Source organism: Poecilia reticulata, chromosome 12, assembly GCF_904066995.2.
Source record: "Poecilia reticulata chromosome 12, P_reticulata-male-v2, whole genome shotgun sequence".
Classification (NCBI taxonomy): Eukaryota; Metazoa; Chordata; class Actinopteri; order Cyprinodontiformes; family Poeciliidae; genus Poecilia; species Poecilia reticulata.
Window position 1 is genome coordinate 9717429 of NC_088841.1, and position 144179 is coordinate 9861607.

The 144179-nt window shown below is 40.5% G+C and overlaps 1 protein-coding gene across 8 annotated transcripts; it reads right to left on the minus strand.

Annotated features, from left to right (window-relative positions):
- Positions 1–5379: 5379 nt before the first annotated feature.
- Positions 5380–93754, minus strand: ntng2b (netrin g2b). 8 transcript variants are annotated; one of them, XM_081613295.1, is made up of 18 exons: positions 23348–24700; positions 23113–23151; positions 22746–22835; positions 21830–22095; positions 21611–21709; positions 20501–20608; positions 20260–20361; positions 19985–20095; positions 19142–19828; positions 18883–18984; positions 18196–18273; positions 17976–18062; positions 17771–17887; positions 16514–16621; positions 15539–15613; positions 13219–13386; positions 7810–7944; positions 5380–6858 (listed from the first exon to the last, which is right to left on the minus strand). In XM_081613295.1, exons 4-18 carry the CDS (start codon positions 21987–21989, stop codon positions 6638–6640), a joined length of 2358 nt encoding a protein of 785 aa, XP_081469421.1. In that variant the 5' UTR covers positions 21990–22095; positions 22746–22835; positions 23113–23151; positions 23348–24700; the 3' UTR covers positions 5380–6637. The 8 variants fall into 8 exon arrangements, 7 of the variants coding, with proteins under 7 accessions (XP_081469421.1, XP_081469422.1, XP_081469427.1 ...); XM_081613296.1 differs by having other exon boundaries at positions 17771–17869; positions 21830–22835; XR_014090087.1 differs by lacking the exons at positions 5380–6858; positions 7810–7944; positions 13219–13386; ... (13 more) ...; positions 23113–23151; positions 23348–24700 and adding exons at positions 24756–24840; positions 25039–25123; positions 25575–25676; ... (10 more) ...; positions 91414–92193; positions 93319–93752.
- Between the last annotated feature and the right edge of the window lie 50425 nt (positions 93755–144179).

The window sequence follows — 144179 nt, forward strand, 5'->3', positions numbered from 1 at the left end:
TTGCGTCTGGCCTTCTCTAACTGCAACTGTTGCTACTGCAGCCCTGACCTTCATGTTATCTTTTTATAGGTGATGCACTTTAATCTCCTTCTGTGTTTAACCTTGTCTAGTGAAAGCAACCGAAGGAATTGTTTGCTTTTAACTTTTCACTGTTATTTGTGGCATACTGCTGTTGTCTCAGAGCGTAGGGTATGTATTTAGCTGTGTTTCTCTCACGGACAAAGCCTCTAATGGAGCTGCTCTACTATAGTATGGTATACCATTAATAATCCACTTTTTCTCTACCATAGAAAGTACCCCAGGATCAGTGCTTCTTTGTTTTATTTTCTCTCTACTCTGTCATTTCCAGTGAAATCAGCTCTCCACAGTTGCTTACATCCTTATCCGTGACGGATAGGTGTAAAGTCACTCAATGCGATTGGTTGGATTCCCTTAGATAGAACACATTTTACCTATTGGAATGAAAAACTAAACTTGATGGGATTGTTTTATAACTAGAATCGCATAAGAATGCATGCAACATCTGAATCTTTCTGTGTAATTGGATTAAATTGATCATAACTTTTTCCACATGAAGTCTACTTGTTTGCCCTGTTCTAAGCTAAATTCAATTATATCAAAATGCCAATAGAATACATTGAAGTTGTGGTTGCAATGTGACAAAATGCAGAAAGAATATGGCGGATTTTGCAGGGCTGTATGCTGACAAAAAAGAAAGTGCCTCCTGACTGATATTGAACAGATGTGTGTGTTTTTGCTAACCACTCAAATCGACAATAGTCCCTTTGTCGCATATATTAAAAAGTGTCGCATGGCAACTTGCAATTGGTGGAAAACACAAGAGATTACTTTTTGTTTTCATTCAACCCTCCACCACCGTTCAAGCTGATTCTAAAGAATTTACCAGTTAATTACACATGTGTGCATTGTTTAAAAAAAAAATAAATCTTTTTTTCTTGCTAAAAATGTCAAAGATTACATATGTTATTGAAAATGTCACTTAGATATTCTCTGAAATGACAGCTGAAGGTATCTGCATATCAATAAGTATTTCAAATGAAAATGAATGTCAGATGGCATGGCCAAGGGCAAAGACACTGATAGCATACAGACCAAGAAAAATATAAAAAACTGGCAAGAACACATTTTTTTTAGTTTTTCAAATTACCATTTTATACTGAAGTACTAACAATATTGTATAAATCTGAAAATAGTATATATTTATAAATTGCATGTTTTGTTTCCAATCCTGCTCTCAGTAAAGTATTTTGTAATAGATAGGTGGCGACTGGAGTTCGTTATGGGACCACAGGACCTTATGTTAAATCTTCTGCTTCTCACACAGGACTCATTAGCTGTTGTTCCATTGTACACTGCTATTGAATAAGTAATTACCGTTTGCCTGCTGTGATTCCCCGACGCAAGCTGGATGAAATGATTGATCTGGGGAGCCGTAGCCGATCAGACGAGGCAGGACTTCATACTGAGAAAACTCAACCCTTCCCAAAAAAACATAAGGTGCTCTGTCTGGTGTTTTCTTTTTTTTTTTCCAGAGGTGTTATGTCAAGATAAGTTTTCTTTCTTTCTATTTTTTTGTATGAAGATGAAACAGAAGACCAGCTATGGCAAAAAAAACCCCCAGAGAAAAATCACACCCCTGGAAGAGAAATCAGGTCATGTGCAGAGATGGTATACGGCACAAAGCATGACTGACAGAGGCCCCTGGGCGCAATATGAGGGAAGTAACCGGTGTGTGCATCTTGAAAACAAAAGAAGGTAGAAGGGTTGTGGCAGAAAAGGAGGACATTTTAGGGCAATCAGATGTAGAGGCTTAGTGGACCCATGTGAAATCTACAAATAATCCAAACAGAAGGCCTGGGCACAGCTGGGGAAATAGTACAAAGATGACATGGACAAATGGAGACATTATTTTCCCAAACTTGGAGTCACAGTCAGGCGGCTGCAGGAAGACAAAGACAAACTCAGGTCGCTGTGCTCTAATATCTCTTCCTAGGACTTCAACGTCAGCAGCATTTTGTGTCGACTGCTTTTAATAGACTCAGATTAATGTTAATGTGTTGGCACCTCGGTCACGTTTCTCATCGTTTCGCTTAAATAGACATCAGTGGACGTATGAGAGAGTCTGAGAGTGTTTACGTTTATTTTGACCCAAAAGTCGCTCTCCATAAAGAAGTGAAATATGTTTTTCTTCTTTTGATATTCTCAGATAGTCTGATCTGGAATAAGGAGGGGGGCGAATGGGTAGCTGTGGATTACAGTTTACTCTCATTCATATTTAATGTTATGGTTCATCTTTAAAGTGGAAACTAAATGTAGCCTCATTTTTAATTAGGTGGGTCTGAATATTAATTAAGTACTGCAAACTGTGACACAGCTGTCAGTTTTATAGTCAATAAAGTCTGAATTTTTTTTTTTTTTTTACAGTTTGGATCTTATTTTCTTTTAGCAACATTTGAGAGAAAATGATCCAAACAGCTTTGCTGTATCATATTTAATAATTTGCAGTGAAATATATCTTACTTTCTAAATGTCACTGAAGATTCCCAATACTTATAAACCATAAATGTGTTGATGTTTACCTTTGTTATCATAAGATAGAACAATAAGCTGTAAAAAAAGAAGTGATAACTGTAAAGATGACATCTAAGTGGAGAAATAGTCCAAGTGGTTGAACACAAAAGGAATCAAGTGATTAATTTTACCGCCACCGGCATTTGCCATTATCATGTGTGCAATGTGTTCCTTAATGCTGCAGAAAGGGGAACCAACTAACATTACTTCATGATTTATGTTACCCAATTGTAACTTAAGAGTTCACATTTTTCAAAATACAAATAACAAAACACATTATTTAGTTTTATTTCAGTTCATGTGCATCTTTTCCATGTGGTGTTTTGTGCAAAAGTTGTTGCTCCAAGCAGCAGGACTTTCTTGTAATATTTTAAAGTGGTTTTGCTCAACTTTTTTTCCCCCAGACAGGAAATTGAAAAGCAGTTGCTCCAAGTTATTTAGCTTAACGTGTAGAAATACCAATTCTGACGTGGTGTCGAGGTCACACCCTGAGTTGTATTGGTTGAAAATCTGGATCTAAGTTTGCTGCAGGATGATGAATCTTGGTAGGATTTTCTCTCTTTTTTTAATGTCGTGCTTGTTCTACGGTTTCAAATTACAGAACCTTCTTAATGGTAGATTAAAATACGACCAGATCCTTGGACTTCCTTTATATAGTAATGGATTATAGTAGATTATTTCCAGGTTTGTAAATTTACTCCCTTCCATGATTCCGTTCAGGCTCAGAAGAAATTAGCCCGAAATACAGAACCACAAATACATCAACCAGCCGCTCAGACGGAGAGGTGTAAAACCAACATCTCTGTTTCTTGCAAATTTAGCCTGGGTTTTATCTCCAACATGTGTGCTTTACGTTAATTCTTTTTTAATATCAATTCTCATGCTCTCTTTAAGACATGTGTGTTTTGTGGACTTGGAGAAGGCGTTCGACCGTGTCCCCAGGGAGGCCTTGTGGGAGGTTCTCCAGGAGTATGGGGTACCGGGCCCTTTGATACGGGCCGTCAGGTCCCTGTATGACCGGTGTCAGAGTCTGGTCCGCATTGCCGGCAGTAAGTCGGGCTCGTTTCCGGTGAGAGTTGGACTCCGCCAAGGCTGCCCTTTGTCACCGATTCTGTTCATTACTTTTATGGACAGAATTTCTAGGCGCAGCCGAGGTGTTGAGGGGATCCGTTTTGGTGGACTTAGGATCACATCTCTGCTTTTTGCGGATGATGTGGTCCTGTTGGCTTCATCGGAACGTGATCTGCAGCTCTCACTGGAGCGGTTCGCAGCCGAGTGTGAAGCGACCGGGATGAGGCTCAGTGCTTCCAAATCCGAGGCCATGGTCTTGAGCCGGAAAAGGGTAGAGTGCCTTCTCCAGGTCAGGGGGGTCGTCCTGCCTCAAGTGGAGGAGTTTAAGTATCTGGGGATCTTGTTCACGAATGAGGGAAGAAGGGAGCGGGAGATCGACAGGCAGATTGGGGCAGCGTCTGCCGTGAAGCGGGCGCTGTACCGGTCCGTCGTGGTGAAGAGAGAGCTGAGCCAAAAAGCGAAGCTCTCGATTTACCGGTCGATCTACGTTCCCACCCTCATCTATGGTCATGAGCTTTGGGTCATGACTGAAAGAACGAGGTATCAGGTACAAGTGGCTGAAGTGGGTTTCCTCCGCAGGGTGGAGGGAAGTCTGGGCCTCCCTTCTGAAGCTGCTGCCCCCGCGACCCGACCCCGGATAAGCAGCAGAAAATGGATGGATGGATGGATGGATGGATGGATGGATGGATGGATGGATGGATGGATGGATGGATGGATGGATGGATGGATGGATGGATGGATGGATGGATGGATGGATGGATGGATGGATGCTCCTTTTAACCCGACTGACCGTTTTTCCTGTTTGCAAAATGTATCAAAAACCTTATGAGAATTTAATGTAGCAGATTTATCTTTAGGCAACAACAGATGACCATCTCCATGACTTATGTTGCGGAAATGTCCTCATTATGCAGCATCTTGCGGAAGTCTAAATTCGCCTATTTATTTATTTTTTTTTAATTTTGTCTTTAATGCATCTCATTAGGATTTTATGAAATAGACCAACAGACAGCAGAGCATATCTGTGAAACAGAAGTAGTGAAAAACATAGACTTTTCCCTTTTTAAAGATAAACATAAAAAAAGTGGCCAGCATTTCTAGTCAGCCCCATTTACTCTAATGCACAAAATAAAATTCAGTGCAACAAATTGCATTTGGAATAGCCTATTTAGTACATGAAGTAAATGTAGTATAAATAAATCTGCTAGGTGACTATTAAAGAAGCTGCTAAAGGCCCCTGTAAATCTGGAGGAGGTGCAAAGATCTTCGGCTCATGTGGAAGGCTCTGATTGCCATTTGTCCTGCAAACCTCAAATCTGAATGCTTTTTTCTTTTTTAAAGAGTGCCAACAAAACACGTTTTCTTGTAAGAAGTAGCATTTACAGTTTGTCACGTGCCATGTAGGAGGTACAACATGTAAAAGAAGGTGATGTGATCAGACAGGTAACACTTCATGACACCCTGGTCACTCTGGGTAGTAGCAGCAGCATGCTGAGTGGATGTGCATGTAGCTGGACTCCATTATATGTCTCTTTGGGGTATCTTAGTTTTTTTTGTGTTACTTTTGGATAATTAAGAGACAGATTTCTCAGGGTTTTTTTTCTTTTTTTAGACGAGAAACTTCATGTGTGGATCCTGTAAATATCTGCCCTGGGGAAGAGGACAGGCATGTCGTTAACACAAACTCTTGAGTGAACGAAATGAAATACAACCAAGAAGGCAAATAACAGTCATATTTACTGTAAGCTTTACAATCAGTGTAATAAAATGCACATTAGGAATAGTTGTAAATGTAATCTTTTTCTTTTTTTATAATTTATTGTAACTTCAAACAAAAATAATTTCTACAAAAAATATTCAAATAATGTCATATAATTGATACGTGGTTTTACATTTTTCCTCTTTCCATTAGACCTCTGATTAGTTGAAAGTTGGTAAACTCTGCTTCCTGAATACTGTGTGAAGATTAAAATCTCGTTAAGCGTGGCAACAATCACTCATTCCTACGACAACCATAATAGTGACTAATTTCTTCTTCTTTTCTTTTTTAACTCACAACCCCTTCCCCCTGGATATTATATAATATGTATAATCTCAGCGACTTCTAGTGGGCGCGTTTAGATAAAATGACTGACGGTACAATTCAAAGTAAAGATGCAGCAGAAATAGAATAAATGTAAAATCAAGTCTCATCGTCTGAGGAGAAATGAAACTTGGTTAATATACTATGTAGGCCGCAGCAGCAGAATTAAACAAGCTCATTCTGACCCGTCTGTCAAGTCGACGCGTCTGATCACACACACACACACACACACACACACACACACACTCACCCCCATTTGCACACACACGCATTCACACGCTCAGATTTACTCACACACACACACAAAATACTCACACACACATTAGCTGTCAGTCAGTCTAACAGATGAGAGATCTTTAGCTCAACCAAGAAGAAGGAAATGGAAAATAAATAAATAAATAAAAAATAAAAAATAGATCCCGGTGGTTACAACAGTCATTCCCTTTGAAGTGAAACATTGGTGATTTAAGTGTTACTTTTTTATGCTTTTTGGTTTGATGCACATTGCTCCAGCTGAGGAATAAAGGGAACAGTGGTTGGTATCATTTTCTTCCCCTTTGACTGCATCGCTTTTCTCTGAGGCGTTTGTTTCTCTGCTCGTCCATTCCCCACACCTGAGCACACACACTCTCGGTGCCGTAACAGTCCTGCGAGGTGTGTGTGTGTGCACGCGTGTGTGTATATACGTGTGCTTTGCGAGGGCATAGGTAGTGTTTTCGGTGAGAGTGTGTGCATGTTTGAGTGCTGTCGCAAGGGGGGGAGTTCGGGAGACCAGACATGCCCTCCTCCACCTCATGTTCCGGTTCCCCTTCCATGTGCACACACTCCTAGTGTCTGAAGGGTGGGTAGTTAGGAGGAGGCAAGGGAAGCTGGGGGGCGTATTTTCGTGGCTCAGTGGTGTGATAACGTGGCCAGCAGGTAGCTTAGAGTGCAGAGCAGCAGGGCGGCCGTGGAGAGGCGCGGCGAAGAGGCGCCGTTGCAGTCCTTGCCCGCTTCGCAGCGTGACTGTTGGCACAAGACCCCTTTGAACTCTGGAGGACAGACGCACTTCTGGTTCATGTGGCACGTTCCTCCGTTCTGGCACAGCAGCATCTCCTCGTCGCAAACGTTAGCTGTGAGCAGAGGCGAGGAGGGGAGAGTGGGGTGGATGGGGGGGAAAAATGATGAAGGCAAGGAGGGTCAGTTTGAACGGGAACAAGGGATAGAGCAGGAAGAGCAGAGTTCAGAGTGGAGAGAACAAAGAGGGAAGGACAGTGAGGGAAGGAAGGAAGGAAAGAAGGAAGAAGGGCAAGATAAATGCTCCAGTTTTTTCCTCGGGGACACGAAAAAGTAACACCTGCTTTTTTCTTTTATTCCCCCCCCTGTTTTTGCAGCCCTTCCAGTTTTCCTTGAGGTTGCACTTTCCCGGGGTCGAGTCAGAACTGTTTTGTCACACCCAGCAGAATAAATAAATAAATAAAACGCATAAAATATGCACATGTGGAATTTGTTAAGTAATGATCTGAGAGAGTTGGCGCGTCATTAAAGTGCTATAAAAGGCATTAGTGAGAGCACAGACAACAGCAGTTGGATAGTTAAAAATACCTGACCTAAAAATGTTCGCAAAGAAAAGGAGGATTTTGGCTTCTGTGGCCAGAATGTTTTTTGTCCCCTCCCCCCTTTCCTTTACAGAAGAAACAATTAGCTTGCTTTGATGTATTTAACATTTAGCTTTAAACAAACAGTACCACCGGTAAATAGTATGTATTTTCTCATTTATCATTATTAATAAACCAAAGGCAGGTTGCATCCAATCCACGTCTGTCTTTTTAGAATATACATATTCGAGAGGCAACCGACTAGATGCTAGATGGGAGAGGAAGGCGATTCTCTGTAATGGGGTTAAGGTGTGACAGGGTCATCAATTTAAAAAGCAGCTGATGCCTCTAATGAGCTACATGATCTATTCCCCTGTGTGTAAAGAAAACATTGGGAGCGGCCACGAGTTAAGTGGCCGGTGCACTCGAAAAGGTCCCGGAAAGACTGCAACATTTCCCCCTCCATCCCGTTCTGCTCGCACTCACGGTAACAGCCTTGTTTCCAGTAGTATCCCGGCAGGCAGTCGTCACATTTGGCCCCCGCCGCGCCGTCTTTACACTGGCAGAAGCCCGTGCCGTTACACCGGTCGTGGATGGAGCCCAGCTGGTTGCAGTTACACTCTGGGGAAAGGCACAGAAAATTTAAGAGATAAAGGTTTGACTTGATAACTGAAGCATTTGTTTGCTGAACGTGTCAAACTCAAGGCCCTGGGACGGCTAACTACGATCACCAAAGTTTTTCATGTGGCCCTCTATAGATTCTTGAAGGACACATGAAAACAACCTTCAAACAGTTGTGTGCTGAAAATATGATTTTAAAGTGGTTTTTGATCTGTATGCTGCCAAATAACATCAATTTCAAAATGTTTCATTTTATTAATCCAAGAATTACTGATTGCAAAGACAGTTATTTATTAATATTTTAACAGTTTGCTAATGGGTTTTGTCAGTATATTCTGCCACAACCGGCCCTTTGGGGACATTTATGATTCCGAAATGAAAACAAATTGGACACCCCCGCTCTAAAGGATGTGCATTCTTCTTCCTAGTTCATTGACATCATGATATAGTTTTGGTAATAGTGTTTGGATTTGTATTCCTGCTGTAACAAGAAACGTCTTGTGCAACATTTTAGACCTTATATCTGCAAACTGTATTGTGTTTTCATACGATTTTGAGAGAAAAACACAAAGCAGTGCACAATTTTGAAGTAGAAGGAAAAGTATTTATGATGTTCTTTAGGCAACATTATCTAACAGCTGTGGGTCTTTGCAGCTCATGTAGTACCACCATTGTCCTCTAGGATGCTTCTCTTCTCTTGAAATTAAAAATCGTGCCACATTTTTTTCATTTTGAGATAAAGATCAGGACTTTGTTTAATAACATAACTCTGCTTTAAACATCAGCGTCTTACTTGATCTCTGACCTGTTTGCCGTGTTCCTTGGACTGTTTGTTTAGTAACGAGGCGACGCCTGCCAGCTAATTCAGGCAATGTCCTCTGGCTGAGATGCTGGTTCCACGTGTGATATTTCTCATACTCTGCAGAATATATCAAGCAACCCCTAATGCTTTCTATGGTCTATTTAAGCTGCAAAACCTCTTCAGCTGCACTTTGTTTCCTCCGGTGAAGCTTCTGCTTGGTTCTCTTCAGCTCGTAAATTTGAAACCCCTTTTTTTCTACTTCGTGTTCCTCCATCACATAATATCCAGTTAAAACACATTGGGTGTTTGTGGACAAAATGTAAAAAAAACACACAAAAAAACAACCTTCTCTGTATAATATCTTCCATTGATTTTGTATTTACTATATTTCATGACAGGATTTATGCAGTTAAGTAATTTTAACCTGGTTTTGTTTTACCGTTTTTCTTACCACGACAAATTTCTAATTTGTTCAGGGACAGCAGATGGAAAACAGGATTTTAGCTTAGTCTGGTGCACTTACAAAAATGTTAAATAAAGTCTGTGCATTTTCCCTGCCAAATAAATCAATAAATTTCACATTTCAAATCAGATCCACAACAGGGCAGGGAGAGCGAAGTGCCTTCAAAGTACAGACATGGCAGGCAGTATTGCAGCGATTCAGATCTTAAGTGTAATCCTTTTCTCTCGGCTAATTATCACAGTTTCACCCCATTTTTTATTTTTTTTTACCACCTGTGAGAAATTTAAAGCAAAAAGTCTCATCCACCAGCTCTTTTGTAATATTTGCAGATATTTTTGGCTCTCTGGACCAAACCACGTGCTTCGTAACAACTTTTTCCTGTGAGCGTCTGCAGCACCAGCGCACAAACTGACTGAAGGTCTACTCGAGGTTAAATTAACGAGCTTTCCACAAACTTGTCACCCGCTTGCTTCCAGACAACAGCACGTATCTCGCCGCCTTGAAGAATTTTTTGCTTTGACTTTTCTTCACATTCAGAGCAAAAAAAAAAAAAAACCCGTCAAAATGACAGGTGTCCTTTTAAGTCGGAAAGTATTTATTTCAGACGCTGATGACAACCACTCAGCCACGCGGAGGCGCAAGCTTTTTGATCACGTTTGATTTCAAAAGTAAGTGTCAGAAATGTAGTGCTATTTTCAAAAGCTGGCGGAGATGCAAAAAAAGTTCCTCTTTTTATGCTGCATTATTTACCAGTTTGCTCAGAATCTGATTCAGACTTTATTAGAATTTGAAGATCTTAGATTCAGATGGACCAGATCTTACGAACCGGTATACAACGCTAGAAACACGAAAACAGTTTTGCACCCATTGACAGAATTCAAATGAATACAATGAACCTTAAATATATCTACCCCTACAAATCATCTCCTGACCAAAAGGTGAAGGCAATTTTTTTCATCCTAAAGTCAGAATTTGTGATTTACAAGGTGGGAGAATCAAAAAACGATCACCTGCTGAAGTCGTAATTTTGACTTGTAAAGTTTGAAAGTCCCAAATCGACACTGGGCTCAGATTCAATGTGGCTGCTCAGGATGGGGAGTAACAATTAAGGGCCTTCAATGCTCTTGTAACTTAATGCAACCACCCATCAAAACAACAACTACTTCCTTCCTTTCTTCAAAATAAGAGTCCCCAAACACCGCTCTAATGAGACTGAATTCAACTCTGTGGCCATTTCCAGACTTTGACTTGATAAATTGGACGAAGCTAAACTTGCAAATGAAGTTACTATAAAATATTTAAAACATACAGGTCAAGCTGAGAAAACAATATTGGGAAAAAACAAAACAAAAACAAACAAAAAAATAAGCAGGAAAGTGATTAATATTTCAGATCTGGGTCATAAGCAGTGATTATCAAGCTGTTTAGAAGATGTTCCTCGCTCTAGAGACCGTGGATGTCTTTTGCCACGCTCGGTGTGCCACTGTGCGGGCAGATGAGCTGATGGGGGCTTATTTGTGCTGACTCTAAGGCGGGGAGCCGTGTGTGCTCCGACTGTGGTGAGTTCACCCTCCAGCCTCCTGCCGTTCACCTACAGATGGCTTAAAAATCAACACCAGATTTCACCTCCACAGCTATGCAAACAGATTGTTCTCCAACACGAACGCTTCACAAAAAGCAGCTGCTGACGTATGCAAATAAACGGCGAGCGTACACACTAATGTGCGATAGTAAACATTTACTCGCTTTAAACCGGTCATGCCCTGCATTGTTCTTGCTCCGCACTTCAGCATAGTGGATATGATGGAAGTTTACATTGTTGACTTTCAGCTTTAAGGGTGCCTGAGGCTGTTTGCACCATTCATATTGTAGTCCGCCTTGCTTCGGGGTACAAAGGCAACAGGCCTAAAACACAAAGTTTTATCTCCAGACTATGGGAATCTCTTGTCAACTCCTGTATATGTTGTGCTGGCTCTGATCTGATTGAAAGAGAATAAAAATAAGAAAAGCGCGCTTGCTTTATTTTCCTGTTGAAGTCTACACGATTCATGCACATTTCAGCATTCAGGATATTTTTAATTCTTTATGTCACATCTACTACACATCCACCGTAACTCACCCTGAACTCTAAACTCTCTTAAATCGTATATTTACCCTAACTACTCTTCTGCAATAAGTCCAGGCATGAAATTTCCTTGCTACTAAATGTTTAACATTTTATTGGTTTAAACAAAGTGGAAGCAAGTGGAAATAAGAGCAAAATCAGCTCCGAAGTGGAAGGCCACTTAAAATCACAGAGCTGATGCTGAGGGGCAGAGGCCATAAGATAATAATTACAGTAATAATGAATTTTATTTATAATGTCCTTTATATCTCAAATTGAAATGGAAAAGATGAGTTAAATTTATTCATAAGTTGATGAGTTTATTTACTCATGAGGGCTAATTTGGGAACAATGAAAGCCTTTCAAAAAAATATATATTTTCACATTATTTCCCATCACAGTCACAAATTTTAGTGTATTTCATTGAAACCGACTCAAAGTAGAGTAACTGTGGTGCAGAAAGTACAAGGCTACAGAATTTTTGAAATGTTTAAAAAAAATAAATAAATCAGCAAAATGTATTTAGTGTATGTATCAATGTATTCGTACTCAGCCCCCCCCTTTCCTCCGCCCCACCCCCATTTCAACACGTGAATATGTTTTAATGTAAACCACAGGTGTCGGTCTCCGGTGCCCTGCAGCTTTTAGAAGTGTCTCTGCTTTGACACACCTGAATCAAAGAATTAGGTCATTAGCTGGACTCTGAAGCACTCGACTGCATGTTGAAGAGCCAATTCAGTTTGATCCAGATGTCGGATCAGAGGTGGATGTAAAAGTAGCAGGAAACCTCGAGGACTGGAGTTTGACACCAGTCCTCCGAAAGACCCACGACGCTGATCTAAACTACTTCATAACTGATCTGTATGTTTAGATGTTTAGCTAAAGAAAAGCTTCCCCAAAGCATAATGTCACCACCATCATGTTTTTTTTTGTTTTTTTCCAGACCAAGGGTGTGGTAAGGGTGTTAGCTTCCTCCCATACATAGCATTTTGCACGTGGGCCAAAGTGTTTGCATTTTTAGAACAATCTTCTTTCACATTTTAGTTGTGTTCCCTACATGGCTTGTGGAAAACTGCTTACAAATTTTCTACAGCAATTCACCAGCGTTGTGGGTCTCTTGGTTTCTCCCCTAATTAATGCTCCCCCTTCTTTGAATATTTGTTCATCTGGACGAAATGAACCGTTCTGTATCTTCGATCCTCGGCCTTCTTGAAGAAACATTTCCCCAACTTTACCCCTGCACTGCCTGATGTGCTCCTTTGTTTTAAGATGCTGCTTGTTCACAAGTGTTTACCATTAAAGATCGGAGGCCTTCGCAAAACAGCTGGATTTGTGCTGACATTAATTTACAGACTCTGTAAAGTTTACTGGCAGCAGATGACCAACTTCTGCAGGAGCCTTTGCTATGGGAGTTACTGCTACCCAAAATTGAACTTACTGCATGTTCTGCACAACTCCAGTATTTAGAAACCACAGAGTCATGCTAAATAATAAAAAAATAAATAAAATTAAAAATTCAACATTTATAACAGTCCAGTGAAATTTTAGATTATTTTCAGACAAGCAGTCATATGTTTTTTTGTATGAATGATTCTTTTTTGTTTGTTTGTTTTTGCGCATTCAAATTTAATCCTCCATCCACAATACTGATCAGTTATTCCTCGGCTTAAAACCACATCGTATGAGTAATTGTGTTAATTTTCAAAGCAGCGTCCTTTTATGTGCTCCTCTATTAGACACAGAAAAAAAAAATCCCACTGTGCTGCTATATTGACACACACACACACACGCACGCGCACACACACACACACACACACACACACACACACACACACACACACACACACACATTGATCTGACCCCCGCCCCTCTGCGCACACTCCCATTGACTCCCAGCAGACTGACCGATGCAGACGTTCTCATCATCCAGTTCGGCAGAGGCGTTGCGGAAGTATCCCAGTCTGCAGTGTTGGCAGTTCTGGCCTCTGGTGTTGTGCTTGCAGCTGACACAAGTGACGATGTTCAGGTAGTCGATGTAGCTGCAGCGGTTGGAGTGGCCGTAGCACTCACAGTCTGAATGAAAAGAAACACATTTCGGGTTGGTTCCCAAGCAGAACAGGTTCATATTTTGACTTCAAAGTGTAAATAACCAAAATGGGAGAAAGAGGTGGGATTTCATCGAGGGCGGCAGGAAGAAGTGCAAACCCATCCGCTCTAACCAATTCATCAGACGGGGGTTAGGCGTCAGTTTGAAGAATAAACTGCTCTGCTTGTGTTTTATGGGGTGCATCTCTCACTCTATATTGGCTCCATAAAGACAAACCACTCCCTCTCCATTAGCACACACTCGCAGGTTTGCTGAGTCTGCTTCGGTGTGCTGCACTGATTACTGAGGGGAATTCCTCCATTCCATCCTGTGTGTGTTTCTGTGGGCGAGTGTTTGTGCTCATGCATTTAATCTCGCGTAGGTTCAGGCATGTTAATTCTGCCCGGGAATTTAATTACGTTACCAGATGACTCGATTACAAGCCGCAAAATCATAAACCGGGGAGTCGGAAGCGAAGGATACAGTCGGTGTTTCTGGACCCGAAGCGGAAACTTGCGAAATCAGCCCGACCCTCGTTAGCGTGACATGTCCAGTCGAGAGCGCAAGCAACGAAACGAGCTAGATAAAACTAGCTGAAATTTAAATGAGATGCATTTGGAGCAGTCCTCCTCAGCGAGCCTGTTCTCCTTAAAATCAAACCCATGGGTCGTTCATGCGTGGAATAACAACTTTATAATCACTTTTAGCGACATGAGAGATCCAGCGGTCATGAAAGCTTGAGAATGATCAAAATTAAGGCTTTATTAATTATCATCTTAATGAAAACATGGTGTGGTTAATATAATATATATTTAACTAGAACTTCTTTTTTTTAGTATTATAATTGCCACATGTGCAGCAGATGGTAAATCTTCATGTAAATGATTGGCTTGAGTTTATTATGGATGGAGACCCTGAAACATTTGCATTAATCTGTGCAAAGTACCTCTTCACATTGATTATTTCAACCTAATAGTTTTTTGTTTTTTTTATCATCGTATTCTGATTTTGCTGTGCCCGGTGACTATGATGCTTCATTTTCAAGTCAATATGACTCCAACAACTTTCACTAAAACCTATAGTTGTTTGAACAATGCAGCTGAGATGAAATATTAGAAAAATGAAGAGCTAATATGAATACAACATTTATAACTTTGACAATAAAGACATGTTGCATAAAACGAGCCGAAATAACAACAAAAAAGTGAAATTGTGTAATAATTGGGATAATTTCTCTTCAGAGAGAGATTAATGACATTAGGAACAGAGGTTCCTGCATTGTGCAGAGGCGGTGCAGCCGTCGGTGGAGCGGCGTTGCTCCACGCTGGCTGATTATCTTGGCTGAGGCCGCTTCCTAATTAAGCTTTTATTAAGCTTCAGAAGTTGGCTGCAGTGGTGTGCTGCAAGGCATCACTGTCCTCTAAAGAGGCGTTTACCGGGCATGTTTATGCAAATACACAGTTAAATGCACATTAAAAAGTCGGAGTTTAGCTGTTTAATCAGCCGTCACATTATTATTTTATTATTGTTCGGCTGATGATGCCAACTAAAATATTAATGAGCCGGTTTAAAGGAAGCCAACGCAAGGAGAACCATAAAGTGCCTCTCTCAGCACTGAGGGAACCGTGCAAGCAGTAGGGGAGACCTGCCTAATTAAATATAAATGGCCAATTACTTTCCAGACTGGAAAGGCAATGGGACATTCTTCCTCAAATTAGCGTTAGGAGTCAAGATGCTGGTTTGTTGGTATTTATCAGTTGTGAATGGTCAACAGTGAAAGGTCACAGTGAGAGAAAGAGGAAAACTGTTGCGAGTTGAAAGCGATGATTGCATGTTTTCCAAACAAGCATCCCTTTCAGAAAAGAAAAAGAAATGTGAACAACTATTAGGTGTTTGAACAGCAGCATGAACACAAAGTGCAACTCCTTACCTTAATCGTGAACACAAAGTGAACACAGCCATGAGAGGGGGAGCGACGCAAAGGGAAGGAGTGAACAAAGAGGGACAGATGAAAAAGATGGAGCAAGGCGAAGGAACTTTTCCACAAACTTTTAACACCAAATAATCCAGAAGGTGCATTGAGATATAATCCTTCTGTCCGGTCCTTCGGACGCGATGCCAAAAATGTCGGCGTCTTACCTTTAAAACTGTCGTATATGATCCCGAGTAACTGTTTGACCTGAGGCTCTCCTGAGATCAGGAGTTTCAGAAGCCCTTTGGGGAAATGAAGGAACCTTTGTTTAAGATTCATGTCATTCACCACGCCACAGTCGTCTACTGCACTTTACATTCTCACAGCTGGAGTCTGCATAGCCTAGAGGACAGCGTCAGAACCACACAGGAGTCTAAAGAGGAACCTAATAGATTAGGTGTTTGGGATTAAAATGTAAGTCTACCTGGGAAAATGGGTTGTAATTGTTCTGCAAAGCTGACAGACTCTATAACTACTGCAGAGTTCTTTACTGGTTGGACATAATTGGAAAAAAAATTGATAAAGAAATGTCTTGTGTTGCTTTCTAGTTACAAATATGTTTTGATTTGGTTGAAAAGGCGATGGAGTAATTTGTGCAAATTGTTATTCTGAAACAAACTAAAAAGTAGGAAACCAGAGTGGAACTTGTTTAAAGTTTCTTGGGTGACGGGAAGTCGTCAAAATTCCCAGTTTCACTTGAGAAGATGGAGAACATTAAAAAGGCTCCCTCCAGTGTCGACATCATAGCGTCCATAGTTTGATCTTCAGATTTTACCGTCAGAAGTGACTTCACAGCAAGCGTAACTTATACTTTGTCCCTTAGCAATGTCACACTTTAAAATTAACAACCGTGATAAGAGGTTGTTAATTCACGCAGCAGATTGAGATGTGTCAAAAACACACCTCATTTCTTCATGCTAACTACTCATTACATGTGTTTTTATACACCAGCATTCATGGGACGATAAGAAACTGAACTCCGAGTCTCACTTCAACACAAATACAGCTAACAAATAGTTACAGAAAAAACAATAAGCTCTGCTTTGGCAATCCCATAAGCCCGCCTCAGCTGTGTAACTGTGTAATCAATATGTGCAACCAGGTACGAACCGCTGCGCGACTACATCGATACAGGATTCTACCTTTCTTTTTCCCTCTTTCTTTGTCCTCGTCGTCTTCTTTCCGAACACCGTGCCTTATGGTTCCGTGACCACCTCCTCCTCTCCCGTGGTTTGCAACGATACTGTGCTCTACAAACGATTCGCAACTCATAAAAATCAATTTATATTCGTTCAGCAGAGTTTAAATCAGGAGTGGTTTACCGAACAAAATAATTTGCCCCTTTGCTAATTACTTCGGTTTTTGTTTTTTTTTGTCAGTTTTTACATTTTAACTTTACTGGACATACAGACACTTTATTACTGCCAGAATGAAAAAAATGAGGTTGACACCATTTTGCAGATTTTTTGCTGAAAGATCTCCAAAAACAAGTCATTATGCTTTGACCTAAAGAAATCCAACAAATGGAAAAAAAATAAAATAACGATTGTAACAATGAAGTTGTTACAATCGTCTTCTTCGTCACACCTAATGACCCCCCAGGACTTTTGGCAAAATATTACACCAACATTCAAACGTGTTAAATGCTGGCATAATGTTGCTGTAACTACAGATAACAATGACTTGTGCTCTCTACCACAATGGAAAACCCGAATGTCTGTCCAGTTTGGGGCTTTAAGCTGGGTCATGAAGTTGGTCATTGATCTGAATCACACCATGAAGTCCACATTTGAAACACTTGGAAATAATTATAACATTTTCTTTCTTTCTTTTTTACATTTTCATAGTGTTTTTTTTTTGTTTGACGATCTGAAACATTTAAGTGTGAGGAAAACATATAAACTGAAATAAATCTGTATGTGGGCAAATACTTTTCATGGCACCATAGGACAAACACTACTACAAAGACAGCATCATTCACATATTTGTGAGTAAAAAATGGACATCGATAATAATAATAATAAAACAAAGCCAATACCAAATGCTTAAAACACTCTGATTAGAGTAAAGCTGCATATTCGATCTATACTTCATATAGCATGCAGTTGTTTTTTTTTACTTCCTGCCTTCAACATCACTAAAGGCCTTTCATAAAATAATATGGCACTACTATTACTACCAGATCAAGATTTAGCCGTGTTGCTCATGTTGACTGACAGGTAATTATGCAGTAGAAGAGATAAGTTTAGATGCATTTTCCCCATCTCACCGTGAGCTGCCAAGCCTAATTTGTTGTAAATGTTTATCTACTCCGCTTCTGCTGCCTCACGTGTAATGTAGTATTCATAGCTACTGTAAATCTACGAGCGCATCGCATAGACTGCATAAAATCGAAGTACCTTCATTTTCAGCCCTCCTGTGGCCGTGAGCGTCCTCCCTGTCCTCCCCACGCCGCGGTGGGATTGCTGCTTTGTGGCCGTGAGTGCTGTGTGCGTGCTCTTCAAAACCATGTGCGACTGAAATGCCATTATCAGCAGAGATGTAAGTAAAGCTCTTACGTTGATTTATAGGAGGATCTCTACAACAGCATGTAAAAACAGACACCTGTCTTGTGAGTTTCCCCGTGCCCTCCACTTTGTGGATGTACAAATGATGTGGATTTGTGGCCGTGCTCTTCAGACTTATGAGGGTCTTCACAACCAGAAACAAAATTTTTTTGTTATTAAATAATAATAATAATAATAATTACGAGATTCCAAATGTAACTAATGAGGATCTATTCTATCCTATGCTATGCTATACTCTATGTAGAACCAAGTGGTACCTGGGCTATGCTGCGCCTCTCCGTGCTCTGATTTGTGGCCATGAGTCTCATGTTCATGTCCATGGGACTTGGAAGCATCTGGAATCAACATTCTTATTGAGATTACAAATAAACGTCTGTTGTACATCACTAGTTGTTTTTGTGCATTAGTTTTTGTAGCTTTTTTCTTTTTAACCTTTGTGCTTGATCTATTAAACTACCACAATATGTCGCAAAAGTATTCATATGTTTCAATCTTTTTTTTACATTTTGTCAACTTGCAGCTACAGATGGAAATGCATCTCATTTTTGATTTCATGTGATAAACCAACAAAAAAGTAGCACATGCTCGTGAAGTAGATTATTTATTATTTTAGAAATAAAAATGTGCATGCATTTACATTCATCCCCTTTTACTCCGGTACTCTAAAATAAAGCTTGAGGCTAACCGACCAACAAGTGGACTCTGCTCAACAATTTGGTAACGTCCGATGCCAAATGGTTGCAGATCATTTTTTGTAAAACTAAATCTGCTCTACCCTTTTCAGATTATTTTCCAAACACTTCACAAATAACACAAAATGTTGGCTTATCACATCAAACTCCAGTGAAATATGTTGAAGTTTCTGGTTATAATGTTACAAAATATATATTAAAAGGTCAACGGTTTTGAATACTTTTGCATTATGCTGTATCTAACAGCTTTACCTGTCATTTCAACATGTCTGGGTGTGTGCTCCTCCTCTCTGTGTCCATGTGAGGTTGTTGAACTGTGGCCATGAGCTTCATGTCCGTGAGACTTGCCATGGCCTGGAATTAACATTTTTAATTATTAAGATCTCAAAAAAAACTCTCTAAAGATATATTTCCTCAGTTTCTAATTGATTTTAGTTTTTATTTTTATTTTTCGTATGTACCAACATGATGTTTACATGACCTAATCTTTGAATAAATCTAGTAAATGTACCTGTCACTTCAACTTTTCTGTGTGTATCCGTCTCATGTCCGTGTCCATGTGAGTCTGCTGATTTGTGACCGGGCGTCTCATGTCCATGTGAGTCTGCTGATTTGTGACCGGGTGTCTCATGTCCGTGTCCATGTGAGTCTGCTGATTTGTGACCGGGCGTCTCATGTCCATGTGAGTCTGCTGATTTGTGACCGGGCGTCTCATGTCCATGTGAGTCTGCTGATTTGTGACCGGGCGTCTCATGTCCATGTCCATGTGAGTCTGCTGATTTGTGACCGGGCGTCTCATGTCCATGTCCATGTGAGTCTGCTGATTTGTGACCGGGCGTCTCATGTCCATGTCCATGTGAGTCTGCTGATTTGTGACCGGGCGTCTCATGTCCATGTCCATGTGAGTCTGCTGATTTGTGACCGGGCGTCTCATGTCCGTGTCCATGTGAGTCTGCTGATTTGTGACCGGGTGTCTCATGTCTATGTCCATGTGAGTCTGCTGATTTGTGACCGGGCGTCTCATGTCCATGTGAGTCTGCTGATTTGTGACTGGGCGTCTCATGTCCATGTGAGTCTGCTGATTTGTGACCGGGCGTCTCATGTCCATGTGAGTCTGCTGATTTGTGACCGGGCGTCTCATGTCCGTGTCCATGTGAGTCTGCTGATTTGTGACCGGGCGTCTCATGTCCATGAGACCCTGGAGGATAAGCATTGAAATAAGCATTGTCAACAAGATGACAAGTCTGCACAACCGTTGTCCTTTTTTTTCTCGCCATTTTGCAAACGTATCTGCTGAATATCGTACATTATTTGATTTCAAGAGAATAACGTCTACTCCATCTAACAGCTATACCTGTCGTTTCAATCGCTTCAACTTGTCCGTGGGAGTGCTCTGTCTTTCCGTGCCTGTGTGAGGCCAGGGGGTTCTGACCGTGATGCACATGGGTGTGAGACACATGAGCATCTGAAATAATAGTCAATAAGACACCAAATAAAAAAAACTCCACACAAACTATATCTGCTTTTTGCAGCTCTTAACTCTTTAAAGGGCATGTTTTGTAAATATGTATGACCTCAAAGTTTTGGAAAAGCTAACAAAATCTTCTAACTATCCATCTAAAAGTTTACCTGTACTTCCAACTTTTGCGTGCGCATGCTCCATCGCTCCATGTCCATGTGAGGTAGTCGATTTGTGGCCATGATGTACAACAGTCTGAGACTCATGAGGATCTGAAATACATGCTTTCATTTAGCTTACGAGTAAATGCCTGAGTAAATATCTACCTTTTGCACATTTAATTTTCAGTTATTTTCTGTAAGCTTATACTAACATTAGTTTTCAACTCAATTATCCCTGCTTTCTATATACCTGTCCTTTCAGTGTTTATGTGTGTGCGCCCCTCTTCTCCACGCCCATGTGGGGTTGCCGATATGTGACCATGAACATCATGTACATGTCCACTGGGCTTGTGGGGATCTGAAATAAATCATTTAATTTTAAGAGGAGAAGCAAAGTGTTTCCTTCTTACACTTTTAAGGTTCCAGCGGCATCATTTTGTATATTTATTTGCCTAACATTGTGATATATAATTTAAAAATCACACAGCACCTACTTTTAAAAAGTATGCTACTATTTCCTAACTAAGATTTCAGATCATTTTTATAAACTTGCAGTGCCTTGAGAAATTATTCACACATCTTCAGCTTTTTCTTACTTTGTTACAACCTCAAACTTCACTGTATATTAGTGGAATTTATTTAATAACAGACCCACATAAAAAGTAGCACATACAAATACAGTGAAAGCAAAAGGATGCATGGTTGACCACTTAAACCGACGTGCCTGGCAACAGGTGCATTACTCAGACAGGCAGCCGAGTGACCCGGTATACATAAATCTCAGCCCAGCTCAGCTGGAAAAATCTTTTAACACAACAGCAAATCTAACCTTTTTAACAGTGGTTTTTTGTGTGTGTTTTGTCCCTGTTAAAAGAACGTCGTGAGCCGTTTGCGACAACCCATGTGGAGCACATGTGAAAGACGACGCTCTGGTTACAGCAGTCCAAAATCTAACATTTGGCCTACATACAAGCACATCAGAGAACTACCAGACTCACTGTGAAACATGGTGGTGGCAGGATTATGCAGCGTGCCAGAGCTGATGGAGAGACGAATACTGGATGAAACCCAGTTAGAGGCAGTAATTAACTTGAATGGGATTAGAAGTTCACCTATGACGTTGACAACACGCACATTTCCTATTTTTATCTGTAAAAACCTGCATCCTTTTTTCCTCTGGTTCACAGCTAGGCACTAATTGCTGTGGCTCCGTCATGTGAAATCCCATTAAAAACATTAACATTTGTGGTTCTGATGTAGCAAAAAAAGAAAGCGGCAGGCTGTTTTCTCTCTCTGATGCTGATTTCATCAGTCCAGCTTCACATTACTGCGATTAAATTATTACATCCACACTGTATACCTGTCCTTTCTACTTTGTTGTGTCCATGCTCCTCCTCTCCATGTCCATGTGAGGCTGCGGTTTTGTGGCCTTGTGCGAGACTCTCATGCATCTGGGAGACTGATGCAATAATGTTCATTAATATAGGCAGCAAACATTCACATCCACTTTTGCTGTTCCTAGTAGGCAAGCACACTAATATAAAAAAACCACTGCCAAGAACACAAACTGAATAGATACCTGCTTTCTGAGCATCACCGTGCCCTTGCTCATCTGTTGCCGTTTGTTGGCTATGAGTCTCATGAACATGTCCACTGGATTTGTGAGGGGCTGACACAGCTATCATGAAAATAATACACGTCTTTAAGATTTTTTTTTTTGGCAGCCATTCAGAAAACATTATTTTGCTCTTAATAGTAGAAGTGCGTTACCTCTTCTCTCCTCTCCATGCTGAGATGATGTCTGGCTCTGAATTACATGTCCATGTTCCACAGATGTGTGCTGGTCTAACCCATCAATTTTATTGTTAATTCAAAAGTAACAATACTAAAAGAAGATTATTATTTTACTTTCATACATTTTTACAAGGTGTAACTTGTGTGTAAACCTATTGAAGCCCTGAACGGCAAGTGATTTTCCTCCATTTTTTTCAGGGACACATTTTTTTTGAAGATTGTATAAGTACTTTTGCTTGTGAGCAAGTCAAATAATTTTTCTTGAAAATCATCACAGCTCACATTAAATAAAGAAAAAACTATTGGCATAGATCCTTTAAACACTACATAGTAGACAATAAATAAATCTTCTGTACATCTACAAACTTCATTTACGAATTTATTGTGTGGCAGATGCACCAAAATTGTCAAAAGTGGTATTTTTCTTTGGTTATGTTTTCTTTTTAATAAGAAAAACTCACCCTAACAATCGAATAAAAAAAGTTAATTACAGATCAGACTATAAAAAATCCAGCAATCACGTGTAACACCCTTCATGAGGTCACAAGTCATTGTGTCAGGAAGAAAAGCTCCAATTCATAAAACACATCACATGCGACTTATATCTCTTGCATTTCAAGCCTCCACATATATGAACCTAAGCCACCCGATGCAGTTCTACCACATAAAGCACTTCTAACCACTCCAGCTAACAAGAGTACCTTTCCTTCCAGCTTGTGTTTGTATGTGGCCCTCTCCTTGATGAGATAATGTTTGATGCTTCAGCGAATGTTCCTCAGACGCGTGATGGCCTAACGTAACACATTATTCTAACGTCATCCATTAAAAGAATGTTGCACTTTTATGTTTCCATTTCTCATCTACTTCATTGGGGTGGATCTAACATCGCTGAATGAGTATGAGTTCTCAGGATACTACAGAGGTTAGGAGCTCCAATATATGCGTATAAAAAACCAAAATGGAGAACGTGAAACTACAGGGAAACGGCTGCTGGCTACAGGACGTCTATTCTACCTGTGGATGGAACACAGTGACAGAAAGCTTTTCTTTTTGTATGTTTTGCCTCACCTTTCGTTCCATGATGCTGTTGCTCCGATGTGTGGGAGGCTGATAAACATCATCGTTAGCAACAGACAACATAATTATTACCTTTTATTCCAGACATAAAATACCACACGAGTAACATTTATGGAATTTAAGTCGTCCAAAATGACACAATCGTGCAAATGATCATTTTTTCCAGCTTTGATTTTTAAACTTTTACGTCTGTTTATTGAAACAATCTGTAACTATATGCGGATACCTGTAGCTTCTGCTGTTCTGTGTGGATGCTCCTCGTGCCTGTGACTGGCTGGTTTAACGTGCCCATGTGTGTCTGACCCAGCAAGATCGCAAAGAACAAAATAAGGAAAATAAATGACTCTGTAGATTTCTTAATTATATTTTAGTCCTCACATCAAGCTTTCAGTGTCGTTCTACCCATTTGTTCGTGTTTATTTCTCTTGAGGAAAAAAATATTAAATCCCTGGTAATTTTAACTTTAATAAAATGATAAAGAAACAAACCCCAGCCCCACAAGTAAACAAGATGCCTATTCTGTTAGTATCCTCTTGCCTATTTTCCACTGAGCTTGTTTTGTGTCCGTGATTCTTGTGGTTGTGGAAGACTTGAAAGTTGAGATTTTTATGAAAATTGAGATAATAATAAAAAAAAACACTTTAAAAGCTTCTTATGTCTTCAGTACAGCATTGTGACTTTCAAAGTCAATCTCTTTTTTTGTTAAGCATTCATTGATGGCATTAAGCCTTTTGTAATGATACCTTGCTTTTCTGGGGATTTTTTACCCTCTGCTCTGTGTTCAGATGCTGCTTCATGATCATGAGCCTGCTGTATGTTTTCTTCATGACTGCTGCACCACAATCATTATTATAAAAGCAACACATCTATATATTTTTTTACAATAACTTTGTCAAAGACTACCAGCTTCAGGACATCCACTCTATCCCTACACCAGGCTCCACCTGCCTGCCATGCATTTTGAAGTTTTACTGCTCAAGTATTTCCTAACTCTCTTTGGTATACTGCAGCATATGCAATACATTTTACAGATATTGGTAATTTTGGCCATGGCAACAAACTTAGTGGTATGAGCGCTGCAGTTTAGAATGTGTGACAAAGTTATGAAACTGTTGAAAGTGATGTTTCTGAACCCAATAACATTATTTTATCTCATGATATTTTATCTCTATTCAAACGCTCTGTCTGTCCTGTTGAGGATTCACTCACCTCAGCATGCTAAATTATTGACGTTTCTGACAAAACAAATTTCAACTTTCTGTTGGAATAAGCTGATATTACTTGGCCACTTGGGAGCGCTCATGGACGGCTTATGGTTGATTGAACTTTCAACGCTAGATGGTCAGCTAGTTATGAAGTATGAGGGGATCAATGAGAACCCACTTCAAAAAGTGACTTATTTTGCCATTCATGTACACACCTTTCATCCAGTGCACACTTAGCGTCTATATCTGGCACACATAACAATTTATACACTCACTTTGTGAATAAATAAGATTTTACTTCAGAATCAGAATTTTCTTAGACTTGAAGCCACATAGAAATGTTTCTGGTTACATCAACAGGCAGGGCAAGATAGGCAGCAGAGCTACAGCTTTAAAATGAGACAAACTCATAAAAACAAGAATATACCTTGGCCTTTCTCTCCATGCGACTGGGATGAAGTGGGTGTTTCGTGGCCATGCGGTTGATGTGTGTGTCCCTCAAATATGTGGGAAACTGTTACATCACAGTTGCCGTTGTCATAAGCAAAGCCAGGAAGAAAGCAGACACTAAGATGCATTCCTGCCTTTTTTCTATCGGGGGGTCATTTACTACTGTTAGAGGTCATGTTGATAAATTAACCACTATTGGTTTCTGCTGCTATGGTAGAGTTTATGTACCTATGTGACACTACAGAGCTGCTACATTACACACCTGTGTGAAACTTTGTGTTTTTTCCCTCTTCGTGTTCAGGTAAAGTCGTTCTGTGGCCATGCACCTCATGTCCGTGTCCCTCTAACTCGTTGGAAACAATCAAGGCACGATTGTTATTTCCAAAAGGAGGAAAACCGTTTGGGGAGCTGAACATCAACAGCTCTTTCAGTAGCTATCGAGCTGGCAATGCTTTTTCTAAGTTAGGGCATTGTTATTTTTAGTGATTATTATTATTATTTTTTTTTTTCAAATTTTCTGCCTCTGAAACCAGTTATAAAAGTAAATATTTGCAAACTACAATGGCAATTAATTTATATATATATATATATATATATATATATATATATATATATATATATATATATATATATATAAAAATTAATAAAGGTATTTGCCTATGTGGGATTTCTTTTGTTTATCGCACTCAAGTGCGATAAAACTCAAGTTTTATCAAGAGACCCTCTTAGGTCTCTGACCCTCGTCAGAGACTAATTTCCGAACAACCGATCAGAACGTGAATATAGAAATTCGGTTACCTGTCTTATGAGGATTTGTCTTTGTGTGCTGCTCTTCACCATGTTCAGACAAGCCAGTTGATGTATGAGCCTCGTGTACATGTCCCTTCGTCATATGGGAAACTGGCAAACCAAGGTTTTCAGCGAAATCTAAAGCACTTTCTACTGTTTTTCACCAAACATATGAATTCATTTTTCTCTACTGGGCTAATCACTAAAACTAATTCTCAGATTCATAAATACCTGTCTTCTCAGCCTCATTGCCGTCTCCCACGTGCCCAGAGGAGGTTTTTGTTGCGTGTCCATGAGTTTCATGTTTGTGTCCCATAGATGCATGGGGGTCTGACACAACATAATTATTATAAGAAGCATAAATAATTAAAATGTTCTGTTATATCCAAGGTAATATTGCCTGCACATGTGAAGAGATACCTTTAATTTCCACATGATTTTCTGTTTGCTTCCCTTTCTCTCCATGCACGGATGAGGGTATTTTGTGGCCGTGAGTTTCATGTGTGTACTCTTCAGACTTGTGGAGGTCTGAAAAATTACAAGGTTAACTGAATTAGCAATGGAGATTTCAAGATTATGTACTGTATTTCAATAGTTCCTTTAATTTTCCTGGTTGCCTGACAGCAGTTTGCCCTCTGAATGGTGTACGACTGAGTAAACTGGAAATTATTCAATCTAAGAAAAACTGAGTGGGTTGATCATTGTATGGGAAAAGGATAACTTTTACGATAAGCTCGGCAGAAAACTTTTGTTCTGGTAATAAGCTAATTATTTTATGACTTCTGTTACCAGACAACGAAAGTGGAACACCAGATTACATAGATTTTTATCTTAATAGCTGTACAAACTGATTTGTGATAATGACGTGAGACAGCAAACACTGGAGTGCCTCATCTGAGCCGCAGCTGATACAAGGCGCCGCATACAGCCAGCTCTAATAACTTTTATAGCAGCAAACACAATTTATGCCCCCACTTAGTGTTAAGTTATGGATCCTCTGTAACAGTCTGGGCAACGACTCTGAAAGCTGTAACCAGAGCTCATCAAATAAACCAGACACTTATTTTTAAGTTCTGTGTGATTATCCTGAGATCAGCTGCAAACTTTGTCCCCTTGATAGAAAAATATATACAGCTTCAATATATTTATGGTTCCCAGACACAAATATTTACGTACTACGCAGCCGTTGCTCTTTGCCTATGTTATATTCTGGCACAATGTGTGGCCTATGCAATTTCCAAAATAACGCACACAATAAATGCTAAAAGGACTCGTAGCTAAACTCCAAGACATACACCACAACCTTGGTTCCAGAAGAATTAATGTGGGATTTTGGATAGGATATCACAGTTGCCTGACTTGATCACTATTGAAAATGTTCTAGCGGGATTTGAAAAAGGAGGAAGCCGCACACAAACCCAAACATTTTCAGAAATGGGTTAAACAATTGTAAAACTGGTGCGGTCTTTAGAATGGCATTTGTGTTGAAAGTTATTTATTCAATTTGTTTAATGCAAAGAGCTATAAATGCAGGGATTTGCTGATAGAATTACTTCACGGTTAAAATTAAATCTCGTTAAGTGCAAATGTTTACACAATTAAAATAAACTACGACTGATTAAAGAACTACCATCCATACTAAATGGATACCTTTAGCCTCTGCATGTCCCCCCGCCTCTCTGCGCCGCCCCTCGTGTTCAGATAAAGTTGTTGGTTTGTGGCCGTGGGTCTCGTGTTGCGGCTGTGGACTGTGGGCACCTATCACAGAGTAATGCTGTTTACACAAAGGTCCTCAAAAGGAGGTGAAATTTATTTTCCCCCCTTTTCTCCAAAAATCTTTTTCATTTTGAACCTTTCAGCTTCAGTCACTGTCTAAGTGAATCTATGATGATGCTCTCGGTGTCAAAAATTGCCTGAATGACAGACTATTTTGTCAGCGAAGAGATGAATTTATATAGATCTGACCTTGAGTTTTTATATGGCCGTTTTTCACTCTGAGCTGTCAACGTCCATAATAAAAGTTTTTATTTTGCGCACCGTTTCTGCGCTGAGAGTTAAGTCTGCCTCTACATTTACGCGAGATACCTGTCGTTTTAGATGTTTCCTCTTCGTCGTACTCCTCCTCCTCCTTGCCTCGCTCATGTTCAGTGGAGCTTGTTGCCTTGTGTCCGTGACTCTCATGTAAAGACTTGTGGGAAACTGAAGAACCACAGTCATAATTAACAAAACAAGAACAGAGACGTTGTGGGGTATTTCCTCAGCAGCCTGAACAATACAAACTTCACAATTAGGCTGATACTGCAGCGGCTAAAGATTACTGATAGTGTCTATTGTCTTCCTGCCTCCTGTTAAGACCTAGTTTTCTTTTTTCTTGTCTTTCTTTCTCTCTCCCTTTCTGTCAGATAGCAGATCGGCCCTTTGGGGGCCTCAGCCCTGGGCTTCGGGGGCGACGGGGAGAAAGGGCTATGAGAGTCAGAGGGGCTTGAGCAGCTTCTTCATTGCTACACTTTCACTCTGGGTGTGAAAGGTATGACATGCTCCTGCTTTTATGTAAATGTCATGAATGTGTCTGAATGTTTGTTACCCCTTTTTCATCCAAAATACACCTAGACAAAGCACAAAATACCTGGCTTATGATACAGTAACGCCTTCCCACGGATGTATTTTCCTGTGTCGAGATGAGAACAAAACGTCTTTAATCAATACCAGCTAACCGAGCACACACATACCAATTGTAACGCATTTTTAATTGCCTCTGCCTAGTTCTCCTTCAGGGCTTGATATTGTTCCCAAGATCCTCTGCTGTATGCTTTTTGGGCTAACAGATTGAGTCCAAACAAAAAAAGGAGAGACGTAAAACTAGTTTGGTTAATACAGAGCAGGTCTAAAGTTTACAGAAACACGTCGACGGCATGAACTTTAAGGGACTTTCAAAACAGAAATTAGGTGAACGAGTTTCAATTTTTTTATAACATTTTTCTGAAAAACTACACAGTTTTTTTCTAGGTATTAACAAGGCTGGCATATGTCTGGCTGGATATTTGACCACTCTTCTTGTCAGAAATGACAAAGCTTATTTGGTAGGTTACTGACACAGCCTTTGCTTTTAAGCAATAAAATAAATCTCCAACAAGACTGAGGTCAACCGTTACAGAGGCTTAATGTTAGCCAGCTTTAGCCATTCCAAACCAGCTTCAATATTACTTGAAGTAATTATTCTTTTGAATCACCCAGCAGTGGCACAATTTCACTCATTATGATGTTCAAGAACAGTCCAGGAACCACCTATGCTTAAGCCTGTGTAAAATTATAGCTGAGGTGTATAACATCAGCGTAGCCTAATCATGAAAGAAAGATCTGTCCAAACCAGATACCTTCTATCACATCTGACACGTGAAGCTGTCTAAGTGTTGAAATCAAATGCTTTCGTGTGAAATGGGGATATTTCTGTAATGACAAAGTGGAAAAGTCAAGGTAAGACTTGTAGATGGTTTTGCTGCCAGTGGTACTGGTGCATAAAACAACATCGGTGGGTAAAAACAACAAAGAAAGATGATTTTCAAATCAACAGATAAGCTTGTTGAATACCATTGAATTTTCCAACAAGACAGTGGTTTGAAATGCACATCCACGTGGCTTTGGAACTGCTAAAGCATACCATCTTCTGTAGTGTCCTCACCTTCTACTCTAAAGGAAATGGCAGAAAGCAAAGCTTAAATGTCAGGAAACCAGCTAAATTTAATGGGACTCTACCTTTCTTGCAAGACGACAGATCAAATTTCCAGCCAGAATAATTCCACTTGACAGACACAAGCAGTGTGTTATTTCTTTGCAACTTGCTAAAGCACATGCAACTAAATATTAGAGCGCAGTACATACAGTGTGTGCATTTGAGACTGTGCATAATTATAACCCTTTTTTTATATCAGATGAAATACAACATAAACTCTTGGTCAGACTGCTGCTGGTCAGACTTAAATGTAGATCAAGCCTTTTCATCAACAAAAGTGTGGTTCATTAAGTTAAACCACCACAGTCTTCCTCAAAGAGATGATTGCTAACAAAAATGTGAATAACTAATCAAAGTGAATGACCACACCGTGAACATCGTTGAGGGACTAATGATTGCCGGACCACTAGAGACTACAGAGCTGCATGCCTCCATCTGTGTTTCCACCCCCCCCTCCCGTGAGGTGTTTAGAGCAGGCGCTATGCGTTCTTTTTCAGACATGGGGGGGTGGTGGGGAATCAGCAAGCATCCTGCTCCCCTGCGGTGCATCCCCCTCCAGGCTACCTCCCGCCTACTCGCTCCCCTCTCCCCCTCGCTCTCCCCCCCATCTTCCCCGGGGCTCCGGTGAGACAGGACGTCGGCTGCTGTTCTCACAGCACCCAGAACCGCTTCACACAACTGGCCTCATGCCATCGCTGCATCTCATCAAAGTTCACCCTGCCTACGTCTCTCTGACTGTGTCCTCCTCTGGCCCAACCAGACCCGCCTTCTCACACATCTGTCACACTCGCTCGCCGCAGCGAAGCAGGATTCTGAATCACGGGTTGTTTCGGGGGGCTGCCGTTGCGCGGCGGTGAGCGTAAATGAATTTGATCTCGGTAACCTGCGCTGCCTCGGGGGCAGGATGATTCTCGGTATTAATCTCAGTCAGCTCAGCCCCAAAAACGGTCTGACATCAGACGTTGGCGGCGGAGGCATTCCAGGTTCTTGCTCATTCTGCAGCGACTGAAAGCGAAGGGATGTGTGTGAGAGTCGGTCGGGCTTTGTAAGGATAGACAGTGATGAAGCTCTTCATCTGCCCCCTGGCAGGCACGCTGACACCACGCCTAAACCAACAGGCAGTTACCTCTAACGATACAATACGGCTTTATTTATGCTTCCAGAGTTTGTACTTTAATGCTGCAGATGCTGTAGTTTGCAATGTGTTGCAGCTGGGTGAGGTTAAGTTGGGCTTTGCCCCGATTCTGTCTGCTTTGTCTTCGTGTCTCGTCTTGGCTCTGATCCTGTGGCTGATGTTCCTCAATCCCCTCAATGTCTCTGAATGATGCAAACACAATGCCAACTGAAGTCATTCCTTCAAAGACTTCCCTATATCGCACATTAAACTTTCCCTCATCAGTACGCTCACTCACCCTCACACCCACAGTGAGGGAATCTCAGCGAACTCAACAATTCCCTCTGACATGTGAGATGATGCAGTGTAACATAAAAATGATCCCAAAATAAAGCATCCTGCTTGGAAAATGATCCCCCAAGTCAGATTTTGACTAATCTAGTCAATGTTGTGCCTTACCTCCATCAGTTAGGCTTGAATGATGCTGAACTTTTACAGTAGGCTCTTCTATGTGATGATGATGATGATGATGATAATTAGTGACAGAGTGATGAGAGGAACCTTCTGGAACAGGGTGGGACAGATGTGAATGCTCAGGAACCGTTTCTGAACGAGTGAACTCCCGTGGCGGAGAAACTCCGTCCTCCCCCGGCGGAGACGACAACGAAGGAGGATGGAGCTCCGTTCCGACAGGAAGCGTGTCAGATTGTCCCGTCGGTACCAGCGGAGGCTCAGATGAAGTGCGGGTGGATAACGCGTGGTGCGTTTGAGGGACTGAGCCCTCTGTAAATCTGCTTTCTGGCGCTGGAGCTCCGCTGTCTGTTGAATCAGGTGCAGGAGGACAGAGAATGTAAATGCGATGAGGAATGAGCAAGCTAAGGCATTAGCATAAGAGATGCTGCCTCAGATTGTTTATCTGAAGAAAGCCTAGCTTTTCTCTTTCTAATTCACACACACACGCGCACACGCAGAAAGTGAGAATGCACGATGAAAGTGTGATTTCACACTGCTGAGACAGGCTAAATTCAAAAGCTGTTCCACAACCCTTTCACTGCTGGAAATACTGTTCAGCTTACCAATATTGTGCATATTAGGGGTGTGACCATTGTTGACGTGGTTGTAAAATAATAATAATAAAAAAAATACAATATCATTCATTGTGGTGTTACCGAGTCATACACTGGACTGTGTATGCTTAAATTCTCACTATGCTGAGAACCAATGAATACCATCATCTGTATCCATAAATTATCTTTTTCAGGAGGCATCACTACATTTCCTGCTGCTTTAATGATTGTATTGGTAGGTATTTATCATTAAAAATACAAAAGTATATCTCCTCACAAATAGCCTTTTAGACGCAGTACTACTTTATCCATGTTTTTATTTGCTTCCTTAATATTTTGCACTCTACATTGTGCCACATTTCTCTCAGCTCAACACACAAAAATGCCACTTCCCTGTTAACTTGTTCAAGTACAACTAACAGATTAAGTATTTTTTTTAATCTGGTGCTCATGAAGCCCTCTCTCTAATCCCGCTTCACTGAAACTTTTATTAACTGATTGTATAAATACCTACAAAATAAAAAATACATTTCCTTTTCTGTTATGGGTAGCACATCTGATATTATCGATTCTAAAAATGTGTATGTATTTTTTTTTAATCATGTCTCTTTATTGCCGTAGAATATTTATTTATGGCTGCAGTTTTTCCCTTTGGTTGATAATCTGGATAGATGTTTCTCAGAAGGTTTTTTTTTTTTCTGTCAGTGCCAGCCAGATCGATCAAGAATTTCCTCTTCACACCCTGTAACTTAAGTTGCATTTAGATAATGGCGTCTGTAACAGAACCTAATCCGATAATGACGCTTGTCTTCCATTACAGGACTGACATAACAAAGATAAATCCTAAATTACTACCATATTCTATTTTGTACATACATTGGAGTTGCTACACTAAATACACTGCACGGTTTGAGAGACGGAAGAGATAAAAGCGACCTTACACACAGGTTATAAGAGTGTTTGATAACGCTCTATAGTTTTATGCCTGAAAATATTTTAGGAATTTCTTGTTCTTCGTAGGTTTTCAAAGCACGAAGCTAAAAAGCACAAATGGCTAATGGGCAAACTCAGAGGAGGGGGCAATAAAAATGGTTGAGCAAGCAGGTTACGTGTTCTACATTCACTAATATTTCTGCAGATCATAAAACTCATACACACACACACCAAAAACTGCTGGCTTATTTTTTTTCCAAAGCAACAAAATCCTTCTTATTATCTCTGGGCACTTTTTTAAATGCGCCGCTGTTATTTAAAAGCTCTGAGTTTTTAAGGATGGAAACCCCCCTTCCCATCACCCTAATCTTTAGATTCTGTGTAAAAACTAAAGATTGTCTTAAATCTGACTCTGAAAGGTGTAGGAATAACTTTGAGCTCAACTATACCAGCTAAATTAGGTTATTTTTAACCCAGCAATTTTTAGAGGGTGCAATTATCTATTGTAGTAGAACAACACTAAAGCACAGCTAAATTATCTGGGGCAGGTTCTATGTGTTGTGCCTACCTTCACTTTTATCAAGATGATGAGGGTTTAGAGAACTGAAAAGTGAGTTTCCAACCTCAGCAACGGGGACTTTGAGGTCCGAATCTTCTGCATGCACAGAAATAAAACGTAAAATAAAAGTTTTGTTTGCATCCATCTGACAGCAACATTGCTCTCTCGTGGTCGGCATCAACAGTCTGAACCGATATCCATCATAATCCTGTAGATATGCACCCATCTGTCCAAATGGACTCACTAACAGTCCCATGATGACACAGTCTCTCTGGCACACGCACACCCCCACACACGCACACACCCCCACACATGCACACACGCAAGCACCTACTGCACACACACGACGCCGAACGCATCCCCTCTATTCATGTGCATACACACGTCTAGGTGTCCTCCTCACAAATGGATTTGCATATAATGAGATCATTCATCACTTCTTCTAAAAATCATCTAAGAAAGTGTAAATAATGCCTAAATGTCACTTGTCAGTCTTAGCATTCTCATCATTTGTTACAAGAGTGTGAGACGCTGATTTGGCTTCGCAGTAATGAAGCCACCGTGATTCAGGATCTGTTAGCATCTGCACGAAATCTTAATGGAAGTCAACCAGCATGGATGTTGTTAATGCGTCACATGATTTTCAAGCCATGATCCAATCAGTCGATAACCGGAGCCGAGGTTGGGGGGTTTTTTTGTGTGAAAAATTCAACGATTTGAGGAAAGCAGCGTGAACGCCGGCCCGTGTTCGCACACTTTTCCGCACGTGCCCGACCACGTGACCGTGCATTTTGAAGCTCTTGTTAAGTTCCAGATTTTTGGATGAAAAATAAAACGGTGGTCACGTGAATGTCATGTGGTCGGGGCTTGTAGATTTACGACAGGGTTCAAGGATTGGGTCACTATGACCTGAAACCAACCCCCCTCCCCACGATGCCTACACCCATCTGTCCAGACTGACCAATGAGCTACGTGCCCGGTGGATCAGACTCGGTTGCCAATAGATCGCTAATCCTCTGAGCGTGCTCGGTGATGTAACTGGGGCAGAGACAAGACAAAGGATGCGAGTACTATGACATGGCTGTCTGACATATACTGCATGCTGTAAGGATTTCATAGATACATCTGGGCAGGCAGCAGTTTATAACACGAAACAAACGACAAATCCCTTCGCTTTTCATTATTCCTTCCCGTCCAACCAGAAAATTTTAAGATATAAAATAAAATCCATCCATGATATGATGCTACAATTATTTTCTAACTTCCAATCCTAGTCGAATATTTTAAAGCTTCAGAAAAGACGAGACATTAAAGTTTTTTTTTTTTTGTCATTTAAGATAATTAATGGGGTAAAGTGAACTACTTATAGACATCATAGCACCTTAGCTACACACAGCAGCAGAAAAGCTTGGCGTGTCAGTGTGTTGTGTGTGTGTGTGTGTTGTAGTGTGTGCGTGTGCAAACAGTAGTGGCGGCCGCTTGGTGAGAATGGGACCTAAGACCTTAGATCCCCGTGAGGACACAGAGGAGATGGAGATGATTTATGGGTTCTACTGAACTGCACCATATGCCTGCCATAAATCTAAACATGCACACACACACACGCACACACGCACGCACACACACCCACACACACACGCGCACACGCACACACACATACACACATACGCACACACACACACACACGCACGCACACACACACACACACACACACACACACACACACACACACACACACACACACACACACACACACACACACACACACACCCTCTCTCACATGCACGCACACCTACACACAAAAACAGGGTTTACATACAACAGGGTCAGGCTAAAACCTAAATACACTCCTCTAAGCCTAAGATTTTTTTAAAGGCAGCAGTTGCTGTTGGATAGGATTTTTCATTATGGTGTCCCAGAAGGACAGCCAAACCCTTTGAGCTACTTATATTAAATACAGTCATTTAGTAGCATGTATGTTTCTAGAATCAACTTCCCTTTTTTTTTTTTTTTTTACTCTCTGAGCATACATATCCATATTTTTAAATATGTCTTTTTTGTCTGTTACACAACCTGAGTCAAACTGGGAGTGCCTGTGAACATCAGTTTCCAGATCTTCCAGATTCTCAGTTGGACTTGGAGCTTAACTTTGACTGAAAACTAACATGCTTCGGCCTAAATGCAGCTGCAGCCGTAAGTTTGGGGTCATGAAACACGTCCTCTGGCTTTTTGCTATCCCAGTTGAAGAAAATCCCTCAGCATCATGCTGCCACCACAATGTTTCATGCAGGAGCTGTTCTGTCCAAAACAGTATTTTGTCTGAAAACTCTAAATTTCCTACCTTTTCCCCCATGTTTGCAGAGCTTCTACATGGCACCGCACATCGAAACTAACAGAATGCCTTGGATTTTATTTAGGCATATCAAAGTAAAGGGGTCTGAATACAAATACAAACTTTAGTTTTCATAAGTTTTCTATAAGGGGCAACTAGAGAGGCTCCTTAAACTAACATTCACGTTTTTGACTGTGAGAGAAAGCCATCAAAAACCCATGCATGCACAGCACACAGTACATGCAATCTCCACACAGAAAGGTGCTGAATCATTAAATCAATATGTGATATTTGAATTAAGGTTGCAAAGGTACAGCAAAAACATACAACTAAAAAGGAAACACTCTGTAGGCAGTTTAAGATCAGACAATGTTCCTGTTTCGCTCGAGTTTAACTGAACCGTGCACGTTATCGTTAGCCGACGCCCTTCATGATGAACTTTCAAAGGCTCTCGAGCCCCTCAGTCGAAGCTCCTGTCAGAATCTCCTGAGTCATTGCTAATCATTGAGCTCTTTTGAGTTTCCTCCTGATGTCAGCCAAACAACAAAAACTGCTGCGTTGTTCAAAATGCCCACGCTTAATGGATTCCTTCAAGACCAGAAAAAGTCAGATGACGTGAAAATCCAAGCGCATCCCACGTTTTGACTTCCGTTTTGGCACGGCCTTAAAGGTGCAGCTGCTTACCAAGATGGCAGGTTTTAATTTAGAATGAAGGCAAGCTGGGCTTTAAGGGCTTTAAAGACCACTTTACTGTACATCGAGGCAGCTGACAGAAACTTTCCCCGTCTCTCCGGGGGTTGTTTCAGATCAGTCAGTCAGAACAAATAAAGTCTGAATATCCACAACACTTTGACAACCCAGCTTTCAAGACAGGACAATCCACATCCAACATTAATGTCAGGGATATAAATAGCCTGAGAAACGGTCAATGTTCAGCCTAAGACCTCCAGTAAGTTGGAGGATGAATTATGTATGATTCCTACACTGACACAAACACCCCGACTGTCAGAGTCTATAAGCACGTCCACAGGGGCGCACATTGGATTTGTCACAGATGTGTAGGAAGTTCCTGCTGCAATGTGACTGCATCATTTAAACATCCAGAAGAAGAAAAAATCATGTCACTTATTGAGGTGGTCAGATATGTTGGACAGAAAAAAAGTCTTAATTTTCAATAGCTGGCTTCCTTCTGGGCGTTGTTTTTGTGTATGCAGACACTAGAAGAGGCTCCTTAGACTCTGCTGCACTATCAGGACTAAATAAAGAGAAACTTCAGAAGAAGAAATTCAGTTTTCCACTTTGGAAAACCTACCCACGCATATTTTTTTTTACCTACTCCCAAACTTAAATCAGCAGATTGTTACAATTTACTGCATATATTAAAATGTAGTAAAAAGGAAATGTTACTGTGTATATCTTGATGTCTCAGGTAACTAGCCAGTTAAAAATTAATCAGTCCACATAATCAATTTGCCTCCTTATGTTTTCACTCATCACAGCTTAAAGTCATCAGAGTGAATTTCGGAGACAGAAACTCTTAAAGAGCTGTAAGCTGTTACAGTCGGCTTTGAAATATCCCGGCTGTGGATGGACCCCAATAGGTATGAAGTCCTGTAAAAGGTCATGTAACCATTAAAGAGTTTGAGCTTTGTGGAAGATTTGCTGTAATTGTGGAATTTGTAATGTTTACGTAGACGTGCTGAATAAATCTCCTCCCGGTTGGTCTGATTGGAGCAGAGAAGATTCAAGTCTTGTGTGATGATTTTTATTCCATAAGTTTGCCACTTTTTCATCCCCCAACAAGAAAGGTGCTCCAACATCTTAGTTAGGATTGAATCTCTGATTTGCTTGGATTGTTTTGGAGCATCCAAAGCAATTCCTTTTCGTCTGTGTGTGTGTGTGGGCGTGTGTGTGTGACAGTTCTGGTGATATTGGGTGATCCAACAGGACCATGTACCCGAACACACATCAAAGCTGGTTTAGGAATTGATAAAGCAGATTAACATGTTATCCCTGGAAAGCGCCAAACGGGAAAACAAGTGAATTTATGGACTATTCTTGAAAGCCAGGTCTGTTCCAGGAAGCCAAATAATTTAAAGGAACACTACCATGTCTGTTAAGAGAGAATTATGATGGCTACAAAAAATAGGGGTTTCTCTGCAACTTCCCAAGTTGCAATAAACCAAAGACTAATAGGATGGGAGTAGATTCTAGCTGGCATCCATAAATTATGACCCTGTGTTGATTGGAGAGACTTCACAAACTCAAATGTATGAAGTCAGTTCTTGTTCATAAAATCATGGTGTAATAATTTCACCTTGAGAAAAAATATGACATGTATGGCCATGAGTGTTTTCAAACTTCTGGCACTGTCACTTGTACAAAATTGAGAACATATTTCTTTGTAAGCTAATCAACAAGTATGACCAAGGACTGAAATTTAAAACCTCTGGAGCTCAGTTTTAACTTACTCCAATGATCTCGAATGAAATCTCTACAAACTATACTCCTAGGAGTTGTTGTGCAGTCAACAATTTCTCCAAGCTGTGGCAGTGCCAAGCCAACAAGCACGTCCTCGTCGTTTCCATAATACGTTTCAGATTGACTGCAAAACAAGGAAAGGTTAACTTAAGGTGTATCATTGTCTTGTAGGCCAGGGTTGTTGCTTTCTGTTGTTTTCAGTCTCTGGATGAGCTAAACAGCTGCTGTCTGCTGCATCATATCTGAGAAACAGACATGAGAGCGCTGTCAATCATCTATTCCAGCTCTCTGACAGAGAGACGAATGCTTCCCAAAATACTGAAGCACTCCTTTAAGAAATATTGGTGAAGTAAGTGTCAGAATCTTAAAGACAAGGGAGCTAAAAAGGAAAAAAATAGCCTTAAGCATTTTATTGTTGCAAAATCACAAAAGCATTTGGCTTCTGTTGGTGTGACCTTCATGCAAAGGTAGGTTTGCTGTTTTAGGACTAAATAACAAAGACACATTTTTTTTTCTTTCTGCAGTGTGTGCAACTGTTGGTGTAACTAGAACTACATGTCTGCTGGTGTACACTAGACAGGACTGAAGTGACATTATGGGGTTAGGCTTCCACTACTTGTTTTTACAGTAAAAAGGAAAAGCTACTCGGTTCCTCTATCTATGGCTAAACTACGTTTCGCACCTTCCAAAGGAGAACTTAAAGGCTCGTGTGTAACGGCCGGCGACCGTTCAGCTTCGGAGATGAACGTTGCTTCAGTTTCAGCTTCAACGTCATCCTCACCCTCTTTCCTGTCTTCATTTGCAGGAAAAAAAAACATACAGTGTGAAGGTAAAGAGGTGATTTTTTTCTTATTTTTTTACTTTACAAACTCGAACAAATTAAACGATGCATTGACAAATGCCGGATCTGTCCCGCAGCGATGGGGATAATTTGCAAAACAGAGACGTTTTACTCTGTTCTCACCGGACGTTTTGGGGACGAATGGCAAATATATTTTTTAAAAACTGTCTGCGATGTATTCATGTGAATTGAATATCCTGTGATTATTAAAAATGAAAATGATGACATCTTGAGAGTCGACTCTCACTTTCTACACTAGAATCCCCAAAACACTGTTGTTGACTCATTAAACTCATAATGAGGTTAGTAAGTTGAAAAAGTTATTGGCTGAGAGGAAAATAAAAAATTATGTAAAACAAAAAACAAAAAACAACTTGATTCAGGATCTCCTTCAATGTGATCAACACCAACGTTCCATACACCTACTGGTGGAACACAGGTATTGCAATCCCAGAGACAGAACCTTTTCAAAAATAGAAAAAAAAAAATCCCATTTGAAAGTCTCCATACCATTAAATTAAAAATGAGTTTGAAATCGGTCCTCCACAGCTAACACCACACAGTCATCTAGAATATTTAACCATAGCCATTATTTGCTCAAATAAACCACTCTTGATTGTCAAAGGAGGTCGAGTTGGAGTAGCTCTCACTCTGCAGCCCAGTCCAGTTGCTAAGTTTGCCCTTGCATCCACTCGTCTCTTACTGTCGGGGCATGTGGAGGAAAGCCCAGTGCTGTCAGGGTAGAAGTTGCCACTTTGCCGATCATTTCTGTCTAACAGCTCGGAGGCTGAGGGCCTCTCCATAGAGAGAATCCCTAATCAAATTCCCTTTTATTCCTGCCTTCCCTCGCTCCTCACCCTGAATCACACTGCATTACAACAAACTAACATATGCCCACATCCTTATCTCCAATTGCTCCCTCTGTTCTCTCCCGGCTGTTTTGCTGCTCCATGCACCAACATATGCACAATCCCCCCCCCCGCGCCCTCCCACCCCCACTCATTCCTCCTTCCTTCAATCCATCAGCGGCAAACTGTCATTAGTCTAAATATAAAAAGCAGATATGTGGAAGAATTCCTTCTGTGCAGGTTAGTGTGATGTTCTGTGATGAAAGGATGTGGCGACAGAGAGATCTATTAATAATGAAGCTCCAAGGGCTCACCAAGTGTAGAGATGTGGTGGGGGGGAAGAAAAAAAAAAAGAAATGAGCGACTGGAGAGAGCCAGCTGAACATCACAGGGGAGAGAGGTGGAGTTTAGCAGGGATACAGATGTAAAAAAAAAAAAAGATGGTTAACTTCAAAATTTCAGTGCAACAGAAAAGGGATAAGAAGCGAGTGGGGAAGAGAGGCAGAAATGAGTAGCACATCTTCTGCTTTGCTTTGCATTATTACTTACTAGAACCGGAGGGGGAACCAGCAATTGTACCTGAAAGAGAATAAGAAAAGGAAGCAGAGATGAGAACGTGTTTATTTATGCATTCAATTTGCCTAAAGACTCGACTCTGGCTCATTTATCAGACTCAGGTGGGGGAAAAAGCTGCTAAGAAAAATAAGGGTTGCAGAAGACCAACCTCTCACCATCCCGGAGTAATTACAGGATCTGAACCGTCTTCCCCTGATCCCATATTTTCCTCTTTTCCAGATTCATATGTTCGTTCTCCCCAGTTAAGTGTCTTTCTTATTTGCTTTTTTCCCCCAAATAAAGCTTATTTTTCAACTAAATTTAGATTTAGTCTTGCGATGTTTAATGGATTATGGCTTTTTCAAAGCTATGGACATTTTGCTTTCTATTGCAACCAAGCGGAAGCTGCAAACATTTAAATTTTTAAATGCCACTAATGGGATCCAAGAGTTTTAAAAGGCCAGGGGTGAGGTCTTAAGGTGTGTGTCAGCACTAATATAAGTGAGTTGGAAACAACAGCAGAGTGGGATGGGGGGTTGGGGGGGTAGAAAACTGACAACTTTCTGCAGTGTGGGTGCATGTAAAAGTGTGTGTGCATCTCCACTGGTGTTTCTCTTATTGCATAAAGAGTGTGGCAGTGTAAAAGCAGAAAAGTGGGGAGGGGCTGCCCTAGATTATTATTTTATCATAGCTAGCTGCTGTGCCTGGTTACTCTCTCCAAAAGGATTTCCTCCTCACACACCACTGTGCTGCTGCACATCCCTGATCTGCTCTCTGCAAGCAGGTCACAGAAACTCCAAAGAGCTTAGTGTCCTCGTAATCTTTCCTTTCTTTTCAGCCTGTTCTTCTGGTTCTACTTTTCATTCAGGAGCTGAGAGTCACAGTGACGCCTACTGTACATTCATCAGTACAATATGGAGCAAAAAAAAGTAATTCAAAATCTTTTATGAGATAAAACTAATGAATGTCAACTCTTCTTAGATAAGAATTATTCTTGTTATGAATTATGCTTGTTATGATGCAATTAATGCATCGATTGTACTACAGTGAGACAGACTGCAGCCCTTGGAAACAAAGTTCATGGTCTTGACTTTGAAGTAATTTAACCACCATTTGTTTCTGGTTCATTCTGCCAGTGAGAGAGCAAGACATGAACCGAATAACATGAAGGCTTAACAGAGTGCAACAAAGTTCAACCATTTGAACTTCAGAAATCGGTTTGAATCGTGCTTTGGGGCTTTTTCAGAAAAGTATGCTGTAGTTAGCAAATGGTACATCTATAACTGTTGCTTATTGCAGCCATAAAAATGAATCATATCAGTTGTAATTTTAGGAATTATTAGAAAAATGTCTGACCTAAACGATTGTCACATTGCAGTAAAAATCAAAACCCAAACAGTCCTGCAATGTTTGGGAGATTTTAATCATTATGTTTCTAGCTTCCTTTAGCTGTGAAGTAATGCTAATGCTAGCTTGTACAGCAGATATAAATGTAAACAGCAACTATAAATGTAAAAATTAATTTTGTAAAACGTCTTTCTTATTTTACTTTTTTACACGTTAGAGTATTTACACATTTATCATGTTATTGTCAGAACCTATCTGTGTCTGTCGTAATTGAAGTCAGGAGTTTGCACACACTCATCAGGGATATGCACGCCATATCATTTTGTCCTTTCAAGATTCATCTGAACTGTTTTTCCCCCAACAAGTCTGAATTCCTGAAAATCGAGAGTCTCAAAGATTTCAAAAATATATTTCGCATTGAAAAAGCCAAGGACTAGCTTCTTATTAATGACCACAACTGAGTGCAGCTGGCAGTTTCTCTTTACCAACATCAAAAAAATATTTTTGGCAGCGCTGACCAATTCTCCTATAATGAGAAAATCAAAGAAATTATGTGAGATGTGAGGAGAACTGCAGATCAATAAAATTCCAATTCTAAGATCATCAGTTCAAATATTCATACAGGAGTTGAGTTTTTCAAATGTGTCACCACTTTTCTGGGTCTTGACGAACACCTGAGCTGTCAACGATTTCCTTCAGACGGAAGGAAATTGTTTCGATGTTCACAAACAACCCAGGAAACGCTGCGGCTCGAGGAGATCTCATGCTGGAACAACCAGAGTTGTGGTGAAGTGAGATTTAGATCGTCATGGAGTGAGAGCAAGACGACCAACAAGGAAGCCTCTCCACCCAAATCATGTTGAATTGACAACTTTCTAAATGGATGAGCAAAATGCATCCTGGGGAAAAAAAGCTCAAATATCAGATGAGAAAAAAGTTGAGCTGTTTGGCTACACAGACGAGAATAATTTTTAGCCGAATCAAGTTCATTCTAACACATTTAGGAAGATTGCATTAATGATCAAGCTTGGTAGTGGTAGCAAAATACTGTGTGACTTTTTCACAGAGAGTAATGCAGGATTAATGGGCAGAATGAATAATAAAAAAAAATATCTCTACATTCTCTAACTTTACCTAGCATGAACACCTACATTTGGATACATTTGTGTCTTCCAAAAGGGCAAACAAAACTAATCAGGTTCTAATTAGCAACTAAACAACATTTTAAACTTCTGTTGAAAGTTTGTGAATTGAGATCATAAACCTTCTGATCATAACCATGAAGAGTGGAAAAATATTCCCCCAGGCTTGTTTCAGGAGTTTGATAGCCACTAAAAAAAACCATAAAATTCACCTGCAACTTTCTATGAATTATAAGATTTATAGCCCAAAATGTCTGACGCTTTATCCCGTGATGAGTGGACCCAAACGTCTGACCACCCTACTTCGGATGAGCACAATGCGTGAAGCAGGTACGTACAGGTGTTGGGGGTCCCAGTTGGTGCAGGCAGATAGGAACCTGCTTTCCAGGACTTGGCTTTGAAGCCCTTCTTGCATCGCTGGCAGTCCTGCCCGGTGGTGTTGTGTTCACACTGGCACTGGAGGTTCCCCTCAGTCAGCAGGCACTGGGAGGCGTGGAGGTTACACTTACACCTTGGAGAAGAATCAGAGAAAACAGTCCGCATATGTGAGAACATAGACTGTGACCCACTGATAGTAGCGGAGGGCGAAACATTGTAATTTCACCCAGCGTGTTGATGAAATTAAGAGAATAAGTTTATGCAGAGGAATGTAAGTAAATCAGGGGCAGCTAAGGGCAGACGGTGCAGAAACCGAACACATTCCTGAAATTGAAGTGCATCGGTTGTCCGACTGCAGCTAGCTTTGCGGAAACATCTGAGCAGTTTACTCAGTTAAAACTACAAACCTGCAAAAATAACAGATTTTATGCGGCACACCTCTTAGGCAGAGCCCCGAGACTTTCTGCTTTGATGTTTTGGTTCATTGTGTTAACTGTCACTTTTCAGTCTCAAATATATTCGGTTCTGCCTCAGAAGTCACCGACAGAACTGCAGCATCCTTTTCCTGTTTTGATGTTTGCTCTCTCAGTTTACACAGCTGCCACTCCATCTGATTCTGTTGTTTGATTTCACTTGCAGCCTTTCTTACTTCACCCACTAAATGAAGTAAAAAAATAAATAAAAATTTCTCACAATTAGTTGTTTTATTAATCGATTGCAAAGATTGCAGGTTTTGCTCATTTACATGTAAACCAGTAAACAGTAAATCAGTATGCTGGTATTTCAGTATCTGATTTTGTCTATTTTTGCATGTATGAGATAAAATGTGAGCAGTCCAGATGTGATTTCCACATGAGGTCTAAGACATACAACACAAAAGCGAACAGCACTTTCCTTTTATTACATTCCCTTACGGCTTAGAAGAAAAATAATTTGACCTTTATGCTGGAATTTTATGAGACATTTTTACGTAAACACTGCCAATTCATTTACTTTGCAAACTTTTCAAAAAATTTCCACAACAGCAGAGGTACAAATGAAAGATACCCAGACACTCAGATCTACAGCTAACATTCTTCTTCTCACAATTTTGTTTTTAAATAGAAACATTATTTAAAGTAAAAAAAAAAATAAATAAATAAATAAATAAATATATATATATATATATATATATATATATATATATATATATATATATATATATATATATATATATATATATATATATATATATATATATATATATATATATATATATACAAATGTAACAGTTCAATAGGGTTATATCACTATTTAATATAATGTTAAATTTATTTACATTTAATGTTTTTGTGCAGCTACGCAATAATAGTGCAGGTCTGTTCCAGCTTAATCATTCATCAGCAGAAACTCTGAGGATGTTTTTTTTTGGAAAGCAGTTCATATTTTTCCTTCTCCTCCACCCTGCAGTGTCCCAGGGTTCACTAGTTTGGAAGAAGCTTCTACAAATTTCCCAACACTTCACTTCAATAGGTGAGGTGTTATTTTTAAAGGTCTGTGCAACATGACACAAGTGAAAACAGAAGGTTTTTTCTTTTTTTCTATAAATGAGCGTTTCACTTCTGCTAAGAATCTTTGCACAAGGAAGAGTGCTTGCAGAGACGGCAAGCAACGTCCTAGTTAACTTTTTCTCTGTTTTAATGTGCCTCGTTTACAGCTGGCCTTGAAACAATGTTTTCAAAGCTGTTTTATTTGATCATACATGACTAGAAGTTACAAAAAGTTGTTCTCCGGCTTCATAAACTAGGTGTGTTTTTTTTTTTACAAACATGATATGGTACAAAATCCCTTTTTTTATTTCGAATCCACAAAGTATCATCTTTGTTTTGTTTCTATTACAATGAATTTTGCTCATTTTCTGCATTCCCAGTATCTGAGGGAACTAAAAATGACAGGGTCCAGAACAGCCTGACATTTGGTCCAGGTCAGAGTGCAAACTTTGAAAATCAATACATAACAAGCTAAATGTTTCATAATTTAATCCTCAACACTAACCTGCTACAGGAGGACCAACATTAATGATAGTTTTTCCTTTCAAAATTATCTACATATGAGTACATTTGGTAAGCAAACACTCAAGACGAAAAAATATTAAAGATGAACAAGCAATAAAATAAAGGACCGGAAGACACGAAAAGTAAGAAAACACTTTAAAATGTAGTTTCATCAATATTTGCCACCCCATAGGCTGCATAATTAAACCACCAGTTGTATTCTCTTGCATAAGAACGTAAAAGAACAGCATTTCTCAATTTAATCATTTTCCAAATACATATTAAATTAAATTCTCAGGTATGTCTCCGAGTTCTGCTGCGAGTGCATGCACATATGCACACTTGACCTTGGCAGAGGGCAGGGCCCAGGTGTGCTGATCCACACGCCACACTTCTGCCACGACGGAAATGAGGATCTTAAGGACACTCCGCAAGTATGACTTGGAAATTACAGCCTTTTCCAGTTGAGCGACTGGACTCCAATCCAGTTTGTTCCACTGGAGTGAACACCTATCCGTCTGCATCAAATATTCAAAGAATGGCCTCTGTATTCGAGGAGAGATGACTGCTTCAGTTTTCTCTCCTCGCGCTAATCTTCGGTGCTCTTTCATATTTTTTTTATTATTTCCGTTCTTCCTTCGAAGGCGGACGTGGTGAGCAGCCCATCAAGCCGAGGCCTAATTTTGCAACAACAAGCGCAAAATAACGATTACCAAAACTTGGGAAGTTTAAAACAAGAACTCAGTCGACGGAAAAATTGGTGTCTCAGATCACGAGGCTTACGGTGGTCCAATGAATCCCCCCTCCATCTCCTTCTGACAGGACATGCCACGGAGAATCCATCCACCAACAAAGCCTCATTTCCTGCCTGCATTCTGAAGGACAAGAGCTGTCCACTTAGGGAAGACTGAAATTGGAAATCTCTTTTTCAAGAAGAAAGCATTCTGAGAGAGTGAATGTGTGTCAAATGAGACAGGTGTGCGTGCGTGTGTGTGTGCGTGTGTGTGTGGTTCTCCTCCATGCGTTTGGGATGCATTTGTTTGCGAGCGCAGATGACAGGCAACGGATCAGGCAAAAACAGACGCGTTGTGACTAATGCCTGCACTGAGTGACTGACAGCCGTGAACATATCACCGCTTTTCATCTCCTGCATCTCTGCTGATAAATCTCATCTGTCTCATCTTGAAAGTGGAAGCGCCGCTGAGTGCAGGATCTAAGAGTTGCAGCTTAAATCAATACTGGAGAAATAATCTTTCCTAGGTGTTGTGCGATGCAGTTTGTGTTTGGCGGCTCTCATTCAACGAGAACTAGCCTGTCCAGCCGATTACACAGATGACGAGCCCCACTTTAGGCACGACGTTAAAACTCGAACAAGTTTTTAAAGATTATTTAGGCTGATAAAAAGCCAATGGGGTCCAATATTTGATTACAGTCTCCTTAAAGTCATCTATTGCGCCTTGCGAAATTTATTCACACTGAACTTTTTCACATTTTGTCACGTCATAGTCACCACCTTTAATGTTTATGAAAAGATTTTCTGTAATAGACAACAAAGTTGTGCCATGTCCCGATGTTGTGGAAAAAGGTTCTCCGGTCAGACAAGATTAGAAACTAAACCTTTTTGGAAAGCTGCACTGAGCTGATTGGAAGGCGAATATGTGAATGTACATCCACTGACACTTTTGAACCCTTCCAGAACGAATCCAGCCAAATCTGCAGTATCGTAATTCCACCACACTTTGCTCTGTCTGGAAAATTCCAACAGTTTCTAAAAGCGGAAACTTTGACCTTTTCAGCCAATCTCGGATTACTACGGTAATTTTGCAAATTGCGAAAATTGCTTGCTAGATATTGAAAGTCTCAGTTGTTATGAATAAATGGGCAAATATATATTTACTCACAGGACATTCAAAGAACTGCGTACAATTAAAACAAGCAAAAACATCCATTTGAAACTTAGGTCTTACAGGGTTAAACATTTATTTGTGGAAAAAAAAAAAAAGTTATTTTCTCTCACTTCTCAATTACGCACTGTTTTCTTCCATAGCCCACAAAATGCATGAGAATCCAGAGCTGAAATGTGACAAAAAGTGAAAAAGTTCAAGCGGGATGAATAATTTTGCAAGGCAGAATAATTAGAGACGTCTGAGTCGCGCTCGGGTGCGTTTATCCCCTTGACCTGATATTCTGACCTCCACCTCGCAGTACCACCGATAAAGACCACAAGTACTTCCAGCCTCGCACTCCTTCCGCATGACTGATGTGACACTCCGACTCTCGGAGTTATGCGTCTCGCCGCTCTCACTCTTGCATTTGACAGCTTGCTCTGGGATTTTCCCCATCCCTCTTTCCAGTCCCTCCGCGCACAAATAATACATGGGAACAATCGTATGTTAATGTGCAAGATGTCGGCCGTTGCTGCAAAGTCATCAAAGCAGGAGTGCAGCAATGAGCTGAAGGATGTTAAGATGGGACAGCTGGATCCATCAGAATTGTTTTTAGTTACTCAGGGGAGGAGGGAGCGAGCAGATTAGATGAAGGAAGAGGAGAGGGAGTGAAAATGGGGGAGAGGTTTTTTTTTCTTCAGAAGAGAAGGAATATTCATTCTTCTTTACATTAGAACCCACTCATAAATTGGGAGTTTTAATTAGCTGTGGTAATTACAGGTCAGTGCTTCTGTTCATCAATCTGCTCTGTGCAGTCTCTGTGAAACTGGCAGCAGTTTGTTTTATTATTATAATTTTTTTCTGTTTCCCATGTTGTTTGTCTTTTGCATGCATATGCAAGCACACATGTAGAGGGTGTGGGTGACACAACGAACACACCACAAGAAGACAACGAGTGGAGAGAAAGCCCAATTATACCACAGAAGCAAACTATATGATGGTAAAAGGGAAACCGCATCCAAGGCATCTCTATAACCTGCTGCACGCGTTTGTGCTCCATAGCTATTACTGACTAAACCTCTCATTACAGGAAGGAAAATCGAACAAACAGGCCTGATACTTTAGGTTGGCTTTTTTTTATTTATTTTTGTTTCACTCAGACCAGGCAGCGAAAAAGAAAACTTCCTCATGAATTAAGCCTTATTTTAGCCTAAGAGAAATGTTAGCCTTGCTTCATGTTTGTCAAAGAAACAGCCGCAGTGCTTCGGTAAGAGGCATTGAATATAAAAGTAAACTTCAGCGAAAAAAGGAAGCCACCAAAGCTCCTGACATTTTTTTGCTGTATTTGTGCCTTCAGTTTGAGGCTTTTGTAGAGGCAGAGCAGAGGGTGAAAGTGGCAGCACCCCGCTCCAAACGGAAACGATGAGAATCCACAGAGTCCTGCTGCATCATCACCAGGTGTGATACTTTTTCACAATGTCATTAGTTTAGATTTTAAACCAACATGCCCAGGTAAGTAAGGCGATGCACAGTTTTGCCTGGAATTAGGAAATGTTACTATTAGGTTATTAATGTGGCATTTAAGTTGTAATTGTGAAGTTTTTGTTGCAGTGATGCACATGTGCGCTTTACATGGCAAGTGAGAGCAGACAGGCTCATGCTGGGTAAATTTCTGACTTATCAAACAGTCTGGCTTATTTTGAGATTAGATTAGACATGATATAATTTAACTAGTTAGTAAGGCAGGGGAAGTGGGAACGGTATTTTTCAAGGACGTTGTGTATTTCAATGGCACAAAAACACGGGGCAAATATGCAACAAATTAATTGGGATATTACAAACACATATATATAAGTATTTACGATCTGATAGAAGAGCTACTAAAAACTGTAGAAGAGCAGCATTTCTGTTTACAAAGGATTGCTGACTTAGCAAGGTTAGCTTAGCTAACACCGCCAATGTGCGCCGTTTCACAAAAAATAATAAGGGTATATTTTTTTTCATGTGCATTTGATGCAACCAATGGGCGCTGTGCTTTACACTGAATACGATTTATTCAATCTCTGTAATCTAATGACACGCTGTGTTGTGTGGCGCATGTAATGTATGGGGGCTTCCTTCTTATTTGGTGTTGAATAAAAAAGAACAATAATAATTGCGAAGAAAGAAAGTATGTCTGAATACATGTAGTGTTAATAGAAACATGTAGTACAGCCCACTGTTAACTGCAATAATAGGCTCTGCTGATATCGTGCTTTGGACTTTTTCTTCCTTCCAGCTCATCTTGCTATGTGGTTCTCAGTCCATCCTCTCCCCCCCTGAAGTCTGTCTTTTTCTAGTCATGTTGCCCCGAGTACTTAATGATTCGAGAATGCCTGATTTAGACAGCAGAAATGCAGCAATTATAGGGATAAATAACAAGAAAGATAAACAAACATCAAGGGGAAGAGTCATGTGGTGGTAGAGTCTAAAAAAGCAGCTGGAAGCATCAGTTAATGGGGCTTTATCTGTCTCTTCACTGCAGCTTATGTTCATTCCTCTGTTGCTCACCAGGGACACAAGCTATCGTTCACTTTTTTCCCCTCCTTCCATCTAGCTCCACTGAACTTTGTCCAAAATGTCTTTTTCTTCTCCATATGTTCTTTTTTTTTCATTTATTCCCTTTTCTCCGTCTTCGATTCGCCCGTGTTGGTCTGTGTCGCCACAGCCTTTTAGCTCCTGTGCCTCTTGCTCTTTGCACAAGTTTTCACCGAGCAGTGCTTTGGGTAAATTGGGTTGTGGACATGTGCTTGAGAAGAGAGGTCTAAAGAGAGAATAGAGGGGATTTAGATGATACGGAGGGCTGAGCAGTCAGTACAACAGAGATTAGGGCGGCCGTGTCAAAGGCATGACAGTCTGCCAGCCTTCGCGCTCGCAGTGATGAAACTTGGAGGAGGGGCAGGGGGAGGGTCTGTGTTTGTGCACTCTAACCTGTGATGACAGACTGTATTGATGCAACTCTGACCCAACAGGAGGTCTCCCTCCTCTGCTCTGCGGTCGATCAACCGTTTCTGAGATGGACCATTCCACACTTTTAACTGCCTCCTTCCTCTGGAGGCAAAAAAATAAATAAATAAATAAACTCACAACAGGCTCCACAACCTCCAGTAGTAACACTAGAGGTCGAGTCTAATGGGCGCCGAGTCTTATGGCTTTTTAAAGGGAAAGAAAGGCTTAAAGCCAAACTAAGGCTGGCTGATGATAGAACGGCCAACTATCTTTTATGTTCATCCATCCATCCATCCGTTTTTCTAAGTCTAGTCTTTCACACTGAGGATTATGGGGAAATTACACTGGGTTGGATTGACATGGTTAATATGTAGCCAATAAAAAATGGTTACTATGGGGATTTTTTTCTGAGGTCCTCTAAAACAGAGTTTTGTGTATTTCTGTTACAATCTGCATCCTGTCCAGATGAGCCTGGTTTGACACAGATCAGGGTGTTTTAAGATTTTTTTAAAAGTTGCATCAACTGTAGATTTGGGCGAGTTTAGGTGATGATCGACATACATCCGCTTTACCTGAAAGGAATGAGTTTTCTTTCTCGAGTCTTAAGACTGGCTAAGAGAAATGGATCTTTCACATTACAATTTTATGAATTCCTGGACTCACCAATGAACTTAAAAAAGTGAAAAGTATGCATTGCATTTTTCTGCAGAATGTATTTTAAGAGAATTTAATGGGAATGCTGATGAGGGTGGTATTTGTTGTTTCCATAATTGTACGACATATTTCCTTCAATCAGGTATTTCTCTTGACCTCATATAGAGCCGACTTTGTAACAAGAAGATGATTCCTGTTTTGCAAAGCGTTGTTCTAAAACTACCAGGAAATCCTGCAGCTTGGAGAAAGAGCTTTGAGTCTCACTCCCAGACTGCTGCGTTCACTCCGCAATCCAGTTAAACTGTGGGAAGTCTCTTGAATGTTTTGCTGTGATTTTTGTTAAATATTTACATTTTCCCTGAAGTTTACCTTTTGCATCCTCTTCCCTATTTACCAGGGACGCCAAAAAGGGGAGAAGATGCTGCAAAATTGACTGGAGAGATGGAAGAAAGGCAATTTTCACAGCAATGCAATAAGAACATGCAAACAATACAACACCACTGCTCCTCTAAAACCAAAAATAAAATTCATAAAGCACAAAATTGTTACCTTCCTTCCTTCTCCTGTATTAGAGAGAAAGAAAATCAAAAATGTATTTATTACAGCATTTAAAGGTTGTTGTTTTTTTTTTTTTGCATTTTACAGTGTAAAGTCATATATATTTATTACAAATTGCTTTTTTGTCTTTTCCTATTCATTCAAAAATTTTGGACATTATTTTAGAACCTCTAGTTTAGCTGCATCAGTATGGTGGAAGCTGCTGAAGCAATGGTGACGATAACATTTGTTGTTTTTGATATTTAATTGTTTTTAAACCACTAGTTCAATTTCAGCAAAAAAAACTGTGAATGATGTGTAGGTAGCTTGAAATACGTTATAGGTTAAAACAAACAAAAACAAATGAGATAATGAGATTATGCTAAAGGTTTTCAGCTAATTATTTTCTCAAACACATTATTAGTGACCTGTACGTAGTATCTTGTCAGTATCCTGGGCAAAAGAAGAGTCTTCAAAGTGTGTGTGACCGAAGCACAACAGAGGAGACCAAGCGCAGGGTGGGAGTTGATGCAAAGCAGAGATCAACGATCAGCTCCACGCCTTACTGGGTTAAACTGAGGTCTTTATCACCTCGTCCTCCTCCTACTTCCTCCCTTCGCCTCAACTCGTAAATTCAGAGCAGCTAATTGGACATGACTGCGTTTATGTTCCAGGTTCATAAATTTCTTTCTCTGAAGGGAGAAGATCGATTTTCCTCGAGCGCAGACGTCCGTGGCTGAACAGGGGCCTCTTCAAACGTTTGCTCACCTCTCTACCACGCCTTGTGTCTTTTTCTTTCTCTCACCACCATCCATCCTCTCATCTGCATTTTCACTCACTCTCTCTCTCTCAAGACCAAACAGATAATCTATAACTGACCTGCTCTGCAGGAGTGTGGGGAGCAGGGATTACAGTGCACTGCTTTCCAATACTTTTCTCACTGTCTTGTCAGCTCATTCCAGACTTTCACATTACCTAAAAGCCAAATCAAAGATATCTGCAGCTCTGTATCAGCTGTTTTTTTAATGCCAACAAAAAAAAAAAAAACACATTCCTTGGATAAATGTCCATGGAGTGGAGAAAGCTGCAGGCCAATCAGAGTTTGAGATCCCTATTTCAATACTGCAATTAGCAGTTACATGTGCAACATCTAAAAGCCAAACTCTAAAGAAACAAATATGTCAACAAAAAGGTTGTTTCCTGTGCACTCTTTGACATCTTCTACATGTGAAAACAGGCTAATCTGAGCCAGTGTGTGATCTAAAAAATGGGAAACATGAGTTTGTAATTTTAAAAACTGACCAAGCTAAACGGTCAGTTCAAAACTATTTTTGGAAAATGGTTTGAAACATTGTGTAATCTGATGCAGTTTTAATATACACTACTGGCTAAATGAACGACTCAGTATCTTGAACAACTACGGATCTAGTTTACACAGTATCGCTCTTGACACCATTACTGATAAAAAAATAAAAATAAAATAACAGCAGTATACGTCGTCGTTTATGGATGCATCAGAAAACACTAACACTGTTTAACATCATGCAGTGATAATCTTTACTGCATCTGACCAAACAGAAAGTAAACAGTGAATGAGTTAACAAAGCCCCTTCACAAGCCTCACTGTACTCTCTGGATCACGCTGTCTGATCACGGCTTTCCCTCTTATGCTGTTTCTCTTCCTGCCTGGCTCACTAGAAGCTTTAGTTCTGTTGTTGGTTTTACCAAGAGACAAATACATTATTACAGCTGATAGTACTGTGACTTTGCACAGTAAAAATACCCATTATCTACTAGTTATAAAAATAAAAAAAAGGCAGCCTCTTTTGCTCTGTATTCTGCTGTGGAGGAATAGATTTCAAAGCAAGATGCTGCCTGTTCCATTTTCGGCCTGAAAGCCCCGACGCAGGGTTAACCACCTCGTTATTAACACTACACTGGGACCCGAACCCAGAATACATAGTGATTGGAGCATCTGTTGATTTTGCATACAAGCTGCTCCAGGACACTCCTAAATAACTCTGAGTCAGGTCAAAGTTCATTGAGAAAAAAAACAACGCAGTTTTCTTTTACTTTTTCGTTTTCTTGTAAACGGTCAGACTTCATGTCGTTGTGGCTCTTGCAGGCAAAATATGATTTGATTAATCTCCTCTTAATGATTATTTTTAGTTATTGCATTGCATTACTACTCTCTATCAGTAGGGGGCCCTGCAACCACTGAACCTCTCTTCCTCTGACTTTCTGTAGGACTGTTTACAAACATAAAACAAAAACAGGCCCCAAAGAACTATTTGTCTCCTACCTCTTTGAATACAACAGACACACACAAACCCAGCGCTTCTACTTGTTAAATGTATTTAATGTCAAGAGGTTACTGGATGGTTTTGGCCCTGGATAAAACATTGAGAGGTGCGTCAAGCAAAAAGACATCCTAAATTATTCAGAGAAGAGGGATGACCTTGACTGTCTTTGCTATCCACACCTTGTGTGTCTTTGTAGTCAGTGTGTGCAGTGCCGATGCCGGACAGCGAATGTGTGAACTCCCTGGTGTGTTTTTGGGATAATTCTTTATTTTAGCGCAGCATGCTCTCAGTAAGAAAGCGCCTCAGTCTGTGACCGCGCACTTTAATGCAGGATCGACGGAGAGTATGGAGAGAGACTTTTGTGGGACTAAGCTCACGAGTAAATTATTTACACAACATAAAATAAATGGCTATTGCGTGTCGAGCCGGTGCTCCGACCAGAGAGCGGCCCTGTGATTGGCTGTGTTGGGTCACGTAAAGAGCAGCAGGCAAACTGGGCCTTGCTTTGAGGTAGCCGGCTCTCTGAAGTATGCAGTGTATGCACAAGACCAAACAGGTAAATAATGGAGCCGGGGCATGTCCCGCTCCCCCATCCGGACCTCAGAGGACTGCTCTCATGATTGCAGCGGAGCCTGCTGAGAGTGAGAGAGCCATATATTGAAGCAGTTCAGGTGTGGGTTACATGCCAGCTGTGTGCTGTTTTTGCTGGCCTTTCAAACTACAGGGGGAAGTAATATGTTGCTCTCAGGGAGTAGAATGTTGTGGTTTTTGATGACGCCTCATGTATGTGAGTGTAGGACTGTTGCTTAAACACCCAATATAAGCGTTCTTCTATAAGATGCACTAGTGATCCCCAGCCCACCCGGGATCTTGCATAATACTCTGTCCATAATAATGCAATGTATACATAACATCAACCCTTTACACTTATTTATCTTACCTTGGAACTGAGGAATTAGTAGGTACTTCTGGTCCTTTTCACTGTCACCTAAAACAAGATCATCTACTCAATTGCTCAATACTGGGGATGTCCTAATCAGATTCCAAATTGACAAAAATCAACCCATGAAACCTGCTGTTGCTGTAGTGTGTGTGATTTAGTCAGCTAAACCCTTAGTGAGCAGTGCAGCTGCATTTTATTCAGTCATTTGCAACAATGACTCTATTTTCATGAGCCCATTTGGTTAAACTGTATCATAGACTCTATAGACACACATTTTTTTTTCTGATCTAACAAATCTGTGTTTTCCCTACAGCAGTGGTTTCCAAAGTCAGTCCTCAAGGGCCGGTATCCTCCATGTTTTCGTTCTGCCCCTGATGGTAGTTACTACTTCCTCAGCATGTCAGTGTTCTGCAGAACAAGCCATCATTTGATCCAAGGCTGATAAACCAGAGAGAGAACGAAAACATGCAGGATGCTGGCCCTTGAGGACTGACATTAGATCAGTGTTTCTCAACCTTTTTTGGGCCAGCGCCCCCCTAGCCTTTATCCAGGTTTCTCACCGCCCCCCACCAAATAATTTGTAGGCTACTTTGCACTGACTATTATTTTATTATTAATATTACTATCACTATTGTAGATGTTTTGATTTTTGTTTGCTTCTATATTTATCATCAAAAATTATTTCCCAGAGAACAAAAAAGCCATGTGAATAGAAATTATTTCCACAGGTGTCTATGAAAAATGCAATGAACATTCAAGTTAAACTTGGTAGGCCTAACAGCAGCCAATCAGAGTGGAAAAATATTCTTATTCTTTGGCATTTTCTAGTTGTTAAATATTCCACAAAATGACCAGATAAAAGATGTTCAACATGCCAGTTTAAACTTTGAACTATTTGCAAAAAGACTGAGCTCTGCAACATTAAAACATGGATAGAACTGTAACTACATTAATCATAGCTCTTCTTCTCTTCAGTGTTTCTGTTGGATTCTGGTGGTGCAGCTCTGTGCTGCCTTCAGAAGAATGGGACATCAGAGTATCATCCATAAAATTTCACCCAAATGGCATTTATTGTGCAAACCAGAGCTTTCAGTGGAAAAACAAAAGTTCCAGATCCTTTTAATGCCATACAATAATGAGACAGAAACATGGATTATATCTTTATATAGACATGTCTATTGATTTATAGATTAATAGTTTTACTGGACAAAAATTGCAAAGAACAAATCTGGTTCTTATTCAAATCCTAATGAGCCAAATTGAAAGTGTCATGGAGTCATCAGCCTCATGACATTAACACTGACATGGAAAATAATTTTGAAGAAATAAATATATCAAATCTAATTAAAACATAAATCACTTAAGTGATAAGTTCTTTACTGTTATGGTCAACAATTATTTTACCTTTTATCTGGAAATAGTGTCTGTTTATTCTTGCCATATTAGTTATTGCTCGAAAGGTCTTGCCATACCAGTTTATTCCTCTGTATTTACTTTAGTTTCTTAGTTTATTCTTGCATTTTTTTCTTCATTCATTTCCATTTAGTTTCCTTTGATTAGTATTATCCTCTCTTGGCTTATGTCCACTTTAGTTTATTTCCTGTTGCTACATTTATTTAATCGTTTATTGACGCTCACCATCAGTAACCATCATCATCATCTTCACTCATCACCTGCTGCGCTGCCTAATCGTCATGTGTTTCACATCATGTGTTGATTTTTCACTGTTCAGCGTCGGATTCTCTGTTTTTATGCCATAATTCACATCTAGTTCGTCGCTCCGTTTCATGTCCCGCTTCTCCTGTTTCAGAGTTTTGCGTAATGTGCGCGTCTTTTAAACTTTTTTTTTAACCCCCTTTGATGCGCAGCGTTCGGGAAACGTATTGATGGGGAAAAGGCAAACTTTATCGTGGTATCACCATAGAAGGATTTTGTTGTTTAAATGGGTTCATTTTTCAGAGGGATACAAAGTCAGGTTATCGTGATTTTAGTAATTACATGTTGATAAGAGTGATTTTCTGTTGTCCTTCCATGGAAGCGTGCAGCCTTCAAACGGAAATAAAACACTTTTTAATATTTGACATGATCACAGAACTGGCAAAACATATGTACAAAAATCCTCAATAAAACATAAAATATTTGAAAATCAGACACCAGACAAGTGAATCACAGCAACATCATCAGCCGGTGTAACGCTGAACAGATGCGGTGAAGCTACCAGTATGAGGAGGGCAGAGCTGCACCAAAAGCTGCTAACACTGAAGAGAAGAGCTACTTACTATCCATACCGTTGCAGCCAAGCATGATTTAATGTTACGAAATACAGTTTCAGCAAGTTGTTCAAAGTCTAAACTGGTGCATTTAATGTGCAAAGTTTACCTTTGACCAAACACCCTACAAAGGAATCCCAGCATCCCCCTTTTGTAAAAATTTCCCCGAGCGCCCCCTGCCGTCCTCTGAACGCCCCCTGGGGGGTGGTACCGCCCACGTTGAGAACCGCTACATTAGACACTCCAGCCCTAAAGGTTTTAATGTTTTTTAGTCATAGTGAAAGAGAGGTTGCATTGTCTGCTATTGTTCTCCATGTCTGTGTCATGTGGCATAGTTTGTGGGTTGTTTCGACATTAACGAAAGAGAGATGAGCAGCCGTATCGTCAGTTTAGATTAAATTTCAATCTAAAACATAAATTTTAGGACGCAAAATCACTTTTTTTGTGTGTCTGTGCAGAACTGGATCCGCATTGTTATATGCAGTGGTGGGAAGTACTTAAGTACAGTTTTCGTGTATCTGTACTTTACTTAAGTAGATTTAATAATGGGTACTTTCTACTTTTACTCCACTACATTTTATAGTAAGTATCTATACTTTCTACTTCACTACATTTCTACAAAACTGTCTTGTTACTCGTTACATTGTGCTTTTTTTTTGTTAAAATGTGAAGTACAGGGACTTAAGGTGGCGCCGTAAAATCCAAGCACTAACGTGACTTAGTGTCTGTTGTCACCCATCGTCTCCACCTTTACTCGCACGCGGAGCTCCAGACATGCGCAGTGGTTTCCTCTGAGCAGGAGTAGATGTCTGTCTAATCGTCAGTTATATAATAGTGTTGCATAAATCGACATGTAAAATGAGCAACGCTTCGCTTTCAAGGACGGTGGGGACTTCGTCCAACTGTTATCGTCACTTGGAAGGAAAGCTTAAAGAAAGGTCAGCTCCGTGGACGTGATGCTAGCAAAGCTAGCTGTACTGACTGAGACACATATGTTGCATCTGCGATGAAAAACAGTTGTCACTCATGCGCTGAATTAGTGTGGAGGTGTTGACTGAGGTGTCGCAGGTATGGGGCAACACTGTGACCAAAGTGCAATATAATATGACATTCAGCAATGATCCAATTCTTCTGGACCGATCTTTACTAAGGTTGATAGGACTGAAGCCTCACTGAGAGCCCTTCTTTGTTCTTGTAATGCTCTGCGTACACTGAAGTAGCTATTATTTTATTTCATAAAAAATAAAAAAATAAATAACTGAAATTTTTTTAATGTAATTGGATAAAACAAAATAAAACAAGAACATAAGAAAGCAGAGCATTGCTCATTGTTCTTTGTTTTCGTCACTTGTCATGGTGGCAGACTTTGCAGCAGGAGGGAGGATGAAAACAGTCACGGTTCTCCTCCTGCTTGGTTACTTCTTGCTTATTGTGCCTTGGACAGTGTTCATAGTTGAGCGTTGCTTACCATTAATTGCTATGTTTAATGGTGCAGACAGTTGTGGTTTCTGACATTGACAATGTGGGCAACCGCCCAGGGTGTTATTCTTTTAGGGATGGCAGGAGACCTCTGCGGATTGTGCCACAGAGGTGAAAGCAAAACAGAATAAAGAAGAGTTTGAATTAAACTGGTTAAATTTATTTCAGTTCTAAGTATTTAATGTCTAGGTGTTTTTATGGGAATGTGGATCTTTCAGATCAATTTGAGAAGCAATTTTGATAGGTAAAACTTTATTGTGTCACATAGCGTGGGGTGCTGGTCTTGGTCTTGATTTGGTCTCGGGTTCGGTGGTCTAGACTACAACTCTGCTACATGACCCCTTGGTTGCATGTCCTCCCCTGCCAGTTGGATTTCTTTCAAAATAAAAGCCACTAGTGGCAAAAAAAGTGAAGTTCATGCTATGTTAGGACAGGAGACAAGATGTTTCCATCCCTTAAATTATGATGCATAGAATCACATATCTAAGTCTAACTATGTTAGAGTAAACACAATAAAATATGCTTTATCTGTGGCATTGTTCATTAAAATGGCACAGTACTGATGTTTTAAAATTAAATACGATCGGTACACTTAATGATATTAGCGATTAGGTATTATTCAGCAAATACTTTTACATTTAATACTTAAGTAAAAGTAAAAACAAGTACTGGCTTTTAAAAATACTTAAGTAAAATGTTAATGTGGTACTTTTACTTTTACTTGAGTACATTTTTGTCTGTGTATTTGTACTTTTACTTAAGTACATTTTTTGAGTACTTTCTCCACCACTGGTTATATGTTAACAGTCAAACTATCAAGGAGTCATATCAAAACAAAGAGTAAACACACCAGTCTTAGTCTGCGGTTTCAGAAAGGCATTCAGCTGGAGCAAGTTCAATTCAATTTAATTCAGTTTATTAAGATAATGCTAATGCACAATACATTATCCCAAGGCACTTTACCAAAGAGTCCCTTCAATTCAGTCATCCATACATTCTAATGGATCCTAATTATCAAACAGCACATCAAATTCAGTTTTTCTATTCCAAATGGTTAAAACATTTTCTATTTAAGAAAATCTAGCCGACTGTGTCACGTCTGTGACTCGAGGCATCATATTCCCCTGGAAAAGAACATAGCGACAGTAAACACTTGATTGCATTGTGTTGTTGATTTTAAAGCAATCACTCATACTAATCACGCATCGTGACCAGGGCCGTGCAGAGCCCACTAAAGGGGCAGGTGCTCAAAAAAAAAAAGGGCACATCTAACCGCATTCTAGGACAGAATATTAACAGCCTCTCAGCTTTCAGAGTTTAATAAACAATGATAAATTACAAAATTGTGAGATATACAATCAAAGCTAAGGTAAATCTCTATATAGAGCATACAACTATGCATATGTAAGATATTCTATTAGTAATTTCTTTCTGCAGGTCTATTTTGTTATAGGAAAGTATTGCAATATTCAAACCCGCAATTTAGCAAGAAATGTAAATCAGAGCTGGACCAGACATATTTTGTCTTTACAGAATTACACTATCAAAAATATAAACAACGGCACAATGCAACCTTTTAGTGACTGTAATCTATAAAACAGAGCTGCCTGTTTGCTGCAGTGGAGATGAAGATAGTCCATTCAGGAAGCAGAGCTGCATCAAACTTTAACGTGGAACTGCAGAAAAAAAAAAAAGCAGAAATTGAATTGTTAATGCATGTCACCATGAGAAAAGCCTACTGAGTTTTGCTTAAAAAAACTTTTTTAACATTTAAATCACACATTTTTGTCTCATGAAGTGAAAAAATTATTTGCAAAACAAACTTATTTGTGCATGTCAAATCTTTTCTTAATATTCAAAATTTTTGTTTGTGACTCAGTTTTGCTTGTGAATCTCACATGATGTCATGAGCAGGGCCTAAAATCACAACAAAAGATTTCTGATGTGTGCAAATAAAAGTTTGTTTGGCAAATAACTTTTTAAGTTTACCAGACAAAAATGAGTTATTTAATTTAAATACGTTTTTAAAACAAAACTTTTTGTTTAAAAAAAGAAATCATTACAATTCCAAAAGTTTTAATTACAATTTTATTTTACTTAACTGAGGTTAGTTTTCTTGTTTTTCCATTGAATAATTGGGAAAGAAAATTTAAAATGTTACTTCATACTCTGCGAACCAGACCCTAAACTTTCTTAAAGTCTGGATTTAGTTTTTTCCCCTTCATAATGACACACTTTTATTACATTCATTATATCTATTGTGTTAATTCAGGGTGAGTTATTTTTAATTCTAAATGAATATCTTTGTTGAACTTTTATTTAAGTGCTATTCTCCTTCAAGATACATTTAAGTAACGCTGGAATAAATGAAACGTACATTATGCAGCAAAAGAAATTAGAAGATATATATCTATTATGGAGATGATTGATTTTGGACGGGCGATGTGCCCCTATTGCATAAGTGATACTGAAGAATGACCACTATCATTAACGATACAGGGGAGAAGCTTTTCAGTTATCTAGTTTTGCTAGCAAAGTCATTAGCTAGCAACTAGCTAATAGCACAACAACAACAACAGCCTAATGTCTGTATGATAAAAATAGTGGATCGATAGATAAGAACAGTTTTTCCTCACCTGGCTGTCTCTTCCCGATCAGTAGTTCTTCAGAGAGAGGCAGACGCAAAGGCCTGTCAGTGTCTGTTGTATTTCATTACCTCTCTGCTTAAACCGCGACTCCGAGCTGAAGCAGAAACGATACTTCAACGTTTTCTGTCATCTGACAAGCAGCAAGTCTACTCCACTTTATTCACCAAAAACTGTTCTGTAATCTGGAACGTTCGCTACGTTGAGCTCCGCAGTTAGCCGCCTTATGTCACTGCGCGAGAGGCAACTGCGTCATGCGTCACTAGCAAAAGGTCAAAGGTAACAAGCTTATAATGTTGTACAAAAAAAAACAAAAAAAACTAGATAATTTAATACATATTATGTGTCAGAAGAGGGCTTAGGAAATAATACCAAAAAAAAAATAAAAAATTTGACCAAAAGGGCACAAGGAGCAAAAGGGGCAGGCGCTCAAGCACCCCCCCCTCCCTCTCCCCTCTCTGCACGTGCCTGATCGTGACAGTGGAGAGGAAAAACCTAATCAATGTTTGGTTATTCCACCAAATACTGATTTCTGAACTATTCCTGAGTTAAACATCAGTATTGTTGCTTCTAAGTTAATATGAACTTATTTTCTTTCTCCTTCATCGCCGCCCGCCGCGGCTCAAGCTCCGCCTCCTGCGTCGCCGCCCACCGCGGCTCAAGCTCCGCCTCCTGCGTCGCCGCCCACCGCGGCTCAAGCTCCGCCTCCTGCGTCGCCGCCCACCGCGGCTCAAGCTCCGCCTCCTGCGTCGCAGCCCGCCGGACCTCCCACGAGAGGTTCTACCTCCTGTGCCGTGGACGGCCCCCGGAAGGGTTTTTTGTGTTCGGGTTCCTGTTAGGATCTAGTTTTTTTGTTTTCTGGACTCTGGCCCTCCTGCCGTCGCCCCTCCGCCCACCATGTTGGGTTGTTTTGTTTTTTGATCTTTGGACTTTTCCGTTGGGCGTCTGGTAGCCGCCCCTTGAGGAGGGGGTACTGTCGTGATCCGTGTTTCTATGTGTTTATTTTTGAGTTTCTGTGTGATCCTGTTCCCTGTTAGTCCTGTCTCTGAGTCTTTCCCCGTTGATTGTCTCCCAGGTGTGTCTCGTTCCCTTGATTACCCCATGTGTATTTAGTCTCACCTGTTGTCTCTGTTCTTCGTCGGATCCTTGTCATACTATGTTGCCTGTTTCCCCGTGCTGTTCCCTGTTGTTCCTCGTGTGGCTTATCATTAAATTTATCATTTTTCACTACATCCTGGGTCTACCTGCGTCCACTTCATCACCGCAACCAACCAATTCGTGACACAAACAAATACAGGATTACATAAACGTAACTTCATTTTACTGTTTTACAAGTATCTTCATGTGTTCAATATTAACGCCGCCTCATTTGTAATTTATAATCACATAAATCAGCAAGGTCCCCTGACTGCCAGATCCATCTCCTTTTACATATAAAATACACAATAAGGACATTTTAAGGTTGAAATCGTCCAACGAGAGGATCTGACTCTCTCTCTCTCTTCTGGCCGCCTTCGCTCCCGTTTAGGCTACAGGGGGATGTGGGACACTGCGTGAAAACACCATATCAGCAATTCCACCCCATGATGCTAATGAAAAGTTGTACTTAAAATATATTTTTTGCTGAAATGTATCACCCATTAACGGAGGCACCTCCAGAAGTAAATGACCACTGTGAAGGCTCACCCTGCTGGGGGGCTGCGGGGTGATAATTATAGACCCGGCATGAATTGTAATAGCGTTGCGAGGGGAATAATGACACAGACTACAGACGCTGCCTCACTGAGGCAGACATGTTGATGCATTTTAACGCTGCTCCCACTGAAGAGGATCCCAGCCTCGGTCCATCCTCCCCTAAAAGTCCTGAAATCACCATAAAAACTGCGCTTGATATTAGAATGTTACCTCCCTGCAGACTCTTTGCTGCTGAATTTGTTTTAATGAACACTCTCACAAAGAGTAACACCTGGGGTGAGAGGAAATTGGGTGTAAGATGGAAGTGGGGAGGGGGTTCTTATACATTTTCTTATTTAAGATATGAACACGGAGAAAGTAGTAATGGGAGACGGGAGGCAAAGGGAGGAATAAAAAAAGCGATGAAGAGGCAGAAACTTTGGGATGGGATAGGGTTTGTTGGGAGATTCTTCCTGTTCTCTGTTCCCCCGCAGAGCATGTAGACCCCTGAAGGGTGATATAACTGTTTGTGGACTATCTATATCAACTTCTTGTTTATGTATTAGAATGAAAAGAAAAGAAGAGAAAAGAGAAGAGAAGAGAAGCAACCATCTTAGATGAGAATCAAAGTCCATGCAGGATCTCTTTGTCTTTTTCTCTGATGTCTGTTTCCCCATCATGAAAAATTAACCAATGCACTTTTGAACCTCTAATCTGTCGTGGAGTATTTTTATAGATTATTAATATTTAAAGACACAAGCACACCTGGACCTGTTGGCCTTGACTGTGCAATACTTTCAGTGATTGCCATCTTTGCAGTCTGCCTCGTTTGAACGAGATTTGTGTGAAATCTTCTGAAAGGCCCTAAAATGTACAGCGAAATGCAATCTGACAAAAAAACAAAACAAAACAAAAACAAAACAAAACACTCTCTCACACACACAATAGTGTTCGTGGCTCTTTTACACCCATTGTTGAAATTACAGTTTAATTCCCGAGATACCGCGAGGGGGGCGGAGGACGCCTGGGGTGGAGGAACCGACTTGGGATCATTCAGAGGACAAGGGTTAATATAATTATCCTCCCAAAACCTTGAGACTGAGAGAACATCATTAGTCATAGCGGGTGAAAAGCTACATGAGCTGCAGGGCCAGGGGAGAGGCGAAGAAAGGAGGAGGGAAGAACAGAGGAGAGGAAGGCGAAAAGGAGAGCATCAAAACCCACTTGTGCACTTAGCAAGACAATTAGCACAAGGACTAAAACTTGAGGGTCTTAGATGAGGAAGGGAAAAAAAAAGCAAGGATTGTGTTTAGTTTCATTATGAAGGGTAACAGAAACTTGCACCCTTTTTAATAATTGTAATATTTTCCCTCAACCTCTACACTGGTTTTGTTTGTGTTGCAAAAGTTTTTTTTGTTGTTGTCTTCAGAGGCCAGTGTGCTATGTAATTTTACAGTTAATGAAATCGCCTCTGTTTCTTTTTTTTTCCATTAGAAAGTTGTGGTTACATAAGAAATATTTCCTCTTATTATTTCTACTCCTTAAATAAAGTCGATGTTATCAGAATCACAGTTCGTTATAAATTATTTGAAACTGTGGATAAATACAAAAAATGACTATGCTTTACTGTTTTTGTTGTACTTGTTTTAATGGCATCCTAGCCAGCTGTAACAACTAATGGCAAATTTTAAAAAAAGGTGTTTCTGCAAAAAGCAGTGGTGGTTAATGTCCCACTAAAAATCTGCCAAAAGTACATCTAAAAAATACTGATATGATACTAACTGAGATAAAAACTCCACTTTTTTACGCTGGTATTTCACATATTGATTTCACACTTGTCTTTTGAAGCAACTATTATCACTGTAGAGCATAAGTAGTACACATCAGTCCTAATGCCAAAAATAATTGAGGATGCCATTTTATTTTTACAGACAGAAGCAAAGTTTATAACTATTCTAACTAATCAATGTTGAGTAGAGCTGTAAATATACACAGAAATCTCTATTCTGCAGGTTTAAAAGTCACAATTCTGTACATTTTGCTTTCTGTACATGCTTTGATCAAGAAAAAAATAATAATTTGCCTTTACTTCATTCAGCAATAAACAAAGAATTGTTCAAATTTGTAAAAAAAAATATTTGGATTTTATTATCTTAGAGTGACTGTAGTGAAAAACTGCCTGCAGCTTTAGTTTGATCATTTCCAATTACGTATGGATAATCAGGTAAAACAAATCCCTGGATACATTCTCTTAAAATGATCAAGGCTTTGATTTAGGACTTTTTGAATCAGACCAGGGGCTGCACAGTGGTGCAGTTGGTAGAGCTGTTGCCTTGCAGCAAGAAGGTTCTGGGTTCAATTCCCGGCCCCGGTCTTTCTGCATGGAGTTTGCATGTTCTCCCTGTGCATGCGTGGGTTTTCTCCGGGTACTCCAGTTTCCTCCCACAGTCCAAAAACAAGACTGTTAGGTTAATTGGTCTGTCTAAATTCTCCCTAGGTGTGAGTGTGTGTGTCTGTGTTGCCCTGTGACAGACTGGTGACCTGTCCAGGGTGAACCCCACCTTGACCCGGAACGTTAGCTGGAGAGGGGCATCAGCACCTCCCGACCCCACTAATGTGTAAGATGGATGGATGAATCAGACCATGGTAATATTTGTGAATAAAACAAAATTAACATCATTTTGAAGCTGTTTAGATATAGGCAATCAACTGTAAAAGCTCAACTTTTTAGGCAACCTTCACCGACAGCCGGAAGTGCCGAAACCCAACAAGAGCCGTGGTTCTTAACTATTCACAAATAAGCTATTAGCGCAGAGGCGACGTGTAAACAACATTCCCCTGAAGATTTATTTGGCTGACTTGGGAGGCTGCTGTCTGTCATCTCCCCCAAGGTCCATGATGAGGGACCAGCTTTTGGTGAAAAGAGAAAAGTCTCAGACATCAACCACAGAGCGCTGACAGTATGAGACGGAACGCATCTCATTAAAACACACGAGCCTTTTCTCACTGTCGCACATTGAGGCCCCAGCTAAAGAGTTGTTTATCCATACCCATCAACATGGCTGCAATGACAGAGACAGTTCAGCGGTAAAGATGGCAGTGTGTTTTTTGATCACACCATGCCTGTAATAATGCTATGCTAATTAATGTGGCTGACTGAGAACAAGCTATCTCTTCAAGGACACCCTCCCTGATCCTCATGTTCTCCCACTTACAATTCCCAGCGCGCTTTTCAGCTTTAGAGCATGCTTATGGTATCAAGAGATCCCCCCCCCCTCATCAGATGTAAAGTAAGAACACAGTGCAAGTGCTTTTATTCTTTTTCTGTGTTTGTGTTTTTAAAAGGATGTTTATGGGTATATCGCAGGAGGGAAGGTGGAAGAGGAGAAGAGAAATTTCTTGAAGGCGGGTGGGGAAGCAAAAAAGAAAAAAAAATCATCTGCGAGACAAAAGAAATGAAAGGAAAACAGGCAAAAATCGCTGACTATAACTTTCTTCCTTTCTGAGAAGAAATAAACTGTGATTATCAAATCAGTAACAACCGTCGTGTCATAAATCATTGCATATGAAAGAAACAATGACACATCCCTCATTGCGTTTCCGCAGCTTTTTTCTGCGTGCCTTTCTTTTCCGGGGACTGCTCATGAATGATTTAAAAAGTGATCCGTTTCCAAGGCTTCGGCTGCCTCAAAGGGAGATAACTCAGGAGGGAGGAGCCTGAGCAAGGTAGGAGGAGCCAAAAGTAAAGGCATCCTGTGCAGAAGCCTGCATATAAAGTATTCATTTATGCTGGGGCTTGCAAAAATATTTATGAACCTTGAACTTTTTCTTTTCTTTTTTTTTCTTTTTTTTTTTACCATCGCAAACTTCAGTCTATTTTTATTTTATTTTTTTTGCAGTTTTATGAGACAGATTATCATAAATCTGATTATCATAAAGCAGTGTAAAATAGAAGGGAATCAAGTTAAATTATACATTGTTTTCAGAATATAAATCTAAAAGTATCAATGTGTATTTTGTATTCTCCTCGCCTAAGTCAATACTTTCTAGAACTGTCTTTCGTTGCAGTTTCAAGGTTTTATCCTTCCAATGCTGTTGCCCTTTTAGAGACCAATTTTTATTTATTTTGTTGGTGTAATAACTGAATCAGTTAAATGAAGAGCGTTCTGTGCAGAGGAATGTTCAGGTTTTGTGACAGATTGTCAATTTGGTAGCAAAATTGAAGTGATGACTTCGTTGATTTCATTGCAACAACCTCTCATCCTGTCTCAAATCTTTTGCAGCCACAAACAGCCTTTCTTTTATGGTTGCCCTGTATTTAACTCCGTACATCTTTTCATCAACTCCAACCAGCATGATGCTGCCAACCACCATGTTTCATCATAGTAGCAATAACCTGAGGGTGATGCAGTGTTAGGAATCCACTACACATTTGAGTTGTGATGCATTTAAGGACCAGAGCATCTCCCAGACTTTATCAGCTGCGTTCATAGCTTTATACTGAGATTAAATTAAACATAAGTGTACTTTAAAGATAATTAAATACATCCTGAAAGAAAATGTAACTTATTTAGAGTAAAAAATGCTTATTATAGATGTTTTCATTTTCATTCCACTTTACAACAATGTGCTACCTCTTGCTGGTCAATCGCAAAAAAAAAAAAAAATCACCAGATGTAATGTGACAAGCTGTGAAAAAGTTCCACAGGTGTGAATACTTCCACAAGGTTCCGTATCCAATCATGCAGAGAGCAAAGTCCATCAATAATGGAGCAGAAAGTGGTGCTTTCCTTCAGTGCGATGCAAGGTTTCAGCTGTGGACGGACAAATGGTGGCCATGTAAACTGGTGAATAATATTTACAGAGCCTCGCACTGCACATCATTCATCACAAAATCACACAGCCCAGCTAGTCCCCAGAAACTAGGCATTAATCCATCATCTGCCTGCATCTCTTTTCTCTCCTTTATCCAGGCTTACACCTCCCATCCGTTCACCTTCCATCTGCAAAGGACGGAAAAAGAAAACTTTGGGGTAATTCAAAAATAGAGGGACAGTCTCCAAAGTCAAAGTCGCCCTAACAAGCTCACTGAGACACACACGCGCACACACAGGCTCGCGCACGCACACAACCTGAAGGCCCTAAAAAGCTGGGGTGTGTGAGTGTGGAGGGCAGAGGGCAAGCATCTGTTCCTTGTTCTCTTGTGCAGTGGTGGAGCAAGCCCAGAAGTCACAGAGACTCTCCACTATCTGCCCTGTCATCCTCATTCATGCTTCCACTGAAACGATAAACCTTTGTACAAGTAGGATTAGCAGCAGAAAGCCATTAAGGGTCTAATTAGTCCTTCCCTTAGGATACAGTGTTGCTGCACACGGGTTATATAATGGTGATTTGCAAGTTTAAATGAGTACGTTTCCGCAACAGTTTATCTTTCTTATTAATAAATGGCCATAAATGTTAAGCTTTTACTTTATTTGTATGCGTGATCTGAGTAATTCTTCCACTAATGAAGATACAGCACCCATGGCAAAGATGGGTTAAATCCCCTAAAGAGATTTTTTCTTCTTGTAGTCTGAACATTTCTAAAATAAAAATACAAAACAAAAGAAAATTTTTATTTGCTAATTTTTCATGGGGAAAAAATATACTTTGTTATTAATTGTTTGGACATCCAGTCATTGTCAATACATTGTCCTTTTAGGGGAAATTAGGTGTGGTTGGAGTTTCTGTGGTTGGAGCTTCTGTTGCCTATCTCCAGTTGTTATTGGTTGATTTCAAAACACCATAGCCAGTCATGTGTTTGGGCTGTGAGAGGAAGCTGGAGTACCTGGAGAGAACCCACACATGGACAGAGAGCAGATCCAAACTGCATGTAGCAAGATATACTGGGATCTGAACCCGAGATGTTCTCGATGCAAAGCAACAGGGCTACCAGCTGTGTGCAGCCCGACTTCTTGTTTCCCTGGGATACGAATGTAATGTGGCTCAGACACTCTTCAAAATGGGAATGACAGGAGAACACGTCATTTAAATAAAACAGGAGTGTGTTGATCTTTGCGAATCAGGAAGGGCTACCACAAAAAAGCTGCTTGCCCAAATTTGCCAATATCTACCATCTTGGTAATCAACATTAAAGTGTAATACAGACAACACTGTAAGAAAAATAAAGAATTACACCAATGTTTCTGTTGCTTTGTTCTCAAATAGGACATTACAGCAGGGAAATAAGTCTCCAAATTATGTTTGAGTTACCAAAATCTAAGAAACTACAATTAAACACATTTCGGACCTTACAGACCTAAAAGAAAAAAGCTCTTTCTGTCCTACCACCATACGTGAATAAGTGAAGACAGCCAAATGTAACTCTAACTTCAACCAAATGTTTGGACGTTTCGACAACGAGCAATTTCAGATGACTCAGGTGGGAATCAAAGAATGAAGTATGCTGAAAAAACTTCATCCTCCGTGTAAAGGCAACAGAGAAACGGTTAGGTCAGGTGAGCTGAAGAGAAGCACATAAGAGAGGAGCCTGGAGTTATAAATATAAATAGATTTTGCAAAGAGGCATATTCAAAATCGTTATTACTGTGCACTTGAACCTTGTCAGAGTTTATAGCAGAAAACTAAGTGCTGCGTTTTTGTCAAAGACTCAAGACTCTGTACACAGAGTCTTGACATTAGAACTTTTTTTAAGCTTGTAAAATAATAAAAAAACTTGGTCAAAATAAAGATTGGAGTCTAAGTGAAAGATTATGTCAAAAGCAATTAAAAAGATGATTTCATTTTAAAGATGTATACACACCTATACCACCTGGAACATGTAAATTTAGTACCTGAGATTATTTAAACCTCAAACACAAACAATTCAAAACTAAAGTAGATTTGCATGCAATAATTATGCTGCACTTAGACAACCCAATTTGCTGCTTTAGCAAAGCCCATAAAACAAAATTAGGAACATTTAACATTAATTATTTCAAAGGTCAGTAAAAGATTGCACCATATTGTCGAAATAATATTTCTCAAAGTCGTTCCATATTCCTGGAAGCGCCACAACCTCTGACTCTGGACGTAAATTATTTTTTAATAACAACCACTTGTTCTGGAACGCTCAGAAGTGCATAATCAGTCTGGTTTTCTTTTCATTTTTACAGTGAGCAGCATGTGAACATCTGAGTTGTGATAAGCAGAAGGTGAACCTGGCAGATCCACTCATGCATGGGTCTCCAGAGAAGCTGCTGTTTCTACAGGATCCCTTTGAACAGAACAGAGGCTTCATTCATTTTTGTGGGCTGGCATGAAAGCAGCCTCTGTAGTGGACTTTTTGAGACTACATCTTTTTTTTTAAGCTGGCTTTATTGTTATAGTTCCACTGTGGGATCTAGGGTTTGTCACATACACTTTGCAGCAGTTGGTCACTTAAGACAGCCTTCCTGTTGGCACTGACATCTGAAAAGACACTCAGAGACATGCAAGTCCAGCAAACCAGCTGTAAACACAAACACAGTTGAGGCTGATAGAGGTAAAGTTTTCCAAGGCAGTTAAAGCTGCCTAGACCTGTCGCGATAAACGATAAATCAATTAATCGCACGATAAATTAAACCTATCGACCTCATTTTAATTATCGTCTTTATCGTCTCTTCCTGCCTTTTTTTCTTTCTGTTGATGACACTGAATGAAAAAAGGCTAAACTCCGGTGCTCTCCACTGACCCTCCCTTCCTCATTTCCTTAGTGTAATGTCCAGCGCACATTACACGAGTTGTCGGCCCATTTTCAAACCCTCAGACACCACACGTTAGCAGACAGAAATCCTGTATAACGGTTCGATCGGGTTTGTCGTGCCGTGTGGTGTCCAGCCACATGGGCACAAAATAATTGCTACAAGTCCAGTTAACTAATTTTAAAATCAGGCATTAATCAATGCTTTACTACAATCTACCTGTGATGCATGTGGCTAGAGTCAGCGTAAAGTCCTGACTGAATGAAAATCATTATAACCTATTTATGTCATGTTAACGAAGAACAGCTGAAAACTTAGCGGGTTCATCAACTGCGGTAGGGATTTGGCTCCAACTCCTCCCCTTGTCATTTCTATATTCTTTGCACAAAATGTTGAATAAACATTAATGTTGTTTCCACATATCATCTCCAATGTCTGCTGGACTTTGGGTTGCGCTGTGTCAGCTGTTTGGGATCCCCTCCGTAAATCCCCCTCAGAAAGCACGGAGGAGAATCCGCGCTTTCTGATTGGCTACCTGTCACATTCCGCATTAACGGGAAAACCCCTGATTTAGATCGAAGCGGCCACGACGATCTACCGTAACACACAATACACTACAGGATGATTGGTTACGAAACCACAAGACACAATCTTAGAACGGCCAACAATCTAAGATTGTCATAAGGGGAAAATAGGGGCAAAAAATCGTGTAGTGTGAACTATTGCATTAGGTAGTCGGATGTGACCATCTTCTCTATTTAAACCTAGAGATTACTGAAGGGCAATATAGTATACAGACTTCATAATCTGCACTCTTTTGGTTGAATGCAGTATTTATTTCCACTTTGGCTTTATGTTGTTTAGTTTTTATTCAAGTACGTTTTTTGTTAATGGAGACTGAGAATCCATTTTATTTTTGTTTTCGGTTGTTTTATTTATTTAGTTTATTAGTTCCAGTGTTATGTGTTCTTTTGAAAATAAAGTGTATCTATGGCACAAAATCACATGCATTATTAGTCATTTTCATTAAATCAGTGTCAAAAGGTCTTGAAACAATATTATTGTTTATCGTAATTATTTTTTAGACAATTAATCGCTCAGCAAAATTTGTTATCGTGACAGGCCTACTTGTGTGTTTTTTGGGAAAAATGAAGGCTACATAATGTGAACGTGTCATATTTTTAGCAGTGGTGGCTTCAATACTATTATTAATTCATATTTCATGTGAGTCATCACAGTTTTAATGAGGAGCAGTATAAGAAAAGTTATTTTAATTTGAGCAAACTTTAGTTGATGACTTAACAAATCATCGATTAATGGTGTCAGAACTTTTTCTGTAATTAATTTATTGAAATTAAGGGATGTAATAATTCAGTCCCTAGTTTTCTCCATAAAGACTCCATACCATGAGAATATCTCACTAATTTGCTGATGTCTTAAAAGGGCAAATGTTAAGGTTAAAGTAACTAAGGCAGCTAGAACAAGTATGAAGTACAAGCGCACCTTAAAGTGACACGTCACTCGAACAGCATAATCTAATCATCGCTGGAAGTGTTGGGTTACATCTGCTGTTTATATACGAATATTTGTTTCCAACCAGCATAATAAAAATGTTCGCGTAATAGAACATGAATACTGAATATAGGCACTATCATCCCACTGGCCAGCAGCTATCAATATACAGAATTGTAAACGGTACTGGTAATGCTTTAGAATATTTCAAAATTTCATATCGAAGTTTAGTACGTTTAAGGAAGCAAAAATATTACCACTGGATAAAGTATTACAGAGTGGCTCTGCTTCTGTCTGGACTATAAGCCCCAAACAAAGATGAACACTGAGCAGCGACGGAAAGTTTCCTGTGCCAGTTTGTGAGGAGATGGAGAGCTTAAACCTCTCAGCACATTAGCTCGATCAGCGGGGGGGCCAGAACAGCACAGAGAGAAACACAGACACACAGAGGATAAACGAGTCAAGCAGGCATGAAACAACATGCCTGTAAAGAAAAAGAGAAACTCTGAAAAGGCATAATATTTGGATACCTCGCTCCCTGCCTGGTCAGCTCTTAACTAATTCACACCACTGGAAAATAATTAGTTGTTGCTTTCAGGCAAGACTGAGCCTACCGAGTGTAATTAGGCGTTAAGCCTATAGAGCTCAGTCATTTTGTGACCTTAGCTACTATGGTACAATTGATGGTATTCAGCCTATTTTTAAACAATTCAGCCACATTTTCCGAGCGAAAATTATTTCTCAAATAAAAGTTGTGAATTTTGCACACTGAGTAAAAATCTGTGTTTTATCAGAGTTGAAATGACGCAATTAAATTCAACGCAGCACTCTCTAAAATAGGCAGTAAGTTGTCCTGAATGAGTTTATCAATGAGCATTCATCAATGAGTGTGCCACTTAAGGCTGACCACAGACTGCTCTCTAATTCTGAGATTACACAGAATTAGAGACATGCAAGTCTCTGGACAGAGTGTCTCTGTCCAGAGACTCACAAAGTAGCTTGTTTGGATATTTCTTTTCTTCTGCACTCAGCAGATGTCAATAAATGTAAAAACATATTATCTTAAAGTAAAAAAAATACATACATTTCACACTCTATAAATATTTCTTCATGAACGTTGCCTGGCTTTCACCAGACTGGCATCATCTGCCGTAATGGGAGGATGATCAGTGGTGTAATGTGGCACATTTGCTGACTGTTGCTCTTTACACCTGATTCGGCTAACTGCCATAACACAGTAAGAGACACTCAGACTACTGGGCTTCTCTTAAATGCCATCTTCTCCAATCAAATCAAATTTAGAAGTCGAGGAGAAGAGAACTTGATGCTGCAGCGATTACAAGCCTGGAAAGGTGGGGGTAAAAAAAAAGAAAGAAGGAAAAAAAACATTGCAGACTTTGTCTAGCTCCTCATCCTGCTCCATCTCCTTTCCTCCCTCTTGGCCTTAATCCACTTAGTTGGCTCTTCCTGAGCTTGGAGCCTTTGCTTTATTCCATTATAAAGACCCACCATATGATTTGATGTTTATTTCATTAAAAAATGGCCCAATCCATGACCCTTTGTCTAATCCATAATGCAGACTAGTGAGCCGCTATAGTCTGCACCGCAGTCCGGACAGATGGGACCAAAGGGTGCAGGCGTGGAGAGATGGAGGTCAAATGGATAAGGGAGAATTTGAGAGCCATACTTATGAGTGAGCCCTTTCCCAGTGAATATCATTTCACTGATGTAAATGATGATAGAACTGAGACTTTGCTACTCTATCTTTTGATGGTCGGAGATAGCTTTCATATGGTCCAGCGGTGATATGGAAATACCCTCATCTGCAGTTTGAATCCAGCCTGCGAAATGAACATAAATCCCTGGGCTTTTAAAAACTGAAACACCTTCGCTCGGAGCTCATACTGGAGCCGGTGCTTCAGCACATCCCGTTTAACCTTGAGAGAACTGAGCGATGCTGCTGAGTCATTTTCTGTTGACTCGGTCCAATCTGAATCGGTCTGAGTTTGACCTTTCTTTCTGTCTTTGTCCACTTCCAAACGCTTGCTCCACCTTTGGCTGCCCTCTCGGAGCCAGTCTGGTCGACGTTTTCATCTTGTCAACAAATCTCCCACTCATCAACCTAATCTTGCCTGCGTTTGCACCTAATGGTTTATCGGGATCTATATATATATATATATATATATATATATATATATATATATATATATATATAGAGAGAGAGAGAGAGAGAGAGATAATACAGCAGTATTTATCCCTGCTGTATTGCCAGGCCTTGGCCAGACACTCTGACAGCACGTGTGCAAGGGACTTGTCCTGTAGAGGGAACATTTGCACTGATTGATTGGAAGAAAGCTTGTTTTGCTGTCTCTGTGCAGCCTCAATTCAGACCATTAAGAGCAGTCAACTAATAATAATTACTTTTAACCGGGTTGAGTCCAAGCGCCTCAGCCAGAAGCCCAAGGACAGACAATACGACCAGGAAGTGACTACAACCCTCTATCCATCGATAACGCCGGCATATCTCATTACCGTGGCGACCTGCGGCACACTGCCACTCGGTCCTGATCATATAAAATCCATTTCAGTGTGCTGTCCCCGATGGAGCGCCGGCGTAGTGGAATATTCATTATTCAAATTTTAAGCATTGGAAATCCCAATATGTTACAGAGGCCAGATGAGACGAGATGAAATAGCTTAGCCTTTTGTCCAGAGAGCATTGACTAATCGTCTCGCTCCCCAGAATCAATTTCCCAGCCGTAAGCATCAGACACTCCTGATTGTACTGTACTGTTGAGGACCCCCTCCACCGCCATCACCTAATACCCCTCCCGGCTGCCCAGAATAACTTATTGATCGGCGATAATGTTACGGGAGGTGCGGGTGGCCGGGGCGGAAGACGGACCGGCCTCAGTCATTCTCCGCAGGGCTAAATTTGGGTCCTTTGTCATCAGATCTAGTGCATGCTGACACCATCACCAGCCTTCACCAGCACAGTTTTCTGGTTTTGAAGAAAAATTTCAAGAATTTTCTTGAAAAAAAAAAAAGTAAATAAAAGCTCAGTAGAGATGCAACAAACTCCAGTTTGGTGAAGTTTTTAACCTGCTGAGGTAACAGAGATTCTCATTTAAGAGCTGTAATATAAGAACACATGAGAAGGGCATTCATCACATTTTCTCTGGCCTTCCTGTCATCTTTTAATAATTTATGCTAAAAGTAGATGTGGTGTCTTATTTTTAAGCAATGACAAAGTGATTATCTTAAGTTTGAACTTTTCACAAATTCAAAATGGTGCATAGAAAAGGTTCTGATCTAAATAGGATAGAGACCAGCTAAGCAACTTTTCCATATTATGCAGCGTTCAGCCTTACTTGTATTTGATGATAATCTCTTGCTTGCATTCAGAATGAACTGGAGCGATGTCTGGACAGGTAGTAGAAAATCTAGTCTTTTCTTTTTTCATACATTTTAAACATTATCTGTGGTTTCTGCGTTAATTTATGACATATCTTACACTGTAAGTAGTTTACAGTGGGTCTTCTTCCTTCAGTAAGCGCCACTGATCTGAAAAGAAAAATCAAATTTTTAATTTTCTGAGTGGCTAGTAACCAGGAAGACCAAACTGAAATGAATCAGTTTGCTATCACCAAGAAAAAACAACGGTGCAATCAATAAATTTCAGAACTGGGTCATTTCATCTGGTTGAATATTGTGAAATGTTAGCAGATGCAACCAAGAATCAAAAACAAAATTGCTTTGGTGGCTGATTACAAGATATTTTGGGTTTTGCTTCAGGTTTGCCCCCCTGAATATTAGGCTGATAACCTCTCTGTCTCTCTCTCTGATTCTGTTCTGAGCCTGAAAAGTGTCTGTGATCAATACCTACAGGCCCTCTGCCAGAAAGCTGGTGTGTGTGTGTGTGTGTGGGTGAGTGTGTCTATATGTGTGCTGTGTCAGCATCCACTCAGGACTTCATCAAACACTCCCCACACCTTTTCCTCACATGCAGACTCGCGTTTACAGACACCCACATCGGTCAACGCCCCACTCAGACGCTCGTTTTCCCCTTTCCACCTTCTTGCTCGGCAACCCGAACGCCGCGCACACACACAGGCGCACTTGCATACACAAATTCGTCCCACTGCACACCCGTCCCAACGAGGACGTTAAATACCATTCAAATGTCAGCCCCGCCATATTGATTGGAATAAAAACTCTGAAAGGAGGAAGAGATGGCTTGTTGATGCTAAGCAGGTGCATGATCGCCATAACATCGTTCACTGTCACAAAGTTGCCATGTAAGGGTTTCCGGATCCCCTGGCAGAATGTGGATCAGGGATTACGTTCGACCCCCGAGGCCTTTTATTTCTGTCATTAATCATTGTTCGGCGACAGGCACACCCGGATTCCTGCTGAGAGCGGGGTCATTCTGAGAGCCCTCTGATCACGGCCGCTGTGTGTGCATGTCAAAACCGGAGGGTATGTTCACCACCGGGTGATTTTTGTTTCCTGTCATGTATGATTGCAAGAAAAAAAGATAGATGTTAGCACATTCTAGCAGTGCAGCTTGCAGAGTTTGAAAGCTATCCATGTTCTTATTGAATTTTTTTTTTCACTAAAGTGCAAAACTGAGAAGCTAGACTCTTAGCGTTTCCCATTCGTATATCTTATTATGCACTACATCAGCAAACTCTGCTGAATTTATGTAAGAGCTTTAGATACTGATTCCATGAAGAGCTTATTAAACAGTCAGCAGTACATTGTAAAAGATTAAAGTGTAATGAGATGAAAGATGTAATTGCTTTTGTGTGTTTTAACTTGTACTTTGCTTTTCAGGAATTTTAGCAGTGCATAGATTATTTCTGTAAGTTTGTCAAGGCATAGCTTTTCAGACACCATCCATTCATCCATATATTTTCTGTGACCAGCTAATCCTGACCAGAATCACCAGAAGGTCACATTCAAGAGTAAAATACATTAATTTATCAAACATACACAGACTAACTATCGCAAAAGTACGATCCTTTAAATGGCTTTAAACAGCCATTTAAAGGATCTCCAGTTTACCAAAAATTCATGCTCAGGGATTCCTGAAAGGGTGTGAAAAACATTGGAGAACATTCAAACTTTGCACACAAAGACGTCAATCAAGATTCAAACCGGTAGTCGCCTAGCTGGGACGAAACAGTGCAAATGACATATCCACTGTACAGCAAGGAAGCAGTGGTTACCACATAGTAACCACTGCTTGTGGTAACTGGTCTGATTTGACCAGATGTGAGAGTAAATGACTAGAATACACCAAGAGTAATCATCCTGCAAGACAATAGCAGTTTTTTGCTCTTTGGTGCAATTAAACGTGTTCAGAAGTTAGTAAAACCAAATTGTAAAGAAAAAAAAGGGTTGTTTTTGGTAGTTTTTCATTTATTTTTCCGAATGTTTCCATCATGTAACAAACGTACTTTACTGGAAACACCAGGTTGTAATCCTTCCTAGTCCACCATCTGCTCAGAGTATTTTTAAATGATTGTTATTGGAGTCTCTTGATAAAGCCAGCCATCCTGAAGAGCTGAAACTTTGACTAATACGTGTCACAATGTTCAAAGCTAAGGATTAGTTTATGGGGTGGACAAAAAACATTATGTCAGATCTTTTTTTCCTGATGCGCATTATGGGTCGAATGATCAACAAGTCATATAAAAACAGAAAGCAGAAAATGTCAGCCAAGTATTTCAATAGACTAAAACTTAATGGTACAAATGCATCAGTTTGTTGTAGACAGTAGGAATATTTGTTAGGTATATGAATGAAAAAGTTTTTACCAATGATGTTTTGCTAATTTATGCAACACATTGATACCTACTTTCTTAACCAAGTAATGTCGCAGCATTTTGAGGATGTACTGTGGAAACTATGGTCGGGACAAAGTACCCATCACTGTCAGAAAAAAACACTGCTATGATTTTGACTAAATATCAGACTAGGACCTGTTTCTAAAAGACACTGATCCATTTTTTAAGACTCAAAAAAATCCCTAGGATTTTCATCAAATGTCTCTTTCACTTAAGAGTTTCTGCTTGTCTGGGTAAATGTTTTTACAGTGCTATTGTTGTATCTTAGGTAAAGAAACAAAGCCTTTTTATGCTTTTACAACTGAGCATTTTACAAGATGCTGTTGTTAGTCTGCAAAAACATCCAAGTACCTCAAACAACAAATCTCTTATTTAACTGTTTAAAGAGTGTGCTAAAAGAGTCTGAAAAGACCCTAAATCTAGCAGCAAGAAACTGCTAAGTCGGCAACACTGTAACCTTACAAGCTTTCTTTCTTCACTTAATCAAGTATTAATATGGGGTGTGTGCGTGTGTGTGTGCGTGTGAGGGGGTGTGCGTGTGTGTGTGTGTGTAGGCGTGTGTCTTTGTGTGTGACGGACAGAGACAGAGGGCTGAACAAGCCTCAACCATACAAGATTTAGATATTTTCTACAACATAAAATAAAAACAGGTCATAAAAAAAATTCCCATTCACCCTTACAAAGTAATAACAAAACACATTTGTTTGATCAATTGTCATATATCTGAAGAGTTTTAGGAGTAAACCAAAAATGCATCCATGCAAGCTGTCCATCTCAAAGGTAATTTTAAGATCGACCCTCCTGCGGCCCCAGCAGGCCGCTCAGGAGGAGTGTGGCAATGTCATGATCGGACACCAGGGAAGTGGAGAGAGAGGAGTGTCCTGTCATACCAGCACTTTCCGAAACCACCCAAAAAAAATCTTGCAAAAGCGCATACGGGGTCAGTGCGAAATTCCCGTACCGTGCACTAAATAAAAAAACCCGTAGGCTCTAAATTGCCCCGTCTTAACACCATGGAGGGGTTAAGGACATTTTATTGACAACAAGGCTGCTGTCATTGATCTTCACACAGATCATCAATTAATCTAGTTGCAGCAAATAGAAACACTTTTTTACACAAAAGAAATCGTTTTACACAGTCATTTGTTTTATGCCTTATTATGACCAAACTGCAAAAGTACGAAACGGCAAAATGACCGGCAACATCCCCACCTTCTTCCTTGCTTCATTGTATTTCTTTTTAAATATCTAAAAAAAAATTGCCAGCTTTTGATACATAATACATCTGTGCTTGATGAAACGTGTAAGTCTGTGATGGTAAAGGTGCAACAAGCAAGAAAACATTTACTCCTCACCTGGCAGGAACCTCAATGTTGGAGATTGCGTAGAAGTACTTGAGCAGATTGTCTCTCTGGACGTAGGTGCCTCCGAGTGCAGGCCGTAGCAGCCTCATCCTCAGGTTGGTGAAGGTAAAGAAGTCCCTCAGTCCCTTCATACTTTCCATGCGGGTGTACAGGTTGTCCATGTTCTGCAGACGGGGGCCTGCAAACAGAGCAAAGCGCTCCCTCACCTCGAACTTCACGTTCTTATCGTTCTTGGAGCCGACCCAGCGCGAGTACTGCTCAGTGCAAATGACCCGTGTCAGGTTTGTGGGTGAGAGGTCACGCACTCGTTTGGGCTGCATGTTGAAGGCGTCTTGGCAGTCATCGGCGTAGAACTGGTAGGGCTGCCAGGAGCGCCCGTGGTCCATGGACTTATCCAGAACCATGATTGTGGGACGGCCATATTCAAACGTGATCTGGATGTCGTCTGTGAGCTCCAGACTCTTGTTCCAAGACATGGTGATGTTGGCGAGTAGGGGCTCTGGATGTCGACCCCAGGTCACCGTCTGCCAGTAGGTGATGAGGCCATTGCGTTCACGGTCCTGCATCAGCTGAGGAGGGTGAGCCAAGTCTGGGTTGGAGGCATCACACTCGTCGCTGCACAAATATGGGTTCTCCTACAAAAGAGATGCAGACAAAGCAGAAAGGTCAGTAACTAGCCAAAACCTTCTGATACTAATTTGATTAAGCTATTGACAAGAAGTGCAGTTTAGGATCTTTTCAGGAAGCAATGACTCATTGTGCACTCAGCTGGTCACCTATATGACAAAGCTATTGAAAAAAAAAAAAACCTAAAATAAATTACAAAATGCTTTGGTATGTTTTAGGCACAACTCTCTCCTCCAGGGCCATGTTACCATGTGGCTAGATATATGAACTTGCTCCAACAATGTCCAAAAATAGAATATAAACTAACCCATTTTTTCCACCAAAACAAAAACAAAAATCTTAGTAAAGCAGACCCTGCCAAGACACTTGGGAGGTCTGAAAAGTAAACTTGCAAAACAACACAACACGAAGTGTGAAGGTCAGGGGGATCGTGCATCATCACCGTCTTTGCATGGGCAGCAGAGTGCTGCTGCACTTTAACTCTAGAGGATTGATCCTCCACTTCCACCGATGCCAAGACTTTGAAACTGCTGCCCTGCCACACAAGCAAAAGTCAACAGGATTATTCACAGAGCCCCACAAGCCTCTTTCCACCCGCTGCAAGAAATGTATTTTACTCTGATTGGAGATCTTCTTGTGCGACCTGGAAAACAATTTCGTCACCCACTTACTCATAATTGCATAGCCCAAAAAATGCATGGAGTCTGTTGCAATGCTATGGACGCTATTACGAAATGGTAATCTAACCACTGCGGTCACAAATATAATCACCGAATGAACTATTTTCGAAAACAACTCTGTCTTATTATTGAAGTGTGACACGTTGCACACTCGCGTAACAGGGGGTTGTGACTGAAAGACTCACAAAGGCTCAGATTAGCTCCAGCGTTCACATAGCTGACTGTTATCTGCCAGTTTTCTGACAACCCCTTCAAAACAGGAGTCAAAATATTTGCACAAAGAATTCCCAGAGATCTGCGCTCATCTCTCTTGATGCTTAATTTGCTAAATTCAGCTCGGGTTCTGTTTGGTTTGTATTACATACAGACGGCTCGTTGTATGCCCCCAGGAAGCACTAATTACTTTGATAAGGGTTATTATTTTCTCCCCTATTTATTAAAGTCGTGCTGTCTGTCGAATGAGTCAGTTCGTATAGGAACTGAGTCATTCGTATGAAATGAATGAGTATTGATGTTAATATTTCTGTACTTTAAGTTCTCTTAACTTAGAGCTTCTTGTAACTACAGGTAACTGTACACATTTATGCCTTACATCTAAATTTAAATGAATAAGTTTAGGTGTTTCTATCTTTCCACATGTTTTGTTTAGGTCCAGAATATTTTCTTTTCTTTTACATTGATCCAGGTGTTGCAGTCATTTGTCCTCTTTTTTCATCAAAGGAGATATAAATGGCCATTCTTAATTTTATTACATTATGATCAATAACAGTAGTTTGCAAAGAAAATTTCCTTTTTCTCCACTTTCTCCACTTTTTGTTGTCTAAAAACTATGATTGCGTTTAATTCCAATGTATAAAAACGCCACAGCCCACCTTGAAAAGCAGTTTTTATAAAGTAAGGATAACTAGGCTGGGGAAAAAGATGTTCAAATAAATATTTAAATAAACAATTAAATACACAGATTTAGTCACGGCATATCAAAACAAAAACATGCAAAAAAAAAGTGACAAGCTGGAGAAAGTGACCAAATTATTCTGCAAATATTCAAAGAAATATCAGCTTTGAGGCAAGTGAAGACACAATGGCAGGTAGACAGCCGGGCAGTTAACTATGAACTATTTTGTTCTTGATTTAGAGTTAAAAGAATGGTATATTTATTATGACTCCCTAATTATGGAGTGATTTCTTACGCTTGAGGAGGAAGTTCAGAAGGCTGTTCATGGCAGCTGCCAAGGAAAAGAGTGGCTTCTTATGTTTTTTTCCCAATATGTTGCCTGATTTTTGAGGGAAGTGCAATTTTATGAAACACGTGGAAATGTATTGTCTTCCAGTATCAGTAGTTATGTTGCACATTTAACACATAGAAAAGTGGAAAAAGCCAGTCAAATATTTTTGGACTGTGTGAAAATAAGCAACCTCAGTGTAGAAAGCACCAACCACCACAAGTCCATGCTGTCATTAAGTTAGCTTATTTTTTTATTTATTTTTATCATATATGAGTTACAACTAGATACATATTGGATCACAAACTGATGCACTACTAATATAGAAGTCGAGACAAAGTTAATTTTAGTTTGATGAAGCTGCAATTGATTGCCTACATTTTCACCCATAATTTGTTTTTTGACCATCAACCTCAAACCCCCTGCAGCCTTTAAAAGGTTGGATGCAACGTTTCCTTTCACATCATCGACAGTAAATGGCGGCAGAAATCAGCAGGGCGCTTTAACCTGCTCAAACCAAAGCGCACGCTAATGAGCCTTCCGGATATCTGTTCGCAGTGCAGGTTTTGCATGGAAATGTGAGAACTGCCACAGGCTCAGCATACAGATGGAGGAATGTTGTGGGAGTGGCCGGAAAAGTGGAAACTTTTGGGGTGTGTTTTATTTATTTGTGTTCTTCTTTTTGCAACTATTGTGAATTTCAACTTTATTGCCCCCTTTCAGCTCCGCGGAGGCTGAGCGGTCAATTTTCAAAAATATCTAGGTGGAGTATCACATGAAACAGCAGTTTCTTCTTTATGATGTAAGCTCTAACGTGAAAGCAATACCGCGTTATATTGATGTACCGTGCGAGCGTAGATCATGTGTCACCGCTTCTTTGCAGACGTTCACTTTTTCACATCCGGAGCCGATGAGGGGCAGCGTCTGTTGCTGCTGCTAGGGCGGGAAAGTGAGCAGTCACTCAAAGCCACTCTTGCGGAGTAATACCGCAAAAGAGAGAGAGAAAAAAAAGTTGGATTCCTGTGAGGCTAACGTTATAAATCATCTGATTTGTGGTGACAACGCAGAGCGGGAAAACTCTAAACAAAAGCAAACGCTGAGGTGGTGCTGAGGAAAGCTGGGCTCATAATGCATGTGAAGACACAGCTGTGAAGCGACACTATCTGCACGCCGCAAACTGCAGATGATACATCTCGCTTCACACCGGAGCCACATCGCAGCATTGTTTACTACCCGATAACCCAATTAGCCCCATTGCAGCGACTCCGATAGACATCACTGTCAGCACAAACACACTTAGGATGATAATCTACCGCGCACGTAAACAACCGCAAACAGACAAGGTAATTAGAGGCAGACGAGGAGGGCTGCTGCGGATGTTGGGAGCGCGACTAGCTGCCCCGTCGGAGGTCCAGCTGCGCCTGTTAGCGCGCCTCGCGACCCCGCTCCAGACAAATGTTTACACGCTTGGAAGCGAATATTTAGAACGCTGTTGTTCTGGAGATGACCCTTGACCCCACAAATCCTATTGAAAATGACCGCCCTGCCATCCTGTCCCAGATACAGAGTGAACTCCTTCCAGGTTAGCGCTCGCGCTCTCAGAGGGATCCGCCGCACGGGGCTTTTGTGTGGCGGCTTTGTGCGCAAGCGAAGCAGCAGCGCGAGCAGCGATAGAAATAAGAGCTCGGGCAATTTTTCTTACACTTTGTTGGAGCCCGTGTGTCAACCAGCTGCATGTTGCGGCTCGTCAGTTTGCTCTGACCTTACAGAGCCCTTCGGGATTAGCTACAGTAGAGGTGATATGCGCTGTACAATAATAGAGGCGGGAAGATTTTCATCCCCCACAAGAGCTTTACGCGAGGTTATGTCTAAGCCCTTTTGTGCACCTTGTCCTCCTTATCCCCCTCTGCCGCTGCTTTGTCCCCGCTCCTTGGCATATCTGCGCCAGTAGAGTCACAAACTCCCGCAAACACGCTCTGTCTCTGTGTGATCCAGGCCTAATGCTGCAGCAGGTGGCCCATGTTGCTAAGCTCCTCCAGCAATTATCCTCACTGGGCTCTTGCCTCCACCACAACAGCTGCCATTATGCCCCAGTGACGAGTGGATTCCTTGTTTTGACTTGAGGGAGGACAATGAGAACCAAGACAATAAGGAATAGTATTCGAACCCTCTCCCAACTTTTTCACTCTTGTCACATTGCAAACAGAAAATGTCAATGTGAGTACAGCTGTGAAGTTAAAAGCAAATAGTTTGGAAAGTAACTAAACTGACTTTTTGAATAAGTGCTCCCTAGAATCACCTTTCTTAGTTTTTTTTTTCTTGCAGCCACCTTTCACAACAATTGCATTTTTTAATTTTCGTCCACGCACACTTGAATGTCCTTTTATTCAAACCATTCCATTGTAGCTCTACCTCTATGTTCTTCAAGGACATCAAAGTTGCCCTGACTCACCCAACTTTTAAATCGTTTTGAAAGACACATCTTTCCAGCCCAGATTTTAACCCAGGTTGAGCTGGACTCCTGCGATATTCATGTTAGTGTAAAAGTCAAATACCATCACCAGTTTTGTAGAATAAGGCCGGTGTAACATCGTTGGTATAATGTCCACAATATTCGTTTTCTGTGAGTGTGAAAAAACACAATGCTTTCCTACTTCCTAAATATCACCTTACAAGAGGAACGTTGTCACTATGACTTATTGCTCTTAATTACTTTTAAAAAATTCAAAACAGATTCCCCGCCCCCCCAGGCAAAACACTCTGACAACATGTATTTATATGTTCTTTACCTGCTTCTCATCTCCCTTCCTGTTCATTTCTCTCCACTCGAAACGTGCCGCTGTGCTCTCCTGCTCTCTCTTCTCCTTCCACTCTCAGAAGTTTCTATCTTATATTGGTGGCGAGGGGAATAAAGGCAGGCACACACACAACACAATTTATTATGTTTTGAGGAAACATCAAACAGAACGACCTTCCCATTAAAAAGGCCACAGAAGGGATGAGAAAGGGATATTGCTTTTCACTTATGACATCTTTCCGTCACGCTGGAAGTTCTCTTTCAAGGAGAGTGATGGCGGTTCCTCTCCGTCTGAGTATTGCCTGACAAATCTGCACGTGCATAGAGGGGAATACAAACATTTGGGTATCCCTAATAAAAAACAAACAGTCCCTTTAAGTAACATAAGTGTGGGACTGCACATATTCTTTATCTTTTAAGGACTGAAATGAAACAAATGTGAAGTTTAGGAAAGTGGCTGGTAAGCAGAAGTGGGCAATTTTGGTTTTTGGTCTTAGAGATTCTCCAACACCTTTTTTCAAATTGGTGTACATTTAGTTCAAGAAGAGCGGGATCGCCTCTGCTTCAGAGCTTCACAGTAACTCATAACTTGTTCAGGCAGTCATAAATAAAATAAATAAAATTTCCTCTAAGCAGCTGCAAACTCTGAGTTGCATGTCTGTGTTGGATTTCTGTTTTTTTGGGTATTTTTTTTTTTACATTTATTTTACTTTATTTTATATTTTGCCCTACGATTGCTTAGAGAGCAACAATCCTCTTAAAAAATAAAATTTTATTTGAATTCAGGAAGAGAAAATAAGAAAAAAAAGGAGCCACAGATGGCTGAGGTGAAAAGTTCTGCACAAGTGTGAAGGAGGAACAGATTAATAAGACGCAACTTCAGCGGTTCATCACAGTGTAGTCAGAGCCAAAGCAATAAATACTCAAAGACATAATTTAGTAGGTTTTTAAAAAAATGTAACAAAGTGTTCTCCGTTTTCATTTGCAGCTATAAGCATTTACTATCCCTATCAAAGTTTAATTCGTTTTATGCCTTTTCACAAATGAAGACCTCACAGACTTCCATGAAAGAGCTGAGATTTCTGAGCTGGACAAAGCTTCCAGATTTTCGAGGAACTGGCAACAGTTCTGGTAAAAATCGCTCAAATAAAAACTAAAAGGCCAAGGGGGAAAAGTAATCATAGTGCTGTAAGTAGGTGCTAAATCCTTTGATGGTAAGACTTAACCAGGCAGAGTGCTCAAAGGTATGCTTCCAGTTTCATCTATAAAATAAGTGCTTTAGCATAAAAATGAAATAAATGCTTTATCTCTAAATCCAGTTTAACAGCACAGTCACCTTTTACTTATTTAACTATTTTTAAAAGACACCATTTTAACTCAATTTATCCAAACTCTCGCATGCTGCTGCTGGTATATTTATGAATAAAACACCATATAATGTCCTAGGATTTTATTTATTTATTTTTTTTATGTTTTTTGCTTTAATTACCTGAAACGCTGTTTATTGGTTTCTTGTGAAATGCCTTCCCCGGCACCAAACAGCTCTCGGCGCGTGTAAATGTATCTTAGGTGTGCGTCTGCGTGGGCAGGTGTTGTTTATGTCTGCATGTGTGTGTGCGTGCGTGTGTGTGCAAGGAAAAAGGAAAAAAAAAAAGAAGAAATGTTTACTGTAGGCATGTGTGACTGGAGGAGGAGGGGGAGGAAGAGGAGAGAAGGACAGAGTAGAGACATCATGCTGCTCCAAAGCAGCAGCAGCTGAGCTCATCTTGCTAAAGTCCCCACAGTTGGACCTGGACATGTTATTTAAAAAAAAATCTTAACTTAGACTACAGCAGATGCACTTCACTGGGAGAACCACGTTTTCAGCACAGTTGCTGTTTTCTCAGTAAGCACTTAAGAGCTGAATTCGGGGAAAAGCTGCTATATTTTATTGATGTTTTTCAATCTAAGGCCAACCACAAAGCAAGAGCAAGAAAAGGGGGGTTTAGGGCTTCAAATCAACTGAGATATGGATTGTGTAACAGAATATTAAGTTATTTCTTTATTGTTCGATGTTGGAAGTGCAACAAACTTAAAGTATAACAGGTTTTTATTAGAAGACACTATTCCTCTTGGTAAAGCACAGCAGCTATACAGGATGTCACTGAATTGACACCAGGTTTAATTAAAGTACCTCATACAGCCTCAAGTTTGTCATTGCTTCACCTAGAGAGTTGCACCTCATTTCTTTGCTACTTTGAACCTCTGACATTTTTTTTCCCCCTCCGACTGACGTTAATAATCTATACACTTTAATAATAATTTTGAGTCCTGTAATCATATCTTTTCAGGGCAGGTTGAGGACTCTCGTGTTGCCACCCTTTGTGTACCTGTGATATCTCTAGAAGTTTAAGACTAGTTTTTTATTTTTATTTTAAAATAGCTTTCAGATACTTTCATCTTTTCTTATTATGAAGCAAAAAATAAAAAATAAAATTTTATATATATATATATATATATATATATATATATATATATATATATATATATATATATACATAACACATACCAATAGGTAAATATTTCAGCATTTAAAGACTTTAAATCCAAATGAAGATGTCATATCATGCAATATAAAAAAATTAATGTAAAAAGAAGGTAATTTGGTTAAAAATAATTGGAGTTTGGAAAAAGGAGGACAGTCACTTGTTATCCAGGAAATATTTCTTTCTTTAGAAAAGCAGTTTCTAAATTACTCAAACACACTTATTACATGACTGTTTTAAAGTAATTAAACTGAAGTTATATTTTATAGTGAAAGACAAAAAAAAATTTCTCAAGAATTCATCTTAAATACTCTCCTATTGAGCTTAAAAGTCTAAACATAGTTCTGAAGTTCCTGATATGGAGCCATGTTGGAAATCTTCTGATTTTGACTCAAACTAAAACCAAACATAAAACAAAAATAAGGACGTTTCTGAGAAATATGTATATTCAAGTACTTTTATAAAGCTAAAGACATCTAGTTTTCCTTTGTTTAATATAAACCACATAATGCAAAAACTTTTGGAATAAAAGAAATCTCAAGTGGAACAAAGAATGATTTTAACACTTCAAATCAAAAAGTTGCAACAAAGATTGTTTTTTTTTTCCAAGCCATAATTTTTAAAAGAAATCTTGCATTTATTTGCTAAGAATCTACAGCTATGACCACATCTGGAGCAGAAAAATGTCAGACTGCTCAAAAAAATAATGCTTTGCGTTGACCGTCTGCGTTACCGAATCCCTCACACTTGTAATCATGCTCAGATTGTTTCATAGCTCCTACATACGTTTCCTCCTCTTCAAACACGTATCTGTCCAGAGATCCTGGTTGGTTGATAAGGTGGTTTACTAAGTCCACCTCAGGCTGTTTAAGCGCCTGCGGCCAATCCCTCTTAGAATCACCTCAGTGAAGGATAAATCTCACTTAAAACTATCCTCCCGTTCTGCCAACACATCTAAACGCTCTCAGATCACTTTCAACCGCGTCCTAATGGGAAAGCGAGCCACACCATTGCATCACTACACCCTCCCCCATGTCGGTTGTTTGTACGTTCGCTCTCGCTGCCTGCTCTCCTCGACTATCTGTTCCCTTCGCCAATTACTGTACGCCTTGCAGCGTGAGACCAGCTCCTGCTGCACCCGAATTCACCCCCAGCCGAGTTTTATCAGGACACTGGCCACCTGGGCTATCGTTTACACCAAGGAAGTTCATGTAGATTTGGCCCACTGCTGGATTTAGATGCCCCCTCCCCAGCCCTTCCTCTCGTGTGGCCTTGATGGGCCACTGCTGGGCAGGGCAGGCCATCCGGGTCTGGCAAGGCTACACCAGGCAGTGAGCCTGAATTATGGCCACAGGCCCAGTCTGAGATGCACTGATCCACACTACCAGCTGCCATCTTTCTCCCCTTCCTGCATGCTCCCCTTCCGCTGCTGCGCGGCTCCTCTCTCCTCTCATGTCTATTTTTAGAGCTGGCTGATTTCTAGCTTCTAAAATGGGCAAATGTGTTGTGGAACAGCAAGGTGTACATGTGTATGTGTGTGTGTGGTTTTTTTTTTTAGTTGTTTTTGTGTCTTCCTTAGACATGCTAACGCACACTCTCAGCCAACTTGTCCACATGTTTCTCAAACCCCGACCGGTCCCTGTTAACGCCACATTCTGACACACATGCACATTCCCATTAGCATTCGACTGCTCTCTGTTCTCCACCCAAGGGAGATGGCTGATTGAAGGTTTGGTTTCAACCCCCCCCCTCCAAAAAAGAAAACACAGCAACAAACAAAAGCCAGACCCTTCTAAATGCAGCATTTTTGAGTGCCTCTGCGGGACAGTAGAAGGGTTTCGTCTTTATGCTTCAGCTTTGATCTGGCCCACCTCTTTCTTATCATTAGCTGCCTATCTGCAGCATTCTTGCCTTGCATATCTTTGCTCCATCACTCCCTACAAGCACTATAGTAGATTATACAATGAAACTACACACACACACACAAAAACTACTGAAGCTCCTCATGCAGCACTGGTGACAGTAGCATCTTTTTCAAAGTGCTGGAAGCGTGTCACGCTGAAAGAAGCCAACATGATGCTGGCCGCGTTGGCTGTGCAGACACGATACCGCATTCCCAAGAAACGAGTTAGATGAATGGAGTAGGGGAAAAAAATAGATCCCTATAGAGAAGGAAGAAGCAAAACTTACTGTAAAGGGATGGAAGCAATGGAAACCGCTATGCTTTAAAAAAAGAAAAGTGAATTCTCCCAGAGTGTGTAGTAACACTCGTTCTGTAGGGTGAGAGATGGAGGGGAAAAAGTACTTTGCATCTTCCGCAGCTTATCTCAAGTCTTTTTATAGATGAACGACTCGGCTCGTTGGATATGAAGACTTAATGTGTGTGTATATATATATATATATATATATATATATATACACCCAAGTGAGAAGAATTTTACTCGTGATTTGTGGCTTTGCTGAATGAGTGACTGAAAAAGTAAACCAATTAAATATGATGCTGACTTTTCTGTGTAGCTGCTAAAAAGGCTAAAAAATGGAACAGGAAGTGGATAGTTATTGTAAGCATATTCTGTTAAATGGACCATACAGAACCTCTCACAGTGACACAAAAAATAATACCAACAATGCTATAATTAGTGTAAAAGTGTAGAACTCTTACTCAGAAAGCTGACCAGCAGTGTGCAGTAATATAGCCAGAGAACTGCACAAAGGAGCATGTTTTGATGAAATTCTAATACACATTGTTATCAGTGCTTCCAAAGGCTGCAAAAAAAAGACAAAAAAATGAACATACTAAGTGTTACATTTATTATAATATAATGTAGACTTTGTTGTAAATGTAATTTTTTTACAGAGCACAAAAGGAGAATAAACACCCTGCCATAGTTTTAAAATGATTATCCCTGTTTGCCACATCCAGAAATATTCCACATTTGAATTCATTCATTCTTTTCTGTGACCGAATTAAAAGTGTAGTAGTCTTCTTTCAACCAGCAGTGCTTAGCAACAGGTGGGGGAAGGGGGCTTGCTGCATTATTCTGTGCCCTGCACAGGTGAAGGAGACACTGGTCACTCCGACACTTGTCAGTGGCACTGAAATGAAATGTCTACAATCAGTAGCAATAGCGTGATAGAAAAAGTTAGGAGTTTTAAAGCTTTTCGGATATTCAGTATGTCGTTATTGATAATCGTCCACGCCTAGTGCATATTAATAAATGATCGCCAATTGCCAATTTGGTGTCTCTAATGGAAGCAGTCAGGGAACAAACACTTGTCACGCTGCAGAAGACTTGAGGCAAAGGAAGCCTCACATGCTCAGTGGACGGTTATACGCTTCAGAAAAAAATAGCCTCTCTGAGAAAAGTAGTCAGTGCATTTTGGAATATTAAGCTGACGTCTCTCATTTCTCACGTAAACGCTACTCTCTAAAAACCCCCTAATCAGAGCAGTTTGGGACCCGTTTCAATCCCCACAACCACAAATGACCTTACGGGAACCAGAACTTTCCGCCGTACAGCTCCCATCCCATCCCACAAGAAAGTGCTGACTAAGGCCAGACTCCTTCCTGTCCCGCCCTCCATCACCCTTCTTTCTTTCTGTCTCATCAGCTGTGCAGCACACTCAGGATCCTTGGGGTTGAAGCGTCGCCAGCCAACCCCTTGTAAGGAAGCCCATTAAGGACTGCATCAATATTTCATCATCGCTCACTCAGAAACATAGTTATAGAAGTTTCCAGGCCCGGGCCATTAGGGGGCAGACGTCAATACGTTATGGCAGCAGGCATCACTTCACCTCTTGCCTCACTCAGGTCCATCTAATCTCTTCAGCGGAGAGGTTTCACTCAAAAACAACGGCGGCTTCCGCTGCTAAAACAAGTCATTAACCTTTAGGTATCCGAGGTACCACGTTAATTCTGTTTAAACCACTTCACATGTTAATTATCACCCTATGCCAGAAGGAGGTGCAAATTCTCCCAAAGTAGCAAATATCTTCTAACTTAGAAAAAAAAGAAAGAAGTAGATGGTTAACAGAATTGCATTATTATATAACATGATATAGACAGACCTACACACCGGTTCTAACACTGTTTGTGAGATTTTGAGTCACGACCGTGGAGACAAGTCTGGCGCCTTCTGCGGCGGTCATCGCCAGTGAGTGGACGTTCAGTGACAGCGGGTCGATTGTCGAGGAAAAAAAAAAAAAAATCTCGTCTCTCACACACAATGAGTCAAGACGTGAGTCAAAGCTCAGATAGAAAACTCCTCATTGAGCACAGAAAGGAAGAGAAACCTAATTCCAGCCTTATGATTGAGATTTTATTACCCTTATTTCAAACTATTACACCTTCATTAGCCAGGACTGGCCTGCAGGCTTTAGTAGACATTTTAACGAGTTTTCTTTTTTTCTCCTCCCCTCAGCTCATCCTGTAGTGTCCTTGGAAGTGAAAGGTCCTGATGTCTGCATTTCATCCGGAAGACTTTGGAGCTCTTTCTATGAGTCTAAAATGTGAGTTTGACTCTAGGTCATAAAGTTCATGTTAGGTGGCAAAAAACGTCAATGTCTTTTCAAGGTCAAATGCTTAAGTGTCAATCTTGCTCTGACTTCTTGCTTTTCATCCTTTGTGTCACCCTCAAGCTTCACATTGTCTCAATCCTGTCTGGCACAACCTTGAATAAAAGTTTCCCAGCTCTACAACGTCACACTCTGTCACTAACCACAAAGTTTGGCACGTAGGAGGGCACTCTTTACTTATTAATACACTGAGGAAATAACTGATAAAATCACAGGTGCACGACTCAACCTACCAGAGTGCAGAACCTCTCGGGTGGATTTCCACACGTGATTCCGGGAGGATCCACCTTGATCCGCATGTAGTCCTTCATGGACGCGGGACTGGGCTGGCATGCGTAATGTTCCCACACCGAGCCCTCGTCCGTGCTCACCAGGGACTTGCACATGTTGTACTGGCCGAGGGCGGAGGCCAAACAGTGCAGCAGCAGCAGCGACAGCAACAACGCAGCCCGGAGGAGCATGGCAGGCCTGGGGAGTGGCGTAAGGAGCAGGGTCCGGCACAGGGTGAGGGGGCCACACGGCTCAGAGGAGAGGAAAAGCGCATGGAGGGGTGATCACAGGGAGAACTTGAGCATCCTTGACAACCGTACGACTTTTTTTTTTTTTAAAGAACTCGTCTCTTTTAGCTTTTGATTGCAATCCCTCAGGTGAAAGGAGACAGGTGGATGTGCAGCTTTCACTCAGCGTCGCCTGACAAACACTGACGTCCCCCCGGGGGAGAAACGAGAGAGAGAGACAGAGGTGAAGAAGTTTGTTGCTCGGGACGGCTGGTTTCCACGGGAACGGATGGGCGGATACCGCTACAGAGAGGACTCTCGGTGTGCACTTTTACCATAATGTTGTAGGGAGTTGGGTGGGAGATGCTCACGGGAATCCATGTTTCAGAGAGCGGGGTCCTGCAGCGGAACAGTGGCACCGGAAGGGGAAGGTGAAAAAACAGCAGCCGCTGTGTCTCCGGCTAGATCCATTGAAGGGGCTCAGACCGCCTGGGCTCCTCTTGTAGATCTGGAGCGCTGTGAGTACAATAAGAGGAAAAGTTAATTTAAAAAAACAAAACAAAAAAAAACATAGAATTACATTATTTATTCCCGACATTGCTTGTTTTGCAGCCTAGAAACTTTTTATGAACGAAATTCATCATAACCACATACTACTTGCCACACTACTTCTTTGTTTCCACTAAGAGTGTAAAATTGAAGTTGTCCTCTCTAACCTGCGGTGCATTGCGTTTCAAAATTATTGGCCACGTAAAACCCGCCAAAAAGCGCCTGTCTGTGTTCCTTAATCTTGTGCGTAAAAACACGTGCTGCTGCCCGGTGCGTGTAATTCCTCTTGTGCTGCAGAGTGGGCTACAGATGTTGCAACCACGATTACACTGTAAAAAAAGTACCAGTCAACATCTATTTGGGTCATCCTTTTATAAAAATTATTATTATTATTATTGTCATCACTATTATTATTTTACTGGAGCTTGTGCAAAATGCGGAGTTGGAAGAATATATTTTGCGGCTCCGTGGGAGGGGGGTGGTGGTGGGGGGGGGGGGGTAGTTTTCTTTAGGCTCATCGGGTGCATTAGAGAACCCTCTTAGCTATTCTTATTTCACAATTTTAAGCGGAAACTCCAAAAGTTTTACAGCCTCGTTAATAACTTATTTCAACTCTATTTATATATATTTTTTCTTCTTCTTTTTTTCGCGAGCATTGATAAATGAGACACAGATTGCGCTTCTAATCTGTGTCATTTTCAGGGATTGTAATCCGACCCTCACCCGCCTTGCGACACAAGTCCGGTCCGCGAACAGCACGTCCCGACCCATGCAGACTTTGTTCACTTGACAAGTAGCCCAGGCGGTTTTCCCTCGTCACCGATTATTCAGGGGTGTGTCAGTTTCCACAGTTATGCACCCGACAGTGCAGCACCGCTCACACACACAAACACACACACACACACCACACACAAACTGTTTCTTGACTCGCCTGCCTTTTCTTTCTAACTGATTCAAATTAAAGCTCAAAGAGGCCGTCTGTCCACTCCCGACAAAAAAAAAAAAAACGTAAGTGCTCCGTTTTGCGTGCACATACGTCCAGCAAGATAAACGCACCGTGTGGCGAAATGCTTGATCAGATAGAGCACTTACTTCTTGCACGCGTCTCTCTGAGGCCAGTCAGCACTATAAATCCGCTCCGATCATCCACTGTACTCGCTCCCCGCCGCCGTCTCCTCACTGTACTCCCGATATCAATCTGCCCTGCGCGCTGTTTGATGCTTTTTCTAAAATAATAAAAATATATATATATATATATATTCTTATTCTTATTTGCAGTCCGCCGCCGGATACTTTTTTTTTCTTTCTTTTTTAAAAAATCTTTCTTTTATCCCAGCGTAGATGGCCGCGCACTGATGGCTCAGCGGTGTCCTAGATCTGGGATCGGCCGGGAAAAGAGGAATGATTTCCACCGTCAGGGAGTATCAAAAGTATAAAATATTGAGTTTGAAGAAAGGCTTGAGCCCGCCCCGATCAGCTGCCCCCTCTCCTCCTCCTTCCCTCCTCCTCCTCTTCCCACTTTACAAGCTTCGGGTTTACCCGGGATGCTCAAGGGCAGAAAGAGAGGGAGGGGAGGGGGGTGGAAAGGGCTTTATGGAAAATATCACCCTCCCTCCTCCTCTTCCTCCCTCTCTCTCTCTCTCTCTTCCTCTTTGTTTCCTATCTCCCTCTCTCTCTCCCTCCCTCCCTCTGTGTTAATGCCGAGGCTAAATCCTTTTACCATCACTTTCAATCACTATCTCAGCGTCTATCTGCTCCAGTCCAGCTGCCTGAACCGGGGCGGTGCAACTTCGCGAGTCCGCCACTGTTCTCAGCTGTCCTTACCCCCCTATCAGGTCCGGTCAGCACCGGGCTCGGTGTAAAGGACCGAGCTGGAAGACGCAGGTGTATCCAAGATTACGACTGTAGTTAGTTTTGAACTATAGTCCCGGGGTGAAAAATAAGAAGCTAGATATGATATGGATTTAAAACGAAGAGTTCACAGTTGAATTCAATTACTTTATCACACTGTACAAGAAATGACCACAAAATATGGTCTATGTAGTTTAAAGAGTTCTTTACATTTTCTTTTATAAGTTCTTTTTTTTTTTTTTTTAAATGACTGCGTTAAAGTTTTGGAGTGCATCGCTCTCTTCTGTGGAAGCCATGCGCTGGTGCTTCATTTGTGGGAAAACTGTGATTTTGCCTCTTGCGAATTTCCAGGAGGAATTCTGACAGTTCGATCATATTGGCTCATTTTCCGACGTATTATAGGAGTCTGCGTGTCCAAAATCAAGATTTAGAACCAAAATATATGACAACGATACTTCACTAACTTGAGAGATAATCGGCATTTAAATTTAAATGCATTTTTACAACAACAAAAAAGCTTACATGTTTAAAATGGAAGTGAAACAGATAAGAGGCACTGGAATTGTTGATTGGGCAAACTGACCAGGAGCACCACACTCAGGTGCACATTGCTTCAGTCCATGTTTTCTACCCCCATTTTTTCCACTTGCCTTGGGATAAGGCGGTCCTAAAGAAAGGGAGAAAGAGAAAAGAAAGAAAGAGACATAAGAGAAAGAACTAAAGGAAACAAGAAAGAAAGAAACACAACATGCAAAAAAGGAAGAAAGAATGTGATTATGAACAAGCATTATAGATATCAAACTGAGTTTCCATGAACATCTGGGTCAGTCTTGTACTGTTTCCATAGTAGAGGTCAAGTGGGAAAAGGGGTGGGGAGCAGTTTCCACCCCTACACAATGCCAGGTGTGTTTGCCTCATTTGCTTTTTATTCTGATAGTCATTTACAACATGCGAGTATACAATTTAAAAAAAGGTTTAATTGGCTCTTGTGGCCTTTATTTTATGGTGAATTAACAGAAAAGTGGGTAATGAGAGAAAGGGGAAGACATGGAGCAAAGGTCAGCAGGCCGGGAATCGTACCTGCGACGGCTGAATGGAGGACTAAGGCCTCCATATGTGGTTTGTGCTTAACCCCTGCACCACCACAGCACTCCAAGTATACAATTTTTGTAATCTGAGACAAAAATTGCAATACAGTAAACGATAAAGTAATTTTCCATGAAGACTTTGTCAATAAGAAGAAAAACTATCTATAAAACATGTTACATAAAAGTGATTGCTCTATAGACTGAATTACAGATGTGCCTAACTGGAAATTAGTGTTTAAAAAGTGCACTTGAGCTCAAGGTTAAAAAAAAGAGAAGGTTTTTGCCAATTTCTGGTATAGAGAACAGAGTTTATTAGTGCAACTAAGATAAATTAGCCAGGTCCTGAAGCAGCAGTCGGCCCAAACCACCATACTACCACCTCCATGTTGAATGTCAGGATGATCCTCTCTTTCTGAAATGCCGTGTTAACTTCATACAATACTTAATGGGAATCAAACATTTCAAGAAGTGTCACTTTTTGTCTTGCTAGTCCACAGAATAATCCCAGTTTGGTGGGACTTTTATGAAAAGTCCCACCAAACTGTGGCATATTGGTGTGCGTCTGAAGTGATGTGGGCGCTGAAACCATCTGTCGCGGTGAAGAGGTCCAGTCTACTGTCTTCTACGTTCCTACCCTCACCTGTGGCCACAAGCTTAAGAATGAAATCAGGGTTAAAAGCCTCTGCAGTGTGCTTGGACTTAAATTGTCTTTGTAACCCGCTGTAGATGGATATACAATTACTTTGATTCTCATTGGTGCTCAATAAGGTGCTTCTTTAAGATCTTTTAGCCTACTTTCCAAATATTAGAGTAAATTTGTGATTAATTATTTGTGGGGTTATTATGTTTTAAATATTGCACTATTTTTTATACGTTGCGATTTATCTGGTTAAAATGTATTTATTTAGTTTTTGTCTGTTTTTCTTTTCTTATGTTCAATCAATACCTTTTTCAGACGTTCTTCAGAAGTTTACGACGCGGCTCCCTCTACGGCTTCTTGGATGCCGTAACACTGCACTAACACATCTCTTGAGTTAGCTCAACTCAATGTAACAGCCGTGCAAGTAAATTAACTCTCAAATTAAACCTGCCAAAAACATGAAGCAGAGAGGAAGTGCAACAATGCAGAAGACTCGTATATTATTGTTTTAACTGTGCAACCTGCAAATGCAGCGTCCACTTCAAAGCTTGTGAATGCTGAAGGATTTCACAGCGGATTTGTGAACGAAGTCCGAATATCGTATTGGAGAATAATTAATTTGCATGCTACGACACTTAGCTAATTGAATTATGCTTCCTCTACGAGAGAGAGCCAGGTGTGAGAACAATGCAATCAAAATGTCTTACATTTCGGGCCGGAAAGCTGCTAAATGCTTCAGCTTCATTTTCAAGCTCACCATCGTGACCCCTAAAGGTTTTTAAAATGCAGCCAAGATGGTGGCGAGAGTGATTCTAATCATTTCATGATTATAAACCCCATTAAGTTCAGAATATGACTAATAAAGCTGAACCGAGCAGATGCAACATTGCGGAGAACAAACAAGATGAATGGTTATTACTTAAGTCCAGATGCAGGATCATAAAGTCTTATTTTCATGACATAAAAAAAAATCCTGTGTATTTAATAAAGCATGCATTCTATGGAGAAGAGTGAAATAGTTCAATTGAAACTCTTTAATTTCAAATTTGTCACACAATGAAATTACCGTTTTATACTGGAATACATAATATCCATGTTGGTGTGCCATCTAAGATGACCCAATGCTTAGAATAAAGAATTAAAAATACAGTAGCACAGCATTTTATCTGCTGTAATACAAATGTAAAAGTGAAACTAACTTTTCTATTGATGGCGATGGTGTTGAGTGACTTCCTAGTTGAAAATATATCCACAAGCAAAATTACTGATTGTGCTATGAAATGCATACTTGAGAGAGAAGAATAGCAGGTGGTCGCCACCCAACTTTCACCCAACAAAAAAAGTTTTACAAAGTCAAATTTCTTCATGCTGTTTGATCTCACATGCAAATGTTAACATGCATGTTCACAGGATCGGTTAGTTATTTTGATTAGTAGTATAATTATATTATATTTGTTTTTATTGAGCCTTACTTTTCCACCCAAAATTAGCTGGACCCGTTGCCCCGATATCGGATAAGCAGAAGACGATGGATGTTCCTGTAGTTGTTTTCTTTGTCAGAGCTGCGCATCCAGTGACAGTTTTTGATAAGCCACATTGCCAGACACCCAAGGTGTCATCAGGAAGGAAAGGTGCAGAATTAAAGATATATATATTTTAAAAAAAAAAGTAACCTATCCACGCTTGTGCATTTAACGGAGAATTGGTTCCCTCTGCTTGTTGCTGAGTCAGACTTTTTTTATGTGATGAGAAGATGACTACACTTCAATTTATCCTAACCCCAGAATTTAGATGATTTTTTTCTTTTAGCATTTTTAATTGTTATGTCATTTTGACTCATCCTTATTTAGATGAGTTTTTACCCTTTTTTTCCCCATAGTTGAGGGTTTTAACAGACCTCAGGTCTCCAATCACTGTCATCAGGCCCAGATGGAAATACACCCCTCCAAAACTCTGGCGCCTCCAGGAATCACTAGAACAATAAAAATGTGACATTCGCTTCCATAAGAGGCAATTGATATGTAGCAACACAGGCCTGTAATTGTTATCACACTCAAACAGGCAAAAAAAAAAAAAAAGAAAAGAAAAAAGGCTCCTATTGAACTTATCAAACAGTCTCTGAGTCAAAGATGAAGCACAAACCATGCGTCGTTGTCGGAGGCTGAGAAAAATGACTCAGCGGCGCTCTCACCTTCACTTTTAAACCTCCAAAAAGGTGCCCTGGGTTTCACTCGCTTTGCAGAATTTGAAACATTTGCAACAAGCTGTCACATTTCCTCCTCGGTAGCTCGGTGCCTGTGATTTAAACCAAAAGTTCACCACTGATTCAGCGGTGGTCAGAGGAACCATCAGCCGGGCTCGAAACGTGACTCGGTATGATTAAGCCCTGAACAGTTTTTCTCTGCAAATGGCTGCAGATTATCCGTGTAGGCAGCGAGAGCGTTTCGGCTCGACTCGTGTCGGCGCAGTCGTTCACTGCGCCGTGTTTTCTCCAACATGCAAGATGATCACTTTCAGTCAATTGCAGCCCATCTACATCTGCGCGTGATTTTACACTTTGCTAAATTCACTTGACTGTCCATCGATAAGCCTGATAGAAATGTCAACCCCCGACGTGATGAATGAGTGATACTGTTTCTTGGAATTAAATTATGTCCACCCAAATAAGAGCATCAATAACAATAGAACAACCTGTCCAGGCTTGTAAGCATTACAGTGCGCCGCCAAAACAATGCGTCACGGCCTTCATTTCCTTTGCCAGTGTTGCTCTATTACTGCGCAGGGTGCAGAATGGTCGGGTAAAAGACCATTCTGCACACACGTTTTTCTCTTCTAATCAAGTTTTCTTCTTATTTACTCTTTAGACTCGCATAAAGTGTATAGACCAGACGAGACTCCTCAGTTCTTCTCTTCTCTTTCTCTCACTCTTTGAATTTTTGGCAGAAGATGGGGACTGTCAGGATAGCCTAGCTGGCAGACCTTGATAAAAAAAAAAAGCATACCCTTCATCGAGGCCACCTGCAGAGTTTGGACAAGGTTCAGGACAGGACTCATCTCTCTTTCCCGCTCTCTGTTTGCTGAAAGGACAGCGCTGGAGTGAAGCGGTGGAGGAGTCTCTGTTGAGCATAAATCAATGTAAAACTTACGGAAGGTTTCAAACAAGCAGCGCACATCCAGAAATATTTCATCTATTCATTGTGCCGAATAAATTTGACCAGATAGCTGGCCTGTACCAAAATACACATACATGCAGAGGGGGTAAAAAAAAACCACACACACACTAAGTACATTCTTTATCGAAAAAAAAAGGAAAAAGTAAGTCCAGTAGTCATAAAAGTGAACAGTGTTACGCGGCTCTACGAAAGAGGTGAATGAAAATCACCCTGCATTTTTATAAACTTTAGCCGCCACCAGTAAACCTGCAGACTGAGATGGAACTATAAAATCTCTAATATGAGAGATTTTGGTAATTAGGCATTTTATGTGTACGAGGGAACAAATTTCCGTTTTATTGTGGAGATGTGATCTCTCCTTTTACTATTAACACGTCAGCAACATTTTAGATGCACATTTAAGTAATGTCTTTTCTAATCAAACAGGAAATGATCTGATTAGGCTATAAAAACAGGAACACTCAACTTCTCACCCCTGTGTGGATCCCCATTTGTTTCCACTCTATGGAAAATGAAATATTGTATGATATATCAAATATTTTAAGTCAATCATTAGCGTATGATAATATTGGCAAGTGCATAAAAGATCTAAAAAGTATCCAGAGGTTTAAACAATTAGATTCACAGTAAAGGGGGGAATATATTTATGACTTACAGAAAGTTGAAGGATAAATTTTCTTCCCGGTTATGAATAGCAAAGTAGATCATTTAATAATCTTTTTGCTGTTTTGATCTGTGCTAAAACACCAAGCTTCAACAGTGGTGTAATAAATTCTGATTAACAATAATTTTTACACACAGACTGAGGCACCAAATTTAATAAAATGTGTTACTGTGCCTCTGCATGCTTGATAAGACTGAATTCCACTGGAAAATTGATATGTGTGCAGGTTTTCATAGACTATGTGCATGAGACGTGTGGAATTGTCTAACATGATCCAAAACAGATCTGAAGTTTTGTCAAAATAGCTGTGATGACGAATGCAGTAGTGGTATAACAATTAGCCACGCACTAATTCTGTCCTATTGGACAGCAGAGAAACAACTGAGACATCAGGGGTTACAATAGTTGAAAAAATATAACAAATAAACGGTGGAAGCGTTTTCAAGTTAAATCAGTGTTTCCTCTAAAATGCTGCTTAGTTTTACAACTTATTTAATAGGATTTGTATCATCAGTCCGCAAAATATTTTTCTGAAAGTATTGGAGATAATTTAGATGTGCTTTTTTTTTTTTCAGCAGGAGCAAGGCAAGCAAGATCTGAAGAAAACATTTTTCCATGCAAGTTGAGGTTGGTCTGGACAGCTTTTACTCATCTATGTATTAAATCTTTATTTGAAAAATGCTTTTAGTATTTGCTGGGCGTGTCGTTGTTTGACATCAAGATTTGCGAAATTACTTTAACCAAATAGTTGTGTCAAAAGAACAAAAAAATAGAATAAATTAAGCTAAAGTTGTGTGCGAGTTTTCCTCTGTGAACTCGCTAAAAACTACAGGAAGGTTGATTTTATTCTGGAAACGTTACACCCAGGTGATCCCGAAATGCTGACAACCTATCCAAAGATGCTGAGCGTCTACAACAAGGAACAAAGAGGCCAAATCTGCCCCTCCAGATGAATGGAGTCATCACACCTGACAACCAGTTTAACAAGAAATCTTGGACAGTTAAATACACGGAAATGCAGACAAGTGATTCAGGCCATTTACATCCATCTCTACCTCTGCTAGCAATTATACTGATCTCAAAGGGATGGCATTGTATAAAATTTTCTATAATGTTATTTCTTCATCCTAAACATAGATCCTAAGCATTCTTTCATGCATGTTTGAGAAATCCTTTAATCTCCCGTGGAAACCATTCAGCTGTGCAAAACGCCTGGGTGGACGTAGCTCCACCTTCGAGATGCAACTCCTCCCTGGAGCTGCAGCTTCCTAGCTTCTGCCTCACAGAGGACCCCTACCCCACTCAGCTCCTTCAGACTAGCCAGCGGCAATTAGCAAACACCTGGTGTAACTGTGCTTCTGCTGAACTCAGTATGTGAGCTACGTCTCAATGAAACTCTGGTAAAAAACACTATTGAAGAAGTAATAGAGGAACAATGTTGCATCGACTTGCTGAAGGTGTCCTGAAGACAGTCACATTTATTTTAAGCCATAGCATTTTTAAAACAACTGCAAATTACCTAGATGTTTCTATATAATTGATCAATGTGCATGGAATATACATAATACTACCCCTATCTTTTTTTTCCTTCCTAAATCTTTATTAAGTTTCATAGTTTCTTGCTATAGGGATCTGATGAAAAGGGAGGTAAAATCCAGAAGGCTTAAACCAACAGAAATAAGACATCTTTCTAAACTGCTGTTCCTCTCAATTCCTTTGTAATGAGGGACGACAAGCTGCTAAATCTGAGATCAACAGCATTTGTAGGGAGCTCAGTCGGCGTCCTGCACCACACTGGTTCTACAAAGAAAGGTTTCCGCTGCGGTGGGCGTCTCTGTCTGTTCGTGGAGCCGACTGTGAAAAGCGACGCTGTTTACATTCCCATTGTGCCGTGATCGCAGACGTGTTTATTGTGAATCCATGTGCAAGTTGTGTGTGTTTCTTCAGGTTCTTCACAGAGCGCACCTGAACCTCCTCTCTCTGTCCTCCTCGTTTGATGCGAATGTGATCGATGAGAACCTCTGAAGGTGCCTTTCACACACATGCAAGTTCATTTCACTCACTAGAGGTAACATCTTGCTCGTCCTCTCCCTCCGTGAATTTGTTGGCCCCCTCCTCGTTCAAAGTCGGGTCAAGCGATGCTACTACTCGCTTACCTAGACATTTTGTCCAGTAATTGTGTTCACAGATTATTTAGCGTTAAGCTTGATTTCAGCTTTTAAACGTGTGGATGGAGGAGACGTTCTTCTCGCCCTGATCGCACCATTCCCACCGTAATACATGGTGGTGGAAGAATCATGTGGTGGCAACGTATGTTTTCAGCAAGAACATGGAATCTGACCTGACTTCCCATCAAGTAAAATAAAGAAAACCTGTTAGAGGCTGCAAAAGACTTGACAGTTCACGTTTCATTGAGAATAGTTTAGATAAATATATATATGCCTTAGGTGATTGAATAGCCAATCACCTCCAAGGAAAATGGGATTTCATCTTCCTCTTCCCACGCTGCATTTCCTTTTGAGTATCTGTGAAGAGATGTTTTTTTTTTCTGTGAATGATTTGGATTTACTTTTACAAAATAATAGAAAAAGTAGTTAGTAAGTGAATCCGCCAATATTTGGGTGTCCACTGTATCGACCCTTTCAGTCCCAAATATTAATGTTTTAAAGAAACATTCTTCTGAAGTGTAATATTTGAGTATGAGAAATTCCAATGCCTTTTTATACGCTCAAAAGTCTTTTAAAGAAATGGTTGAAAAAAGTGTCTGTGCTTGCAATTTAAAGGTTAAAAAATATCATTGAAACTTTGCAATGTATTGCTCTAAGTGTTTTAAATGGCAAAAAGAAAATAAAAGGATTACAATAAATAGATTCACTGTTTCATCTACACAATCGCTGATGTCTTTGATGCACTGCGTTAAGATCAATGTCGTCCTCCCATTTTGAGTCCATGAAAAACTAATTTTAGGACTGTACCAATGCAACACAGTATGTTTTGTGAGACATATTAGAGTACGAGTCATGACATTAGAGGTTATTGCCTTAGCAACACCTCAATAAAACCACACATTTGTTTGTTTTACAATATATCCATATCAGACAAAGGAAGGTTGAACAATCCCGATGTAACTCTTTGAACTTTTATTGACTCATTCCTTTTAATGATGCCGCATATTGATTTCCCAGTCACTACATCAGCACCTAATTAGCGCGTTTCACTCTTCAGCGGCAGATCGGCTACACGGGAAAAGCCAAACCTCAAAATTAGCGGTAACCAAAGGATAAACATGCAATTTTTCTTGCGAGCGCACGCTCCCTCTAATTTCCAGCGGAGGTTTTGCTGCATATTAAAGTCGGGAGGATAACAAATATACAGTCTGTTCGCTGAAATGGTCTGCTAGCAGTCATTCAGCCTACTCACACCATTATATCCTTCATTAAACGAGCAGAAGAGGGGAGAATGAGATTTATCCTGCTGCTCTTCGGGCAAATGGGGCACAGCCTCTTCGTCTGACTGATGCTGCTCATTGACATTGAAGGGGATAAATCCAGCAGGATCAATACTAACTTTTCGTCTCATCGATTCACTCGTACAGTCTTGCCCTTGTTCCATCCCGGAGGTTCTTCCGCCATGTTGACCCCTCCTGTCACCTGTGGCTGCAGTTCATTCGTCTGTTACATGTAGCGCCTATCCATTTCACACACACAGAGGACAGAGACGCAGAACAATGACAGAAGGTCTCTGAGGTCTTATGATGTCACGTTGTAGAGTGGGGAAGTGAAGTTTGTGTAAAAATGATTTCTGAAACCTGTATAATCTGCGTGGTAGACAAAGGGGATATTTTTAAAGTACTGTTCATATTTGTGGTTTTGATCCAGAAGGAATGACCCATGTCTGATTGTTTGCTTCATCTCAGCGTCTTGTTCACATGTTCACCAAGTGCTGCATGTGAGAGCAGATTTGCACCCTTATTGCATCATTGTTGCCCTTTACCCTTGGAAAAGGAAATCACACAAATATACTACCTGAAAGTCGCGGGCGATTCTTTAACCATGCGAGGCCGTGCACTCGCATGTTGTTCTCACGCATGTAAAAAAAAAACAACAACTTAGAACCAGTCACAGATTTTACAGATTGCATGAGATGCTTAAATGTGAACATAGCTCAAACTGGGGCAGCATAGTAACAATATATATTTGAAGTAAACCACTTCTAGAGCAATAGCAAACAAGAACTATTTGTTTCACAGTTTGAGGAGGAAATCATCTTTGGTGGCGAGTTTGTAAATTAGATGGACATGCAAACACTTTTTCGGTCTTGTTTCGCAGGCAATACTTAAGGCCTAGTAAATATTTTTGAATGTGAAGATCCCCTTTTTCAAACTTGAGAATTATCATTAGAGGGAACAGTGAAGATCAATACCTACATATACACGACCTCAGGAAAACATTATTTAATTCATTTAACTTTAGTGATGTTACTAACATTTTAAAATGATTATGTTTTGCTAAATCGTCTCTAATGCTATAAATGGCACACCGCTCTGCTAGCAGTTCAGTTTGCAACGAAATGACACAATTCTCATGTGTGTAGCTGTTTTTGTGACACTTCTTGCATAACTGAGATATTGTCACAGATGACTGGAAGTTGTTTTTTTTTTTTTAATGACTGAAAGCCAGCGGCCACCGAACAGGATAACAGCCAATGTAACCTTTTCCTGCCACAGTGTTTTGTTTCCATCTCTCAATCAGTGGTGGTCTTTGTTTATTTCTGTCCTTCCTCGGGGGTATAAAAGACCTGGCTCAGCCAAAGAGAAGCCCGGGTAATGAGGCCGGTGTCTTTGGAAGCACTACATCTAAGAGGTCATGGGTCAGTTTGGAGATACAGGGGAAATGGATATGAGGCTGGAGGAATCTATTTATATTGCATTATATTTTTTGTGTGTGCACATTATTTTCCATTATATAGTGTAATATTATCTGTGCTTGCCATTATTATCACCAGCGTGCAACATTTCACGAAACAACATATTGATTAATGTGACAATCAAGCGGCACGAACTCACACACGTATGAAAACTGCATCAACTGAACTGAAATATGACACAATATTTTGTTTATGCCAAAAGTTTGTGTGTTTATTTTTGAATAAAGTAAAAATACAAAACATTTATTTCAAAGTAAGAATGAGAAGAGTTCTGTAGTTTATGGCTGAAGTTACTTTACACATGTTAATAATAAAAATAAATGACCCCCAGCAGTAAAGCATTTAATTAAGACACTATTGTCTGTTTATATTTGTGGAAAAAATCAAGAAGCTAAATCAAATTAAAGGCTAGTTAAAAATAAGATTTAAACAGCCAATTTATGTTTTTCTTCTGGTTCGTTAAGGTTGAATAAAATGAAAACTAAACTTTCAAGTCACTTGAGCCAATATTTTATTCACAACAGGCAGTTTATAACAAATGTTTCTACTGAGAAATCTTACAATGTTGAGCTCATTTCAGATTCAATTCCTTCTTCAGGTCTCAAAAAAAGCTTTTATGTGTTCTGGCAAAAACTTTTAGTATTCAACAAAATTTTGGATACTTTACTTTTGGAGTCTTGTAGTTATTTCGCTATTTCATAACAACACTGTGTCACTTCAGAATATAGTACATTTAAATTGTGTGATGTTCATCATGAAGGTTTCAAGGTGTTCACTGAGATTCATTGTTGCTAAAACTAAATAAATCAAACAAAGACTTGAGAAAAAGAAATTGTTCACTTCAATAAAGCAGGAGATAAATAAACAAAGTTTTCACAGCGTATCAAGGAACCAGAGTGTAAGGTTTTATTACTAAATATTTTTAGCTTGTGGGAATCTGATTTGGCCACAAAACTCCTATTGATTTCCAAAGAAACAAGAAATTCTACCTTCAAATTAGTTGAGTCATTCAACTGTAAGTCATCATGCAGTACAATGACACAAGTTTTACTACAACTCCTACCAAAAGTCAACTCTAAGAACTGGAATTTTTTTATTAGCACAGAACCACAGAGAAGGAGATTGTACTTTATCTTTCAGAAAGGAATTAATATTCATATCTGGCACAGGTTTTCCTCCTCCTCCTCACTATAAGGCAACTTTCCAACAGCTCACAATGTAAACATGTGTGGGCCATGCGCATTGTTTGTGATGTGGTGCTTTATGCGTCCTACATCCTGGGCTTTCTGAAGGAGCGACATCGCTACTGCCATGAGATTTTTAAAATATCCCACGGTGGCTCCAACACTGACACAGGGCTTTGGATTTAGCTGTTTGGGCTCCTCACTACTTCCCTACTTGAAGAAGGACAAAGTGGTAAAATAATCTACTAGATGCACATTAAAGTTAATTACTCAAGTCAAAATATGCCGCAAGAAAAACCTGTTTGTGTTCACATTCGCACTGTAGCTTTCTGATGCTGGGCTACGGTTACTATGGAAGTGAAAAACAGGAATCGGTTCCCATCCTGGAATGTTTCCCACGGAATGAGAAAGAGAGAAATCTGCAGGTTTAAAGAGCAGTAACAAACAGCCGTCCTGAGGATCTTTATGAATACTACTTGATTACGTAGATCCAACCACATATAGGCTATACGATGAAATTTATTCACGGTTTGTTTCCTCCCCCAAAACAGACTTTGTTTTACTTTTGTAATAACTTTCATAAAAATCAAGTTGTTTTTTTCTCATCGCACTGTTTCCAGCTTTAATCCATCTGAGACTTTTACATCCACTAATCTGTTGGCAATCGGATGTAAGTTTGATGATCCCTTCAAGGTTGAAGAGCTAAGCAAGTTAAACAGTCTAGCATCTTCCTCCGTTTGTTGTTTGCAATTAGCATGCATTTGTTAGGTGGACACAAATGTTTTCTTTGCTATTAGTCGGTGTTTGTCACATGTTGCTCAGATGTGCAGTTATTTATTTACTTACGTTTAAAATTTATTGTGCTGTGAACGATCAATTTTCGCTCTTGTTTGCTGTGTCCCCTGCTGACGTTAAATGGGACCGCTCTTGATTTTATTCCAGCAACTTCATAAGGACTAGATGTGTGGAGCGTACGGCTAATGATTATGCCAACAAATTATCCATCCTAAGTTGTGGATCTCTACAGTGGGTCTCTGGCCTGCGTTTCTTATAAACTTTGTCCTTCCTCAGATAAGTTTGGGTGGGTTTGCGTTTGTGTCATACGAGTTTGATTTTCACCTCTGTGAGAGGTTTAAAGCTTGGGATGTTGTTTACAACCTAAAGCTGCTTTAAGATAATCTGCTGTGTTTGTTGGTCTTCATCCTTGTTTACTAATGTTCTCTAACAAATTCTGAGGCCTTCACTGAACACACACCTGTGGAATATATTCACTAATCCAGTAACTTTGTAAAGCAGTTGCTTGCTCTGGATCGCATGATGAAGTGAGGGCGGGCTTTATTTTTGTAGTTTTTCACATTACACAATAAAAAATGAATTTTACAAAACAACAGTAACACACGTTAGTACTTTCTCGCTCTTACGATCTGGTTATTGTTAAACTACCATCACAAACAAAGTTTACAACTGCACCAGTGGATTGCTGTTTAGTTGTAATTGGCTGCAGACAGGCTTTTTATTTGAAAGTTTTGTTCAAAGTTGTGTTTTGCTCTAGTTGGCCACCATACATCAAAACCTTTGAGCATGTTGTGATTTTTTTTTGTTTTTTGGTCTTTTTATTTTCCTTCTTGACTCAAAAGACTTGAAACGTCCATCTGAACGTCTCATCAGGACCCTGCGCCGTCACAGGATGGAAACTGTTAATTATCATCTGATCCCACAACCTACAGTGGCTGCACACGGCGGGGGGTTTCGGTTTATGACTTCATTGTGGACCCAAGGTCTGCTGGACTTAAAAGCATTTCTTCTTTCCCTCCCCGATATCGCCCTTATTAGGCCCGGATAACTAGCATTGATGCTCTTGCAATTATTTTTCCTGCTCTGCCACAACTGGATGATTTCCTTGATGCTTTTAAGTCTGTCTGCTGGGATTTGGCTTGTCAGAATGTGTGCAGGACTTTTATTTTGTGTGGGTTTTTTGTACAGAATATGCAGCTCTCTCCATGTAAGTGCATTTGCAATTTTGTGTATTTATTAAGTATGCATTTGTGTGTTGCTCCCTCTGAGGTCTTTCCGTAGAACCGCTGGTTGTATTTTCCCACCATGTGCAGACTTAGGGTAAGGAGGCAAATGTGAAGCGTGTTTGCATAGGTGCATCGTTACTGTCCGTGCAGGATGGGAGTGAAACCTGCTCTGCGTGGGGGTCTGGCTTGAGGCTGGCCCTCCCGTCTGAGTGAAATCAGTGCTGCAGTAAAGCCGGGGCGGGCTTCTCTTTTGCAGCTCCCAAAGTACCCGTTAATGTAAACACGATCAATATGTTTGTTGTAGGACCTGCACAACCCAGAATAGAAAGTAAATTCACAGAACCTGGCCCTACTGGCTCACATTCGCTGTTCCACTAAACATTTACTTCATAAATTTGCATCTTTATTATTCATTGTGTAGAAACTGTGGTTGCCAAGGGTCACGATAAGTCAGACTTTCAATGCGAGAAACAAGTTATTTCTCGTTCTCTGTGGCAGTGGAGATGAACGCATTACATTCAGATTGAAATTTTTACCCAAGGACCAAACTTGTGCAGCTCCCCCAATTCAGCCCAAGCTTACAATGCCGTACGGTGATCAGGTTTTCCTCAATTAAACGCAAAGCGATCCTAGTTGACGGAAACGTCTAACGTTTGAAAGGAAGTGAAAAATTCTCTAAAGCAATGCTTTCTGTTTTATTTTTTATTCTTGTATTTGGTTTATTTAATGGTACCATGAGAAAGCAAAGGTTATTTACACAGTGCTCGTAAAATCTTTCTTTCAACTGTAGAAACTCAAAATTATTTAATATAACCGACTGAATTAGTTTCATACGTCACATGTCTGTCATTTGTCCTTTTTGCTCAAACACTCAAATTTTGAATTTTTTTCCCCGGATGGGAACTAAGAGCCAACTGAAGAGTTCTGTATGTACAAGAGTCAGTCAGCCCGCCCCGCCACGCCAGACGCTCAGTGATCTTTCATGCTGCTCACAGTAGAAAATAGAAAGGACTTAGTCATTGCAGCCACGAAGACTGTCAACTCAAATGTGGAAATTTACATTATGGAAACATCATTTTTAAAGCTTTCAAATCTATCTGGTCATTCAAGCATTGAGGTTTTAAAATTTGTTTTGCAGGTGTTCAATAAACTGAAGCATCGTTCCTTTGCAATGATTTTTAATTGCACATATTCTGTATGTGAAACACGAGGTTAGGAAGGTTGGAAGTTAACTTTTCTCACTTCTTGGTGTTGATTAGATGTTTCGAAATTTTTTTTTTTTCAAAGAAAATGAGAAATGTAAGAAATTCCTTGACTAAAGAAAGATTACCAACAGGCTGCTACTTTTGAAGGAAGAAGTTAAGAAAAGACACAGCAGAGATGGTCTGTTTTTATGCTTTTGATTTGTAACTGAGTAAATAATAGAAAGGATTAAATAATAAAACCAAAACCACTCATAAAGTAACTCCCTACGTTTTCTTGACCTAAAGGAAAGACAGACATCAAACATCGTTTTCTTCTGTCTTGGGTTTTAACCTGCCGATATCTATTTTTGCTGGTTTAGATTTAAGAGTAAGAGCAGCTTTTCTCTTTTTTAAAACCAGACAAGGAGGCTAAATGAAAAATCTTTCACAGATTTAGTGATTAATGGAAGAAGCACCAAGCCACTATCTATGAATGTTTTGGTCCATTTTGAAAAAAAAAAAAAAAAGTACATTCTTATGTATGCAACCAAATAGTTTAAAAAAAATGTTTGATCCATAATTAAACATGTTGTATTTGGACAGATTTCTCACTGAGGTTAAATTCTAATTAATGTTGTTGAGGTTCAAGTTTAACACCTGGAGTAGAAGCTGCACATCTGAGGATCTTAGACCTTAAAAGGCAGCGAGTGCAAGAGCTGCACAGCCATTGGGTGCACTGTGGACCATGTATTTTTGATAGGAGCTCAGTTTGGTAGCTTTGAAGATTTTTTTTTCTAGCCTTTTTCTTTCATTAGGTTTATGTTTCTGCAAATATTTCTTTTTCTACAAAACACCTTGGCTTCAATTAATGGAGAACAAAATAACCAGAGTCACTGGTTGAATACCGAGGCGTGAAACTCCTCCTTCTGTCACTTGGCCAAAATCCTGCTGGGAGCATTCACCCCACTGTGCCTTTAAAGCAAACTTTAAAAAAAAGTTTCCTGTGAAGTGTAAAACTTGCAGAAAGCTGCTTCGGAGTTTTTGAGTTTCACTGAGCAGGCAAAAGTCTGACCTTGTTCAGAAAGCTGGGCATCCCTGAGTGCGTTTACCGCTGCCCTTCATGTTTTATGCCAGGAAATCATCAGCCTTGTTGTGGAACGATGCTGTCTCCAACGCTTTTGGAGAAACTACTTTTAACATCCCCACATTTTTCTTGCCACAAGGCTTTTTTTTTTTTTTTTTTTTTTTTACAGGATATTTGTGTAGTGTTTCCTGCTTGGCGTTGTGTTAGCTGTGGATTTGCAGCTAAGCAACTCTTCCAACTCGCAGTGTTTAAACTGGAAATTTAAAAAAAAAGTAAAAATGTGGGCAAAAGGAAAGACAAATACAGCTGCATATTTGGGTGACTAAAGTGTGCCATCTGAAAACGAGCTACCGGTAGTTTTAGTCGCACCTGTTCATCTCTTTTTTCGTCTTTTTTTTTTTTTCACATTGAATTCATTCTGGTTTTGAACCCGTGGAATCTGGACTCCACTCAAATCGCATCCTCGGCGTCCCGCTACCACCTCAGAGGAAGATTTTAAAGGTTGAGCTGTTTACTCGGCTTGTTTTCATAAAGTCTAAAGGGAATTGCACACTAACAATAGCAGCTCTGAGGAGTAGAAGTGTGGCACGACCCACTCTTTGTTCGGTGACATGTGGGCCCAGAAACATTTGTTCATCCCTCAATAAGAGTGGGCTGAGCTGATCATTCCCATGGGAACCCCAAGTGGATGCTTGCTCCAACGCTCGGCGTATTTGTTTAATCGCTTCTTGCTCGTCTTCTGACTGTCCTGTTTCATCGCTATTAATTTGACTGTTTTGCTATTTTGTTCAACTTAGCTTTTCAGCACCTCTGGTTCCTCCTAACTTGTAAAAATATTCATAAAAGCAACTGTAGTAAAAACAACACTGTAGGGAAATCCTGATCCACTCATTGTTTCTTTATGCTTCTCTCTTCAACAAGGCCAGGCCTTTTCTGCACACTTTAAAGTGGGATTGTGCTACAATTTTACAGTTTTCTCGGGTTTCAGCGTTTATAAAAATTACCTCTCTTTTATTCATTTGAGCCTCATTTTTGATGCGCGAGACATTACCTTGCTGCCCTGTGTGTCCTGAATAGAATACAACAGAAAAAAAACTAACATCCAAAACGTGTTGTAAAATCTGCCTAATTTAGTCTGGTATTGTTTTCGATTATCAATTTAAACGCCACAAATTTTGGCATGTGTGCCACAAAATGTATCCGTTCAAAAATCTATATTTTAGTCTTGCTATATCAGAAAAATCCAGCTGTGGTGACATCACAATTGGACAATGTTTTCTACCCCACACTCACTCTGCTGCAGCACCAGAGTGCTCCTCCAGTGAAAGGTTGCTGCACCCTAAATGCACAAAAGGAGCATTGTCGCAGGAGCAGCTGTTGGACTCTATAACCATCACTGTTTTCAAGAAACTCTGTAAGCTGTTTATGTTCCCACTATTCTCTGCACGGGTCCAGATTCTTTTAACTTAAATAATAGAGGTAATAGCAGTCTGCTCTCACGCCCCGATCCGGAGTGAAAGGTCAGCTTTTATGACCTTTTTTGAGGTGATGTGAAAACTGAGCTAATAAATGTAACGTTGTGTTTTCAGTAAAAAAAATTTTAAAAAAAAGTCAGCAGCTTCTAAGCAATCATCTATGATCTACAACTTGTCTCTGACGGAAATGTGGAAATCAACCAACCTGAAGCAGTACGTACAATAACTTAACCCAACAACAGATAGTAGATGAAATGTGACAAGAAATATAACTACAGTTTTTTTTTTTTTCAAAGTATGAAAATAAATAAGTTCTCTAATTTCTTTTTTTCACAATGTCTCTTTTGGTCAATTTGGGGAATTCTATTAACCACATTGCAAGAAATTGCTCTGCTTGCTTAACCTTGTAGGGTTTCCTTCAGGGAAACATTGGGTCGGGATGCTCCACGGACAGGTAACCAACCCAAGCAGGACAAACAGCCATGCATGCACACGCTCTTCCCCCTAAGACCAATTAACCCAGCAAGCATACTTTTGAGCTGTGGGAGGAATCGGAGCACCTGGAGAGAACCCACACATGCGCAGTGAGAACATGCAAGCTACACGCAGAGAAACCTCTGGTCAGGAATCAACCTCAGGACCTTCTTGACAAGAAGGCAAACTTGGAAAAAATGTGCTGTTTATTATTTTCATTAATGCTTAGGAAGACAAGAACGCTTCATCCTCAGTCTCGATCTCTAAACTTTGTCAGCAGTTGCAGAGTAAGACAGAAATGTGCACACATCTATTTATCGAGGCAGCGACACTCCTCGGTGCAGCGGGTTTCTCTCTGGAGTCACTAGATCACTGTCGGATTAGCCCCCCTTTTCTCCCTGCAGGCATTTGTGGTTCCCCTAGTGTGTCTCTGCATGCCCCCACAGTTTGCGTGACTGTGGGCGGGTGTTTTTGTGTGTGTGTGTGTGTGTGTGTGGGTGTGCGTGTGTGTGCGTGTGCACACACACGGAATGTGGTGATTAACGCTGGATGTGTGGTTGCTCCCCATGCCAGCTCGACTGGAGAGCCTCGTGAGCACCAGCTTTTTACCCACTAAAGTCAGACCGCACAACAGAGACATCAGGAGGGCATTTTGCAGACCAAGAGCATGGATCCACCTTCTCTTTTACACTTGCACATAACTTTATATAAACTACTTTAAGTGCTGATAGGTAATCGGTGTTGATAAATGTTGAGTTTTACTAACCTCCTGGATTTGTCCAGGCTTAGGCACAGTACAACGATACATTTTCCATGCAACACCCCCAGAACTTGTCCTCAGCCTTCAGCTTGTGAACTCACTAGCAAGCACTGGCTATCTGACTCCACAGGACAAAGGATTCAATTGGCTAAAAGCTCAGCCATATTGATTTCCCAGGTCAAACTCCAGAAATATGCTGAATACTTAGCCTGGGTGCTAAATCCTGTTTAGCAACTGCAAAGGTTTTACTCAGGGGTGTCAAATCAAAGAGGGGGACGAACATCTGTGCATTTATCTTTTTCGTAATTGTACACCCTTATGTGGAGATCCAGTGTAGAAACATTGAAATTTGTGGTGATATCATGATACTTGTGCGGAGGCAGAGTAGGTGAAAGACACTAATCCCATTTGTCAGAACGTTTGCATATTTCGTCCGTTAGCATATTTTCAGTCATCGCCCCACATTTTGAAGATACGTCCCTGCTCTGACATAGCTGCTTCATATGGTCAAAGTACCTTTGTTACACATCAGTGAGTTCAGGATGGGCTTGTTCATGTCCCATCAAATAAAATTACATGTGTTGAAGGAGGTGAACATCAAATACATGATGGGGAAAATGGATCTCAGCACTATAGGAGCAAAGAACAACAACTAAACATGCCTTATATCTGCATTACTGCATTAATTTTTTATCTATTTCACCATGAATTTGACTAAATGCAGTAAGACTGAGGTTTGGACTTATTCTCTTGCAGGTTACAGCTGGTGCCCGGACTTTAAAGCACAGACAGATTGTTGAGCTGTTTGCCTGTCTGTCAGCCTTTGTCTCTGAACTTTCTATTAGTTCATAATCAGTTTACGTGGCATGCTGAGCAGCACTCTGTGCAGAAGCGCTGACCCTGCCAGGGTCTGGCGGTGATACCGGGCCACCGGAGGTCTCTCAAGTGTCTCCGAGAACCATGGCCACATAATTTGATATAGCTGCAGTGGAGGAGGGATTGAGGACAAACACAACAGCCAACCTTTAATTATGCACCTCTATCTCTCCGGATTTCCACTCAAATCCTTCAGGAGTTCAATTATTGCCGTAATTCCTACAAGGAACCAGAAGCCTAGTTTTTTTGTGTGTGTGATCAGTCCTCTCCCGTGTGCTTCCCTGCACTTTAATCACACATAAGATCTTTCCTCACCTCAGCTCTTTCATGACGACATCTTTTTTTTTGCTGGGGTTAATTTGCCAACACCCATTACCCGACTTGTCACTCTTTAGTTAAATGATCTCCCTTGCATAGAAGCAGAGCTTCACGAGTTTGTTCCAGCTTTCCCGTCAATCACCGATGGCTGCATCAGATCAGAGTTTTGCCCACGCAGAGACTGAACTAGCTGGAGATCAGTGGTTTCGGAGAATTCCCCCCTGGCCTCCTTCCATCCCCAGAAGGTCACTTTGCCGCAGGCTCTCTTTCCTTTCTTTTGCCTGAAAGAGTAGCAGGAAAGCTAATGTGACCAGCTAATGAGAGAGAGACAGACGGGGGCAAAGAGAGGGAGTCGGTATAGACCGGGGGGTGGGGGTGGAATAATACAGCCAAGAGATTAGTTTCAGATTTTGATTTAATATGTTAATCTGTTGTTTAAAGGTGAACTCTGTTATAGAGTTGGTGACATGGTGAACATGATTTCTCTCCATTACTGAGCGGCAGAAAAAAGCCCTGCCACTGCAGCTGTTTGTGAGGCTTCCTTTGTAGACCCGCTTTTCCCCCAAAGATGATTAAAAGCTGCTACTTTGCTTGTGCTCGCGTTGCAACGTTGCTCTGCAGACTTTGTCTTTATCGCAGCATGTTTGTGTGGCCGTGGTTAAAATCTGCATATCTGTGTGTGTTTGCTTCTGCACACACATGCATGTTCTCTTTTTTTTATGTGTGTGTCACCACTAGCTTTAATCATCGCAGGAGCCGAGGCTGTGGGCAAAAGTCAGTGGTGACCCACCCACGCTTTATTCGGTATGTTTTGCAAGTGTGTGTGTGTGCGTGTGTGTGTTGCGTCCGTGTGCCTAGCTCCTTGCTTGTGGTGCAGAGCCGCTCAGCCACTAATGACCCGGCAAAGCACATTAATGACAAGGAACACATACTCCCCGCTGCTCTGTGAGCCACGGCTAATAAGTTGGTCAGTGAGACGCTGAAAGTATTGTGAACCTTAACAAAACCAAAATCAATGAGAAACCCAGAAAAGCACGAGCTGCAATAAGCCTGTACAATTTCAGAGCTCTGGCAACTGGGCGAAGAAAGCTCCCATCACTCAGATCAGATCAGCTCGGCTCAGGCCTTTGATGGGCAAAAGGAAAGAGTGAACGGTAAATCAGAACGTGTTTATCTATCTTTTGCTAATTCCTCATTAGAGCCAGTCACGGGCAGCAGGAGGGCTTTGATAATAAGCAACACACTATTTGCTTTACTTTTCTGAGCGCCGTCGTGTTCTTGCTAGGCCCACTGCGTGTGTTGGCGGCACGCGGCGGAAGATTATGCTGGTTTACCCTATTTTTACAATGCCGCATTTTCATGCTCCCTCTATTGTTTTGTGGATCATTCTGCAGCAAGATGTAAACTGGCAAAGCAGGAACATTTGACTCTGATTGGGCTTTACGTCAAATAAAGAAGCAAGTGTATTGTCCAATTTTGTGTCTCACATGAAGCATAGTTCCCGTAATTGCTTCAATGCTTGGCAAGGTGCGTGTGTGTGCGTAGGACTGCGCGGGTTTGTGCGCGGCCCACACTTGTATCGCCGCATGTGTGCAGCGACGACTTGTGCTGTATTTAAAAGACAAGGCAATATTTCATAGGTCATTTCCCTCCGCTACGTGAGAGCACACAAGCCGGACGGCGTCAGCCTTAAAGCCAAGATTGAGTTCTGCTCATTTTTTTCCTACTCCGTCTCATGTCCAGGTTTTAATAAAGCCGCTGGAAGAGTTTAGAGAATATGGGGGCTGCTGGGCGATGGGGGAGGAGGAGGCGAGGGTGTGAAAGGCGCTAATTCCAGCATCGCTTGGTGCTGGTTTGGGATCTCATTAGTGCTATGTTTTACTGTCACACACACACGCACACACACACACACACACACACACACACACACACACACACACACACACACACACACACACACAGGCACGCACCCACACATATTGCGTCTTTCTATCTTCACAAGGACTTTGCATTGACTTCCATTCACTTTTCATTCATTTCTCCAGACTAACACTGACCTTTACCCTACATCTTCCCATCACCAGTACATGTTTGAGCCTAAACCAGTGACCTGAACCCAATTCACACCTTAACCCAATTCACACCTTAATCCAATTCTCAAACCCAAAACAGCACTGAGCCCCATACACACTATTGCACAGTAATCCCCCTCAAAAAATGTGTTTAAATCTATTGTTTTTCGGTCTCACAAAAGCCTCTGGTAAAAACCACAACAGTCTTATGAGAGTCAAAAACAGAAAATACCACAGATTTACCACATTGCTTAGAGTTGCAAAATGGGGTTTCTAGTTTTAGGTTGGTTTTTTTTGTGCATTTTTTCATCTTGTTCTTTTCTATTTACCTTTTTTTTTACATTTGTGAAAATATTTAGCTCCACTTCCTTCTCCCTGCAGGTGTTCCTACTGCCATCTGCAGAAAGACATGACTCAATTAGAAACAACCAATTACAGCCAGGATGTTCATCATTCACACTTTGAGTAAATACTTTTTTTTTCTCCTAAAGACACATAAACAGGGAATATTTTGCATAATGTCATTGACTGATTCATTTTCATTTGATTTAGCCCAGTTAGTACTGACTCAGCTATCAAGATTATTCTTTTCAAACCATGCTTTTGGGTAGGAGCCGTCCATTTTTGACACAGGAATGTGATAGCAAATAAATAAATAAATAAATAAATAAATAAATAAATAAATAAATAAATTTGGATTTTCTTTAACCCAGAGATTGTGGAATGTAAGATACAGAAATAACTTGATTGCAGAAAAAACTTGCACACTAGTAATGACTAAAATCACAGTGTAGCACCTGTTTGCAATATGCATCTCGTGGAAATAAGTCTTATTTCAACAGCTTTTGACAAACCCACAGTGTAGAGCCTGCTGGAGACGGGGCAGCTCGCAGGTGATGACGAGCCTTTTCACCTTCGAGCTGATTCATTGTCAAAGAAATATTTCTCCCATTCAGCACAAGGTAGCCGTTTGAAACATCAGCACCTTGTCACAACGATAACAAAAGCCTGTAACAGGCTGTCACAGACATCACACCTGAGATTTCATCCGTGCACAGAGGCATGCCGCTCAAGGTGTGTTACAGTGTGGATGCCTTTTTCATTTATTTCAAGCGTCTTAAAAATAAAAATAAAAAAACACTCTCCACGCATTCTGGAGTTTATTTTCTGACCAGATCCATTCAGTTTTTAACGGATGAGGTTAAAATGAACAGGAAAAATGTACTTTTGCAACAGACTGATTTGTGTAAAATACAGGGTTTCTGGGTTTGACTTTTGCCATGTCTAAGATACAGATCTGAGTCATTTAATATCACATGTGCGATTTATTCTGGGTCGTCAAAAGCTGCATTTTGACCGCATTTAGCACAGTTTGGACGGATAGATGGATAGAAAGAACACAGTAACGAGTGAGAGTAAAATGTAATAAATATAATCCGTCCTGTGACTCTTAGACGGTATTCAAATTTAAATTAAAGCTGGATTTTCCTTTGTCACTATGATCTGCAGGTCAAACTACAAAAGAGCTTCTCATCATCTGGCCCCCGTCTACTGTAGCTGCACGCGTCTCATTTCCAGGTACGCCCATATCCTCCAAATTCCCATTTAAGACAACCGACTATCCTCTAACTCCACAAGGGCTTGATCATTAGGACGTACGGGAGGAATCAATCCAGGAGGTCAATTCACATCACATACACCTCCGGCTCTTTTCAAATGACCTTGACTGCTGCCGCCATCAGCATCCCTGGGTCTTTAGATGAGAGTCTGTCTGAGTACGACAGTAAGACATGTGATGTACAGATGAAGTGTGTCGGAGGGATATGAATCCAGGCAGGCTAATGAATATGCCATGCTGACTAATTTAAAGTTCAGCCTCTATGTAAAGGTAATGAAAGCCCCTGCACTTGCGCTGTTCCACCGCAGGCCCAGGTTGTAGATTTATCTGAGGTTGGACATCTGCAGCGAGCTCCGGCGGACACGGGGGCGGCGCGCAGAGTCTCAGAGCTGTTTGTTAACCCCGTAGTTCACTGTATTTGGATCCCGGTGGTGATTACCTCATCAGAGTGTGACACCACCTGATCTCTGGAGTCAGCTCCCAGATTGCAGAGGCCGCATTTCCCGCCATATGGAATTACAAAGACATGCAGCCTTTGCACATGTGCAGCGCACACACCATCCGCGAGAGATACCGCAAAGACTGTGCTGTTACCGGCCTGAAAAGCTCAGTTAGCATTTGTGTCTTCCTAAACTCAATCTCTTCATACGCAGCAGATCCGGGGCGGGAGGGGTGTGGTGGCAACAAGTGTGGCCTGCGAGCAGTCGAGCTATTTTTGCACAGAGGAATGTGAGAGCCAGCAGTTCTCAAGATGCAGGTGGTTTGGAGGTTGAGATGAGCGTTCTTTAGACCGGAGCAAATGTCGATATTACACAAACCGAAGGCTGATAGCGGCGACAAGGGCCGACGTGTCTGCTTTTCCTCTCCTCTGCCGCTCTGCGCAGGAGACCGGGCAGAGTGTCAAAGCCTCCTCTTTTCTCATTCTGACTCAGACAGAAGAAAGAAAAAAAAGTGTCTTTATCATGCATGTAAACAGGAAATGGATTATCCGCTCTTCTGTGGAATGAAGGATTTTTAGGAGTGAAAAAAAAAATGCTACTCCCCCCGAGCCATGGTTGTCATCACTCAGCCGGTGGCTCGTGCTCAGCAACTCTCAGTGTAGTCAAATAAATCACCTAAAGGTGCTGCACACTTCTTAGCAAAAGTGTGCAGCACCTTTAGGTCAGACCTGGACGAAAACTTAAGAGGCCATAAAAAACTCGTTCACATCAGCAGGACAACACTAAACAGAACACAAGAACCTCAATAAGATGGAACACATCAAAAATTAATGATCTGTTAGATAAACTATCCTAAGTTGAGATCTAAATCAAGTCGTTACATTGTAGAAATACTTGAAAGCTGCTGTTCTTGGACACTTTCCATCCAATCTGACTGAGCTTGAGCAATTTTGCAAAGAAGAATGGGTAAGAATTTCAGCCTGTAGATGTTCAAAGCTGTTGTGACACAACTATTTAAATACGATGAGATGCATTTCTGTAAAGAACTGATTCAAAAGGGTTGCATATGCATATCACACATTTCAGGGTAAAAATGTAAAAGCAGATGACCCTCGTTTTCTTTTCATATCACAATCATACATTGGTTTGTCTCTTTATTTGCACAGAGACCAAATAAAAACATTCACGGTTTGAGCGCAAAATGTGACAAAAAGCGAAGACGCTCAGGGCGCATCGAAAGATTTGCAAGTTTTGCGCCCAACCAGCTTGACTCTGCGTAACATGTGGCGCCACGCTATTCTTTTAAGTTCAAGATCCTTGGTTTTTATCCACACACACACACACAAACGTGCACGCTGCTGCAAAGATGCCGGGTTAGTCTTAACTACGCTCATTAGCTGCAGAAGGCGGCACAGGTTAATTAAAATAATTCCCGGTTATCGTGCATGCTTTGGTCAGCCAAACGATACCGGGGGACTGCTATGCAGCACAGGCTGCTCGCACGGAGTGAACAGGCTCCACTCGACCACAGCTAGCACCTAATTAGTGCTGGAGGAGGAATATTTTACAGCGAATTAACATGCCGCACTTCGGCCCCGGCTCTAATTGACGAGCCTCATCTGAGAGCTGATAGAGGAGAGCAGTTATGCAGCGGGCTCAACTTGAGCGCGGGAGGAAAACATGCATAGAATGTTTAACCATTTCATAATTAGACGGAATCAAAAAGCTGCTTGTTTGGTGGCAGATTTAAGCAGATTTTTTCTTTTTTTTTTTTTTATGGGTGTTGCATATTGCCTCAAAGGGATGGCCTGCTTACGTTCTCCGATGACCCCTACTGCATCTTTAAAGTGGATAGGGATGTTACACAAATTACAGTGCAGCTAGTGGTAAATGTCTTATAATATATGTTCAGATCTAAACTCAAACTACTCTCCAATGAAGAGTGGATGAGCCACAATCCGCCGCAATGTAGGAAGTGGTCCAACAAGCAGTATTTTCATCAGGCCACTCTGATGAATTACATTAAAATCCAAACAACCTTCAAAATGCATATTCAAAACCCTGGAGTCAGCAGTAGCAAATGGCAGTGTTTTAAAAGAAAAATCAGACGTGCTAATACTCCGCCGAAGTTTCTTGAAGGGCAGTGGGACATCTTCAGGCTTCTAATAAGACGGTAAGGATCAAACCTTGTGATCAGGGTCAAGCCGTTCCTAAACCATCTTTCATATTCCCACACATAAAGAGTGATTGATGCGGAGTTTGAAAGAGTTTAGAGTGCCTTAGAAATTATTGGCAAGCGAGGGGAAAGAAATCAGTTGCAGGAAAGTAGGAATAATACATAATTTCTTTTTACAAAATTACAGGGATTTCAGCTCTAAATGTTAAATCTGTCTGAATTTTACAAGCAGAGGCTACTGTTTGGTTACTAGCTGGACTCTAGTTCTCATGGGAGTAAAATCTGGCCCCAGAAAAGCTTAGTTAACACTGTATGGAGGCTGAAAATAAACAGTGTTTATTCTCAGTAAAGAATCTGCCAAATGTGAAGCACGGAGACAGGAGAGTCATGGTTTGAGCATGGGTACGGTTTTGATCTTGCTGGGCAGTCATGGTTTGAATTCAGCAGCTGAAAAGGGAGTGTTGAATTATTCCAGTGATTGTCACAAAGAAAGAACTGAAAATGTGCATGTTTTTGCATGAATAATACTCTGGGCAACCCCTCCTCCCCCATCCACTAATCTGGAACAAACTTCCAGAAAACTGCAAAACTGTTAAAACTCCTTTAAATGGAGGGTAAAAACCTATTTGTTTTCAAGCTGCCATTGATTAATAATGAGAGAATATAGAGGATTTCATGTCTGTAATGCAACCTGTTACTACTTATTTTTATTTTGCCACTTTACTGTCACTGTTCTACTGGAACAGATTAAAATTTTCCAACCCTAATTCCAAATAAAAATTTAATTTAGTTCAAATTACAGTCTAACTCTAATTCCAATTTCAGCTAGCTTTAGCTTTTTAGCTAATTTCTTGCCTTACAGTTTGGCTTGATAAACAGTGTTCTGTATGAATTTCTAATACTCCTTCTGTGGGATTTTTGAATTGTTTGAAAGTTTCCCTCTTCTATTTCTGTTAGCGTTTTGCAGGCTCCTTCTGCCTATTTCTTACATTTCTGTTGTCTTCTGCAGTTGATTTCCAATGCTTCTGCACTACAAATTTTCAACTTAAGGCATTCATGTGGCATTTTCACAGGGAATGCAAATTTTTCCAGTTTCATTTAGTTTCCATCATTGAGTGTTAAAAAAATTATGTTGGTTTGTCCATGCAACAATTTCAGGGTGCTCTCTTATGAAGAGATTTAATGCAATTTTGAAAAAAAAAAAAAAAAAAAAAAAAAAAAATATATATATATATATATATATATATATATATATATATATAATATATATATATATATATATATATATATATATATATATATATATATATATATATATATATATATATATATATATATATATACCAGACCAGAGGCCTGGGAGCTTGAGGGTTCTGCGCAGTATCTTGGCTGTGCCTAGAACTGCACATTTCTGGACTGAGATGTCTGATGTTGTTCCTGGGGTCTGTTTTAGCCACTGCTCCAGTTTGGGGGTGACTGCCCCGAGGGCCCCGATGCCCACAGGCACCACTGTGGTCTTCACCTTCCAGGTCTTTTCCAGTTCCTCCCTGAGGCCCTGGTATTTCTCCAATTTCTCATGCTCCTTTTTCCTGATGTTGTAGTCACTTGGTATTGCTACATCCACCACAACGGCTTTCCTCTGTTCTTTATCCACCACCACAATGTCCGGTTGGTTCGCCATTACCATCTTGTCTGTCTGGATCTGGAAGTCCCACAGGATCTTAGCTTGGTCGTTTTCTACCACTTTTGGGGGTGTTTCCCACTTCAATCTTGGGGCTTCCAGTCCATATTCTGCACAGATGTTCCTGTACACTATGCCCGCCACTTGGTTATGTCGTTCCATGTACGCTTTCCCTGCCAGCATCTTGCACCCTGCTATTATGTGCTGGACTGTCTCAGGGGCCTCCTTGCACAACCTACACCTTGGGTCTTGTCTGGTGTGGTAGATCTGAGCCTCTATTGCTCTGATGTTTAGGGCCTGTTCCTGTGCAGCCAGGATGAGAGCCTCTGTGTTGTCCTTGAGTCCAGCTTTCTCCAGCCATTGGTAGGATTTCCTGACATCAGCCACTTCAGTTATTTGTCGGTGGTACATCCCATGTAGGGGCTTGTCCTCCCATGACGGTATGTATATATATATATCAAAATCCAATGAACTCACAAAAGACTCCACTCCAAACTTTAGCTGAACTTCTGGACCTACTGGGATGAAGCTGTGCAGAATCATGATTAGAAGCAGCTTATCATAATCACAGCCTGTATGGTTTATTAGTATATAGGTGGTGAGCTAATATCAACAGGTCACAGTTTTATGCTTACTTACTGTTAGGGAGAAGCAACCTTTTCCAACTCTAAAGGATTCAATAACAACATAAGCAAACTATGCTGACTTCAGCGACTGAGAGAATATTGGTTATTCTTCTGCTTTAAGTTTGGAAACTTAAAACCTTTAACAATAACTTACTTTAATCCACTGCTTATTTTACCAGAAACAATCTCCTCCTCCACTTCTTTTGCTCCATGCAGAACAGGAACATTTTAAAGTGCTCTCTTGAAGCGCAGACTTTATTTCGAAAATGATTTTTCATCCATCTATTTGTGTGTCGGTGTTTGTTCTCAGCACGCTAATCCAGCAGCTAACGGGTATAAAGCCCAAGCTGTGTATTTCAGAGACCTGGGGGATCTTTTGATCAGACCCGCGGTGCCGGCAGAGCCCAGCCCTTTCTGCAACCCCACGGAGATTTGTTTGCAGCTGTACAAACTGCGTAGATGTTCTCACACCACGCATTCCTGCACCCTCACACACCTGAGCATTAACACTTGGGAAAAGTCTTTTTTGCTGTAAAGAGTGTGTACGTTGGCTACGATGCTCCTCCATTTTGTATGCTGTGTGATTCTTGGTATGAAGGGCTTTGTAAACAGTGTACATCCAATTTTGTCGCCAAATTATTTTAAATAGTCAGCTGAATTAAGCAGCGGCCCTTTTGTTTTGAATATTACATGTCTAAAATGAGGTGTTCAGGTAGCATTTTTTTTATTATTTAAAGCTGAAATAGCAAGATTAAAAGTTTCTTGAAGCTTTTTATGGGAATAACTTCTCATAAGGTTCCTGTTTTATACTAGAGCAGATTTAAAGTTCAGCCATTTTAATCCATTTTTCATCTTTTTCATAAAGTGTTAAAGAGAAATTGGATTGAGACTTTAAAAGCCAGTTAAAGACATGTCCTTTTCTATCATTTTGTCCCCCGCCCCAAAACATCTATTGTGTTTAAAGCTGTTTCCAAAAACTAGATAATACACTTTTAAATTAACGCACACTTTAAACACACTTTAAATTGTGTTTAATCTTCTTTTTAAAACGTTTTATTCTTCATGTACAAGAAGCAGTTTGATAAAACCTCCACTATGTTTCAACACAGACATTTTCCCTATAAGTTTCTATGTGTTTGTCCATAAACAAATATCATAAAAAGTCTGACTCATTTATTATTTGCTAAGCAAAAAAGCCATTCTTCCTGGATGTGCTTTAAGAAACCTGATGTCTGTTGGGTTAAAACTGGAGGATTGTAGGAACATTTGGCTGAAAGGGTTACACTACTGCCTGAAATCCCAAAACTATCCTGTTAAAAAGCTGAATTTAACATTCAAAAGCATGAACACACAGTGTGAGGCAACAGGTGAAGTCAAAGGCAGAAGTTTATTCAAAAGTTTCAGTACCATTTTAATGTCTCAGGAAAATCTGTGATCTTATTCAGCAGCGCACAGGATGAGCTCAAGAAGAAAATAGGGGAATTAGAGAAACACTGGATTTTTCACCAGATTTAACTTGTTCATTGAATAATTTTTTTGTCTGTTGCAGAGCTGCTGGCAAGTTTGTAGCGATGAGAGGAAGAATTTAGTTTATCTCCTGTGGAGACAAATGAGTTTCCTTCAGAGCATTGAAGTTCTGGTCTGAACCTGGAGGTGACCAGAGCATCAGTGGGACTCAAAGTGAGTCTGAGATAGATTATTCGCAGAGAACTGCGTCAAAACAGATCAGTGGAAAGTCGAATGGAAGGAAAAAGTGTGATCAAAGAAGATGGACAAGCAGCAGGCATTACAGCAGTCTTAATATTCAGATCTTATAAAGTAATGAGTAATGAGCCCTATTCAACAGGATATAATGACTGACAACGTTGCTTTACGTTTGTGTGGAAATGCACAAATTCACGTTCATTCAGAGAATTCAACTGGAAATGCTTGATCTGAGTGTTTGTGGTGAAAATCACTGGCACAAACTCCCAGACTGCCTAATAATAAAACAGTTTTGAATGGATATGCAAAAATAAATAAAAATGGAGTCTATATTTAATATTACATTACCTTTTTAATTTACTATTTTAACAATGGGCAAAGCTGAAAAGCAAACAGACAACTCCTGTATAAAATTATTCCTCACTTGACCACCACCTTGTCTTGAAAAATGGATATTATCAACGAAATTTACTAATATTGACTTTCTCCATCCGGCTGCAGACGATCATATTTTTAATACTATGGCCAAATTGATATTTTATGTTTATGCTAACCAAATGCAATGTGCAGAAAACCTAAATTACGTCAAGATATGTAACGATAACGAGAAAGCATTATGGGTTTTAAGCTATTTTTTTCCGCTATAGTTTTGAGGGCTTAATCTCTCAATGCATCTATTGTTTGACACACTCACAAAAAAATATATTTTTTAAAATTTTTGAAGGATTTTGAATTGAGTCACCAGATCTCCAGCTGTGAGAAAACTGTTGCATACCTTGTGTTTAACAATTCCTGAAACAAGCAAATATTTTTGATGAATATTAAGATTAGTTCGTGCAGCATCTAGAAAAAGCTAACATTTTCCAAGCTTGATTTCCACTTTTTATTTCATTTTGCATCAGTTCCAGAACACATGAGGTGCAGGTTACGTTTAAAAACAAAAAAGAAAAAAGAAAAGAAAAAGAAGAGCTCCCTTTGTGGGATTGACGTCCACAGCCGTACACGTGCGCACACAAACGTTAGAGCCCACTCACTGACACATGAAAGCAGACACAGAGACGAGTAGATCTCCGTGGGCCTCGGAGAGCTCTAATGGCCTGGCAGAGTGCAGTCAGAGAGAGTCAGGGTGAAGAGCAGGGCAAGGTGAAGGCGAACAGATCCACTTCCTAGGAACAAAAAGCAACAAAAACACACACACGCACACACACGCATACACAGAAGAACATCAGTGTGCTGGGAGCTCAGACACAGGTATGGCAAGAAGAACAGGGAAGAGAGAAGGTGCACAGCTACCAAAACATGCCACAACAGACAGGACTCGGCGCATCGCTTATGTCCTGCACAAACACATGAAACACACACTGCATTGCTACGGTAAAGCAGCAGCCCTGTCCTGATGAAGCTGCTGTTTCTAAAAGGAGCAGAACATGAATTATGCAGGTTCGTCTTCACATAAGGGGGTTTTTTCCTTCTTTGCCGCATTCCTCTCAGCCAGCTGTTTTCCGTTTCTTCTCTGACTTCCCTCCACTCGTTCACTCTTTTAAACTGTTTCAAACTCCTCTATTTCTTTCTCTTTTACTCGTGCCTTCCAAAAAATAAATTTTGCAAACCTCCCCCTCCATTTGCCTGCATGCTGCCCCCAAGGCTACCCGCTCTTCTCCTTCTCTGCTCTCGGCTGCACTCGCTAACCCTTTTCCATCTCTTTATCTTTGTCTTGATGTTGCATATATATACACACACACACATACACACATGCACACACACACATCTTCTTCTCTTCTCTACCTCCATCATTTTTTTGCTGTGTTTCTGCTCACTTATCCCAGTGGATGGAGTGCTAAGCGGAGGAAGAGAAGGAAACCAGTGCTGCTCCAGTGGTATTGGATTCTCATAAGAGAGTGAAATCAGAGAAGCGGAAGTCTTATGCTTTGTCTCCTGCCCCCTCTGCTTGAGTTTCCCTTTTAAAGAGGCCTTTAGTGAAGGCAGCCGTTCTGGGTGATCCACTGCCATCATATTTTGCTGTGTTTGTTTGTGAAGAAGAGCGCAGACTGTACGCTGTCAGAATGGTTAAAGACATGAGATCCTGCGATTTTGGTTGCACCGCATTGAGCATATCTGCTTTGCTCTGCTAAATTTAATTATGTGTTAATGCACTCTTCCTGTAATTTATGACAAACTTGAAAACAAACTGTGTCCCAAACTGCAGCAACCTTGAGAAACTAACTAGAAAACATCTCAAATTGAATTGAACTTAGACATCTTTCCTTCGCACTGAGCAAACGCGCAGCAACAAATCCTAAGCGATGTGGAACTATAGTGCACTGAGTGAATGGGGAAGTTTGCGTGTTGCGGCGGAAAATTGAAGCAGGTCAAAATGCATCAACACAAAGAAGCTAATTCGACATAAAAACAATGCCATACTTGATGGAGTTTGGCTACATCAAGGCTCACTGCAGTAAAAAAGACATATGGAGGATCAGATAGCAGGTAAAGCAGCGCACAGCTACAAACACTCACCCGGATTAGCATGACGGTCAGAGAGCTAAACAAATAACCCGCAAAATGATTTAAGTCTTCGAGCTGCGATGTAAGACGCTGGTTCTGCTCTCACTGTTGAACCACTGCTACGCGCTACAGGTGGTAATATTTCACAGATGGAGCGCCGCTTATGCTCCACCTGGTAGTGACTCTCACACCGAACCTCTGCTTAAAGCTGCAGCACCTAACTTAAAAAAAATGCATTTTACATACGTATTAAAAATTTTGCTGTCCTAACATGAGACAGATAATCTCTAAAAAAATAATCGATCTCCTCCCTGGTCTGCATAATTACTCCGCTCAGTCAGAAACAGCCACTCAGAACTAGCAGTAATCAGCTAGCCGCCATGCTATCAGGACGTTTTCTTTCAGTAACTCAGGATTGTTTAATGGAACCTGTTTTTGCCTTTGAATGTTAAGTTTTATACTTGAATTTTTTTGGCAATGTTGAGAGGTTTTATTTTGGCTCTTTGCATTATTTAGGCTCTTCAGAGCCTTCGTATGTTATCAGTCCGTTTAAGATAGTATTACTGATAGCAGTACAATTTGCACAATGCCTGTTTTATTTAGTTTTCTTCTTGGAAAAAGTTATTAAAAACAAGTTTTTGTCTAAATTAAGGTGAATTCATGGTTCCTTTTTCCACATAATGTAACCGGTAGTGCTTATGATTAAAATAATAATAATAATTATGTGATCGGTATCGGTGATCGGTATCGGTGATCGTCCCTCATGGGTGATCGGTATCGGCAGGAAAACAACCTGATCGGCACATCTCTTGTATATATATATATATATATATATATATATATATTGCTTCTCTGTGTGTTTTGGAGTTTCTGTGCTGATGAATTTTTTTGCGAAGCGATAAAAGCTGGGTAGCTCTTTAATTGTTACAAAATGAAGCTGTATTTCCTCCCTCAGCCCACTGGCTGCAATGTTGACACCTTGAGATGCCATGAGATCTAAATTCTGAACATCATGGCATGGAGTGCATCCCAGTTTTTCATGTCTGGCATATAACCATTCATTTTAGCTTTTAAACTGGTTCTATTGATCCTGTGTCCAGACAGAGGGATAATCAGTAGTCAAGCATCATAACCTGTTTGTTCTGAAGATCCTGCAGCTTTCACTTCTCTTCCTAACATGGCGCCTCCTCACCCTGACTCTCATACTGACAGGAGGAACCACAGAGCTCTGTTAGGTTAAAGCTCATCTTCTGAAGTTGGGATATTTTTCCTCCAACAGGTTGCAGAGAAATCACCTCAAACCAGATGTTGGACTGGATTTTATTTCACTGTCATTTGAGTGGAGTGGAGCTATAAAGGTAGAAAAAGGTTATCATTAAGTCTCATCAACATCAATATTTCCACTACATAAGAGGCAAAAAAAATTGTTTGATAGAGGAAAAGCCTCTCACTCTGAGCCCGACAGCACCAAACTATTTTTTATATTAGACAATTAATTTAATTTCACATAATTATTGCGATAGAAGCCATTTGTTTGTTAAATACTTAATGAAACATATTTACAGTGTTTGATGTTTGTTGTAAATGACGTATATTCACACAGAACGAGGTAATTAGTCCAAGTTTGTAATTTTATTCGTTCAGAAACTACAGTGGCTGTGATGCGCCAAGACAAAGATAAAACAACCCGAACAGGTGATCAACTCTAAACCACTCGCACCTTTTTACCCTCCGTCTCTCTCTGTCATTTAATCACTCCCGTTGCCATGGCAACCTCCTCTGATCCACAAGCCGACCAGAGATTACGTTAAAAACATAACATTCAGTCCGTTACAATATTAGGTTTGCAGGTTTGATATTTATTTTACGATCATTAATAAGCCTGTCATGAACACAGCTGGTTGATTAGTTAATTTTAAACTCCTGCTTTGCTAGTTACTTTGGTAATGGAACCGAAACGCACAGAATTGCACAACACCTTGTTGAAACAATAATTACTGAGATTATTATTGCTGTTGGGTCATTAATTTGAACACGTTTTGTTGATTTTTTTGTTGTTGTTCTTTAATAAAGTTATGAATGTTTTAAGCCAATCAGAGGAGGACGTGCTGCTCTCAGCGTCCTGGCTACGTTCAGTTTGTCACCTAAAGCCGAGATCGACTCAAAACCTTCTGCGATCGGCGTGTTGCACCGCTGCTCTAGAAAAGCACGAACAGTTCAGAAATGATATGAAATGAGAAAAAAGCTATTTATTAACTGATTAAGTCATGTTTTAGATTGTTCTTGAAAAACTAATCAGTCAAGGCTGATTAGTGGGTGAACTTGCGGCTGCACAGTGAACCCATTCATTTTTTGTTTTTACAGCAGACAGCCGCTCCCCTCTCTTGCAGGTACTGCGTACCCCCGCTAAATCTTTTAGGGGTACGCAGTACCCTGCCGTACCCCCTTACTTTCACCCCTGTATATAACACATTTATTACCATAAGCTTTTATATGTTGCTTTGGGATTTATGCAACGGAACAAAGCTAAGTAGATCATAACTATGTGGTGAAAAGAAATTTCATACGTTTAATAATCTAACAAGTGCAATCAGCCAAACACAAAAGTCAATTGACTCATTAAAATATCTAAAAAATGAAAACAATTTGGCACAGTTTGCAAAGAAGCAGCAAACCGACCCATGGAAAGTTTGGCTAAACTGCAGAGACTTATGGCTCCAGTGAGAAATCTTTTGATGGGACAATTCTCAATTATGCGGTTTACAAATATGACTTTTATGGAAAAGTGACTATAAGAAACCTGTTGTCAGGTTTCCTTCCAGAGTTTCTGGTTGCTTCTGTTCATGTCATTATATAGAACCCTAACATTTACTATGAATTAACATCAAGTATTTCCACAGTTCATTAACATTGGATGTGGAATTTGCAAAAATCCAGAAACGGCAAGCAAGGAAATATAAGAACAAGGCGGAAACATCATAAGGTAGGGAAAGTGAGATAGGTTTCAGGGAAAAAAAAGGAACAACAAGAGGAAAGTGGAATGGTGAGAAGGAAGGGAGGTAGTGCACGACTGATTTAGAAACAAAGGATGCAAAGTTGGGCAAGAACAAGAAGGAGGAAGTAAGAACAAAAGAAAGGAAGGTATAAAAGGAAGATATTGTGGCAGAAAGGTTGGAAACAATTAAAAACAAAAAAACCTGTCTCATTTAGAAGGAACCAGTTATGCATGAAGGCAATCTTTTTCTGAATATTGAACGCATCTAAACTTTGGTTGCCCAAAAAATGCATAACACCAAACTTTAACAATTTTTTTTTCATATTTTGTCATGTCCTTGCACTCTGGTGTAACTCATGCAGTAACAACAATTCACCTCCGCTGCGAGGGCCAGAGGTAGAAGTTTCGGGAAGATAAAAGCAGCTGCTGGCTCACAGAAACACAACAAGGTTGTCCTCCCTTCCCAGCGCCGTGGTGGAAAGTCACCAGTGGGCCTCTCACCAGGGCCATTTTCATCTCACTCTTAAAGCAGCTGCTGTGTCCTTGTGGGATCGATCTGCTGCGCCACTGTCGGGTCGGTTCTGCTGTGTCCCTGTCAGCAATGAATCCAGGCGTTCCTAACTGGAGCGTGTCACATGGCACCAGATCTCTCTTCAGGGTCCGGCTCCCGCTGACTCCAGAGAACATGTGGTCTGACTTGTGGCCAATTCCGAACATGTGAAATCACTATGAGTTCTTTGATTTGACAGTTTCTGGACAAAAAAAACAAAAACGTTGTGGTTATGACCTTGTTTCAACTTGTGAGAGTGACAGAAGGCCCTCTGATTGGATGAACTTAATGAATTGATTTTTTTTTTTTTTACCTGACTTGAGTGTCTTATATTAGACCTTACCACGACTGGCATTGTTTGTAAGGTCTCGGGTTCCTACCAGCCTGGCATTGGAGTGGATGATGCCATCGTCTTCCTCGTGCACCTGTAGAAGCCTGGGAGCACTGTGTGTGTTTTCTCATGGCAAGTCACAATATGTCCATTTACATCTTATCCGTCCATTGACCCGTTATCTAAACACGCTTAACCTTGCAAGGTCATGTCGGGGGCTAGTGCCTGTCTCCGGCGGTCATCGGGTGAGGGCTGGCATCCACCCTGGACTGGTCTTCAGTCCACTGCAGATGACTGATCATATCTCCAAGAAAACATGAAACATTTGTGCTTCCTCTTCCGTTAAAGATTATGTTTTTTCTCAATACAGAGGTGTTGAAACATTGAGCCACAAAAGGGATTTAACAGAGCTTGTTGAGACTGTCTGACTGTTGAAGGCTTTAAACGAAAGACTGAAGGTGACGGCAACGATCTCTGAAGTGGTAACCTCATAGCATCTCCGTTGCCTCCGCTGGGATCAAGACACTCTGCATTGGGCTCTGTTCCATTATGCTCCACTGATGCGCCGTTGCCCTGACAGTGCTCAGCAACATACTGTCTCTAATTCATCCACCAGAGTCAAGAGTGCTACACACAAGTTGGAGACAGAGTGTTGGTGTACAGAACCTCGTATTCAATCCCCTTCACATTTGACCTTGTTCCACTTCTTTACCTTCCTCTACTCTTTCCCCTCTGCCTAACCCACAACGCATCCTCCCATAGCTACCTCAAGACCTGTTGCATAATGGACAGTACATTTTTTTGTAGCTCTCATTCGAACATCTTTTTGTGTTTATTCGTGAGAGACTGAAGGGATTAAGCTGGAGATTACATATGGCAGGATTACACTCACGATAGCGGGAGGCCCGTGGGATGAAATTTGAGGGGGGGAAGAGATGTTGCGTGAGAGGTGGATGAGGGAGGGAAGCATTTGACTTTCTGGGTGTATGAGGCCAGAGAAATTAAGTGAGTGGAATCCAGACAGAGTGTAGCTGTGAGGGTTGAAATTGTTGAAGGCAGAACTGCAGTAAAACGATTGACATAGGAGAAAAATGAAAATTAGAAGAAATAGCAGAAACTTTAATATTGAAAGAGTGGGATCTAAACAGCTTGATCCAAGTTTCTCCATTGTCACTCTGGTTATACAATAAAGGTCTTTGCCCTGTCGGATGGTGGAGCATTTTTGTAGTCTGTCGGGTTTTCTTCCATTATTACACTATACTTAGCTCCATCCTATCCCCATGAAATCATCCTACCACCATCACTATGCTTACTGGTATATTCAGAGTGAGGTGTTGTATGGTTAAGAGCATGACTATTAGTTGTCCTCTGAAAAGATTTTTCCACATGAGCAGTGAATATGAGCAGGGCCGTGCAGAGACCACTAAAGCGGCAGGTGCTCAACAACAAAAAAAGGGCACATCTAACCGCATTCTAGACAGAATATTAACAGCCTCTCAGCTTTCAGAGTTTAATAAACAACGATAAATTACAAAATTGTGAGATATACAATCAAAGCTAACAAACATCTCCATATAGAGCATAACACTATGCCTATGTAAGATATTTTATTAGTAATTTCTTTCTGCAGGTCTATTTTGTTATAGGAAAGTTTTGCAATATTCAAACCCGCAATTTAGCAAGAAATGTAAATCAGAGCTAGACCACCAGACATATTTTGTCTTTACAGAATTACACTATTAAAATATAAACAAGGGCACAATGCAACCTTTTAGTGGACTGTAATCTATAAAAAAGAAGAGCTTCCTGTTTGCTGCACTTGCAGTGGAGATGAAGATGGTCCATTCAGGAAAGCAGAGCTGCATGTGAAACTGCAGAAAAACTAAAAAAAACAAAAGCAAAAATTTAATTGTTAATGCATGCCACCATGAGAAAGGCCTGCTGAGTTTTGCTTAAAAAAAACTTTATAAAAAATTTAAATCACACATTTTTGACTCATGAAGTAAACTTTCTTTTTTGCAAAACAAAATTATTTGGGCTTGTCAGAAATCTTTTCTTGCTATTCTAAGTTTTTGTTTGTGACTCAAAGTTCTGCTCATTCTCACATGATATTGTGGGCAGGGCCCAAAATCACAACTAAAGATTTCTGATGTGTGCAAATAAATGTTTATGTTTGGTAAAAATGAGTTATTTAATTTAAAAAAAATTTTAAACAAAACTTTTTTTTAAGGAATCATTACAATTCCAAAAGTTTTGATTACAATTTTATTTTACTTAACTGAGGTTAGTTTTTTGTTTCCATTGAATAATTGGGAAACAGATTTAACTTCATACTCTGCGAACCAGACCCTAAACTTTCTTAAAGTATGAATTGAGTTATTTTTCCCCTTCATTACTGTCACTTTTATTTATTACTTTTATATCTATCATGGTAATTCACGGTGAGTTATTTTTAATTCTAAATGAATATCTTTGTTGGACTTTTATTTAAGTGTTATTCTCCTTCAAGATACATTTGCCTAACGCCAGAATAAATTAAATGTATATTATGCAGCAAAGGAAATTAGAAGATCGGACATATATCCATTATGGAGATGATCGGTTTTGGACGGGCGATGTGCCCTTATTGCATAAGCGATACTGAAGAATGACTGATATCATTAACAATACAGGGAAGAAGCTTTTTAGTTATCTAGCTTTGCTAGCAAAGTCATTAGCTAGCAACTAGCTAATAGCACAACAACAACAGCCTAATGTCTGTATGATAAAAATAGTGGATCAATAGATAAGAACAGTTTTTCCTCACCTGGCTGTTTCTTCCCGATCAGTAGTTCTTCAGAGAGAGGCAGACGCAAAGGCCTGTCAGTGTCTGTTGTATTTCATTACTTCTCTGCTTAAACCGTGACTCTGAGCTGAAGCAGAAACGATACTTCAACGTTTTCCGTCATCTGACAAGTAGCAGGTCTACTCCACTTTATTCACCAAAAACGATTTTTTATAATTCACCAAAAACTGTTCTGTAATCTGGAACGTTCGCTACGTTGAGCTCCAGTTAGCCGCCTTATCTCACTGCGCGAGAGGCAACTGCGTTATGCGTCACGGGCAAAAGGTCAAAAGTAACAATAAGACCGGCTTATTATGTTGTACAAAAAAACCCCAACAAAAAACTAATAATTTTAGTACATGTTATTATGTGTCAGAAGAGGACTTAGAAAATAATAATACCAAAAAAAAAAAGACCAAAAGGGCACTTGGGGGCGAGGAGCAAAAGGGGCAGGTGCTCAAGCACCCCCAGCTCGCCCCTCTGCACGTGCCTGAATATGAGTGAAATTCCGCTCCAAATTGATTATCGTCAATAGAATTTGGGCCAAATTCTAACTTTGTTTGATTCCAAAAAGTTTTTTTTTTCCCCAATCCATCAATAAATGCCATTTACTTGCTGTACATTTGGAAAATAATACATATTTGGGCACTCGCTTTTCTCGTGAATATCAATTATTATCAATTATTATTATCAATTATTAATATCAATTATTTTTAAAACTCAAAAGGTCAAAACAGCATTGAAGAAAATATAAACAGAAATGATACCTCGACATTCTTTTCAAAGTTTACCACATCATATTCCGCTTTGCCACAAAAGTCTGCTTTCCTTCAGAAGTGACAAGATTAAATGATCTCTTCAAAAATGTAGCTAATTTTTGAAGAAATCATTTGCACATGGGAAGAAGAAAATGTATTCACTGTGTCATGATCTAATATAAGCAATAACACATGCAGAGACAATTACATGTACACAGACGCACACGCTCTTCCACCCGTACAGGATGGTGTGTTGCAGATGCACGTCCCATATTGGGGGATTTATTCATTGTATTATGTGTTAGCTCTGCATATACATGTTTCATTCATTTAGAACTGCCCGTCTTTGTTCAATAGGAAGTCGGAGCAGATTTCTCTGAGGCTTATTATGTGTCGGAACAGAGCAATGGAGGACGCGAGAGGACATGGGCAAATGTACAGACACTACAGCCAACCTTAAGCCTCTAGCATTGCTCACATCTGCCGTGTTATGCTACGGTTATCGTAATAACAATGAGTAAGAGTCCATTCATAAACGAGATACTGCAAAGGGCCGCTGTGCATCACGCGCTGAAAAGCATGCATGGCGCTCAGAAATCAAATTGACAGCCGTCAGGTTGGAGCAACAGAAAAGGATTTGGCCTCACCCGCCCCTCCCTCACCCTCTGCTGTTTACTGTGAAGGCTCTGTTTTGCATTGGCTACAATACCTTGATGTCACCCATCGATTGTCAGCAGTTAGAAAGACGTGCACTATGCCCTGATTTGCATACAATTAGGACTGACCTGCCGCCCCTGGGACTGGACTAAGTGAGGGATGGATGGAGGTCTTTTGAGGGAGTGAGAGAAGGAGAGGCAGGCGCGGCCTGACACAGTGGCTCCTGTTTCTGCTGACATTTGCAGGACAGTGGTGGGGTCTCAAAGGACACTGTGGGCCTAGGTGTGCCAAACCTGTATTGACATCTGGGAGAGGTGTCTCGACCGTGCTGACGGACGCCAGGGTGAGGGCTTAATGACTGCCCCAGTCAGGGAAAAGTATATATAAATATGTACTTGCTTAAATTACCATGAGGAACTTTTAAACAATACTTTTTCCTCCGTTTGTAGAGCTTACCAAGGCAATTTTGGATCAGTATGGGGCTTCAACTAAAATTTCTTGCGTGTTCACTTTGTCTGCAGTTGAAACCAGATATTTGCATACGCTGTATATGAAAATAGATATTAATTTCTAACCCTAACCCTATTTATCTGAACCTTTACTGTTTTAGCTCAGTTAGGATTACCTAAATCCTAAATTGATTTAGATGCCAGAATAATGCAAGAGAGAATTTACAGAATGTTTATTGCTTTCTTTCTATATATATATATATATATATATATATATATATATATATATATATAGATAGATAGATAGATAGATAGATAGATAGATAGATAGATAGATAGATAGATAGATAGATAGATAGATAGATAGATAGATAGATCTCAAGAGCTTTTCTTGGCTTTGAAAACCAAGAAAAGCTCTTGATATACAACACGTGGATGTATTTTAAGGCGCTTCCCTGTGTGACATAATCAAAAAATAAATAAAAATCAGCAGGGTTCTGCTGATTTTGGGGTATAATTTCCAGATACCTGAATGTAATTTACCAATATTAAACAACTTAACACAAGTACAAACACTAAGACGACAGCTTTGTCCCAGAAAAAAATTTGCTTTAGTGCAACAACTGTATTAACCCCAGAGAAAAGGGATATTCCTGGTCAAAATGCTGGATGAAGCTGATAAAAGACGGTTCTTTTCTACAGAGAAGAGAGTCCTGTACTGACCACTCAGAGAGGAAGAAGCCATTACTCTAAATGTAACATAAAAAGCCAGATTACAGGTTGAAAATGAAACTGATTGAAACTAAAATTAAAGTTCTTGGTGTTGGGAGAACATAGATATTCTCCACCGTGATGTGGTGGTCTTGCGTCTACGAAGAATGGCAAACTCATGTAATGAGGCATGTTTTCTACAATAAGCAACATAACAAAAAAAACCTATTCTACTTTCGAAATCTGGTGGACACAGTAGATCAATTTAGGTTGGGTCGATTTGAAGTCCCGCTTCCCTGAAACAGTGGACAAAAACATCGTCTACTATAGTTGCCCTTATTTCATCTGAAGTTACTGTTCTTACTCCATCACCCTTTTTCTTTGCTCTCTTATTGTTTCTATCCATAATAAATATTCAACAACCAAGACTCTTTGGAGTGGCTTTTATTGTTTTGCTCACAAGTGCCTTCAGTTTTGAGTTGCTGTGTTTAAGTGAGTTTCAGTTTAGCCTTAGCATCAAAAACATAAACTTGAACTAGAACCTTGCTCAAATTGGATTTAGAGTGAAATCACTGATGAACATGTGGGGGGAAAAAAAGTACCTCTAGTCCACTTTTAGGTGTGGTAGAGGATAAGCGATGCTGCTGGCCTGTTTCTTCTTTAAAGACTACAGGGATCTTGTTAGAGTGCATGGATTAATGAGCTATTTAAATACTTTGACATTTCACGCAAATTTGTGGCAGACTAAACCACAAAACCAAAAATGAGTTGTCACTGGGTCCATTAGCAGGATAATGATGCAAAACATTTGGCTAAATGAACACAGAAAGAGCTGTCCAGACACAAAGTCAGCTTTGTTTCATAGTCATGATGGAGGAAGGAGGAGAGGAGAGGAGAGGAGAGGAGAGGAGAGGAGAGGAGAGGAGAGGAGAGGAGAGGAGAGGAGAGGAGAGGAGAGGAGAGGAGAGGAGAGGAGAGGAGAGGAGAGGAGAGGAGAGGAGAGGAGAGGAGAGGACTTTGTTTAGCTCCATCGTTAGATTCACAGCATTTTACCATCGAAAAACCGGCGATGCCACGATGACATATCTTCGCAGTATTTATATTTACGTAAAACTCTCAAACTGCACTGCTTAGGCTGCACAGTGGTGCAGTTGGTAGAGCTGTTGCCTTGCAGCAAGAAGGTTCTGGGTTCAATTCCCAGCCTGGGGTCTTTCTGCATGGAGTTTGCATGTTCTCCCTGTGCATGCGTGGGTTTTCTCTGGGTACTCCGGTTTCCTCCCACAATCCAGAAACATGACTGTCAGGTTAATTGGTCTGTCTAAATTGCCCCTAGGTGTGAGTGTGTGTGTGCATGGTTGTGTGTCCTGTGTGTCTCTGTGTTGCCCTGCGACAGACTGGCGACCTGTCCAGAGTGAATCCCGCCTCTCGCCTGGAACATTAACTGGAGATGGGCACCAGCAACCCTCCCGACCCCACTGAGGGACAAGGGTGAAAGAAAATGGATGGATGGATGGATGGATCTCAAACTGCAATGTTACTTAGACTCATTTCATCCTGCTAATAAAAACTTCACTAAGTCGTTAAAAATGAATTCTTGATTAATATCCTCCAATTAGCTCCTTGGTAAAAGAAAAAAAAATCTTTTTTTAAAAAACTTGCAGGAATGTGAAGTGAATCAGCTGATGTTAATTAACTTCTTACATGAATTTATATGAGCAGAGCCTTTTGAAATGTAAAAATATTCCTCCAAAGAGCAGCAATGCTCCGGAATAAAGAAAAAAGACCTCACAAGACTCCAATTTACGCGAGACGCATGTGTTTTAAATGTGCCCTTTCTTTTAATCAAGGTGTTATCTTCGTCACCTCACCCCGGTCTTCCTCTTCTTCTCTGCTTACAGAGCTGCAGGGTCGATCAACCTCTGTACATCGCAGCACTGCAGCCTCAATCGGAGGTGTGTGTGTGTGTGTGTCCATTGTATTGAACCCCGATGTCCCATGGCGTCTCTTCTGATTCATTGACGCACTATTGACATAAACAGCACGGCCAGTGGTGACAAATTAAAATGTCAGCAGTGGCAAAGGTGAGCCTCTCCTGTCCCCTCTGCGTCCTCAGGCTGGGGTGATGGGCCATCGGCAGAACGATTGGTGATAAAACGCTGACACTAGACACACACGCACACCCCCACACACACACACATCAACAAGGACGTCAGTGACAAGGCGCGTTGCCCGCCGGAAGAGAAACTAAGAGAACCAGAGGAGGAATCACTGTGATAAAATGGCTTAAGTATACATTTCTAGTTAGTGATTTTGGTTACAACAGAGTATCCACTAAAAGTAGCTCCTGGTTCACTTATTACACCATTTATCTCTAATGAGCTACTTAGCCACTACTTTGTGACTCAATAAAACAAGAAATAATGCGACGACTATGCAAAAGTGAGCATTTTCCCAGGATTAGACAAATTATCCTTCTTGTGAGGCATTAAGCATGAGTAGGCCTGATGCGCATTGATTTTTCTGCAGAGTGTTTGGAGGAGTGAGATGAAATCAGGGCACGGTGACGGAGGACATGAGTGCTAGGCATGCTGTCAACATTTAAATATCAGGTCTGTTGGTTCACTCTCACCCATCTACCCACACACAGAACACACACACGGTGAGAGTATAGAATAATCTGAGCGAAAAAAAAAAAAATCACTGATGGAGCCTCGCAAAAAACTTAAGCCTCCATGTCCAATCTGGCTGCCTTTTGACTATTTTGACGCTTGTCCGCAAGCAATCGTGGCTGCTCCTGAGCGTGCATGCGAGCGGCGTTAATCTGTCAATGTCGCTCCACCAAAGTTCCAGCTGTTCTTTGGGTTTTAATGGTGCCGCGCTGTTGATGCGCTCACTTCTGACAGCCAAATGTCCAGAAAAGCCAGGATGGCCACAACAGTCCGGTCCTCAAGAGAATTCCCATCAACCAACGGGGGTCAAGGACTCCCACTGATTGACAGCTGTGTTTTAGTCTGCATTAAGTCGTTGTGTTTACATGACACGCATTCTAACTCTCAGGGAATAATGAGAGCCTTAACTGTGTTGGTGTCTAGTTTCCCCCAAGTCTGAAGGCTTGTTTCTGCTATATTTAATGGACAGGGAGGTAGTGGAGGGGGGGGGGGGGGGGGGGGGGACTGTACGTATCAGATTTGGTTTATTCATGTTCTCTGTTGCAATATTAAGCCTTATATCGAGCCATCCTTGACTGACCCGAGCGTACTGGTGCCTCGGCAAAGTGATCAAATAAACACTTCGCCCCTGCAGCCATGATTCCACCTGATCAGCTTGTGATGTAATTTAATTTATGCATGGACGTGCATATTACACAACGTCCATTTGCATAGCATCTATGAGCACAGTCCTGTGCATCAAGAGGTGGGGGGGGGGGGGGATGATTTAATATGCATCTATGTCATCCAACCTGCAACTTGTGAAATCAACCTGATAGAGAAGATTGGTTTACAGAGAGCGTTTTGCCATTAGAGGTATCCCTTCGAAAATAACACACAGGCTGCTGCTTCCCTTCCTCTCCCACCCTCCATTAGACAAACACATCAATTGTTCTGTCCTCTGTTGAAAGTCAGCTGTTGCTGAAAGTTTGGCATCATTCAAAAAAAATCAATAAAACAAATTTGCCTAGTAATAAAAGGAAAATAGACATTATTCCACAGAAATGTTTCCATGTAAGCCATGCTGCTTTAACTTTGCTTGTATTTGTGACTCTATGGGTCATTTACAGGTCAAACATTAACAGTATTCAGGATTACTTCACTTAATAGGTCAATTAGTGAGGGTAAATTGAACAGTATTTGCATTTTTGACACATTTGACATAAATATTCAAAATTTGAAATATTCAACTATTTTTATTTTTGTAAGTTTTATTTTAAAGCATCTGCTAAATTGATATAATTATCACTTTGAAAAGTTTGCGACTTTGACTGACAGCTACAGTCTTTTTTTATGCAGATGATAAACTTATCTATCCAGTGATGTCATCTATTAAATTGCAGTACCGTCTCTTCAATACGCATTTACCCTTTTCAGTTACTACGTTAGCTGGGACGCAGAGGAGAGACGTATTTTGTAGGTATGTTGCCGTGTGATTTGATCATAGCTAAAACCTTGATAATACTGCTCACAATTGCCTGAAAAAAGCATTAACCAACATGATATGTCAAGCTCAACTGTACATTGCAAACTTTAGAAGTTGATCAATTAGATAGTAAACGAAAAACTAATTTTAGTTTCTAAAGTTCTGATGGCTACAAAACAATATAATATCTACAGGTTCCTCAAACATTAAGTGTTTATAACACAGTTCCTATAGGTCTGTGTTATAAAGACTTTTTAAAGTAAGTCTTAAAAAAGATTTAACTTGGATTGATCACCCTCACTAAGTAACTTTAAACATCTTTTTTTTTAAAGTTGGTGCAGTGACACGGCTCTTGATTACATTTACATGTGCCTTAGAGAATATTGTGCTTTGTGAGTTTCATGTTTTTGAAACTATGTCTGACATTCATGTTTAAAATACATACTGTTGACTAGGATAACTGAGGTGTGTGGGAAAGGCAGGATGTACCCTGTTAACAAAACAGGACTGGTTTAAACATGTTTTTTTTTGTTTTTTTTTTCTTTTTGAAAAAAGGTCACCTTTGTTTCTCTGACTTTTTTGCAACAAAATTGCAACAATTTTATGTTCTGTCTCTAATTAAACATCAGAATGGTGCAGAAAGAACAAGCAGCCAATGAGTCATTGTTTTATGAGAGCTGGGGTTTTTTTCTCCTTCAGATTCCAATGTGTGGTTGCTTTTGGACGCTATCTACACGTTTATGCTCAGTGTTTCAAAGATTTTTCTGGCTGCGAAATTTCCTGGCTTTTGTGTGACTTAAAATAGATAAAAAAATTTAAAAAAGGCGTGATTTTATCAGAGCACGCACAGTGCCAGCGGAGTGGCCCACGATGGCATTTTATACATATTCCTACTTCAGTTTCAGGCACATTATGGTGTGAAGTCTGATTGGTTGAGTTCGAGGGCAATGTTTTATCAATTCCTCTCACCAAAATCTCCAACAGACTTGCGTCTTACTGAGAGACAATCAACAGATGCCCTGCTTGTTTTCCACAGAAGTTGTAGCTGCGATAAAGACAACTGTCGTGTGTCTTCCTCTTGCTGTTCTTCGTTCAGTTTGCTCCACTGCCATATTGAGAAAGCGGCACCACATAAGTCTACGAGCAGCTTTTCAACATTAATTTACACTGTTTAGCCATTGTACTTTCCGATGCAATTTTTTTGTTTTTAGAATTTGGCAGGAAACGTGTCATTTTTCCAGTAAATATTCCTGTTGAGGAACGATTGGTGAATTTTGCATCGTTTGTTATCATGTCTGACTAGCCTAGCCTATTTCTATACAACACCACAAAAAAAGAGAGAGAAAATGAACAAAAGGTTCTGGTTGCTGGTGGTTTCTACTTCAATTCAGAATTACAAGAATCTATTACATTACAACTCATCTGCTCAAAAACCGAATCTGATTTTTACTCATCTCAAGAAAGTGTATCAAAGTCTGTTTTCTGAATGTATGCATCTATATCAGAGGGAGTTCTTAGTTTTGCTTTACAGAATGATTTTGCGTCCACCATATTTTAAGATGAGAGTTTTGTTTTCATATTTATGCGTGTAACTTTGGTCTTATCTGAAAAGTACTTTTGTTCTACATCCTACATCGTTGCTGCAAGCTGCACACAGAGTTGGCCTGAAATCATCCTAGAGTTCAAGTTGCTGAGTTCACAATTAGTCAACAGATTCTCCCACCTGTGATATGGACCTTTGCAGCTCATTCAGAGTTCCCGTGAGTTACTTGGCAGCTTCTCTAAAACAAAATTCTCACTTTGTGCAGCCCGTTAGCTCTGCACGATGCTGAAAGCCTGTGATCCTGTTTTACAAGCTGCGTCTCGTCTTTATCCCTGACATGTCTGCTCTGTTTGTCGGTGCCCTACGATACTTTTTTCACTCATGTTCTCTCAGAAACCTCCTTTTCCTTAACAGAACAACTTGATTCACAGCGAGATTAAATTACACTCAGGTGGAGTTTATTTTCTAATTAGGTGGCTTCTGTTGCACCGGACTGAAAACCATGTATTAATTACCGTTCACATACCCCTCCAAAAAAAAGCACAATAAAGTTTGTGATTTTATTGCAAGAAAAAATGTGGCGATTTCAAGACGTAGGAAGAATTTTGCAAGGGAATCTACACACCAGATGACGTTTTTATGTCTTTTTACTGCTCGTTTTTGTCTGTAATAAGGATTGCCCCTAAATTTATGAGAACTAAATGTCGAACTGCAGAGAATTAACCTTCTCTTGCAAACAATGTCTCTTAAAAACCCTAAATGAGGCCACTTTTATAGCATTTACTTAAATACCATTTCCTTCATTTAACAGAAAATCTAGCTCTGGTTGCAGTGACTCATTTCTCTCTTGTCACCCTTTACCTCAATCATTTCACATCTAATACCATGTTTCTCTCATGTTTTCCTCCTTGCCTTGTCTTCATTACTGCCCTCTCATAGGTACTTTTTTTTTTTTTTTTGCTCTCTACCTGCATTTTCCTGCTCTCTGTAGCTACCTGGTGGGAGAGCTACGGCCTCGGACCGGAGTGGTCACGAGGTTCCAGATGGTCTGACCGGCAGAAGGTTTCTGAAACTGACCCCTTTGCAGCTGATCCTGTCCTACCTCAAACCCCAGGGGCTCTGAGCAGGAACTTGCATCTCAAGCAAGATGAGAGGCAGAGGACAAGAGCAGCACTGGGTGGTGATGATGGTGGGGAGGTGGAGGTAGGGGAATTACATAACAGCCGAACCTGTCATTTACTGCAACTCATCCACAAACACTCGGAGGCTGCTTCTTTTGAAAGTGCCAGCGCTTCGGAGTTGTTTGAAGTGCGAGCATGCACGCTTTGCTATCGCTCAAGTTGCTGTGTAATAAAAAAAATAAAAATAAAAGATTTTTTTTTAAAACTGGTTTGAACCGTAGAGTGGGGGAAGAGAGGTGGGGGGAGAGGGAGGAAGGACGAAAAAGCAGACAGATCACATTACAGATAGAAATGTGAGGAAGGATTTTAAGACAACGGAGGAGGGAGAATGAAACCGGAGACTCAGCGAGGCATAGATGACAGCTTGTGACGCCACATTAGTCATTGTACAAGAAGACGGGAGGTGTCTACACGGCCCTTTTAGCTCTGTCTCCTCTAATGGCGGTGCCTGTTTGAGAAGGTGCGGTGCCTTAAATGCAGCCTGCGTGGCGCGTCCCGGGCTTGGGCTTGTTTAGACAGCGGCTGCAGCAGTTTTGATGGAAGCACACAGGGGAGGGACGCGAGGCGGGAAGGGAGGAGGGGGGAGGGGGGGAGCGGGGCAGTGCTAATTGGGACAGAAGATCAGGGTCAGGAAGAAGGAAGGAGAAGTGGAGAGGAGAGGGGAGACGGGGAGTCCTCGAGCCCTTCGGCGGTGCTCTCTGCTTAATGATGCGTCTCTCTCGTAATTAGCAGACGGTAATTAACGGTCGGATCACCTGGGTCTCTGTGGGTCACACACTCTCTCTCCCTTGCCACTCAGCATCCACTCCTCGCGACAAACAAGCGTCAGCTATGTCCCCTCGGCCCGGACCGTCGGACCCCCCACCACCCCTCTCTCTCCTCCACCACCACCACCCCTCTCCAATCAGACTTTGCTAATAAAAGCCTCCTTTTCCATATGGGACTTGCATAAATCTATGACTCTGTCTAAACCAGCTTGTGTTTATTTTTCTGTTGCTGCTAGTGTGTGTGTGTGTGTGTGTGTGTGTGTGTGTGTGTGTGTGTGTGTGTGTGTGTGTGTGTGTGTGTGTGTGTGTGTGTGTGTGTGTGTGCGTGCGTGTGTGTGTGTGTGTGCGTGTGCGTGTGTGTATGTGTGTGTGTGTGTGTGTGTGTACTAAAGAGAGTTTGTATGGGAGGCAGCCAGTGTTTTGTACACATGGTCTGTCAGCCTGTGTTGGACTGGGCCTCACCTCCAGGCTGGTTTAAATATTAAGACTGAGCAGTGGCCCAACATGCATATT

What these genes read in the sequence shown, in the direction of transcription:
- ntng2b (XM_081613295.1), bottom strand. Translation starts at nt 21,989, where the DNA reads ATGTTTTCTGAATGGCTGCCAAAAAAAAAAATCTTAAAGACGTGTATT. An exon ending in CGGTGATGCTCAGAAAGCAG is followed by an intron (nt 21,710 to 21,829) that starts GTATCTATTCAG and finishes TTATTGCATCAG; the next exon opens with TCTCCCAGATGCATGAGAGT. An exon ending in CAGACATGTTGAAATGACAG is followed by an intron (nt 18,274 to 18,882) that starts GTAAAGCTGTTA and finishes TGTTGATTCCAG; the next exon opens with ATGCTTCCAAGTCCCATGGA.